The sequence below is a fragment of the Trachinotus anak genome, unplaced genomic scaffold (genome assembly GCF_046630095.1).
Source record: "Trachinotus anak isolate AG129_WGS33_773 ecotype Australia unplaced genomic scaffold, CSIRO_AGI_Tana_v1 ptg000023l, whole genome shotgun sequence".
Lineage (NCBI taxonomy): Eukaryota > Metazoa > Chordata > Actinopteri > Carangiformes > Carangidae > Trachinotus > Trachinotus anak.
The window spans coordinates 8,977,563-9,113,690 of NW_027273874.1; the positions used below are offsets into that span (position 1 = coordinate 8,977,563).

At 39.8% G+C, this 136,128-nt stretch overlaps 10 protein-coding genes, 1 long non-coding RNA gene and 4 other non-coding genes across 20 annotated transcripts; 9 read left to right on the forward strand and 6 right to left on the reverse strand.

Annotated features, from left to right (window-relative positions):
* Window positions 1-19,533: 19,533 nt before the first annotated feature.
* Window positions 19,534-23,348, reverse strand: LOC139607223 (uncharacterized). Its single transcript, XM_071459936.1, has 8 exons — window positions 23,220-23,348; window positions 22,827-23,099; window positions 21,975-22,211; window positions 21,688-21,876; window positions 21,469-21,510; window positions 20,794-20,835; window positions 20,524-20,640; window positions 19,534-20,419 (listed from the first exon to the last, which is right to left on the reverse strand). The coding sequence occupies exons 3-8, from the start codon at window positions 22,177-22,179 to the stop codon at window positions 20,340-20,342; spliced, it is 675 nt and encodes a 224-aa protein (XP_071316037.1). The 5' UTR covers window positions 22,180-22,211; window positions 22,827-23,099; window positions 23,220-23,348; the 3' UTR covers window positions 19,534-20,339.
* Window positions 23,349-38,153: 14,805 nt separating this feature from the next.
* On the reverse strand, window positions 38,154-52,239 carry trim2b (tripartite motif containing 2b). Its single transcript, XM_071459877.1, has 15 exons — window positions 52,037-52,239; window positions 50,852-51,029; window positions 45,139-46,010; window positions 44,861-45,009; window positions 44,127-44,307; window positions 43,733-43,992; window positions 43,494-43,632; window positions 43,213-43,398; window positions 42,817-43,012; window positions 42,142-42,245; window positions 41,840-42,007; window positions 41,452-41,620; window positions 41,199-41,269; window positions 40,911-41,051; window positions 38,154-40,802 (listed from the first exon to the last, which is right to left on the reverse strand). The coding sequence occupies exons 3-15, from the start codon at window positions 45,235-45,237 to the stop codon at window positions 40,650-40,652; spliced, it is 2,016 nt and encodes a 671-aa protein (XP_071315978.1). The 5' UTR covers window positions 45,238-46,010; window positions 50,852-51,029; window positions 52,037-52,239; the 3' UTR covers window positions 38,154-40,649.
* A 1,086-nt stretch (window positions 52,240-53,325) lies between these two features.
* LOC139607316 (small nucleolar RNA SNORD14) lies at window positions 53,326-53,418 on the forward strand. The gene has a single exon (XR_011684835.1). It is a non-coding gene; the product is annotated as a small nucleolar RNA SNORD14 (small nucleolar RNA).
* A 190-nt stretch (window positions 53,419-53,608) lies between these two features.
* Window positions 53,609-53,701, forward strand: LOC139607319 (small nucleolar RNA SNORD14). Its single transcript, XR_011684838.1, has one exon. It is a non-coding gene; the product is annotated as a small nucleolar RNA SNORD14 (small nucleolar RNA).
* Window positions 53,702-54,436: 735 nt separating this feature from the next.
* On the forward strand, window positions 54,437-54,529 carry LOC139607317 (small nucleolar RNA SNORD14). The gene has a single exon (XR_011684836.1). It is a non-coding gene; the product is annotated as a small nucleolar RNA SNORD14 (small nucleolar RNA).
* A 190-nt stretch (window positions 54,530-54,719) lies between these two features.
* Window positions 54,720-54,812, forward strand: LOC139607318 (small nucleolar RNA SNORD14). Its single transcript, XR_011684837.1, has one exon. It is a non-coding gene; the product is annotated as a small nucleolar RNA SNORD14 (small nucleolar RNA).
* Window positions 54,813-55,388: 576 nt separating this feature from the next.
* On the forward strand, window positions 55,389-61,369 carry rnf175 (ring finger protein 175). Its single transcript, XM_071459919.1, has 9 exons — window positions 55,389-55,676; window positions 55,996-56,033; window positions 56,200-56,341; window positions 57,211-57,365; window positions 58,144-58,251; window positions 58,631-58,751; window positions 59,336-59,469; window positions 59,643-59,744; window positions 59,917-61,369. Exons 1-9 carry the CDS (start codon window positions 55,656-55,658, stop codon window positions 60,035-60,037), a joined length of 942 nt encoding a protein of 313 aa, XP_071316020.1. The 5' UTR covers window positions 55,389-55,655; the 3' UTR covers window positions 60,038-61,369.
* A 1,118-nt stretch (window positions 61,370-62,487) lies between these two features.
* Window positions 62,488-72,904, forward strand: LOC139607190 (serine protease FAM111A-like). 2 transcript variants are annotated; one of them, XM_071459880.1, is made up of 7 exons: window positions 62,490-62,689; window positions 63,678-63,762; window positions 64,135-64,194; window positions 64,375-64,443; window positions 65,012-65,059; window positions 65,153-68,319; window positions 69,453-72,904. In XM_071459880.1, exons 3-6 carry the CDS (start codon window positions 64,141-64,143, stop codon window positions 66,914-66,916), a joined length of 1,935 nt encoding a protein of 644 aa, XP_071315981.1. In that variant the 5' UTR covers window positions 62,490-62,689; window positions 63,678-63,762; window positions 64,135-64,140; the 3' UTR covers window positions 66,917-68,319; window positions 69,453-72,904. The 2 variants fall into 2 exon arrangements, with proteins under 2 accessions (XP_071315982.1, XP_071315981.1); XM_071459881.1 differs by lacking the exon at window positions 63,678-63,762 and having other exon boundaries at window positions 62,488-62,689.
* On the reverse strand, window positions 72,459-82,216 carry LOC139607181 (toll-like receptor 2 type-2). Of its 4 annotated transcripts, none has more exons than XM_071459865.1 (12): window positions 82,039-82,216; window positions 78,895-79,178; window positions 78,056-78,212; window positions 77,795-77,944; window positions 77,368-77,574; window positions 77,116-77,238; window positions 76,299-76,449; window positions 75,627-75,791; window positions 75,152-75,331; window positions 74,922-75,062; window positions 74,334-74,839; window positions 72,459-74,155 (listed from the first exon to the last, which is right to left on the reverse strand). In XM_071459865.1, exons 1-12 carry the CDS (start codon window positions 82,062-82,064, stop codon window positions 73,741-73,743), a joined length of 2,505 nt encoding a protein of 834 aa, XP_071315966.1. In that variant the 5' UTR covers window positions 82,065-82,216; the 3' UTR covers window positions 72,459-73,740. The 4 variants fall into 4 exon arrangements, with proteins under 4 accessions (XP_071315966.1, XP_071315967.1, XP_071315968.1 ...); XM_071459866.1 differs by having other exon boundaries at window positions 72,459-74,151; window positions 74,330-74,839; XM_071459867.1 differs by having other exon boundaries at window positions 81,984-82,082.
* On the forward strand, window positions 77,853-78,998 carry LOC139607219 (uncharacterized). Its single transcript, XR_011684806.1, has 3 exons — window positions 77,853-77,988; window positions 78,419-78,508; window positions 78,864-78,998. It is a non-coding gene; the product is annotated as an uncharacterized lncRNA (long non-coding RNA).
* Window positions 82,217-83,985: 1,769 nt separating the features above from the next.
* On the forward strand, window positions 83,986-90,782 carry eslec (eosinophil lineage-specific marker). The gene is made up of 6 exons (XM_071459932.1): window positions 83,986-84,363; window positions 85,699-86,027; window positions 86,996-87,087; window positions 87,267-87,401; window positions 87,701-87,812; window positions 88,530-90,782. The coding sequence occupies exons 2-6, from the start codon at window positions 85,736-85,738 to the stop codon at window positions 88,595-88,597; spliced, it is 699 nt and encodes a 232-aa protein (XP_071316033.1). The 5' UTR covers window positions 83,986-84,363; window positions 85,699-85,735; the 3' UTR covers window positions 88,598-90,782.
* Window positions 90,641-97,084, forward strand: fgb (fibrinogen beta chain). 2 transcript variants are annotated; one of them, XM_071459896.1, is made up of 13 exons: window positions 90,641-90,781; window positions 91,274-91,307; window positions 91,438-91,531; window positions 91,949-92,048; window positions 92,598-92,666; window positions 92,887-93,001; window positions 93,565-93,671; window positions 94,067-94,181; window positions 94,641-94,760; window positions 94,882-95,004; window positions 95,149-95,243; window positions 95,741-95,931; window positions 96,313-97,084. In XM_071459896.1, exons 1-13 carry the CDS (start codon window positions 90,701-90,703, stop codon window positions 96,542-96,544), a joined length of 1,476 nt encoding a protein of 491 aa, XP_071315997.1. In that variant the 5' UTR covers window positions 90,641-90,700; the 3' UTR covers window positions 96,545-97,084. The 2 variants fall into 2 exon arrangements, with proteins under 2 accessions (XP_071315997.1, XP_071315996.1); XM_071459895.1 differs by having other exon boundaries at window positions 91,274-91,306; window positions 91,431-91,531.
* Window positions 97,085-97,316: 232 nt separating this feature from the next.
* On the reverse strand, window positions 97,317-101,477 carry LOC139607214 (fibrinogen alpha chain). Its single transcript, XM_071459933.1, has 4 exons — window positions 100,665-101,477; window positions 99,967-100,150; window positions 99,730-99,875; window positions 97,317-99,313 (listed from the first exon to the last, which is right to left on the reverse strand). The coding sequence occupies exons 2-4, from the start codon at window positions 100,100-100,102 to the stop codon at window positions 98,981-98,983; spliced, it is 615 nt and encodes a 204-aa protein (XP_071316034.1). The 5' UTR covers window positions 100,103-100,150; window positions 100,665-101,477; the 3' UTR covers window positions 97,317-98,980.
* A 143-nt stretch (window positions 101,478-101,620) lies between these two features.
* fga (fibrinogen alpha chain) lies at window positions 101,621-108,515 on the reverse strand. The gene is made up of 8 exons (XM_071459874.1): window positions 108,358-108,515; window positions 107,390-107,491; window positions 107,056-107,239; window positions 106,603-106,748; window positions 105,685-105,783; window positions 104,875-105,039; window positions 103,663-104,341; window positions 101,621-102,790 (listed from the first exon to the last, which is right to left on the reverse strand). Exons 1-8 carry the CDS (start codon window positions 108,406-108,408, stop codon window positions 102,081-102,083), a joined length of 2,136 nt encoding a protein of 711 aa, XP_071315975.1. The 5' UTR covers window positions 108,409-108,515; the 3' UTR covers window positions 101,621-102,080.
* A 303-nt stretch (window positions 108,516-108,818) lies between these two features.
* On the reverse strand, window positions 108,819-115,174 carry LOC139607185 (zinc finger protein 85-like). Its single transcript, XM_071459875.1, has 4 exons — window positions 114,632-115,174; window positions 114,120-114,274; window positions 112,953-113,564; window positions 108,819-112,265 (listed from the first exon to the last, which is right to left on the reverse strand). Exons 2-4 carry the CDS (start codon window positions 114,235-114,237, stop codon window positions 110,899-110,901), a joined length of 2,097 nt encoding a protein of 698 aa, XP_071315976.1. The 5' UTR covers window positions 114,238-114,274; window positions 114,632-115,174; the 3' UTR covers window positions 108,819-110,898.
* Window positions 115,175-136,128: the final 20,954 nt, after the last annotated feature.

Below are 136,128 nucleotides of genomic sequence, written 5' to 3' on the forward strand. Positions count from 1 at the left end.
AAAGCAAGCCCTGTCATTAAATCTCTATTGGAACTTTTAAAGATGTAGTTTGGCACAAAGCTGCACAACATTTCATCTTTTAACTGTAATTAATAAAATTGTTGACTTTGTGCTCTCCCCTGTGCAATACAGGCACCACAAAACTACCCTTGGCTCTGTATTTGTAAGTGGTTATAGTATTTATTTAAACATGCAGATGATAAAAAAGTCAAAATATGTGACATGTATTTATATTTCTATCTAACATATGATGAACCACCATTAAAATATTAAGAACAATAATGAAATGAGAAGACTGATAAAAGACTTTTCTATCTATGATAGTGTCTTTTCCCCACTTCACATGTTGTTGGTTACTTTTGTTCATTTTAAAACACAAACTGATAAAACATTAATGACTAAATCCATGATAGGAAGATTAAAAAATGCCACCTCACCAAACGTGCTGGTTGCTGATTTTCCTCCTTCTGCCTGTTCAAAGCCACTACCTGGACCTGGACCTGGACGTCTGTGGTCCAACTATACATTAGAACATCTGTATGTCTGTCTGTATGTGTGTGGTGTTTTGTATGTTGTTGTTTTTTTCTTGTGGTAGAGTGGATTTACATTAGTCTATGTGTCAACTATTCCCTTATGTAAAGCTTGTAATGTCATTACTGTGCATCCTCATTAACATAGAAGCTCATTATAATATGTCAGTCTTCACTGCGCTGGGCAAATTTCATGTAAAGGTTATGTATATATTTTATACTGCAAACCATCTTTTTTTTTATTATCATTATAATGGAGGGTGGCACGGTGGTGCAGTGGGCCTGGGCCCTTTCTGTGTGGAGTCTGAGTGTTCTCCCTGTGCTGTGTGGATTCTCTCTGGGTACTGCAGCTTCCTCCCACGGTCCAAAGGCTGATGGTTCTAAAATTTCCCAAAGGTGTGAATGTGAGTGTTACTGGTTGTTGGTCTCTATATCAGCCCTGTAACAGACTGACGAGCTGTCCACACTGTTCCCCGCCCTCGCCCACTGTCAGCTGGGATTGGCTCCATAATCTTAGCTCCTTAACCATGCAGCTGGCCCTCTGTTTATAGAAGATGGAATAATGCAAAAATTAAATTTGCCTGTTGTGAGTCCCAGTATGATTATTTGTTAGTTTGCAATGTTCAAAAAAAAAACAAACTCTACCTGACATCTGTCACTGATACACAAAAGATGAACACACCCTCACTGAGCAAGTATCGACCAGATATCAGTGAAGAGCAGCTGATGAGGAACGAACAATCAGGGAACACTGCTGACAAGGTGAGTGTGAATGAACACCTTCAGAGTTTTGGGACAATTCCTGTTGTCCTATAGTTACTACTATTAGTTACTTACTTATTAGTTAATTACTATTACTATACTATACATTAGTTATTAATGTTAATACTTTGTGCTGACAAGAAGGTTTAACTGTTACATACCTAAAACCATCACTTCTTTACAAATATGCAGCATAAAAGAAAGATGTGTGGTTTTTAGGAGGTTCGATAAACTATTTTCACTCTATATCCCTCTACACCTTGTTCTCCTCCTTTTCCAGACCAACAGATATGTCAGTCAACTCATCCTTCAACTCCTCTGATTCCTCCCTCCATCTTTTAATCAATCATTGCTCAGAATCCAGACTCAGCATTTTCATCTACACATCCTTTGTCATGGCCAATGTTCTCCTTCTGCCTCTCTTGACCTTCGTCCTCTACATGGGCTACCAACGCTCAGTTTCCACAGCAACAATGACAAGTCACTCAGACATCTTCACCTATAACGTGGTTGCCTTGGAGATGATCAGCCTCCTGGGGTCTTGCTTTTATTGCTGTGGTGCCTTGGCAGATAGTCAGACTCTGCTATGGGTGGGGTTGAGCATGTTTTCCATCACCTCACCTGGACAGACTCTGTTTCACCTCCTCACCTGTGTGGAGCGCTACCTGGCTGTTGTTCACCCCATCACCTACCTGAGCCTGAAGCAGTCAGGCGGGGTCAGGATCAGAAACATCACCACTGGGTGTGTTTGGCTGGCTTGCTTTGGATCAGTAAGTGGACTCAATGTGTTAGACAGTTCTTTTACTGGAATCGCAGTTTCCTGCCTCTTGTTTTTCTCCTTAATAGTCGTCTCTTTCTGCAGCCTGTCTGTTCTCTGTGTTCTGATTCGCCCGGGGCCAGGAGATGTGGGCGGGGACAGGGAGCGTGTTGATCAGACAAAGCGCAGGGCTTTCTACAGTATCACAGCCATAATGGCAGCACTGGTGTTGAAGTTTGTGGGAGTCCAGGTTAGCAGTATGATGTATGTTTCAGTGCCGACCCACACTATCTGTATCGTGCAGTCGTCTGCAGCCTGGCTGACTCTGCCCAGCAGTCTGGTCTTACCTCTGCTGTTCCTGCATAGAGCTGGAAAACTACCAGGCTGCAGACACAACACAGAAAGAACAGCATAAATCTGATTTACAGAAACAAAATTAATTGTGTGCAGAAATTAATATTAGATTACAACATATTATTCTTTCATTAAAATAGACTTCATCCAATCTGATTAAATAACATGGTATTATAACATTTTGAAATTATACAAGGTTAAAAAAAATACCATGGTGCCCAGAGGATGAATCCTAAAGGCTTTGGTGAACCTCTGACTTTCCTTGTAGTCGCATCAGCAGTTAACTTACCCTGGGAATTATCTTGACATGTACTCACTGGGCCTGCACAAATTTTTGTATAGACATTCATGGTTCCCAAATAATGTATCGTCATGAAATTCTTGAAGATGGTCATGGTTCCTGGAGGATGATTCGTCTCCATGATTTTCAGTTTTGGGTCTTGAGTGAAATTTCATTGGAGGGACTGCTATGAAATTTAGTGCAGGTATTTATGTTATTTCTAGGGATGAACTGTAATAACTTTGGTGACCTCTCTTTTTATGCAGTGCAATCATCAGGTCAACATGAACATGGTAAACATTATATCAGCTTCATCAGTATGTATTTTGAGTGTTGCAGTATGCTTAAGACAGCTCTGTTCTTATCTGGTTAAGTTTGACTCATTTCGTTAATATGGCAATAACCCTACTAATAACATACATACAGTACTAAGGTCTCTGTGAAGGAGATAAAGGACTTGTCACCAAAGTGCTCTATGTTTGTACAAACAGTCTGCATGATACTATTTTGAATGAACACCTGTCTGTGTGTACAGATCATTTGAATTCTGTCAAACATGGAATGATGAAATGACGCACAGCCACTGGTTAAGAAAATAGGTAAATACTGCTGTTGCTTCTGTAAAAATCCATGCTCAGTTTGAATAAAATGCTCCATAATAAAATAAGAAAGGACTAATGTAATTTTTACACTTATGGAAATAAACTGCAGTCAGATGTCATAGAATGACATCAGTTTTCAATTCTCAGCAGTTTCTCTGATTATTTTGCTGGGAGACTGGATGAAACATAGATCTGATGGATGTTGCTTTTGCAGACAGTGGTTACAAACTAAAGAATTATGTGTAAAGACTGTGCTGCTGCCTCTGTCACCCTGACACATCAGCATCTTTGTATATCAGCAGTTTGGAGACACTGGAGAAGGGCACCCAGAGACAAACAATTGATAATAACTTATTCAACCTCAACTGATATTTGATTAATGTTTACTAACCTCATGCACACATATGAAAAAGAGATGGCACAATTTTTGAAAGATATCAAATGAAAAGTTATATGAGCCTATAGCAAAATAGTTGGAGGAACCAATGGAATGGGAAATACAACAGGTAATCTTAACAATGAACACAACAACAACAAACAATAAAAGCCCTGGACCAGATGGGTACATTAATTCATTCTATAAACCATTTAAATACATTTTCATTTGGATTCAAATGTTCTAATCCACAAGCTGCAGTTAAGGTGAATAGGTTCTTATCGGACTGATTTGTCCTACAAAACAACAACAGAAAGGGTTACTCTCTATTGCCACTGTTGTTTGTATCGGTGTTGACCCAGTTGCAAAGCTTATTAAGAGACAACAATAACATAATGACTGACAGTAAATGGAGAACAACATTTAATATCACTGTATGCATATGATGTGCTTCTATTTTTAGCTGAAGAAGTAATAACAATCATACATTTAAAAGATCTTATTTCCAAAAAACTTGGATAAAAGTGGTAGAATCAGACAGTCAAACTCCAGAGTGAGTTTCAGATGATAATTGATAAATTGGACAGGCTCATTTTAAAATGGCAAGCAAAGCAACCAAGAATGAGACTAAAACAGTGAAGCTATCTACACCATCTAATCTGGAGGGCTCATTCTGCCAAAGTAATCTTGTGGATTTACTAAACGACACCAACTTCATAAGGATGGTAGCTTTAAATCATTTGAACAGTAATGACAGGAATTTATGCTTTATTTTAACACAGACTATTTCAGTTATTTACAACTGAGGAACTTTATAACTAAACATAAAGAATAATACGGAGGATAAAGTGTTTGATCCCACTCCAATTGAAGAGTTCTTGAATAAAATTACAAAAAGGGAACAAAAGGAGAACAGGGATAAGAACATTGTATGTCATTTTTACCAAATATTTTAGGCATGGATTCAATTAATACACTACAGATAAAAAGGAGATGGGAAACTAAAAAACGTAAATAAAATGTTTTCTGCATTATTTATCTTTGTTATTCCAATCTGTATTCCCCAAACTGATACTTTAAGCCAAAGCAAAGGTTTTCTTTTTGGGCTTTTATATATAATTTATAAATAATCTAGATACAGAAAATAATGGAAAAAAATAGCAGGTGGCAGAATATGATTTTTGTTATTCAAACTGAAATAAAAGCTTAGTTTAAAAAAAGCATGTCCAGTATATCTGCACATTAATAAAGGGTACTCGGTGATCTTTGGAGACCTCCACTGATGACTAGTAGGAATTTCATGCATCTTTGTCATTTACAGATTTAATGCATTATTACACAATTAAATATATATTTACCCGCTTACTTTGGGGTTAACACTTAATACTATTTTTTATGCATGCTCTGTTGAGGTATACATGCTTAATGTTTTATGTTATGATCTGTAACCTTTTCCCAAGTCACCCAGTCAGAATACAAACATTAGCAAGACACAATGATGTATTCCAAAAAATGTCATCTTCAGAAAAAAAAACAAAAAACGCAGTGAGTGTATAGCAAAAGGCAGTCAATAACAGGAACATTAAGAACAGGACAACAAATTCAGAGAAAGAAAGAGCAGGCATGTGACAGTAAAAAACTGATTTCAGAACTCTGTTTCAAAGCATAACCGGGAAGCTCAGCATGTGTGACTGTTTTTTCTCATTTTACCCAATGACATCCCATATGACTTTATTGGCTACAACCTGCGATAACAATTAGACTTCAACTTTATTGTTTGAAGTTCTACCATAGTGAAGTGTACCAATACAGTTGTCCTTTAGGTCTACCCATTGGTGCAATGGCAACAGGGCAGTTTTAGTGCTCTGTGCAGAAACAGCACAGGTAACACCAGACTGCTGGGCAGAGTGAACCAGTTTGCAGATACCAGCATCAGATACCCATCACTATAACTCAGCAGATGTGCCTTTTCCAGAGCAAGACAAACAAGGCACCCTGCAAGGCACAACACCAGCACTCCCATAATGGCTGTAATGGTGTAGAAAGCCCTCTGCTTTGATTTGTCGACCCGCACCCTGACCCCACCCACATCCCCTGGCCCTGGACGAATCCGAACACGGAGAACACAAAGGCTGCAGAAAGAGACGACAACTAAAGACAAGACCAAGAGGCAGAAAAATGGGATATCAGGAAACCCAGGGAGGTACAGAGCTGTCACACCAACCCATCCAAAACAAAGCAGCCACACACACACAATGCTGACATTTCTGATCCTGACCCCCCCTGACTGTTTCAGCCCCAAGTAGGTGACAGGGTGAACAACAGCCAGGTATCGCTCCACACAGGTCAGGAGGTGAAAGAACATCTGCCCTGGGTCAACAATAGCAGTCACATATGACCCCACTGCAGTCACCTCTGAGAGACCAGTGTATAAGCCACAAAAGGTAAAGATGACCCCCAACATATAGATCAGCTCCAGGGCAGCTGAGTGGTAGGTGAAGATGTCAGAGTGGCTCGTTGTTGCACAGGAGCGCTGCTGCCGCCACCGTCGGTGACCCAGGTAGAAGACGAGGGAGGAGAGTGGGAGGAGGAGGAAGATTCTGGTGATGGTGAAGGCAATGGAGATGAAAATCCCAGCTCTACACTCCATGCAGTTGAGCAAAACACTCACAGAGGAAGAGGAGTTGACTGACATTTTGGCTTGAGTTGTATTGCTTTTATAGATTCAAGGGAAGAAAAGAAGAACAAAAATAAATCAAATAGGACAACAGTATTTCAATAATCAAAAAAGTTTACCTGATTTACAACTACAACATAACGGTAGTAAAATATAACAATTTGGGAGTTCTCAAAGGACGTCAATATGCATTTTTGCAATAATGTCTTACCTAGCATGTTCTTTAACAGGAGCTACTTATCAATCGCAATTTAAACAAGCATAATATTACTGGGTTTTTATTGTGTGTAGACTTCTCTGTGTAAAAGTATGGCAGCATATTGTTGTCACTATGCCAAGAAAAAAACATTCTTACAAATTGCTATGTCAATTTTTATTTTCATCATTGCTAACTTTACATTGCTTTTTTGGCAGAGATGGGCTTCCATAAAAATTTCAGAGTGTCGTGGAAAAACATTTAAAGACATTTTTAAAGAAAAACTTATTTTTGAACTAAGCCCCGTCTTGAGATTTCAGTTCATGAAAAGTACTTTCATCATTTACAATTAAATTCAACATCACAAACTGCAGCAACAATGTTACAATGAATCAACAGCTCATGAAAGCTAACTCTGACACTTCATACATCTGGACACACAGATATGTGTATATTTTGTGTATTGACTATCAGACAGAGTCATGTTAATTTAAACAAAATATACACATAAAGTCAATGCACAGAGGAAAGCAGTGTAAAAAGTGGGAAAACTGTTTAAAGCTGAGTAAAAGCAACAGCATTGTGGTCTCTTATTCATCCCTAAATTGAGTCAGTGACCAGTAAAAACCAGAAAACCAGTAAGAACATCTGTGGAAAATCATCTGTGGAAAATCAGTGTTTAAAATATGAACTGAAAACCTTTACTTAAACCATTACTTACCATTACTTACACCCACCTTGTCAGCAGTGTATGTGTCTGATCGTCTTTCTCCTGCATCTCCAAGCTGTTCACGAGCATCTGATCCTGATTCTCTGTGTGAGTGTAGTAATATTTGATCAACAGCAGCAGGACTGTGAGGTTTTGTTTTTTTTTCTTGTTTTTTGCATAATGGAAAACAAATGAAACATTTTGTGTGGCTCTATACTGTAAACCATGGGAGGCAAATTATCTTCTCACATTATCCTTCACTGGGAAGTCAGAGCACAGGGTCAGCTGTTGGTGAGCATCACTGGTGGTGGTGTTGCTTGAGGATATTTCAGTAACACAGAGTTTGAATAGCAGTCGTCGTTTTTTGTGTTAAAATCAGGAGCGATGGTTAAACAGTAAATCATGAATTTACAATCAGTATATCTTTCTTTTAGATTAACCTCCAAACATCGAGCATTTGAATAAGTCCTGGTGTTAAGATATTTCCATGCCTGTGTCATTTATTTCATCTGTCTGACACGATTCAAATGATCTGCAAACAAAGACTACCTTTTATTCAAATGAAATAGTCTCTGTGTGCGCAGACTGCAGTTTAGTTATTTAGGGTGTTTCATAATGACCATGCATGCAAACAATTGTGTTCTACAAATAAAGCCGTTGTCATTATTTTTCATAAGTGTGACCGCAGTCATGTGTGACTTTTCATTCTATTAATTAATTGAGTCACGGCAGACCTGAAATGCAGTGGAGCCACTTTTCAAATCAGTGCTGTAGAAGAGGACAGAACAATGAGATGGAATACTCGAAAGAGCACATCTCTACGGTGGCCCTGAGAGCTCAATGCACGGCAGCTTCAGAAAACACACACAAACAGACAAAACACAAGCACATTCAGAAAACATCTGCATTTGCAACGTGTGTGTTGTCATATTGATGATGCATTGATGATTTTTTTCTCTGATTGTTTTGTCAATTTGCATGTGTTTTCTTCAAATGCAGTGTATTGGGCGCTCACTGCTACCATAGACATCAAGTAATGGAAAACCCAGGGAATATATTTATGTTAATTTTATGTATTGATTTAAGGAACATCAGTCGACACAAATGAGTAACATTCATATGCTTCGTGTACGTCATGTTTTGCTCATTTTCATCGCATTTACTTTTTTTTTCAGTACATCAACCTTTCCTTCAGCTCAACAGTGTTGTTCCCTTGTTATAAATATTATTATGTAATTCACTCTCATATCATCTAATTTCAAAAACTCTGATCTGATCCAATCCTCATCCAGATTCAGTGTTGCGTTTACAGCCTGGTAGTTTTCCTGCTCGGTGCACAAACAGCAGAGGTAACGTCAGACCGCTGGGCAGATCCAACCACCCTCTAGCTGCTGTCACCACACACTTACCACTGTTGCTCACTGTATCTGAGGAAAGCAACATATTAGACACCAGATTCCCCCCAAACCTCAACAACAACACTCCCATAATAATTGTGATGGTGCGTAAAGCCTTTTGCTTCGATTGGTGAATGCGCACCCTGTCCCCGCCCAGCTCCCCTGGCCGTGGGCGAATCAGAACACAGAGAACAGAGAGGCTGCAATATAACATGATGAATAAATATAAGATCAGTTGGAAGACACTTGGTACAAAGATGTACTCAGGGTAGTGTTTGATCATGATTATGAAACAAGGCCCTCCAAAGCCCTGCAGCCAAACCAAAGCAGCGCTGATATTTCTGATGCGGACACCGTCCCTCTGTTTCAGTCTCAGGTAGGTGATGGGGTGAACAACAGCCAGGTAGCAGTCCACACAGGTCAGGATCGGAAAGAGCATCTGCCCAGACCAGAGGAAAGCCCCAATGAACATCCCCACCTCCATTATCTGTGGGAGCCTGGAGAAGGTGCTGCAAATCCTGATGACACACGCTAATACTCCAATCAGCTCTATGACAGCAATGTTGTAGGTGAAGAAGTCAGAGTGACTCACGGTGGCTGCTGTGGCACGCTGCCGTTTCCATCGCTGGAGTCCCAGATAGAGGACAAAGACAGAGAGAGGGAGGAAGAGGAGGATGCATGTAAAGGAGAAGGCAAAATCCATGTACAGGGAGCCAGGGCATGAACGGTCATACAGGGAGAGGTTGGAGGAGGGGAACTGAAGAGGAACGGAGTCATTGGTGGAGCAGTAGTTGTCTGACATCTTCAAACAATGGAGGCCTGAAGAGAAGGTCAGAGATGTGGGAGAAGTTTGATTTACACAGAAGGAAAGAAAAAGAAACATACGACAAATGAAATGACTGAAATCAGGTAGTTGCTAGTCTAACCAGACCTGTCTCCACAGAGCTGCGTCAATCCAAAACCTGATCAATACTTGCTAGCTTGGAGCTTGTTGTTGTGTCCGTCAGTGAAAGGCCTTTTGAAAACAGTGACAGGCAGGGGAAGTAGAAAAGGAGGAGAATGCTGTCTGAACCAGCCTTATTCCTGCAGCCCACATCCACGGAGTCAGACCAGCTGGTTAAAAGTCTGCTAGTGGCTCTGTACGTGCAGCCGTGCATTGAGGCAAATCATATGCTCACAGTCCTCACAAAACCAGCATGTGTACTGTTCACCATGTTCACCATTAGCACATTAGCACCATGCGTTTGTGCATTTTTGTGCCAATCCATCAATTAGTTGTTGAGAAGTTGTTGAGACATCACTAAAGGTAAAAGGTTTACTTCATCACATTTATTGCTAAGACGATTAAACTGATGTGAACATATTTAAAGATGTTATGTTATGAAATATAAGGGTCTCTCTGTAACTATGGATTTATTTTAAAATTTGTCATATAATCCTTGATAAATATATATACCGTATTATTATACATCTTGACATAGCTAAGAGTTCATTCAATTAATTTATGACATTTCTTCAAGTGAAATTGTTTCATATACATATTACTTCACACCATATTTAAAGTATTTTTTCAATGAAAATGAATTGAACTGAAAATGTTAAATGTAAATGTAAACGTAAATGAATGTGATTTTAATGTTGCATTAAGGAAATTTTGTAGAAATAAAAGATAAAAACCATAGAGAAAAAATCCTGTTTATATATACATACATTCTTTGTTACCTGTTTATACTTATAAATTATTATATATTAATTAAGTAAAAAATGAGCTTTGTTGCAGATGCACCCATAAATTGTTATAATTTAGCTAACCACTTTCATGTTAGTATAAAACAATCAAGAACATCAGACAAGGATCAAGAATAATTGATTAAGTAACTTTAACCACAAATCCCATAAATCTGTTGCAGGTATACATGACTGTGAACACGTGAATCTAAAGAAATATCATAAAAAATGCTGCAAATGCTCTTGGTGCAAACATTTACATTTTTGTTAAACTGCTTCCACATCAGTGTGTGATTGTTGTTTGTAACTTGGCTTATGATTTGACTATTTCTATGAGCCTTGCAGAGGTCATCACACATTTCATTCAGAACACTTCCACCAAATGGCAGATGAATCCATTGGTATAAGCCCAGACAATGTCAGTCTCATAAATTTAGCAGACATGTCCTGCAAGGTTTTAACTTATTACTCAGCTTGTTTCCCCTTTATTTATCTATACTTTTAAATAGTTATTTTATTCACTTAAAAATACAGATAATAAAAATTGTGACATTGATTTTTTAGATAATGTACAATGAAAATGCCTTTAAAATATTAGAGATGTATGATTATGTCTTTCCCCCCACTTTAGATATATCATTAGCTCCTTTTGTTAATTTCAATGCACAAGCTGATAAAACATTAATGACTAAGTCCATGTGAATGATGATTACCTCACCAAAGGTGCTGTTTCCTGATCTTCAAAGTCATTGCCTGCTATGTGGAGGTCTGTGGTCCAAATATACAGTAGTGCATCTGTGTGGGTGTGTGTCTGTATGTGTGTAGTGTTGCATATGTTTGTATGGGTAACTTGTATTTGGAGGCAGGACTGTATAGATTTTGTTCTTGTATGGAAACAGCAGAGAGGTGTGTCAACTGTTCCTTTATGAAAAGCCTGTAACATCATCACCCTGCAGACAAATATAGTCATTATGAGCCGTCAGTCTTTACTATGCTGGGGAGATTTCATGTAAATGTATCGGTAGACCTAACACTGCAAACCACTCTACAATACTTTAAGAAAAGGTTTTCCAGAATAACTTTTTAATTAATTTAAATTAAACTAATTTTTTTATCAATAACAAAAAATTCCAACAATTTAATAACTTTTATAAATGTAAATTGCGTAATCCAAGCAATTTGTTTGACTTAAAGGTTCAGAACAATAACTTTGTGTCATATTTGCTGAAACTGTCACAATATCCTATTTTTGCCGCCCAGTCTAACAACTGAATTCCAGACTCAGCCACTCACCCAAATAAGATTTACTTACCTGGTCCATGAGACAAAAACATTTGTTAGTTATGTTATGCAATCCATTAGTGTGGCCCATAGATTTTACAATAGGATAACATCAGGCAAACAAAAATACCTTATTAAGCTCTGAGAAACCTCTGTGGATTGGAGTGATAACAAATCGTGTTTACAGGTGGAGGTGTCCTGCCAACAGCTCTACAGTCGCCTCCTTTATAATGGTGGACTTTGGCAAAATATAATAATCATTCAGTTCTTCTAGACTTTCCAAATGTTACTGTGTCAAACTGATCACATTTAGATAATAAGAGGAGCCATTTCCTGGGGTTTGTGATGCTCAGAAATATATATTCCCAGGTTTTACAGCCAATCATGTTCAAGTGATCCAATAATTGTTTATGGAAATCCTTTTTGGGCCGGTTGTTCTTGACATGATGAAAGCAGAAGTTGTAGTAACCCTGTTTGGCCACTACACCTCATCCCAGCTCCAGGGTCTTTATAGCTGCTGGTGTAGGCTAAACAGAGACACTGCTGAAGTAGCTGCAGCTGGTGTCTTCACTGTTTCTCGCTCAGATATCTGATGCAGCAGATAGGACGACCCTTAGACTGACGATAAATAAAATATTTATTGTGAGTATGCATGACTATAATAAAGTCGGTGGTGTATCAGGTATGTTTGAATAAAACCTGCCCCCGTCCTGCCAAAGTGCCCTTAATCATGCAGCTGGCCCTGTTTTTATAGAAGATGGGATGATGCAAAAATAAAATTTGCCTGTGGTGAGTCTCAGTGTAATTAATTGTTGGTTTTGCAAAGTGGAAAAAAACTCTTCCTGACATCTGTCACTCTGATCCATAAAAAATGAACACGCCTTCACCAAGCAAGTATGAGCCAGATTTCAGTGAACAGCAGTTGTTGAGGCTGCAGACACAGCGCAGGGACAATCAGAAAGCACTTCCGACAGGGTGAGTATGATTCAATAACTTATATACATAAAACACATGAGACCTTTTAAAACCATTGCTTCTTTAGAAACACGCAAAAGTAAGATGTAAGATGTGTGGTCCTCACAAGGTTCAATAAAGTCTTTTCACTTTATATCTCTCTACACCTTCTCACCTCACCTCCTTCTTTTCAGGCTTCCAGACCTACAGACATGTCAGTCAACTCGTCCTTCAACTCCTCTGATTCCTCCCCCCATCCCCCCATTTTAATCAATCATTGCTCAGAAGTCAGAATCAACATTTTAAACTTCACAGCCTTCACCGTGGCCAACGTTCTCCTTCTGCCCCTCTACATCCTCGTCCTCTACATGGGCTACCAACGATGGAGGAAACAGAGCTCAGTTTCCACGGCAGCGATGGCGAGTCACTCCGACATCTTCACTTATAACGTGGTTGCCATGGAGATGATCAGCCTCCTGGGGTCTTGCTTTTATTGCAGCGGCACCTTAACAGAGAGTCAGATTATGGTACTGGTGGCGATGGACATGTTCTCCGTCACCTCACCTGGACAGACTCTGTTTCACCTCCTCACCTGTGTGGAGCGCTACCTGGCTGTTGTTCACCCCATCACCTACCTGAGCCTGAAGCAGTCAGGCAGGGGCAGGATCAGAAGCATCGCCACTGGGTGTGTTTGGCTGGCTTGCTTTGCGTTCCTAGGGGGAACAAAAGTGTTCCACAAACTTTTCCCCGTCATCACAGCTTGCAGCCTCTTGATTTTCTCCATAAGTGTCGTCTTTTTCTGCAGCCTGTCTGTTCTCTGTGTTCTGATTCGCCCAGGGCCAGGAGATGTGGGCGGGGACAGGGAGCGTGTTGACCAAACAAAGCGCAGGGCTTTCTACAGTATCGCAGTCATAATGACAGCACTGGTGTTGAGGTTTGTGGGGATCCTGGTTAGCAGTATGACATTTGTTTCAGTGCTGACTCGCACATCGTGTATCGTGCAGTCGTCTGCAGCCTGGCTGACTCTGCCCGGCAGTCTGGTCTTACCTCTGCTGTTCCTGCACAGAGCTGGAAAACTACCAGGCTGCAGACACAACACAGAAAGAACAGCATAAATCTGATTTACAGAAGCTCCATTAAATCAAACTGTTCTGTCAGATTACAGCCTTTTTCAGTAAAAAAACAAAAAATACAATATGTGAAATATGATGATATTATAAATTTGGATGTTACCATTATCCTTCATTATCGATGATGTAGAGAGACTAAGGTTTCACTACCAAACAGCAGTACAACGGTACAGTACAAACTTAAGATTGTAAATGTGTAAGTAACAAGTACAATACTCCAGTTCCACGAGTTTCATGGATAAGGTAAAGTGAGAAAATGCTAAATATTATGGCAAAAGGTGAAGAGAAATAAAATAAATTTGCTTGTTTGTTATTACATTATATTTGGAGCAATCAGCTCATTTCTTCCTCAAATTAATGAATATTCTAATGGACTATGGTTCAGGTTCAGGGTATAATAAAATATCCATCACTACCAGGTTCTCACATGGGATCAACCATTATCTGTTGTTGTTTTTAGCCACGCTAAGGTCAGTCTGTCTGTCAGTCCAACACGTTGGTCTTGACTAAAAGATCTCAGTGACTTATGGATGGATTGCTGTCACATTTTGTCCAGACATTTGTGGTCTCCAGGGGATGAACCCCACTGACTTTGGCAATTCCCAGACTTTCCCTGTAGCGCCACCAGCAGGTCACTTATCCTGTGAAATATCTCAACATCTACTCGATGGGTTGGCACAAATTTTTGTTTGAAAAGTCATAGTTCTCAGACAATGTGTACGTGTGAAGTTTGGTAAATATATTCATGGTGCCTGGAGGATGAATCATAATGACTTTTTCTTGATCATCTTAACAACTATAGGATGGAATTCCGTGAACCATCATCAAACATTGTATCAGCTTAACATTGTTGTAGTAAACTTTCATTATAATATACTCTGCATTATCAAATGTAACCCAGCTCTGTCAAAATCTACTCTGCATTGTGATATGTAATCCAACATTATTAAATGTAATCTGTATCACAAAAAATATCAAATGTTAAACGTATGCATTCAACACAGCAGCGGATAGAATTGCCTGCTTCGAGTTTGTTATAACATGTAGTCTGGAAAGAATAACGTTTTTTTTTTTTATTTTAAATATGGCCTGAGGACTCCTGGAAATAAGGGTGTCAGAAAGCAGGAAGGTTTGGTACTTTGCCGACCTAATTAAACCTGGCGATCCAGTTGGTGAGGGCCTACATGTCTAGGTTGAAGGATTTGGGGGCTTTCTGTGACACCGTTATTCCTGGGGCGATGATATAAGGTGAGGCTCAGACACTGTTCTCAGTTCAGCTCTGGAGCCAGCTCAGGTTTATCTCTTGTCTTGAAGAATAAACTCTGTTGCACTGAACTCTGACCATCTCCAGTGAATTTCTTTGAACTTGTTGGGGCTCCAGTTGGTGTGCAGCTGTGTTGAAAGCTAAGTGTTGGGGAGGAGGTCCAGACCTAAACTCAGGCCCAGACCGGGACTTCTGACATCCAGCAATATTCGACTGAACGTGGCACTAACCCTACTAATAACAGTGGCTGCTGAGGTCATCTAAGGAAGCAGAAAAAGGAGATTTGCCACCAGAGTTCTGTATGTTCTGAACACACAGTCTGCACAATATTATTTGTATAAAGACCTGTCAATGGTTACAGATCATTTGAATCCTGTCAAACATAATGGACTGATAAAATGAATATGGAAATATTTATACTGCTTTTGTGTCTGTAAAAATCAGTGCTCAGTTTGAATAAAATGCTCAATCTTGAAATAAGAAAGGACTGATGTAATTTTACACTAATGGAAATAAACTGGAGCCTGTTGTCATAAATGAATGACAATTACTCACATTCTTTATTATTATTTTTGCTTTGAGTCAAATATCTTTATTGTTATTGTCAAAAACAACGAGACAGCAAAGCAACTTCATGAGTGCTCATAATAAATAGATACAATAAACAGATATAATAATACATATAGTGGTTCAAGTCTTGGTTCAAAATGCAGATTATGGCATGCAGGTAACACACGTAGTATAATAATGTGTGTGAATCACAGTGACAGTACAGAGTCACACAAAATCCTGTATTTGTGCTGCATCATGCAAAAAAGCCCACAGTCCTGCTGCCGTCTGTCACTCTGACACATCAGCATCATTCAGAGACGCTGGAAAAGGACAAACTCTATTGCCGAGGTGGGTCTTCTGTCAAAACCTATTAAAACTGTTTTAATGCCTCTTTCTCTCTAAATATTTAAGTTGGTTCTTATTTTTCCAGTTCACTTCTGTTGCTTTTACATACATTTCATAAAAATGCATAAATTCTGCAGTTGTATATGGGTCAAAGTCAAAGTCCGCCATTTTTCCAGTTTTTGTTCACGTCCAGTGAACAGCCTTATGTAATACAAAGAAAAGATAAAGTTAGGTCACCAAAAACTCAAAGATTGTGTCAATTTCATAGAGTTTTTTCATAGCCTTTTGCAGGGATGAGGAAACAGGCTGGTTGTTCAAGGGTTCATTCTACAGCAAGATAATGATTAAAAACATTAGAAGCACAGAAGCAGACGTTGGCTTCACGTGATGAGGACCAGCACAGTCTCTAGACCTAAACCCCACAGAGCTGGTTTTTGGGATGAACTGAACAGAAGGTTAAAGTGGGAACTTCTGCAACAGTGTTGGGACGAACTGTCTGAACAATGTCTGATTTTAATTGTAGAAAGTCAAGTGTGTTTGGCTGCTGGATGAGTGAAAGAGTTTAGTTGCATTTAAGATTTAAGATTTCATGATTGATCTTTCATTTCAGAAACACTGACGCATTACACTGTGTAAAATTGATCTAAAATTTCTGACTGGTCGTGTAGATTTAATTAACTGTTCATATTTTGTGCTTTTGAACGTCACCACACAGATGAAAGTATACCAAGTGTCGTATCATAGACATTTTAGTGTGTAAGTGAGATGGATGATGCTGCTTAAAGTGTGGTAAGTGCACAGTAGGTAGAGATAGTATCCAATACCTGTACAATCTGATTTAATCATTTTAAAATATTCTGAATTTTATGTGATATGTTCTTGGTTAAAATGTTTTGAGTTGCAAATCACCGTGTTCTGAGAGACATCGCAAATACAGAACAGTTGTCACAGTTGCGGTTTGGCATAGTGTATCAGCATGACAACACGCTAATGTGATCTAAACCTCAGTGCTCTGTGTTAAAAATACTACTTGGCCTGGCAGGTGTCACTGGGGAAAATATATTTGTACACACCAGGAGCTTTATTTGATTTCAAGTTAACAGCTTAAGTTGCTTGATAAACAAACTGTAACTGTGCTGGGTTTGCAGATATGTTTTCATAGAGCAGTGGTTCCCAACCTGTGGGCTGAGGGCCCGCTAATAGGCCTCAGAGGAATCACTAGTGGGCCGACCACTCATTTGCAAAATGGTACAATTTTGTTGTAAAGATGTGATTTTAGATTATAATTAATATAAATAATGTTTTTAAATGTTTTTAAATTAAATGGTCTTTAAAAACATAGAGCATAAAGACAGCAAATGTTTTTTCTTGTATTAAGCCCTAAAACTGTGATAAGCCAGTGACAGAAACTTTTATGATGTCACAGTGTGTATATGTTTGCTGTCGCAGTCTGATTGTGTGCTAATAGACAGAGTGATCCAATAAAGATATAGCAGATTTCAGGTAAACACTCAGAGAAAGGTTGGATGGTGGGTCCAGGTGGGCGGGGCTTGGGGCATGGCTGAGGGTGGTGGCTGCTTTGTTGTGACATCACAAAGTTCCAGAAGTCCTGACGGCTGGTTTTAAGGCTCAGTGTCTGAATACAGGCTGTGTGCATTTCTCTGTGGACTGAGGCTTTGATACTTTCACAGTATTAATATAGAACCTAGACCTGCTTTATAATCACAAACACATGGACATCTACCTTTAGACTGTGTGGAGCTTTAACAGTCTCTGCTCTTCTTTTGCCCCTCTCCCTTTCTCTACACCTCCTGTCCTCTGATTTCTTTTTCTTGCCACACACTGTAGACATGTCAGTTAACTCCTCTTCCGCCTTCAACACTATCGATATTCTGTTGCTCCACTGCTCCAACTTCACAGTTAGCACTCACATGACCCTCGCTGTCACTGCTGTGAGAACCATCATCCTCCTCCCTCTCTCCACCCTCATCCTCTACCTGGGTCACCAACGATGGCGGCAGCAGCGCTCCTTTAAGACAACCAGCCACTCTGACTTCATCACCTACCACATGGCTGCCATGGAGCTGATCTGGGTTTTGGTGAACCTCTGCTACATCTACGGCTTAGCTGCTAATTTCAGAGAGATGACCACAGTAGGAATGTATGCCTCATCATTTATTTTCAACGGAGAGAGCTTTTGTCACTTCCTGACCTGTCTGGAGCGCTACCTGGCTGTTGTTCATCCCATCACCTACCTGGGGCTGAGAAATGCTCATGGGATCAGGATCAGAAACATCAGCGTTGGGTGTGTGTGGCTGCTGAGCTTTGGATTGCTGGGTGTAACAGCTCTGTCCACGTCTGGCAATCCCATCATTCTGTTTTTCTGCCTTTTGGTTTTCTACGTGATAGTCATATCTTTCTGCAGCCTTTCTGTTCTCTGCGTTCTGATTCGCCCTGGGCCAGGTGAACGAGGCCAGGACAAGTTTGACCAATTAAAGCAGAGGGCTTTCCACACCATCACAGCCATAATGGGAGTGTTGTGCTTGTGGTTTGTTGGGTTCCTTGTTTTGGTTGCTCTTAACAGGTCACCACTGTTCAGCCCGAGTGTTGATTGCATGTTGGTAGCGTCTGCAGGCTGGTTTAATCTGCCCAGCAGTTTGGTGTTACCTCTGCTGTATCTGCACAGGGCAGGAAAACTATCCTGCCACTGTTATCAAAGTAAGCAAAGACATGACTTGAATAACATTTAAGTAAAGTAAATTTGATTGAATGGCTGTATTTGCAGACGTTTTTGAGTCCTTTGTTAAATGCTAATGAGCAAGAGAATTTTGTTAACTGTCATCAAAGAATGGTGGTTACTTTGATGTTCGGGGGGTTGTTAGATTATAGCTAGGGTGTCACAGCCATCCATCAGATTTGAATACACAGCTCTTTCTTTATATATATATATATATATATATATATATATATATAAAGACATCATCTTAATTCATCGTAATGAATGTCTCAGACCGTAGTTAAGGATTGGTGTATTGGTGACAGCATTGTTTTTGACTAGTTTAATCATACACATTGTGTATGTGTTGTAATATTAATGTATTAAAATGATAGAATCAACATAATAATAACTCTTTTTATTTGTGAATGTGTGTTAAAATGTGTTTTGGTCGTGTAATCTCTGTATAGATGTTCATCCATGCAGCAGATATAATAAACTGATGCAGATGAATAGCATTATGATGATGATGAAGGTGGTGGTGATGATGATAACAGAAATGTTTTATTACTGGCTTTGTAATTAAATGCAGGTAAGATTTATTCTGTAAAAGCAAGACCCTGAGGGGTATTCCAAATTTAATAGGTTTGTCTCAGATTTTTGTAACTTGTAGTATATACTATTATTTCATGCATTTTTTTTTTCCTCAGATGCTGATTATAACTCAATATTATTGTGTACAAAATAATGTTCATCATTTCCTTCTCAAACATGACTCCACAGTTCAAAGCCTTGAATTCTTTAACCAAATAATTTAATTTGTAAGGAAGCATCCTTCTATGATGAAAGTGTATTAAAAAAGCTCTGTATACTTGAAATGCCAGTATATAATAACTATGTAATAAATGAAATAATTAAACAAATGCTTAAATATTGTATTTATTATATAAATCATCCTTCAGTGGTTTTCTCTGTTATCTTTTTTGAAAATGAACTGTAAGATCATAAAAGTAGCAGAAAGGAGAAAATATAAACACTGTAGGTTTCAAATTACAATGCAGTGTCTCATCAAGTCATCAAGTCTGTGGAGGAAAATGTTTGAAATTCTACTGGTTCATAAATTTACAGATGAATCCATCAATTAATAACCATCCATCCATATATTCATTTTCTATCTTTGTTCTGTCTTACTCTCATCTCGGCCACTCGCTGGTCAAACTCCCATGGCCCTCTCAACACTCAGCACGCTGGTCCATTGTTCCCTGGCCAGGACAGAATCTGAAGCTTTGCTCCTCATTGCATTTGCGGTGCAACAATTCATCAGGACCCCTCTTCTTAATGAGATAGTGTACATTTTAAATTCACCAATGTAACTCTGTCCTTCTGTCAGTCTGTGATTGGACTACAAAATATCCCAGAATGCCTACTTGTTTTTTTTTTGTTGTTTTTGTTTTTTTTTTGCTTATGAACTAACTCCACATAGACTTTACTGATAACACTACGATGAGTGAAAATCACAGCGTTTATGATCATTAATCAGAGTCCAAGGTTCTGTCTGTCTTTTAATTAAAATCTCATAATCGTTTCTTGTGTGTAAAAAAAAAATCCCCAATGAAAATCTGTTGGGTCGGTGTGTCAGTTTGTAACGTTCAGATAAATAACTGCAGCAGAATGCTTACTAATCACTGGGACGATTGCTTTAACACACATAGTGTTCAGCCTCCTCAGCTCAGAAGTCGTGCTCAGTGGTGACATAATCTTCACCTCCACCTTGCTTGGCCATCTCGATGGAGACGGAGTGTTTGTTTCCTGTGGAGGGAGTACATTCGTATTAAATTTGCAAAAAAAACATTTATTGTGGAGAAGTAAAAGATCAGCCAGGTGTGGTGCATTAAAAGCTGCACGATTGTCACCTGTCCTCCTGCTGCAGTAAATGGATATCATCAGGACGGTGGAGATGCAGTACGGACAGAAGACCACTAGATGGCAGAGCAGCCTCAGCACAGACACAGATGGCGGAGGGAAGACGCCTGAAGGAGAGGAAGAGCAGTTGGACACAGACAGAGAGAGAGGGTGGAGGCAGAGTATGAGGACAGACTGACAGACTGAACGGAAGTTATGTATTTTCATTATTAAAGTAACTGTGTCTAATTTCTTTTAAACATTGCACTTCCATCAGTCACCTGCAGAAACAGTCAGTCCAGACAGCAGCAGAACAGCCAGGCCTGCAGCAGGAGAACATGGTTACCCAGAGCCAGAAGGCGTGACCCAGGGGCCCAAGAGTGGGGGCCCCTGAGCCAAAGCCTCTCTATGAAGTGACTGTTAATGTTTCTTGGCAGAAAGTCAATCAAACAAGTAGAAAGAGACACAATACTACACAGATACAACACAAGTAAATACAGACACATAACAACTAAAAAGACACATAAAGAGACACAAAAAAGAGCAGAATTTGACTAAATAAAAAATGACTACAAAGAGGCAAAACGAACACAGAGAGACACAACACAAATAAAAATAGACACAAAACAGCTGTAAAGAGACAAAATAACCAAGACAAGGTAAAACATAACTACAAAGAGATGCAAAGTGACTTGTTTTCATTCTTGGAGTCTTGCTCTTATGTAGGACAGGCGAAGAACCTTTTCCATGTCCGTGCCAAGGGGCCCAGTGTCTCACAATCTGCTCATGTGTGTAACGTCTGATGTGTTACTCCTGCTACACACACGTTAAACACGACCTTGACCTCAGTGCTGTGCCTGAAAACGTCCTGTGTGGACACGGTGTCTGTGTTTCTGAGCACCAGAGGTCAGGTTGAGCAGCTCACACAGGCTGAAGGTGGAATAACATCGGCTCACCTGCTGAAAGTGCCAGTCCAGACAGCAGCCGCACAGGTAGGCCTGTAACAGGAGGACAATGTCACTAGAGGTCAAAGGTCAGACTAACATTGGTGTTAACCTGATCTCAAATGTCCCGTATATCCTGCTAGTTTCTTTGGGTTTTTTTTACTCTGCTTGTTTCAGCTCTTAATTCGACTCTGCAGACTTTCATGAGCTGTTGCCCCGGTGGTGACATACCCATTTGTTTCCTCCAGAGCAGCAGAACTCCGGCCAAGAGCAAAACCACAACAATCAGCGACACCAGAGCTGCTACAACCAGGAGGAGGAGAGAGGACAGAGGTGAGGGTGAAGGAGGAGGAGGCGAGGGGGGAAGAGGAGTGTCGGGAGAAAGTGTCGAGTGCTGGGGAGGGGTGGGAGGAGACAGATCTGTTGGAGGAAGCAGAGGAAAACTCCTTCAGTAAAGCGACGAGATTAAGTGTGACAGTGGTGTCATAAAATCCAGGAAGTGAACGCTGGTTCCAGACCTCTGACCATCAGCCGGCTCGGTGAAGACGCTCCGGTCAGGTCAGTGGAGCAGGAGTAGAACCCGTCATCAGTCTGTTGGACTTGGCTGATGGTTAACTCCCCTTTATGTACCGACCCAATGTTGACACCATTCCTGAAGAAATAAGCTTTGTCTGTGGACCCATGTCTGGCTCTACAGCGCAGTGTGACATCACTTCCTCTCATCACAGGAAGCAGGGGAATCTCCAGGATCACATCTGAACAACAAGGCAACACAAACGGTTCATCTCTCAAAAGCTCGGCTACGTTTCCACAGATGGTGAGACATGAGGTAATGATGGGCCTGCTTATAAAGATGATTTATAGTTGCTCCGCTGATGAAAGCAAATAAAGTAGGCTACTTCAAAGCCCTCAGTGCCAGACTTGGCTGGGCTGCAACTAGTCTGAACATTTTTGAGTCATAACCAGTGTTGAGCAAGTTACTCAGAAAGAGTAAGAAGTTACTTTTTTACATATTACTGCTTTAAAACTAATTATATTACTTTACTTATTGCTACATATCAAAAGTAATTAGTTACATTACTCATTATATAACCATATTACTTTTACTTTACAAAAATATTAAACATTGCACTTTTAGAGTGGTACCGCTGCTTCCTGTTTGGTTATTTCAGCCCTGACATATTAAACAAGCTCCTGAAATAATGATTATATCTGACAGCAGCTTCTCAAACCTCTGAGCACCAAACCTCCTAAACTAAAAAGTCGCTCTATAAACTACATCGCCACACTTTTCCCTTTGCTCCTGTCATCATTACAACGACCACTAGATGTCATCATAACCTTTTGTCTCAAGAATTTAGTTTCCATACCAGACACAGTGATGTTGAGTTCAGGGCTCTTCTGCCCATTGCTGTTTTCACACCAGTAAACTCCACTGTCATATGAAGAGAAGAGGTCTGAGATGATGCAAGAGGATCCATCAAAACTCCCAAAATCTCCTGGACCGCCACCGCACTTCTGTGTCTTTCCCCCCGCGGTCCTCCTCACTGTCCACCCTGCAAAGCTCTGCTGTCCCTCACAGCACAGAGAGACGGACTCTTCAGTCAGGAACTGCACACGGCTCGGACTCAAATTCAGTAAGACTGGGGGAGAAACAGACAGACGATCAGAGCGAGACTGGGACTGAGTCAATGTGTTTCTATTATTGTAAGACTGTCAGTGATTCATTTCTTTACCACAGAGTTTCACTTCCATCAGCTCACCTGTACAAACTGTGGGTCCGCACAGCAGCAGAACAGCCAGGCCTGCAATAGGAGCATGTAGTTATTCAAGGAGAGCAAAGGTCCACAGGCTTATTGAACCTCAGTCAGCAAGGTTAATAAGCTCCAGCTCCTCCTGGAGGATCCTCAGGCGTCCACAGGCCTGATGGGAGACAGAATCTCTTCCATTTCTCTCATGGGTTTCTCTCATGGTGTCATGGGCTTCCCCAGGTGGGGCCACCTCAGCTGCTCCCTCTCAACATTAGGAAGCAGCACTTCTCTTCTGAGCTCCTCCACACACTTTGAATGTTATTGCCCCATTCAGTAGCTGTTGTCAGTTGTCATCACCACAACATTTATGTTTCGAAAGAAGCAAACTGCACCTACCAGAAGGCCAGAAGGTGCATATGTGACATAAAACAAAACAGCTGTCATCAGGAATTTCCTGCTTTGTTTTACCATTGTTTGGTTTGACGCAACACACACACATCACTCACACAAAGGTCTCTGCACTTATAATGTGTGTGGTTTTGAACACACTTAGCCAACAAAACCTACAGTGGTTTAAGAAAGACCTCTTCAATTTGTGCACATTTTATTGTGTTTTAGGTTTAATTTCGAATCAATGTCTGACATTTTTACCCATCAATCTACTCTCATTAACACATAATTATAAAGTGAAAACATGTTTTGAGACATTTTTACAAATTAATACAAAATCAATAACTGAAATCTTTCCTTTACATAAGTATTCAAAGCCTTTGTGGTGTGTTTGCTTTATCCTTGACATGTGTCTAGAACTTGACTGGAGTCCACCTGTCGCAAACTGTTGGGACAGAAACTAAGTCATCAAGTCAAAGCCTCTCTGTAGACCTCCATGATAAGACTGTGGTGAGGCACAGATCAGGGTAAAGATGTAAACCCATTTCTAAAGCTTTGAGTGTTCCCAGGAGCATAATGGCCTCAATAACTGTGAAATGTCTTTGAAATCACCTGCACTCTTCCAAACTGGGTAAGCAGAAGAAGAAGGGCCAACAACCCAGTGGTTGGAGTTTGCCACATAATGGTGTTTAAAGGATTCTGGTACCTGAAATTAATGGATGACTGACCAATCAGTAGACCTATCGAGAATTCTCAGTGACCAAGGTAAAGTATAAAAGGGTATATTATTTAGTTCCTTTTTTCTGTGTGGTCCTAACTGCAGTCGTTGGCATTATCGCTGATGGGGATGACAGGGACTACAGAGAACTGACCCAGGACTTTGTGGACTGATGTCACCGGAACCACCAGCAGATCAACACTGGGAAAACCAAAGAGCTGGTGTTGGACTTCTACAGGCACAAATACTCTCCACTCACAGCAGTGAACATCCAGGGAATGGACATTGAGATTGTGGACTCTTATAGTACCTGCACAGTACAGTAAACTGGTCTGAACTCACAACACAAATGAATTATAAGAAAAAAAAAAGAGTACAGAGCAGGCTGTATCTGCTAGAGGGACCTGAGTCTTTTGGAGTGCAGGGGGTGCTCCTAAGGAATTTCTATGACTCTGTGGTGGCAGCAGCCATCTTCTACAGCGTGGTCTGCTGTCATCCCTGTTGGAGAACATCTCCCACCCCATGTTAGACACTCTGACAGCACTGAGCAGCTCCCTCAGTGACAGGATGCTGCACCCACAGTGTGTGAAGGACCTTTCTGCTGCTCTCAGACTGCACAACAAACACTGTATTCAGTACACCACACACACACCAAAGACAACTCACCAAGTACAATAACTTCACACACCAACGGTAGAATTTCCATCATCTGCTGCTATTGTTGATGTATATTTTGTAAATATCTAATTGTACATATTATATTATTATCTATAATTTATCTTTTTCTTAAGTATTTGATACTGACATTAGCAGTTTTTTTTCTCTCGCACTGTCCGCTGCTGTAATACTGCATATTTACCCATGGTGGGACTAATTACAACTATCTTAATGGTAATCTTAACTGAGTACCACTCTGCCTCTGTCTTAAGCTCAAATTTGATTAGTTCCTAAGAAAAATGGAAGTGTGAGGTAAACATCGTTGAGATGAAATGATTTAATGTTTTATGAATCAGGAAAAGGAGTGAGACTCTCTGAAGAGTTTTTGAGATTGTTTAGTTCATGAGACTTTAACTGAGTTGAGATATTCATGATGATCTTAACATTACACTCGGCAAAGGAAGTGTGTCAGGTAAAAGCTGAAAAGCATCTATGTGATGAGGTTTCCTGTGTGAAGAGGCCTTTCAGTGGCATTGAAAAAAGCTCTGTTCACTTCTGTTGAAGGTTCACTTGTCTCAATGTAAATCTACAGCTAAAACCTAAATTCAACATATTTCAGATAGATTTAAACACTGTTGTATTTATGTAATTCAATCCTGAGTAGATCAAAGACATTTTTTCAGATCACACTTGCTGTCTAAAATGGAAAGGGTGGACAAAGGGCCCGACTGCATGCTGGTTCAACTTAAAAATGTATGTTTCTCTTTGGACAATTTCAAAACATCTCATGATTCCGAATATTTTAGCAATAATTGCTTTAATTTCATGGCTCTTAAAAAACATTAACCTTTTAATGTTAATTTATTTTTCAAAACACCACAACAACTGAATAGAAGCATTAAAAAAAAATAAAGTTCAAATTACTTAATCAGTAAAGATGTATATGTGTATTAACAAATCACTTTATATCAGTTAAAGGGTTTTAACTCACCGAGGAGCAGAGAGGCAGATGAAACCTTCATGTCGTCAGGATGTTGTCTATGTGTCAGGATGTTTGAACAGCAGTCTGATGACCTGCGCCTCATCACTTCCTTAAGAGTAGCCTCAACACATCACTGGCTGCGCTACATATAGAAGGTGCATCCTTGCTGCAGGAGAGCAGGCATCAGGTGAGATGTTAAACTTCAGCTGATACATACGGTTCATGACACCAGCCATCGATTCTGGCCAATTATTCAACATTCAAAGACTCCTATTCAGCCAATCATTGCCTGGTGAAAGCTTTGTAGTATCTGAAGTTCCATATGGTATTTGACTTTATGGGTTTGGTATGTTTTGCTAGGGGTGCCTGGTCAGAAAGATTTAGGGGCCCTACGTTGGGCGCTTTTCTGCCTGATGTAATGAGGCTTTTTTAATATGGACCATATGTTTTGTCTTAGGTTCATGAAAACAACCAGCCTATATAGACGGGGAGTTAGAGCAGTTATTCAGAGGAGATTCATGTTGGCTTCGACTCCTCTCTCAGTCCAGGGTGCTTGATTTGATGCTGGACTTCTTTGTAATAAACCCCTTTATATACAAGCAAGACGGTGTCAGCGGAGTTTCCTTCATCATCTGCGCATCATCGCTGTTTAAGAAACAACAGCTTCTCGCCTGGTTTTTCAGCCTGACTCCGGCCAAAGTCCACTTGAGCTGATTAGATTTTGTTGGTCAAAGGTCACTGTGACCCCTAATAACATGTTTTGGGCCATAACTCACAAATTCATACACTAATCACGATACAATTTAACTCAAAAAAGTCTATATGGATAAAATGAATTGATTTTAAATGTCAAAGGTGAACTACACTGTGACATCATAATGTTTTGCAAACACGCCTCTGGCCATTAGTCAGTGCTATCGCTCAGGAAGGCGATGATTCACCCTGGGACTGCTTTTAAGTTTGCACTTTTTATCTTATTTTAGTCACTCCCAATTGCTTTCATTGCTTTTATCCAAATGAACAGTAGTTTACTGCTTTTGGAAAAATCCAGTCCCTCAGTTTTTAAAAAGATATTTTCCCTGTAAATTGTGCCTTAACACTAGGCCTTTTTCAAACCACATTACCACGTGGATTATGTCAGAAAGACAAAATAATTGCTTTCCACTATACGGCTCCTCAGGTTAGGACACACTGATCGATCTCTGACCATTCTACAGAATTATATTCAGTATGTTTTACCAGTTATCAGGGCTTGTTGCACAATAGTTGACTCCTCATATGACGCTCACTGTCTCTGTAGATTATTCACTGCATCAACACCTACCTACAGATGCCTGTTTTTAGTTTACATGTTGTCAACATAGTTCTCTTTTTTTGAGTGCGACACCTGCTGGTCATTTTCATACTCTCGGTTATGTGTCTTTCTGTTGAGAGCAGACTTTACTGTCAACAGCACATCCCAAGGAAAACTTACTGAACTGCTTTCATTTCCCAATAGACACTATGCCCTGTGGTCACATGATAGACACAACAGATCATTTGAAAATGAAAGATGGCACATTGATTTGATATCAATACCATATTTATTGTCATTGTAGGTCAAAACAAAATTATGTGCAGCACCTATCAGTGATAATAAATTACAATTCAATTACAATCATCAAAAGAAAAAAAAACGACCTGTTTCTATATTCTGTGTCAGTTGTACTGAAAATCAAATGGTTCAAATGTACCTTGGTCCCTTTTTATCTTTGTACTATTAAAAGTAAGCCAGTTAGTTAAAGGTGTAACATTATTTCTGTTAGTCTAATAAAATGACAAGGTGGCAGACATCACGTAGCTTCTCTGGGGAGAGCGTGGCTGAGAGGGGCGACAATGAAAGTGTTATCATTACCACTCCCCATAGTCAGCCATCACAGCACAGGCCACAGTGGTGGTGCTAAAAACAGATATGACACCAACAGTTACCCACAGAAGCATTTCCTTTTTCCCCTTTCTTCCAACCTTCACTTCTTCTTCTTTCTTACACTTGTTTCTAATTCTATCATGTGTTCACGATGCTTGTCCTTTGCCTGTTTACATTGTGATCACACTGCATTATGCCACTTTGTTTGTAAAATTGTTATACTTCAATAAAGTTTGCATTAAAAAAAAACAATAATAATAATAATAATAACGCCCCCTGGCAGCCCCTCCTCCACAACAACTGCACATGCGAGCTAAGGTACAGCTTCATACCCTCCACACGCCGCATCGCTCAGCCCTTTCCTGCACAGAAGGACATTTATTTCTCCACGGAGATGATGAAGTTGGTGTTTCTCCTCGGTAGGTGACAACTGTCTCTGCTCTGAGGGACTGGGTCAGCCGCTCCGGAGCACCCGAGCGACCATGGAATGAATTAAAACAGAAATGCATCCAAAGACATTGACTCGTTCGGCACAGCCCCGGTTCCAGATCGCTCCAAGAGAAAATAAAATGTAAAGATGTGCAGCTTTTAAAAGGCGTGAGGACTTTTAACCAGACATACACTTGCTTGCGTTAGCTAGCGGAGACGTTAACCAGTGCAGGCTAAGGCTAACCGGCTAGCCAGCTGGCTAGCTAGCCAGCCCAGCTAGCCGGCTAGCTAGCGGACGTTGCCACCGGGAGCGGAGAAGTTAACCAGAGCAGAATTTCCCGCAATATCACGCACGTCTTTCTTGAAAACGCTCCAGGTAAAGCACACCTTTCCTACAGGTGTTCTCCGGAGCTCAAGGTCTTAATGAGTCCTCTTGGGCGACATGCGTCGGTCTCTCTCCGTGACCTTCATCTACGTTTTTTTTTTGGTTTTGGCGGAAGTGACGCGCCACTTCGTTCTTCTTCTTCTTCTTGGGTCTTTTTCGTCACCTCAGCTGCATTAACCCTTTCAGACCCTGGTGTTTACCACAGGGTGTCTACAGATGATGCTCCGACCCTACCTGCGTCCATGTTTGACCCATGTGCTCCCTGAAATGATGCTTGATGTTATTTCTTCCCATGCTCAGATTTGGTTGTTCCATTATCCATGGAGGCATTGCTGTTGTTCAGTGTTCTGAGATCCAGCTCATCTGGTTCATATTCATATCATAATTTAATGGTCGTGATATCAGCTGTCACAAGATCAGGTTTTCAGAAACAGCACTTAGAGAATCAAGACGTCTCACAATACGTTAGTGTGGTATCGTATCATATCATGCATTAAAGACCCGGCTTATAAAGCTGTGTTCACATTTTGCAAACTATAAATAAGACACCTCTGCTGCTGCTGCTGCTGATATCCTGCTAATTATTTTTCTGCATTCAGACAGACATGTTGTCAGCGATGAAACCAGTAATTATTCCAGTTTGTATTTCAGTTATCCAGTGTGCCTCGGCTGTGGAGGTCTATGTGGGGGCAGAGTCCGTCGTGCTGCCCTGCTCTGTCAGTCGTTCTGATTTGGATCATTTGACGGTGGTGTGGCGCCGTGAGGATCTCAGCCCCCCAACTGTCCACTCTAAGGAGCAGGGAAATGATCGGCTGGACAAGCAAAACCAGCAGTACAGACACCGTACATCAGTGAGAGATCCACAGCAGGAGCGCGGAGTCGCCAGCCTCACTCTGATTAAACCACTTATCAACGACAACGGCACCTACACCTGCATCATCCGCAGGAGGGGAGAGGACCTGAGCCGGACAGACGTACCGCTGCTAGTTAAAGGTCAGGAGCAAACCCTAACACCTGTGGTGTTGATGCAGGTCAGGGGTCAGGTCACTGCTGTAGATACAGGTTAGAGGTCACAGCTTAACTTCAGAAACAGGTCAGGGGTCAAAGTGAATGTCATCTGTGAGGTGAAATCATCAAACGTATTATCTTGTTTCCACAGAGCCATTTCTACACGTGGCCTCTTTCCTCCTGGGTATTGTCCTGGGTGGTCTTTTAATTCTGGCTTCTGTAGCATGGTGTTGGAGGAGGAAGAGGATGATCGGGGCAGGTACGTTGCAAATTGACTGTTTAGCGCAGTTTCAATGGTCTCATTGCAAAAAAATTAAGATTGAGAACATTTTCATGGTCTTTGCAGCTCGTTAGATGTCAGTCTCAGAGCAGTGAAGCAACACATTGAAGAGGTCGAACTTTGTTCTCCTGCTCTGTTCTGTGCTTCATAAGTTGTTTAGACCCTTTTTAACACAACAGCAGTCTTAGACAATTTGTTCATTGCTGGCACGTTTAAATGGTCCATCTTTTCTTTTTCAAGATTCTTTTTGCTGCTGGTTTTGAGCTGGGGGTCTTTGTCCCACTGAAACACCCAAGATCTTTACCTCAAACCTAGTTTTCTGACACTGGGTGACACATCTTGCTCTAAAACACCTTGGTAATATTCTGACTTCATCATTCCTTTGATAGATTTAATACCTACAGTACCAGAGGTGGCAAAGCGGCCCCACACCGTGATAAATCCAGATTGCTCCAGGTTCAGCCTGAAGCTCTTGAGATGTCTTGTGTGGTGTGTTTTCCCCACGCTGCATCAACCTTCACTGACTTCGCTCATTGGGTTTCTTCTTAGCTCTACGTCCTGGAAGGGTCTTAACAGGTTTATGACGATGAAACCTAAATCAAAGTAAAAAGGGTGCTGATCATTGTGCCTCAATAAATGTATGCTCAAGCTATCTGCCATGTTCTGCTTTTCTTTCTTTTTCCTACAGATCCTATCTCTGCTGTTCTTCTTGTAGGTGCTCTTCTGGTCTTTTTCTTGCTCTCACTCTTTTACCAGGACAAGCTCAGGTCATCCCTGTGAGTTGTTACTGTGATTACTGTGGCTTCTGTAGTTCACTTGTGTAAAGGAAAAAAAAATGACACAAGTATAAATAAATAAATTAATGATTGATCAAGTCAAGGAAGTAGAAGTACATCCATCCAAGTGGTCACACCACTATATCCAATCCAGCTCACGACAGAGGTAGTGCCATCTACCTAATTAGCATACAGACACAGAAATAATGAAAGAAATGTCAAAATACAGCAATAAATACATTTTGAAATGTGGAAAAATATAAATAAATGCATGAATAGATGTCGAAATTCATAAATGAATGAATGAATAAATAAATAAATGTATTAATAAATAAATGCAGAAATACAGAAATGAATAAATACATTTAAAAATGCATGAAGGAAAACATTTATAAATATAAAAATACAGAAATTAATACATGAGTAAATTTTGAATTGCATAAATAAATAAACGAATGAATGTAGAAATACAGACATAAATCTTGAAATGGATAAAGACATAACTGTATAAATGAATTAATCCATAATACAGAAACACATAAATATAGAAATGAATAAATAAAAAAACTAATCAATGTAAAAAAGAGAAATAGCATTTATTATTACCAAAATGTATTTATTTTGCATTTAATGAATTATTTTTGCATTTAATTATTTTATATTTATGTCATTTTTTTGTCCTTCATACACTCATTAAATACATAGACCCAGTTGGCAACGTGGTAGAATTAGCAAATAGCAGCTAGATGCTGAAATTTCTCTTAAATTCTTACATATTACCATTTTGTCCTTCACTGCTGCCTAGTTAAAGCGATTACCTTAGTTACTAAAAATTACATTAATTTTTGCTAAGATATGTTGGCATCAGAATTGTAATTAACCATAAGAAATTAGTGATCTAGCATGGTAAGGCTTTTGACTAATTTAAGATAAGGCAAAAAATGAATCTTAACTTGGTTGCATTTGGACTGATGCAATTCTGACAATTGATTGGCTGCACAAGTAAGCACCATTTTAGACCGAAGTTAGGGGAAGACTTTGGGGATTGAACCTTGTCATTTTTCATCTTTTCAGGCCTATACACAATATCTCCATGTTTACGCCTGCTCATCTGTGTCAGCTTGCTGTGCTTGCTCTACATGTGCACCTTCCTGCACATCTGACAGTCACCAGAAACTGGACTCAAATGTCTTGTGTGTCCAGACATACTTGGCCATTAAAGCTGATTCTGATTCTTAATACATAAAAGCCTAAATAAACTCACACAAAAGACTTGAGCAAGAACATGCCTGAATTCAAAATCTGCATGATTTGTGAACCTACTAAGAGACTAATCCAATGGGTTGTGGAACATAATTGCATCCTCAAACTCTTTCCTTACCCAGTCTGTCCAATAATCAAATCAGATTAAATGTGGTGTATGTAACACAACAGCACTTTTAGAGAATTTTCTTTGCTTTCTTTTTCTTTGTTTGGCTGTCGCCTCAGTCTGTCAGGTAAAGGTGAACAAGGTGGTGCACTTCATAAAGCTGCCCTGCCAAACCGCAGCGGAGCTCCTTGAGGGCGACACAGTGGAGTGGATCTTGTCCGACCCTAAACCCAAGGTGGTCCACCGGTTTGTTATCGGTCGCAACCAGCCTGAGAACCAGCACGAGTCTTACCACGAGCGCACAGAGATGACGGACCCACTTAGGACTGGAGACCTCACTTTGACCCCGAGTGACCCCTGCTGTGAAGACAGCGGTATCTACATCTGCACCGTCCGCAGAGACAGAGGCATCCTGGCTCAGAATGTGGTGGAGCTCCAGGTCCAAGCAGAGGTCAGTGCTCCTGCTACTATCAGCATTACTGCGTGTGCTGCTCTCTTTCTGTTGGTTGTTTTCATTCCTCCACGCCAGCAACAGCTGTGGGCATTATATTTTTGATTCACTTACTTCTCAGGAACACCTCGGCCTGGGACTCGTGTATTTTAAACACTTCACTGTGTATATTGTATGAGTCTGGACAGACAAGTATGTAGACCGCAACTTGACTGGTTGTCAGAGGCACAGAACCACAAAGTTCTCCTGTGTTTCCGCCTGGCTCAGGGCTGACAACAATAAGGGAGGCCACACTAACTTAACAGTGTGGTGTGAAAGTAAGAGAGTTATCAGTCAGGCTGTGCCTTGCGGAAGCCCCGCCCAGCTGGCCAAGCAGAGCTGACAACCCACCCAACTCAACCTACCGACTAACTCCCTCTATCTGCAAAAGAAATGCACAACAAACAAGTGTGTAGGCAGAGTGGCAGAGGTCATCTAGGATCCCCAGAACATACATTCAAAACAAACGCTTCAACAATCCTATTGAAAATTTATTAATATTAATGTTAACCTGTTCAAAGTCTGTACAACCTGCAGACAGTCTGATGTCTAGACCAGTAAAACTAACCCCTAGCAACCTTGGTACCTAGGAAGCAAATACGCACTCTCTATGAACAGCCCTGTCTCCGCTCTGTCTGACAATTCAGTAGACATTTTGTTATGCTGAGCAGTGGTGGGGGGGCACCGTCCAAAGAAGAGTACATGTCTTTGGTTGCCTGACTTCATGCCTTGACTGACTGTCCTCTGTCTCCTCTGCAGCTGTGGATTGAGAAGATGAGAAGAACAAGGGGCTGCAGTCAATCAAGACCTATATAAAATGTGCCCTGCATTATGTATGCAGTTTGGAAAAGTTTGACACCCCTGTTTCCAAGGTGATGGTAGGTTCTTTTTAGTAAAAGGGGTGGAGTTTCCACCCAAAGACTGACTATATGGAGCCAGCTCCGGTTTATCTCTTGCTACAGAGTAAGTGAATTATTTTAGAACGTTTTGAGGCTCCAGTGGGTGTGCAGCTGTGTTAAAGGTTAAGTGTTAGTGAAGAGGTCCAGACTCACACTCTGGCCCAGACCTGGATTTCAGACTTCCAACATATGTTGGAATATTGACTCATTAGAGCACATGGGCATTAATAGCTTCGGTTTCCAAAATATTTAGCACTGGAACATCAGATCATTAGGGATCTGTTAGGGATGTGTTACACACGGCCCGAATGTTTACTATTGCACACAGCTCGTGCAGTTGTTTTGTCCATGGCCTAGTGATTGTGGTTTTTGGACAGCCATTGTAGTATAATATTAAAAGCTAAGTTCTCTGTCTATCTGCTAAATATACTATATCTACAATAATGATTACTACGATTATTATACTATACTGAAAATGGTTTCGACTAAAAGAAAATAGACATGACCTAGGCATGGAGAGCTGTGTGCCCTAGGCACAGGATGGTGAGGGGCCAGTTCCTAGGGAGACTGGTGAAGTATGATAGGAGGCGTGGGAAGTTTTTGGATTATAAAAGAAGATGTCACATGTCATGTATTCAGATCAACTTTTTGTTGTTATTGGACTTTGTTGTCAACAATTAATCTCGGCTGCACTGAATTCTGCTTCCCGGTGATTTTTGAAGACTTTGAAGATATTTTTGACCAAGACCATTCAAGAATTAGAAACTGGTCCATGATTAGGGCTTCTGTGCCACATCACCATCAAACTGCACAGTGTAATCGTTTTGCTTTTTTGTTTTATGCTTTTTAAGTCTCATTATCTATTTCAAGCTATATAGTATTATTGATACTGTCTGCAAAGGCCTCTTGTGGGGAGAAGAGAAAGTGCATTATGCAACACTGCTAATAAGCTGCTTCGACTCTATGGCACTCTGAAAGTTTACTCATTTGCACAACTTAATTGTAAAAAGTGATATAACCATGTTTCTTCAGCAGGATGTAGAGAAGTAGTGATGCACTAATGTAGTAATTTATGAATAAGTTTTATGATGGTTTATTATTATCAGTATATGTTTTTTGGAGATTATGTTACATTCCCTTTATGGGATAATGATAATAAATGATAGAACAACTGTGCAAAGTGGCTTGAATGGTTTTTGTTGATATGTAGTATGTTTTGAGCTCATGCAACATGCGTTATAAGGCTTTTCTATTCTGACATACTAATATCACACAACCTGAAATCATTTCACCAAGTTAATGTTAGCATTTAAACATTAAAATAACATTTCCCACACACTGTGGCGGGCATGACAGTGAGCTGCAGCCCTTTTTATAAACACTGAACCACCGACCGAAGCTCACTCTGTCTCTTCTGCGTCTGGGTGTGTGCTCTGTGTCAATGTGTTGACATCGCTCTGAACAGAACAGTAAATTTGTCTGGGAGTGTAAAAGGAGAAAATAGCCTTTTTTGTGGGTTTACTTGCATTTAAAAACATCACTTTGGTATAAAAAGGCTTTCAGAAGGCTGAAAAATCTTGGTCACAGCTCTGTGTCTGCCTTCTCCGTGTTTTGACTGACACATAAACCCACGCTGCTTTCCAAGCATGCGCCTGGGAGACTGTTGCTGGTTGATGTCATATAGAACCTAATGTTAGTCAAATTAACCACAAAAATTGACCTGAACAACAGTAATTGGCCTTGGTTATAGTGATAATTGAAACTTAGATGGCAATTAACCATCAGGCATTTCTACTGTGGTATAGCTTGAAACCAGTAACTGTTGCATCCTTACTTAGGAAGATTTAATAAGAGTAATAAGTACTTTTCTAGTAACATTTGTAAAGCTTCTGCTTTTTGTAGCCTGCTCTTATCTGATCAGAAGTCACACCTTGATTCATCTTGAGTCATTGCTCGGCTTACAGCATTGTAGTTTTCCCGCTCTGTGCAGAAACAGACTGCTGGGCAGGGTCAACCAAATCCCTGAATTCAGCAGCGCACAAAATCTTTGGGCAGCAACACCAAATACAACAAGCCAACACAAACAAAAAATCCAACAAATCTTAACAACTGCACTCCCAGTATGGCCACGACGATGTGGAAAGCTCTGCGCTTTGATTGGTTGGCCCTATCCCTGTCTCTTCCCACCTCTCCAGGCCGTGGCTGAATCAGAGCATGGAGAACAGAAAGACTACAGAATAGCTCAATGATTATGGAAATTCCCAAGAGGCAGAGAAATGGGATGGTGGGAAAATTATACAGACCTTACAGCCATCAATCCAAAGCACAACAGGCAAACACACCCAATGCTGATCCTGAGGGGAGGAAGTCCAAAGGTAGCGTTGAGGGAAGGGGACATGGCCTGTGTGAAGACAATAGTACATGGAGGTGTGGAGAGAGAGGAAAGCATTACTTTTGGAAATGTTTTACATATATCATGACAATAATTGAAATGAAAAAAGTTTGAGCCAGAAATTATAGTATCACAAAATCACTTTACTATAAAGTATAGTAAAGTGATTTTGCAGATTATGACAATCTCTCCAACAGTGTTCCCAGAAGTGATTGTGTTGTTACCAAACAATAAAATAAAACCAAACAAAGGGTATTAAACAATTACCTTTAAATAAAAAGGGCATACTGATGTTTATAGGTAAAATATAGAACCAGAAGTTTTCTGTGTCCCTCTTTCCCTCTTCAAGGACGCAATACCAAAGCAAATTATGACTGATTCCAATAGTGACCATTTTTTGTACCTCTGAAAAAAGTTTGAAATCTTTGACACGCATCTCAAAAAGTTGTACATAAATCTACTTCTCTGTCCTCATAGCTCATCCACATCAGTATTTTAGAGACACACTGAAGTCTGAACAGGGGCAGTGTTATTCAAAAGATCCCAGCAAACACCTGAAGCCTGATTGAGGTTGTTTTTCAAAGTCTAGTTTGCCTGTAACTATTTAAATAGCATCCAATGAATCTATGTGACAGGTTCAGACTGAATGTGAATATCACTTTACTATATTTTATGATATTAACAATCACAATTTTAAGTGAAATACTCATTTTTAACATCAAAAATAAAATGTACAGACCATTAGCACAGCTTTCTTATCACAGCTTATTAGAATCCTGTATTTCGAGTACCAGAAACTAACCTTGTCAATAGTATGTCCTTATAATGTATTTCCTCTAAACTGGTGAAGCTTTGTCCTTTGCCTGCTTCACCACAGACTCTCAAACACAGGTGTCCTGCCAGGGTATGTCGTTAGTACAGGTGTGTTCTGTGTATGAAAAATAAACTCTGTGTTCTTTGCACATTAGCAAACCACTAATGACGACCCACCAACTCTGGTTCATTTGCTTTAACCATGAAGACACTGTCTTTCCATTTCCCTGTGGGGGTTGGGGTTCATTTGGTGATGTCAGAAACAGCGAGCTTTGACACTGATCAGGTGGAAAGAAACAAAAACAATAAAATGTGATAACAGATGAAAATATACCAGGCATCATTTTCCTTTTTTCAGCCACTCATGTGCCAAAAACATTGAGATCTTTCAAGATGCAGAGTTTTCACAAAACCAAACCACAACAAATGGCTGCCATTTAGGAATCAATGTTTTATTTCAGTGTTGAGTGTGTGTGAATGTTAGAGAGAGAGTCCATAACAGTGAACAGACAGGACAGATAGTAAATACAGAGAGAGAAAGAGCAGGCAAGTGACAGCGTAGGAAACTGGTCAGTACTTTAAGAGCTGTGCTCCAAAATACGACATATCCATCTGCAGAAAAAAAATAATAAACTGATGTACAATGTTGTTCATGTCATGGAGCAAAGTGACAATGACACACCCGAGCCACGTGTAATGACAACTCTAGCATCTGTTGTGTTGGTTAAGTAATTTCTTTTAAGATGAGAGCAAATGTTCAGTCAAATGCATCTGCAGATGAGCCATTTATGGCTGAAATGGTTTTGAGCTAACTCTCAACTTACGTATGTTTGCGATGAATTTCAAATCATTACTGAGAAGGCAATTCCATCACATCCACTTTGAAACAACATTCATATTATTGACGTCAAGGCTGAACATCCAGCCAACAAGGCCCAGATTACTTAAAATAACAAAAGAAAGAAACCTGCTCTGATTTTGTTGAAACAATCAATAGAGCCAACAAATTGAAAAATCCTCTCCCAGCTCATCGTTGAGGTGAATCGGTGAATCGGTGATGCAGCAGCGCCACTGGGTGCTTCAGCAAAGTCAGAACATGTACTTTAAACAGACTCTTGAACAGACAGACAATCTGAACAATTATGAAAACATCAGCTTTTTTCAGACTGACAACTTTCATTTTAATCTGTTATTTTATTGTACATGCACTTATCTCACAGTTTTTAATCTATAGCTAGTCTGTGATGAGCCTTGTTAGCATTTAACATTGAAACCAATGACGTAAAACAATCAAACACTGTTGTGTTAGCTTAGTTGGACACTTTCTTAGAAAACAGATAGCGTTAGCATTTCAAAATGAGCCCCCCGACCCAACCACCAGCAGCTGTTTGTAAGATCAGTCATTGTTCTGTACTGTAGTTTTAGCTACAGCTAACTTATTAGTTTTGCACTTAAATTGTCTATTGGTTTCGATCAGAAATGCAATGCTAACAAGCTGTTTTTGCTAACTGGCTAGCTTAAGTACCCCCACCCCCAGCATGACCACTTTCATTTGTTAAAAAAAAAAAAGAACAATAATAGAATAAAACGTTGAACGCTGATTTGTCCACTCACAACAGCCAATATAAAACGTAGCAAATGCCAACAATCATATTCTGATTCAACTAAACAGATGAAATGTATAAAAAGAAGAAATGTAATGGGCACTTAAGAATTTCAATGCACATGGTGGAACACAATCAAATGGCAAGATATAAAGATTCAAATACCTAATAAAGATAAATAAATAATAAATAATGCATAAATAAATAGAAGTAATAACTTACATAAATTCAAAAAGCCTTTGTTCTGTTGTGAACATGTTTTTGATTAATGTTTTTTAACTCTTGCTTCAATAAAGACTGATAGATGACATACTGTAAACAGCTGACCACAAGCAGTTCCTCTACCACAAGCTTCTGTTAGATTTTCTGAATATTAATGATGCTGATTAAAACTGTCTGACTGTGGGTTGAGTAATTTAAATGCTTTTTACCTATTCAATAATTGATGTAAATGCTTTGTATTATAATGATTGTTACTATCATATAGCACTTTTCCAAAATGAATTTGTAAATGCTTTGCAATTGTCCTTTACTGTACTTAACATTACTGTGAATCTGTTAAGGTGCGGATGAACTGTTTTTAAAATGGGAGCCTACAGTTGAAATCAGGCATTTTTTGGGTTTGGGAAATCAGGTATGTTCAACAATCACATAATACAGAGGCATGCTTCTCGAACACTGAGGTATTCTTTCATGGGGAGATGGCAGACCATGTGGAATTGTACAAGCAAGCGACAGCACTTCTCGGAATTCTTAATGCATTCTAGAATCCTTAGCAATGGCGGAATTAATCGATACATTCCAGAATTCCCTCCCCCGACCTCTTGTTTCTGAGATGGCGAGCAGAAAGGAGTGTGTAAAAATGTTGCTGATTCCAAATATGTTGATTATTTCGAACATTTTACGTGATATTATTAAAGGTATTCTCACAAATATATAGGATAGATTTATAGATTTTTTTTCCTCCTTGCAGATGTCCAAAGGAAAAATATATGAACACTCCAACCAAGCATAGATACACAATGCTACTCCATTGCAATCAACCCGAATGAATCAGTCATTCAAACAATCAGAATAAGAGTCAAGCAATCATATCTAATGATGAATCTATTGCCTAAGACTTGTAAAGAATACTAGCACATGGCAAGAAAGAAAATAAACATTCCATATTCAGACAATCCTAATGTACAAACAATGGACAAGAGGCTAAAAGTGGCCAATGTCTTAGTCTACGAATAATTTCGCTACGATCATCTAATCTCATCTCTCATCTCAACTTATTCCATGAGACAGTCAAAGGAAATTTGGTGGGGTAAGAATGGTCCTTTTTTTAAAATGAATTCTTTGCTTCATATTTACAGATTTACGCTGGGACAACAACAATCCTCTGCTGGACCCGTTTAAAGTTCCTTAAGTGCTGTACTGAAGCTCCAAGAGTTGGTAGCTAAAGTTAGCTTCAAATGTTAGAGCCGATGTTGGCGTGCAAATGTAAACTACTGTACAAAAACTGTAGGTGAAACCTGTGGTAGTGGCGTGGAGTGGTAAATTAGATCAAACCAAGACACAGACCTCTTTTAGCTCACTGGCCATTATTACTGTTAGATACAATACGAGAAGGTGGAACAATGGAAATCTTTCAACCTTTCATTCCATTCTCTCCAAATTACCACCTTTTATTTATTCATTCATGCCTTTAATGCCTCTTCTATCCCTTTATCCATCATTCACTCCTATGTGGATTTCGGAAGAAGTGGTTTCCATAGATGTCATCCTCCCCGCTTGCAGCCTGTATTTGTTCTTCCTTTCTTTTTTAAAGCCTTTTTTCATTCAGTCCCCCGATGTTTTACTAATGCCAACCTGGGAGAAAGAGGGGCTTTAGAATTTGACATCATTAATCCATCTTTGCATTGCTGTTTTTACTCCAATCTTGCATTCCTCATGCATGCCATTTTGCGACACATCTCAAACTTGTGTGAAGGCAGAACATTTTTTTTTTTCCATTACCCCTTATCTGCTACTCAGACTTTCAAATGGATGCAGCTGAAAGACCAGTGTTTGAGTCACCATCACCTGCTATCAGTTTATCTTACTTTATCAGAATCACCAGAGATACCAAGAAAGGCTTTTACTTTAATTGTAGTCTTGTGATGTAATAATGGCTCAGCTAATCCTTTTTCTTTGTATCTTCCTCGCTTGTAGAATTCTTCCATCATTTCAGTCAGCAATGGAGGTTCATGAAATAATTCCTAGAATTGGACAACGTGCATCATATCTCCCCTCTTCAACAACTGCTCCCCCCGACCATCTCTCCTGCCTCCACTTCACTTCTCCAACCAAGCCTCCATCATTGTAGGTAGCGGTAGACTTTGAAGCAGTGGTTGCCAGAGTCGGCTACTACCACATGTCCATCTGAGGTCAGAGCCAGACCTTGGGGACCATACAGAGGGTCAGCTGAAGTGTTGATGTAGGAAAGGAAGGAACCAGTACCGTCAAACACCTGGAAATGTTGGAACAGGACAGAAAATGTTTTGATTATTGCACTAATTTTCCCAAAAGGGGGTTCTTACCATTACATGTTGGCAAGCACTGCACAGCACTGTTGTACCTGTATTCTGCTATTTCCCCAGTCAGCTACGATGATGTTCCCATTAACGTCCACCGCTACACCAGTGGGCGCATTGAACTGGCCATTACCCTCACCGTTTGAGCCGAATTTCAACACCAGCTCTCCCTCAGGGGTGAAAACCTGACCAGGTCCAAGAAAAAGAAAGAATATCAGAATCTATATTTGTGTGTCCTGGTCATGTTTCCTTGAGCCAAAAATATTACATGTGTACTTGTTCACCGAGCTGAACAAAGGTATTCTTTCATTAATGTGATGTTTACTCAGTACCTTGACCGAGTGGTTATGGAAGTCTGTCACGATAATCTCATTGTTCTTGTTCACTGCTGCAAAGTGTGGACCTTCAGGACAGGAGCACAGAAACAGCACAAACAGGTTGGGCTGTCAATGACAACACCTCCACTGATGCTTCAGTGACTGTTACCACTTACACATCAGCAGATACTTGAACTATTATCGCTGCTTACACCTCAAGTGACATTTCAACACCTTCCAGTGGTTTATTTCTCTGAGCAGTCATTACCTGCAAACTGCTTGTCACCATTGCCTCGACTACCGAACTTGGTGATGAGCTTGCCGGTGAGCTGGAAGATGAAGACAGTACACGCCTTGTTGTCAACCACGATCACATGACCATTCTGGTCCACGGACACCCCCTTTGGCCCCATAAGTCTGCCAGAGCCAAGCTTTGCCTGTTGGACAGTAAATACAACCAATGAGAACAAAGAGTCATTCAGCAAGACATAAGACGTTAATTTGAATGAGGTTTTTTTTTTTTTTTTTTTTTTAGAAATGCATTAAAATGTCCTCGAAAGATAAAAAAATTTATTTCTAAACTGAAGCTCCAAACTTTGTAAGAATCAATCAACACTTTGTCCACTAAAAGCGGAAAGGCACAATGGCACACTTACTTTGTACTTGCCGTCACTTGAGAAGATGCTGACCCACTTGTTGTCATAGTCAGCAATGATGATGTCACCACTTGGGTGAACGGCCACGCCTGTGGGGCGCTGCAGTTGCCCTGGTGACCGTCCACGCACCCCAAAACGACTCTTGAATTCCCCCTCGTTGGAGAAAATCTGGAGTAGGGACACACTTGTGAGGACCCATACAGTCATATGCATTCCTTAACCTTTAACCTAAACCCTAAAACCAAGCCTGAAGCCTCAAACAGCCTTTCGAAGATGTGAAGACCAGACAAAATGTTTTTTACCTGGACACACTGATTGTTGCTGTCGGCGATCAGTATCCTGCCGGTGGAGGAGGCAGCCACTCCTTGAAGGTTGGTGAACTCTCCTTTATTCCTCCCCTTTGTTCCTGAAGAGAGCAAGAAAAATCAGATTAAATAGATTTTAAACATGTGCTTGTGCTGTAACTTTTCTATTATACCCATTTATTCTGGGGACACAGACAGAGTTGTATCATCTGGAATTATGGCATCAACCTTTGACCTAGTCATAGTTAGACTGCTGAGGCTTAAATGTCTTATCTGGACTAGGCCCACTAGTCAGGCCATTTTTAGATTTGACCCCTTGAAATCTGGGCTTTATTCTCCCCTTTAGTCCTGTACAGTAACTCATATGTTGTTATTCTCAAGATATGGTGGACTACTTGATTTGCATGTGAGACATCGGGACATTCTGAGACTGAGTGACAATACTTTATATCCATGCATTTCGTCTCTGCTACTGTTTTTCTCTTATTTCTAGTGGAAATAAGTAGAAATTTTCCCATGAAAAGTAATTAACTGAATTAGCTACAATCTGTATGCAGTGTACAAACAATATCTGAAGCCAGCCAGGCTCAACAAGGCTCCACCCTGTTTCCCTGAATTTGGAGTCCTCTTCCAGTACTTAGATCTGCATTTCTCTGTCCATACAAGTCTCACCAATCCTGAAGATGAGGTCATCCTCGATGGGGTTCTGGGTTTTGCGTCGTGGGGTGCCCAAGGCACTGCTGGCCCTTTTGGAGCCCTTCTTCTTCTGCCCAGGGGACTTCCCTCGTCTCTTGGCCCCCTCAGAGGAGCCTGTGGATGGTGTGGCGTTGGCTGCTGAATTGGTCGCAGTCGTGGTGGAGGGAGACACCTGGTCAACAGGGATGGTGGGAGAATACATTGCAAGTATTCATTTTGGGTTTTATGGGTTGCAGCATGCAGAAGAACAATGCAGGTTAACTGCATGTGAAAGTGCTTTGTAGAGCCTCCCCCCCTGCAGCTGTAAATATAAGACATTTACCTATTTGTCTGACAAATTAGGACATAGCTCGACACACGTCCTTCACCTACCTCTACTTCTGTCTCAAAGGCCCTGGTGACGGTCAGCTTAAAGGGACTTCCTTTGATGTGCTGGTCGTACAGACGGAGAGCCAATGAGAAGTTGCCCTCCTTCGGCACTGTGTACACAAACTCATAAGTCCCGTTCTTGTGGTCCACTATTTCACCGTCCACTATGCTGCCATCTGGGGTGAACACCTGGATTAACACATGGGCAACCGTTTGTGAGCTTTTTTGTGCATGTGTCTGCAGAATTGTACAGTATTTTATTTGACTGGGGGCAAAAAATTAACCTCAGCTGACAGGATCGCATTGCCACTCTTACAGGCTCCCCCTGACTTGTCTCTTGTTACTATAGTAACTGAGGCAGGATGTCCAATGATGCACTGCTCCAGGCCAATGCCCATGGCTTCGCTTTGGCTTGCCACCGCACTAAGGAAGAGGAAGAAGAGGAAGATGAGTCAAATGGTGTTAAATGCAAAAAATGCTTATCTAGCCTGGGTCAGAACATTTGGTGTCAACACTGTCTCACCTGGTCGTGACGATGGTGCCCAGGTTGTGTATGGACTTCCTCAGCCCATCTGTCTCCATCACCAGGTCCAGCTGGTCGTTCTCGTCCGGCTGACATGGTAGGCCGAGGCTGGCTAGCTCCGCCAGCTTCTCCCCCAGCTCCTGCTCCGCCTGCAGGCTCGCCACACATCCCTCCCCAGCCAGAGCCTCTTCCATCTGGGTACAGGTGGCAGTAATGTCCCCCTCCCCCCGAACGAGGCTGTCTACCTGGGCCTGAAGAACCTGGACACAGAAAGAGATGACCTTTTTAACATTACTGTTGGCAGGAGAGGCTGCACTTTTACTTCACAGTTCATTCATTCATTCATTCATTAATAACAACCAAAGTCTTGTTTTGCAGCTGGACAGGTGTGCACCTTCTGTTTGAGTCCATATGTGACCTCGAGCTCCATCAGCAGAACACTCTTCCGGACATCCAGCTGCTTGTGCAGGTCCTCGAAACTCGATTGGATGTCCTCTTCAATGGAAGTTCTCTGATTGGTCAGCTGCTGGAGGATCTCCTTAACAAAGGACAGGGCATCTGAAATCTGAGGGAGTCTGTAGGGATACATATGGAGGGAAGTAAGAATTTCAAGGTGAAGCCAAAAACCTGGTTAAATTGAACCCAGTACAACTTAGTGTAAATATCAAGAAGTTTAATCATTTTTTAAATTTAAGAATTAAGAATTAAGAAATGTCAGATTAAAGCATTTCCCTCTGACCTCTGTCCCTGTCCATAGTGTTGCATTTCTCTCCCTGTCCAACAGATGTCAGCCTCCCCTCTCCACTCCATTCACTGTCTCCCAAGATTTATTTCAAATATTTCGATAGTTTGCTGACTGAGATTGGATACACAAAATATATTATCAATATATAATATTATGCTTTACTATAGATAAAACTATTAAACGACATATAAATCAGTAAGCTTTTTTTGAAAGAACTTGCCTTCCTGTTTTTGAGGCTATTAAAGAAAGCTGTTGAAGAAAAAAAAACTTGCACTTGCCTTTCAGAGCTTCTGTAGGAACAAACCCCAAGATGAGAAGAAGTAAAAAAAAAAAAAAAAAAATTTATGGAAAAAAAAAAAGAAATATCTTTCTTTAATACACACCTGTTCTGGACCATCCCCAGCCTCTCCTGCAGGCTGCTGCGGTGCTGCTCCAGGGCCTGGCTGAGGGGCACGTTGGGGTGCTCTTCATGCTCCGACAGACAGTCCTCACACAGCGCACACTTGCAGGCCGAACAGTAAAGATCAGCCACCTGGAGATGAAAAGGAAGAAAGAAAAAGGGATTTAGGGATTTGGATAGAACAAGTGCAGTTAAATTCATTGCATTCACGACAAGTTGTTGAAGAGAAAAGTAAAAAATGTCTGTGTGTTGTGTTCCCACCTTCCCTGCATGTTGCAGGCATGTGTTTTTGCCAGGCGGAGCCTCCAGGACGGTACACTCCTCACTGCTGCTATCTGGGGAGTGTTGGTGGGCCTCCATCTGCAAGTGGCAGCCTGGTGGGGGTGAACCTCCGAACACACCCCTTATTCCACACTGTGGCCAGTGGGAGAGGCTGGATGCTCAGATACAAGTATTCCTACTATCGGTTTGTATTGTTTACTTTTGTAAACGTCTTGTCTCACACTTTATTCCATTATGTGGCTGAGACAGAGAGCCAAAATATTAACTAAGCTCCTTATGATAGCTGTTGGCACATGTCGGCTTTTTGGAGATGCATGTCATGTGGAAGGAGGCTAAACATTCAGACACAGCCCGTTTTTGGAGCCTACAGTCACATCTGAGTGTTTAAACATCCACGCATCCCCCTTACAGCAGGTCTTTCCTACACAGCATCCAGAGGAGAGTGCTGGAAAGTCAGATGTAGGTGCTGGCTTTCAGTAATGTCAGTGTACAATCATCCACTTTAGTCAAAGCTTTACTTTGTTGATCTCTCTGCTGCTAACAGGAGGGGCTACAATTTCAGACATGCCCTTAGTTTGACCCTGTAGTCAATGAAACATTATTCCATTACATTCCTGTTGGGTTAAAAAGAAGGTCCAGGCATCCAGAAATCCACAAATTTCCCCTTTAAAACGTCCTTCTGGTTCCATGTGTCGTCTATTCCCAGGGTAATATATATATAGTCTGTCGAAAAACACACAAAAAAAGCAGCCGTCCAATCTTCTTTAGTTCTGATTTGGGGGTAAAGCAATGGACCTTGGAGTTGATTTAATTCACAGAGGGTTCAAATTGAGGACAGACTCTGCTGTGTCCTGGGGAGAAGAGAGAGGGGATGAGGATTAGGTGGGAAAGGAGCTAAACATGGATAGAGGAGAAAAAATTAACACTTTACTCTCAACTCCTGACTGCGTACTTCCATACTTTGTCATGTGTAATCAGTCTTATTGTATATGTGCAACCAGGTTAGTTAGATGTCTAACCCAAGTTTTGGTAATTATGAAACAGTCAGAGCTCTAGTTCCTACAGGGTTAAACACAATGGTTGAATGTCAGTCTTGAAGTGCTGCAGTTTCTCTAATCAGCACTAGACGGTGCTCCAAGAAGCTCTGCATTGAAGAAATTAGGAAAACCTCAAAATGAATTACCTTTTTCTTGTCATGTATTGTACTGATATTAACATTTTTCATTGAGATGGTCAGGGTGTCATAAAATCCTGCCATGACTTGGCCAAGAAATATGGGCATTCTATATGCGTTCTGTTTTTCATAACTTAAGTGATATACATTGTATAATTGTTGAGGAAGTGTCTGTGAGTAGGCTTGCAACAAACAATTACTTTTATTTACCAATCTGCAGATTACCTTCACAAATAATCAATTAATTGCTTTGTGTACAAAATGTCAGAAAACACTGAAAGGTTTCTGCTAAAGTTTCCTAGAGAACTCTTCAGTTTACAATCAGATACGACAAAGAAAAGCATCCAGTCATCATATTTGCAAAGCTCTTAACCTTAAGAGAGTTATCTTGTCCTCTTTGTTAATGTCACTGAACACATCATAGAAGTTGTAAAAGTTCATCAGGTTAAACATTCCCCCGTTAGCAAAAATTACATCGCCTCCCTTCAATGTTTCTATGCTGATGATACCACATAGTCAATGTTTGCCAATGTGCAGATCAGATGCAATGCTATTGTTGTCATTACTGTATGTTTCTTTTAATTAGCATTAGCTAAAATCCCTTCAACAAAATGCCACAAAAATGTTATATGAAGAAGTTTTTTGAATGCATTCATGTCACAAAAATGACAATAAACCACCAGCTGCAGCTGAACAATCATGCACATAAAAAGACCTGAATAAATACACACAAACATTCCCCACTGTAGGAATACCCATATGTTCCTTCCAGATGACGTATCAGTTCACTACAAATCCCAATTAAGTCCCAGATGGTACGATCCACAGTAGGAACATGTGCACCAGGCCCAGGACAGATGATACAATCCACAGACAGGAGGACGAAGGGGAAGCACCAAAGTGAACGAGGAGCACGATGCTAATGAAGAGCTTCTACGAGCAGTAATGTAGGTCACTGAAATGTCTTCAAAGTGATGGAGAAAGAGACAGAGGGAGAGATGGGGAGTGAGGCTGCGGTTTCCATGGTAGCAGACTGCATGGGGAGGGGCGAGGAAGAGGTACAACAAAAAGTGAAGCAATCACGGGCCCCTTTAATCCTAAAATCCTAAATATAGGCTCGTGTGCTCGTGCTTTCACAGAGCAGAAATCAATGGCAGCTCCAGGCACACTGGTGATATGCAGTGTCCCAGTTCACAGGACTGGCACAGACACGATGGTGATGATGGTGATGATGGTGATGTGACCCAGAGTTCCTGAAGTTAAAAGGTGTGAACACAGGAACAGTTCACCTCATTAATCAAAACTTAAAGATATAACAATTTAAAAAGTTAACTGCAGTGTAAGTTTCTTCATTTTTTTCGTGGCTAAAATTTTTTTAATTAGGCTTTTTTTTAAGTGAGGTGAAAACATGACAAGAAAAGAAAACCTTGAAAACGTTTGAGTGTAAAAAAAACATTGTTCAGCATATTTTTGCCATCCCATATCAGTGTGTAATAATATTCTTCTGAATAATTTATAAAGGGGAGGGATTATGGATATGAGGTCCCTGTGATCTTGTACATAATCCTGTTTTTAACACCTCCTCCCCCAAATATTCTGTTCAACCTGCCTGACATGAATTCAAATACACACTGTCGTCTGTCTCACACACACTAACACTAATGCAAAAGCCACACACCCACACACACACTCACATACACACAATGCAGAATTGAAGAACTGATTTTTCTTCATTCGTGTAATTTTTTTTTGCCTGTTTTTGATTTATGCTTTACTGTAAAATAACACACACACAGACACACACAGACACACACACAATGGCGTAGATACACATAAGTGCAACACCCCCACATTTTCATTCAAGGATTCTCTGCAGTACAATGCTGCAGGAGTCCCAAGTCCCAAGGATTATGGGACAACAGTGAGGCTCTCTTTGCAGGGCGTGTGTGTGTGTGTGTGTGTGTGTGTTTGTGTCTTGTGACTGTGGTGACTGTTTGTAACTGTCACTTATAGAGAGAGAGAGAGAGACAACTGAACCCTTTCTTTCTTTCTTTCCTCTCAACCTTTTCACAGACAAACAATAAATTCATCAGTTAAACTCAGTATATTTTGAATATATCTCGTGAATTATATTTTACAGTAATTTTGAGTGTGTGTTTGAGTTTGCTGTGTGTGTATTCAATCTTGTAGCACTGTCATGAATTGGTGGAATCACTCTATAATACATTATTTCACATTTTCATTTGATTACTTTGTTGGAAACTTCTTTAAAAACTGCACAACTCACAACAAAGTACAGTGTGTTTAGAATTTGAATTGTGGTATCTTACAAACTAAAACATATTTAGTTGATTGGAAACCTACTTACGTCATCTTGGCTCAACAGACCAGACTCATGGTGAGATTTAAAAGAAAGACCGATCCTCCACATAAGATAATTTCAGTTCAGCAGTGGCTGCAGGTCGAGACAGTGAAACTGGTTTCTGAAGAGCTGGTCAGTAAATCTGACATGACGTCACAGTGAGAGGAAAATACAGGTGATAGCATATAACACACACACGCATACACACTCGTAATCTGATCTCTCTCGTCGTATATTCCCATGGGAAAGTCCACAGCCACTCATCTGTCTCTGTTGTTCTCTCTGTTTTAATCATTCATAATTCTTCCTTGAGGTCTCTCACCCACTCTCTTGCATCTGTCTGTCCTTTGTAGCTGAGTTCCCAGTTTATTTACTTTCATTTGTTGACGTGACCGATGAAAGATTTGATTTTGAAAAGCGTTTCACACTTACACTCTCAGAAATCCCATTGTATTTTAGCCCAGATCCATAAGTGATGATTACAACCAGTGCTCCAACCTGAACAATATATAACATATAGGTCATTTTTTTTTCAACCCTCTCATACGACCGAGAAGAGTGTCTCACACCACAGGTGTACCGAAACTTGGTTGTCATGGTTACTATAATAACAGCCATGGCTTGGTTAGGTTGTAATTTGGGTTAAAATAAGTATTTCCTCATCATTAGACGACCTTTGTTGTCATGGTAACAATAATAACAATGAACGGTCATGGATAATAGAAACAACATAAACTGCTCCTGTCACATGGGAATCGAACACCGCTCTCCTGGGTCATATTCATCCATCCACCCCAACCTCCTCCTGACGTGGACTCTGTCGCTCTATAAACTACATCACCGCACTTTTCCCTTTGCTCCTGTCACCATCACTACGACCACTAGATGTCGCCTAGCAACAAAACGCGACAACGGGTCATAGTGACCTGCTGACAGACGAGGAGGACAGACTACCACCCAGCAGCGCCCAGCAGACAGACTCAGTCAGAGAGCAGCTGGTGAACACAGTGGAGCATCTGGCAGCTGCAGAGCCAGATGTTTCCCTCAGGAGCTGGTGGAGACCAAACACAGAGCTAACAGAGGCTGTTGTTGAAGTCATCAGGTGGACACAAACACAAAGTGTCGCTCAGTACCAGCTGCATGTGTAACCACCTCTTTACTAACAAGTTTGTCATATTGACTTAAAAAGTGATGTGTCACTGTTACATACAATACAAATAAAAGACAAATTGATCATTTATTCATAAATTTCACATAAGATTCTGGCTTTTGCACAATTAAAGACTGTTTGTGTATTAGTCTGTTAGTGTATGGAAAACTCATGAGCCTATTTGAATTTTTAAAATGGTCTTCATTTGTTTTCCAAGTACTCAAGGACCATGGTGGAAACCAGTCTGTGCTTTTTGTTCCTCTTAGTGGTCATGTTGTATCAAACTTGTGGTCGTTTTGTGTCTTTTACAGTTCTCCAGTGTTGCTTTGCATCATGTTTTGTACGTTTTGTGGATCTTTGTAGTCATTTTATATCTTTCCAAGGACATTTGTATCTCAGTCTCTTTGTATTTGTTTTGTAACCCATTGCTGTTGTTTTATGTCTCTTTGTAGTCATTTTGTGTGTGTTTGCAGTTGTTTGATTGACTTTGAAACAAGAAATATTGAATGTCACAGAGGCTCTGCCCCCCTTGTGTCCCTTGGCCTGAGCCTGGTATGCCTGTTCAGATGTCCATCCATATATATGTGTAAGATTCAGAGTGGATCAGCCCAGTTTCTGCTCACAGACGTGACGTACCTCTTGTCACTGTTAGCACTCAGGATGCTAACGTGCAGCCCATGCAGGCCTGATAGCACACACACACACACACACACACACACACACACACACACACACACACTATTTACTCTAAAGCTGAGGTGGATGAGTTTGTTCCTGCCTTCATTCATTCATCTTCCACCCTCGTTCATCCTGCAATCTGGCCATCCTCGTTTCCTCCATCCTTCCTCAATCTCTCCACTCTTCCCTCCCTCCCACCATGCTACAGATGCTGCTGTCATCCCCAAACATTCCTCCATCCATCCATCCATCCGTCCATCCGTCCACCCATCCACCCATCTATATCCGTCTATCCTCACATCCCAGAAAACTGAAAGCCAGCACTCACCATGTTTTCCTAAGACGCAGGCGGTGAGTGTGAGTGTGAGAGTCTGTTTTCCAGCCTGAAGCCATCGCGTCATGATAGCGTCTTGTTTGCTCCCTCTGCTCTCCTGTGTGTGTGTGGGAGGGGGGAGGATATCATCGTCACGGCAACACCAGCAGCTTGCAGCAGCAGCATCACCAGACTGAGGCAGAGGGAGGGAGGGGGGGGGGGGGGCATCCATCAGGCCTTGTTGCATCATGCACCAATCACAACCAAGAGAGTTTATAAGAGGAGAGAGGTGATTTGTTCGTCTGTCTGTCAGTTATCTGACAGTATGGGCGTATTATTTTCTCTCTCTCTCTCTCTGTCTGTTTATCTCAGTGTCTCTCTCCCTTGTATCAACTCAGTATGTATTGAGCTAATATTGCATCAAAACAATTCTAGAATAAATACATTTTACACAAACATGATTATTAAATACAAAACAGGAAGATACATAATATATGTATTTAAAATGATGCCTTTATAATTCTTTATTTTTGATTTAATATATCAATAACACATGTATTTTGTCTTTTGCCAATTATTTTCTGTATTTTTTGCCTCCTTTCTTTCCCAGTTTTACTGCCACATGTGTTTATGTGTCAGCTCCTAGCGCTTTGTTATTATATTTGTTCTTATTCTCAATCAATTGGCTAATATTACTTATTTTACTATGATACTTATTTTACTTATTTTGTTTTACATATATTACTTATATTCAATTGGTATGTATATATTGTTTGTGATGCTAAATATATAATATATTTATTTTTTCTTGGTAATTTTATTATTCACCAATATAGTTTGTTATTATTAATAAGAAGTAATACATTACAATTACTATGGAATATTGTATAAATATACAAATTAAAAGTTATGTAATATACTCTAAATGTTACTAAATAATTTTTCTGTTTTTGTTTGTTATTCTAAATGTGAAAACTTTAAAATAGCTTGCTTTTATCTATTTTTATCTACTATTCATAATGTTATTTATTAATAATATAATAATATTGAGCAAAAATAACATAGGTACATATTATTAATGAATATTGAATTTATTTATTTTACCAAAGAATTTAATTGATTTGACAAATATGGAAAAAAAATTGCATTTATATATGAAAAAAGACAGCAGTTATCTTATCATGTATAGCCATAACTAACCTGTTAAAGTTCTTCATCATCATCATCATCATCATCATGAATGAACGCAGGTTTAACAAACAGACTTTACAGCCTCCGGTCCAGCAGGGGGCGGGTCCGCGCCATAAACCCTTCCGCTTCCGCCGTGACGGAACAAAAAGCAGAAGGAACGGAAGCGGAGTCATTTGTACCCGGGGGAGCTGGAGGTTCGGCACCGAGGAGAGCAGCGCGGCTTCTTAAGGTAAATAAGGTGTTAATTTCACTTTAGTCCTCAAATATAAACGTGTGCTGTTCAGTCACCGTGTGAGGAACATGAGCTGACGGTGTTTCCCGCAGATGAAGGGTTTGTTTTCCGGATGGTCCGGGATTGTTTCAGCGCCGCCGCAGAACTTCCTCCACGTTGTTCGTGTTACCATCGAAATGCTCCAGTTTACTGTTTTTAACACTTATTTCTTAGATGAACGTTAATCTACAGCCCAAGTTGTTTCAGTAAATGGATTTAAACTGGGTCTCCGTGTTAAAGTGCATCAAGCGAAGCTGTAAGTTGCTGTGACTTGAGACTTGAGCTGCGAAGCTGTGGAGAAAGGAGCCAGAGTTTGGTCAACTTTTTAAAAAGAAAGAAAGAAGAATAAGAGAAAAGAAATGAAACCTCAGGAGTTTCCAGAAGAAACACGTGGTGCAGGAGATGAGCTGCTGTGTGTAAAATACTAAACAGGATTATAGGATCATAACCATTCAACTTTTATTTCACTTCACTTTTAATTTGATTTAGTTTACTTTATTTTTTTGTATAGCGCTAAATCATAATATACATTATCTCAAGGCCCTTTACAGGATGAAGACTTCACTTTATTATAGAGAACAACATAAATAAAAAAATAAGTGAAAATAAGTTAAATCTATAGTCGATGGTGTTAACATATGTACTGTTAACTGCTATACTGGAAATAATACTAATGGATGATGATGATGATGATGATGATGATTATGATTATTATTATTATTATTATTATTGATATCTCCATCTTCATTGACCTTATTTGGCTCCATCGAGACGTTTGCTCCCTTTCTAACACCATATCTGTCTCAACAGGTTTATATCGGTCACTGCAGGAAATGACCTTCAGGGACAAGATGGATGACGCAACGAAATCTTCAACGACAGGAAACAGAAACGCTTCAGCTCCACTGAACCTGGGGACAGGTGAGAAGACCAGTTTCTGTTAGAGCCAAGTTCTGGATCTGGATCTGGTCTGATCCTCGGGGCACGGCACAGTGACGAGGCTCTCTTCAAAACCCTTCGACTGTTTTCGCTGTGATGACATATTTTCCTGCCATTCGTAGTTTCCACCAGAGGTCGACAGACCAAAGACGGTCCAATCCTTCCTTGGATGTCTGAGCGAATTAAAAGTGAATATAATCTGTTCCGTGCGTCTTCGAGCTTCACAACTGACTCATTTCATGTCACTTTCAGGGTGAAAGTCTCCACTGGGCGCGCTCTGGTGCGTTGAAGAAAGCACCATCAGTGCTGATAACTGCAAGGTATGAATTTAAACAATATGAGCTGTAACGCACAAATGAACAACCCACAGTTCGCCGTGATGATGCTTTTTCCTGCCATTCGTAGTTTCCACCAGAGGTCGACAGACCAAAGACGGTCCAAACCTTCCTTGGATGTCTGAGCGACTGAGGGAATAAAGATGATTTTATCCGTTAACCTCTGTAGCTGAAAAAAATCTCGTCTCACTTTCAGGCTGGCTGTGAAAACGTATCTGGAGGTCTGATCTGGTTCTGGTGGAGCTGTTTGCATCATGGCCAAGTCCACAGAAACCCAGGTTCCTTCTGAAGGCATCACAGGTGTGTATGTCTGAAAGGAAACCACAGGGCATCCTTGTAGTAGCAGCGTCGCTTCCTTGATAAAGTGTTTGTTTCTGAGAGAAACCTGGAGACACGTGTTTCATAAAACATCAAATATCCAGATGATCTTAAAGTATTCATTATACAAATTGATTTCTTATGAAGTGTTAAACACTAGGAATACATCTCCCCGGCTTTGTAGGAGCACTTTCCACTATTTGAGATGAGATTTTTGGACAAAAGAATTAAGCATTAAGGTTGCAGACCTAGTTAATAATACATCTTCTGCCAATTTATAATTTGGTAAATCCTCTCTGCCCTTCTGGGAATAGGCTGCTGTAGCCTTTTCACTTCCTTAACTGCTCTTAGATCCAGTTTAAGGTACTGAGTTATGTTATAAAATGGTCTCAAAGAATTCAGATTTGACTTTGGAAGATGTAAAGGCCTTTAACTAGGACAAAACTGTAACTCAAGATGTGTTGAGTTCAATATGTGCTTTATTAAAACCTACTACTCATCAGTAAAGTTAACTCGGCTGTGATCTGTTTACCTATTTTCCACAATTCGCTGTGATGACATATTTTCCTGCCATTCGTAGTTTCCACCAGAGGTCGGCAGACCAAAGACGGTCCAATCCTTCCTTGGATGTCTGAGCGAATTAAAAGTGAATATAATCTGTTCCGTGCGTCTTCGAGCTTCACAACTGACTCATTTCATGTCACTTTCAGGGTGAAAGTCTCCACTGGGCGCGCTCTGGTGCGTTGAAGAAAGCACCATCAGTGCTGATAACTGCAAGGTATGAATTTAAACAATATGAGCTGTAACGCACAAATGAACAACCCACAGTTCGCCGTGATGATGCTTTTTCCTGCCATTCGTAGTTTCCACCAGAGGTCGACAGACCAAAGACGGTCCAATCCTTCCTTGGATGTCTGAGCGAATTCTGATCCACTTGTGTCCATTGGCTCCAAGTTTTGTCTGTTTTTGCTCATGTTTATTTCTCCCAACAGGTTGAGGAGAGACGAGGAGCTGCACCGCATCTGTTTCTCAACCCCGAATTTCAGGATTTTTCCACATGGCATCATAAAAGTTGTATGCATTTTGTGTTTTGTTTAATCAAGTTAAGATCCAGCTGTTAACTAAAGTTGAATTATACACTTTATTTTAACTGGAAAAGACTGGAAATTGTTTCCTTGACATAATGAGATTGTGAAAGATTTTTCCAACACTGAATACAAATGGAATGAACTCACATTGTTTCAATAAACCTCTAATAAATTTGTATGAAACTTCTCATGTCTCATCAGTGGTTTTAAGTAAATCTGCTTATTTTGTTGAAATGCACAACCTGCCTTGTTTACAGTCCAGGAGGGTGTGGGGAATGATTCGACTAATTTTGTGCAGTTGGCACCAGTCAGTCATATTATGCATCCCTTTGTGGGGACAGTTTATCATCCCCATGTGAAAATGCTCCATGTCACAAAGATAAAGTCTGAAACTGGTTTTATCCAAGTCTCAGGAAAGTTTCCAACATCTGCTGGATCCATGGCATAAAGGACTGAGACAGTTTGAGAGCAGAGGGAGGAACTACCCTGTGTTTGTGGTGTTATTATTAAGTGTAAGTGTATGAAGGGAGTAGCCGATGCAGGTGCGAGATCTGACCCTCCCGGCCTTCCGTACACGCCGCGTCTGGGAGCAGCTGTCAGGAGGCTACAGTCAGCGGTGCTAACCTAGCTGCTAGCCGCCGGCTAGCTGGCACCGGGGCAGGATAGAAAAACAAACAATGGCGGCCGTGCATCCTCAAGTAAGTGAACTCGAGTTTAATAATGGTTTCGGTTCATACTTTTATCATCTAAAGGAAGGAAAGCAGCGGTTAACGGAAGCTAACGTTTACTTAGCTAGCTAGCTAACTAGCTGCCCGGTTCAGGGCTGCTGCTGCTTCAACGTGGCAACACAGACACGTTATTAAAGATATGAAACACCTGGTTTTTTCAGTTTACATTACGAATTGCTTTATTTTACAAGATAAGGTGGAAGGCAACAATTAAGCACACAGCAAGTTGCGTTAAGCCACATGTCACTGTCCACTGAGAGCTGCTATTTCTGTCCATGCCCTGTTACAGGACGACCTGCTGAAGATGACACACAGAGACAACTGGAAGTGAGCTCTGCCTGTCCCCTTCTCTTCTCACACACATATATATATATGTATAAACACTGGAATATGAAATGAAATGCAGCATTTTACTCTCAGCTGATCTCTAACCCACACCCTCCTTTGTGTTTTTCTGCATCTGGTGTCTTCCTCCACCCCCCACCACTGGCAGGGTGCAGCATGAGCGTCTGCATGTGAAGCACAGGGGGCATGAGGCCATGCATGCAGAGATGGTGCTGATCCTCGTGGCCACGCTGGTGGTGGCTCAGATCGTCCTGGTGCAGTGGAAGCAGCGGCACCACCGGTCGTACAATGTGAGTGGTGGTGCAGGTGCAGGAGACGGATCACAAGGACCTGCAACACACATTTCACTGAACCCAAACCACAGCTGTTAGGAGCCTTGTTTACCTCATGCCACCGATGCAAAACCTACAAAACATCTTCAGAGTTTATCCCCTCCACATGTGCTGAAAATCCTCAGTATGTGGCACTAGAAGAAAGAGGTTTTATTCCATGATGACAACAGATACGGTTTCCTTTAATATCAGAGAACACTATAAATAAAAGTAATAATAATAATAATGATAGGGAGAAAGGGCATTTGTATACTGTTATCAACATTTTCACTGTGTCTTTGTACCCTGGTTAACTCATTTAAATTTGTGTAGCGACATTATCTGTCTTTACACTTTACACTCAGTTTGCAGTTTATTGGGTACACTCAGCTAAAACTAATGCGGTCTAATACAACAGTCCTGCAGTAAATACTCCACCTTTGTGAAGGTTATAATTTTTTTGTTGGAAATAATAGAGAAGCCCTAGTTAAGTCAAAGTCAGCTTTATTGTCAATTATGCTACACATACAGGAAATACAGCACAATTGAAATTACGGTTATATAAAATATAAGAATATAAAATATAATGTAAATGTAAACAAAAACTTTTTACAAAAAGATGGTGCCATAATAGTGCAATGATTCAGTGCAATGATACAGTGCATAAATAATCATGGCAGTACATGGCAGGTTAAGATAGACATGGAATAGATGTTGCATGTACAGAGAAGGCTGAAGTAACAGCAGTAGAATTAAACTTTGGAGAAAAAAAGAGCGAAACATTCAGTAAATAAAAAGTCAATCTTAAGTAAATATGAAGTGTATTAAACCGTCCATCTCCTCCTCAGCTGGTGACGCTGGTCCAGATGTGGGTGGTCCCTCTGTACTTCACCATCAAACTGTACTGGTGGAGGTTCCTGTCCATGTGGGGCATGTTTTCAGTCGTCACCAGCTACGTCATTTTCCGAGCCACTCGCAAGCCGCTGTCCTGCAGGACGCCGAGGTAAGAGGAGTGATGGACTTTTAAAAGCTCCAATGTTTGGTATTATTGAGATTAAAGCAGAAATTTAAAAAAGCACCTTTTCTTAATTAACGCTGTTCGTAGTGGAGCTGAAGTGATTGATTAATGAAGTGGTTGATCAACTGAAAAATAATCAACAATATTGCAATTTACATTTTTACCACATTAAGAAAATAATTGGCAGCCCTGGTCCTTTCCCATTTTGGAATAGCTATAATAATGATAAGCTGATTAGTGATGTCCTGAATACCGCTTTCTGGGCTCCGGAGCTTCAGAAGTAATCTACCTATTTTACCTATTTTAAATGGAATTCCAAACAAACAGCCCAATATTCAGGTCCAGCTTTGTAGTTGATTAAGCAACAGCGAACAGTAGAAAATTAATTGGCAACTATCTTAGTAACCATCTAATAATTCAAGTCATTGATGCTGAATGCCAAAACTTTGTTGATTCCAGCTTGTGAGCATTTGCTCCCTTTCCTCATCATAGCATTCTTGTAAACTGAATATTTCTGGGTTTTGAACTGTGATGGGCATTTTGTGTTTTTTATCTTTATAGACCAAATGATTAACTGAGGAAATAATCCACATATACATCAATAATGAAAATAATTGTTAGTTGCAGCCATAGTTCCTACATATTGGAGCAATTCAGAATTAGCTCTTGGTAAATCAACCCCATCAATTACTGCCACTCTGTTCATATTTGTTTGTTCCAGTGTTACATGTGTTGATGATACTCTCATTGTACTACTTCTTAGGATGGTGTACAAGTGGTTCCTGCTGATCTACAAGCTGAGTTATGCAGTGGGCGTCCTGGGCTACTTGGCCATCATGTTCACCATGTTTGGCTTCAACGTCTTCTTCAGGTCGGCCACTACCGATAAACATAATAAACCAAAGGCCATTTGTTGTGTCACCCCTTTAAACAGTGGAGTTATTTCACCACTGCTTTTGCAGCTGTTTTGAGGGCAGGGGTGTCAACTCCAAACAGCAGGTGTTAAAGTACTGCCGCAAAACTGAAAACACAGAGGGATGACACTCTGTTGTCAGCACAGCTAAGCAGTTCAACAGCAGATCTCTCTCCTCAGATGCTGGATATATAATGGCTTTGCAGAGTCTTTACAGATAGTTAGTGGAAATCAATTAAATGTTTCTCTTAAGCATAATTTATATGAGCTTTATTTGCAAGACATTAATTATTTGTGCTTACTCAGAGACAACTTATCTTTCTTTCTTTCTGTGTAGGATCAAGGCAGAGGACTCTATGGACGTAGGTGTAATCATGCTGTTTTACGGTCTTTACTATGGCGTCATGGGCAGAGACTTTGCTGAAATCTGTTCTGACTACATGGCGTCTACAATCGGGGTAAAACATTCATTCCTCATGAAACTTAACGTTTCTGTGGTAGTATATGAAAAAATAAAATGAGTGTAATGCGTACTTAGCGCCCATTTGCTGTAAATAGTATCTCCATCTCTGGGTCATAACATATGAAACATGCTTGTTTGGATTCAGTGCCACTTACACTTCCCAAACATATCATTGTCTCCGATGTCCGTTAAGATGAGGGTCCAAAAATCTGCATAGAAATCTGAGATGATTTTAAGTTTTCTTCAGTATCAGAGTAATCCAGTGATGGCTGTCTGTACCTTCACGGCTTCACTGCATACAGGAGCTGCTAATGGCTAATGTCCTACTTTTAATGGTGTCAATTTACCAAAATGCAAACTAATATAAAATGCAGGGCTCAAGATGTTGAGAAATTAGAGCGAGGTGGTCCACCAAGTAAAAGTAATTATAGGAATGACAAAAAGCAATAATGTTTACTTTTTATGTTGCACTAATATGTTTTAACATTACAGATGTTTGCTCCGTGTTTAAAATCTGTGGACGTACTTATAACTGTATTAACTAAATGCATTGTTGTCCTCGGATGTGTGCGTCTCCAGTACTACAACAAGGGAGGCATGCCCAGCAGGAGCCTGACCAATGACATCTGCGCGGTGTGCGGCCAGAAGATCCTGGTGGACGTGGAGGACGAAGGATTTATAGAAGACACCTACCAGCTGTCCTGTGGACACATGTATCCTAAAGCTGCAGGGGAAAAAGTTTTGAATAATGTTTAATTTTTTTAACTGTTAAGCTATTTTAGTTTTCAAAACACATGGTAATAGCCACATACTCTATTTGTAAACTGTAGCTGTATAATTTTTTTAATTTTTAGTCTTTCTGCCTTAACTTGCCCTGCCTTTCCAGATTCCATGAGTTCTGCATCCGCGGCTGGTGCATTGTGGGTAAGAAGCAGACATGTCCGTACTGCAATGAGAAGGTTGACCTGAAGAGGATGATGAACAACCCGTATCCTTTCACTGTCCCTGTGTGGTTGGCTGCGTGATGGGGAACTGATTCTTTCTGTGGGTCAGAGTTTGTTAATAATTGAATTCACTTCATGTAAAGTGAAATTCTCAGTAGGCATCAGATCTCCTTCGTCTATCTCACCACTCTCCTTAATTCCTTCACCTCCTGCCAGCTGGGAGAAGACGCATGTCCTCTATGGGCAGTTGCTTGACTGGCTTAGATACCTGGTTGCCTGGCAACCCATCATCATCGGTATTGTTCATGGGATTAACTTCTCATTGGGCCTTGAATAGAGCCACGAGGAGCGCCGGTGTACGTATGTCTGGAGTAAAGTGCTAGAAACATTTAGCAGCAAACTGTCAAAGTGTGCGTGACGAGGAACTGAGTCGGGCTGCGTCTGTAGTCTTTTGTTTCTTCACTACGTGTTCTTGGACTGAACGCTTGCTAAGTTCCCTGCAGAGCCATCCCAGGTGGTCTGGCTCTCTGTGTGCAGAGGATGCTGTGATCTCAAAAACTGCTGCCAACTTGAACAAAAATATTTAAGCACAGACCAAGTATTTGATCTTCTCAAAACATTTGATGCAAGAAAAGATGTGTCTAGTTTTGAACTTACAGAAACTGTCTCACTGTCTCATGCATGGTTATTCTGTTGCGATAAACTATTGCTTTACTATTTAAAAATATATAAAAATGCCTTTTTTTAGTAGGTTTTTTTTTTTTCACTCCTCTGTGTTTTTACAAGGCTCAATCTGCAGCTCTTTGCACTTTGATTACAAGGACAATTCTGTCCAAGTGTTTGTGGTACACATCTGTTTACATTTCATGTAAATTTGTTTGTTACTTAAGTTTTATTTGGGATGTCTGTTGAATTATTTTTTAGTTAAAGTTGGTGGTCAGTGGTCAAGTCATTGTTGCAGGTGGAGTAGATGGCTGTGTTTGGAACCGCCTGCTAACATACTTTTCATTCTGAGTAAGATGTCAAAATGAGCACGTTGTGCGCTCTAACTGCATAGTTTGTGGATTTTCTGTACGTGAGATATGTTAATGCCCTATAATACATTGTGTGTCTTCAAACTGCAAAGTGGCGGACTGTGACGCAGACGTTCCTGGCACCAGCCGGCAGTAGACCAGGGCAGCGGCAGTAGAGTTATAATCAGATGTTTGTTACATAAACTGAAGACACAATGGAAATCTGCATGGTGCAATTCTCAACTGAAAAAATGAAGTGTAAACAGTCAGCAGGGTAATGACAGCATGCAGTACATTAGCAGCCGATTCCAAACAGAGCCGATATGTAACAATTACTGTTGATGTTTTCACTGCAGATGAACCTCCATGATGTAAACCAGTGTGGAAGGAAGTAAAGCTTCCCTTCAAGGATTCATTTAAGTATTGTATTACAGATGGGGGATAGAGATCAGAGAAAAGAGTAATCTAAGCTTGTGTCATACTCCCAACATGGCGGCATGGGCCCCATAACTACAGTAGCTACCCTTCATTCATCTGATAATAAGAGTTTGAATAGATTTTTTTTTTTTTTTTTGGCCAAATCAAATAGATGTTGCTTTCTTATCAAGACTGCTGCTATTAACTTTGTACTGAATAAATCTAACTGAATGGAGAAATCTGTCTGTCAGCCCTTCAGTTTTCTGAACCACTTTTCCAGTTGACTTCAAACTAAACATCCTGATGACTCAAAGCTCTGCTGGCTTATCACAGCGGTACCACCACTTTGCAGGGTCAGTTGAGGTGAAAGCCTGCCTGAGTGTTGAAGACAGCGACAGCAGGATAGCACTGCTTTGTTTACTTCTTATCTCACCGAAGGATAATAGTTTCTTTTAACAGCCACGTGTGAGGGAGAAAATGGCTTAAACTAACGTGATATACTGTTGTTATAGTCTGTAAGTTGTTTCTAATATTATCCTTATTGATGCAAAAATACGTTTGCCAGTTATTTTCTAAAGTGCATATTATTCCAGTAAATAAATCCACGTCACACCCATTTTAAGTTTTAAGTTAAAATTCTGATTGTCCAGTTAAGGGAAATTATCACTATGCCACACAGAGACTAAATTAATCAATGAAATGAATGCAGTGTAATTCAGCATATTTGCATTATAATGTTGAATTTTTATTGAACCTGTTTAAGAGGATGTTCTTTAATGATCATTTTGGGGGGGTGTAATTTATGGTTCTGTTGCACTGCACTGGGTTAAACCGAGAGGTGTTCCTAATGTTTTGTCCATCCCATTTATATGAATTAAGCTTGACAAAATATTAGGAACACCTCTCATTACCCAGTGCAGTTCAGCAGCCATTGGCAGGGAGACTATGGGCTTCTGAGCCTGTTAGCAGTTAGCAGATAGCTAAATGTTTTTAAATCCTGTGTTGATTAAATGTCTGCTGAACGATGAGCAGAATACCCTCGGGACTTAGTATGAATGTACCCGCTGCTGGGGACAAGTTGCCAGTTTCACTCCTGTTTCCATCACAGCCCCACGGCACATCTGGCCCTGCTGCGCTTCCGTATACGTCATCATCCTTCCAGAGTTTTCCATGCTCTCGCAAGGTCTGGGGGGGGGGGGCAGGACCGAACCATCTCATGTAAACAGATGGGGGGGTACGAGGCTCTGTGGATGCTTACTGTTTGCCGGAAACAAGAAAAGAAAAGAGAAGGATCGTTACTTGTATTAGTACACTATCACTAAAATATGATATTCATGACGAGAGGTTAATTTCACATTGAAAAAAATGACCTTATTTTATAATATTTTTTTACGGCTCCTGTCGGTCAGGGACCATTGGTATCGTCCTGACCTTTTTATTCCGCGGGAATATACGAATCCTCGGCCGGGACAAAAGTCTGGACCTGGGAGTCTCTGTCCTGTCGTCTGGACTCTGCTGGCGCCATCGTGACCGGAACAAACCTATTTTACACCTAACAGGTGAGAATTTAACTTGAGATGGACGCGTTACTCAGTATTTTTAAGTTTAGTCGTGAAGTAGCGGGGAGAGGTTGTTGACAGGTTCATGTCCGGCAGGAATGACTCGCCTTAAAATGGCGGCGACGGTCAGTGTTAGTGAAGTGAACTACATGTCATCAAACTAATAATTAAACTAAATAATAATTTAATAATAATAATAATAAAATATTTATTTTTATTTTACCACCCCTTTGACTAGCCCCGCCCCCTTTCCTCTCCTCCTGACCGCTGTGAGGACACAGGTAACTCACCTGTCAGGCAGTCATAGTGATAATGTCATCATGGATAAAGCTCCTGAAGAAGAATCACCTTATGCAATTATTATATCTGATTTTCTTGTTTTAAATTCTGTTATAAATTTGTGTCACACATACATTGTCAACTTCATTTTTTTTTTTTTACAAAGTAAGTTATAGTTTAGCTGTAATTCAACTTTTTCTAGTGTAAAGTAATTGGTAGTTGCAAAGTAAAATAAAAATAAAATCTTGTGGTGTCTATACAGTTTTGGTTTTAATTATCCATGTTTTCATATATTAGTTTCTACATTTTTTGATGTGCATGCTGTTTTTATAGTTTTTTACATCTTATAGCTTTTTCTGTTGCATTGTAATGTGAGAAATCAAATGCAGATTTCATTCACTTCCCTTTTTTCCCGCTTTTTTTTTTTTTTTGGAGGGACAAAGGCTGAAGTCAGCTTCCTGTTTGGTGGTTGACAGGAACGTTAAGGAAAACTGATCTGTATTGTTATTGTGTTTTTTGAGAGTGAGCGGAAAGGATCTTAGAATGAGGATATTAAAAAGTTTGCCCTCGACACTTGTTTGTTGGCAACCCATAATGTGTGGTGAGAGTGAGTCATTTCCTGGTTTATTACACATCTAGCAACTTTGGCTATGCCTGAAATTTGATCTTTATTGTTTGTTGGATGGAGTCAACACCTGCTCACCTTTAGTCCCCAGGTCCTAGAACTGCTCTCAACCAGTCTCTGCCAGTTTGGGTGGAGTAACCATCAGTCTGTTTGTGTACTGGATGCCAAGGTGAATCAGCTCTCCCCAACCAGGATCTCTCCACAGTGAAAACAGCTTCTCCTCTCTCCCCACAAAAAACACGTAACACTGAGAAACAACATAGTTTATTAAATGTACAAGAAACATGAATACTTTAGAAATGTATATTGTATATTGATTGAAGGAAGTGTATAATGCATTGCATATAGCCTACATAGTGAGCTTGGTAGTAACATGTTCTTATTCATGCCAAGATGCCACTGCATTGTCTTTGCATGATAAAATGAACAATTTGTTTTATTTGATTTTTATATTTGAATTTCGGGTGTAAGGTGTAAAGTTCCTGTTCACTGCTTAAAAATCTCATTTTAACATCAACTAACTTTATTATTGTGATCTTAGGTAAAAATGCCTCCCAAAAAGAAAATGACGAAGGACATCAGATTCTTTTTTAAGAAAACTGTAAGTAACAGTAATAAGCATTTCTGTACTAAAAGCTTAACAAACATTTATCATTTGTAGCCTTTTTAAGGCGTCAGTTAAACTGAAGCCATCCCTCTAACGTGGGTATCATCTCTATGCAGAACGCAGCATGCACAACTGATTTGTTTTGTTTTTTTTGTGTATGCACATTTTCATTAGGATCCCGGCAGCAGCAGCTCCTGCAGCAGTACCGAGAGCACACAGCCAGGTGGAGCTGCAGCCTCTCAGGTGAGCTCTCTGTCAGCCTGAAACAGTCATGGTTTCAGCTTCGTGAGGTGATTGAAGAAGAATAATAATAATAATAATAATATTAGAAACACCCTTTAATATATTGCAGTCCAGTAAAACACCACCACCCACTGTGATCTCAGCAATAACATAAAGTAGGACTGTCACCTTTCTGACAGTGTCAGCAAAAACTCAAAACTAAAAACTGTTGCATTGCAGGTGTTGTATTGGATTGCATCGATGATAAAACAGATTGCTTGAATGTTAAGTTTTCCTTTAAGGTAAAGTGGCAGAGAAAGCAGAAGGCACTTATTTTAAAGAGAGACGTCAGGCAAGGTCTTCCACAAAAAGAAGTTTGTTAGGTTTTGAATGATTAAACAATACAGATTAAAAAAAGTATTTGAGTAATTTAAAATTACTCATTTGCTCCTAGTGCACAAGTACAAAATGCAGTAACCCACTCTCAAAACCTTAGTGCCATTGTGCTACTAGTCACTGCTTTGAACATATCATGAATGAGCTGCATGATTTTACAACATGAACTCCAGATCTTTCTCTCATTTTGCAGATGCCTGCAGACTGTCGAGGGAAAGTGAAGGAAGAGAATGGCCGTGACGTGAGTAGAGCACGAAACACTGCACGCACAGAACAGGTTCCATTTTTATCAGAACAAGGGCATCTAACTTTTACTGTCACTGATTTCCTGCAGGGTGGACATTCACATCAATTCACAGTGAAATTCGGTCGCTTTGACCGTAAAGAATACACCATTAACTGCCATCAACCGTGCACCGTGATCGAGGCAATAAAATCTGACGAAATATACAAGGAGAAGATTAAGTCTGCTGATGAAAACATTATAATTCAGCTGGGTAAAGAGGATAAGGAATGTATTATTGCAACACATTTCCCCTGTTCTTGTATCACAGATGGTGAGTGTCTGATCATATCATGTAAACCAGAAAAGATCGAAGAGTCCAGAGGCCGACAGTACAAAATAATACATCCAAGAGACAGATATTCAGTCTTCTACATTGATAGAGAGGGAGGTGTGAACACCAAATCAAAGGAGCTTTTTAGAAACAGTCAAGCTGTCAAGCAGTTCAAGGCTCTCTGTGTTTATGGAGAGAAGGGGATGACTGTGGAAGAAGCTCTGAAAAGAGACGGTCGCTTCATTGACGACCTCGGCAAATTCAGGCTGTCTGACAATGAGAATCCAAATATTTTCACTGACTGTACACAAAGGGTTGACAAGCTTGATGAGAAATCATTCAAGATATGCCTTCCACTGAACAAGAGAAAAAGTGATGAAAAGGAAAACGAAGGTGCATCAAATAATTTACAGACTGGGCATGAGACAAGGCCAGTCTTAGATATAGTAGAACAGAGTGGAGTCAGTGTAAAAAGAGCAGTGAAAAAGTCGGGCAGCGACAACACTGATGAGATTTATGAAATACTTCGTCAGCAGTTTCCAGATCTGAAAAAATGGATGGAGGAAAGATTCTCTGGTGATTCCTATCAGAAAGAAGTGACCCTGAGGAAGGAAAATTTTGGAAAGATCCAACAGTCTTTTAGTGAAGTTCACAGAATCAGGAAGCTGCTGAAACTGGGGGAGTCCATTTGTAAAGTTGTGGTTAAAGATGTTTGTCAGGGTTCAGGCTTCGTGCTGTTTGATAACTTGATCCTGACTAACGCTCATTTATTTAAAGATCACGTTGACGAACAGAAGATGCAGGTGGATGTAGATGTGTTGGCTCTATTTGACTATGATGAACCTGAGCCTCACACAAACTATTACTACTTCAGCTCTAAGAAAACATTCATTGACTTTGATGAGAAGCTAGACTATGCCATACTGGAGCTCAACCGTGACGGCCAGAAACCCAACCAAAAACAAAAACCAAAGAAAATAAAGGTACCACCAGGGCTCATGAATAAATTTGGTCCATTGCCCCAGAATGGTGAAGCCTGTATTATTGGTCATCCAGCAGGAGGAGTGAAAAAAATGGATCCAACATGTATCATTGAGAAAGAGAAGAGGGTACAGGCTATCAATAATCATTTATATCCTTACAAAGACAGATTGTTCACTATCATGTCAATCAAACAAGTGATTACAGATCAAGGCATTGAAAACATTATGATGGGTGGAAAAACTGCAGATAAAGTAGTGACCTACGACACTTTCATGTATCACGGCTCCTCTGGCTCCCCAGTGTTTGATGCTCTTGGCCGAGTTTTTGGTTTGCACTCTGCAGGATTTACCTATGGGTTTTCAAACCATACAGAGAGTGTGATAGAGTGTGCTCATCCTCTGCTTACTATATTTGAAAATTTTGTGAGTAATCTAAAAAAAAAGGGAGAAGAGGAGCTGTTGAAGACAGTTCAGAAGGAAGCAAAGGAAAATCAATACCTTAAAGAGGTATTCAAGGCTGAGCAAGCAGATCCTGAGGAGCCAATGGAGACTAATTAGGTATTCAAATCAGAGGCTCCTTGAGGAAGTCCCTAAACACATATGGCTGCACGTGTTATTTTAGTTAATAAATCCCAGTCTCTGGAACTGTGCTTCCTTTATCAGTTGAGATGGAGGTGTTGAGACCAACATCAGCTCTGGGCAAACAGGCAAAACAGGTGGCAAAAAACTTTTCTTTTTTATGACATAAAAAGACTTCATATCTATAACTTAGAATTGATGGATGGAGTCTTAGCATAAAGACCCAGGCAAGGGGGCAGAGTTTATAAAAAGGGGTGGGAAGCTTACCTGGGCCTTTTACCTGTACTGAGACACACCTGAGAAAGCAGCTGAGGCTGACCTTTGTTTGGTGGTTTCTATTTAATTTTTTCTTCTTATTTTAAATGTTCTCACTTACTGTACACCTCAGTTAACCATTTTGAATTGCCTTGTTTTTGTCTTTTAAATGAAATTTTATCGTCCACTTGTGGTCTTACTTTTTTTTTTACTTATTATTTTATGTAATTTTCTGCAAACCATTGAATTGCCTTGTTTTTATCTTCAAAATTATATTTTATCATCTACTTAAGGTCTTATTATTTTATGTAATTTTCTGTAAACCATTGAATTGCCTTGTTTTTGTCTTTAAAATAAAATTTTATCATATACTTAAGGTCTTATGTTTTTTACGTAATTCGTTGCCTCTGTAAGCCACTTTGAAGACTGAATGGTCTTACTATGAACGGTTATGTCACTCCACCAAGTCCCACACTTTGTAGAAGATCCCATGGAGGTTGGTGCACGGATCCTGAGAGGGTCTCATCCCGTTCATCCCAAACTAAATTTTTCAAACAAACACACTGAAATTTATTTTAAGGGGCACTGGTGGAGATATCAAACATTGCTTAAATATGTATATACACACACAGAAATAACAGCAGCCTGCTGACTTTGGCATACTTTACTTTGCAACACTTCAATATGAATTAAGTGTTAAGTGGGAGATTCTGGTCAAAAAGAAACCAAAACCATTTTCTTAACCACTGGTTTCTTTGAAAAACGCAGCCTTAGATTCTCAGAATCCCCCAGATTCTTATGAAACAGAAGTGGTTCCATTTAGAGGTGTTCAGTGCAGTACAGTGAATCAAGCCAGTATCTCTGAGCAGTGGAGCTCCTCACTGGTGTCTGTCATTCGGGTACAAATTGTTAAAGAGTTGATATTGTTGGGGATTACTGGGTTGGATGTAAGAAGGTGTTCACACAGATTTATATCTTCAAGAGAACACAGCGAAACAAGGAGGCGCTAATGTCATTATCAAGCCTTCACTCTGTATTTCTATTGGCTGTTCCAAAAGGTGGGAGGAGCAACTGCTTTATAAGCTGAAGAACTAAACTAACTTAAAGTTAGGTCAGCCAAATCCAAGGTAAGATGGGTTCTTTTCTTATATTTGCACATGGTTTTATAATTATGGTGTTGTATAGAATAAAATAGGAATAAAAGGTAATATGATGATTCCCACTCCGTTCAAACAAAACAGCCTTAATGTTAATGTTAACCACTTAGTTATTTTAAAAATAACTAGATAAGAAAAACATCCTTGTGGAATAAAAAAATTCAATTACATTTTCTTTCAATTGTTCAAGTTTCCAAGAAAGTTGTCTCCATCCATTACAGTCATATAACATAAACCTACAGCAGAGAGTTGTTGTTGCATGTGATGGGCTCAGCCTGTTTGTCTGGTTCCACAGTGAGTCAAGTTTCCCTGCCAGCATCTCTGTAAAATGAAACAGTTATCTTTTATCTAGAGATAACAAACAGTACATTGAGAAACTACATACTCTGCATACTTTTTTTTAACACTGGTTCCTGACGCAAACCTCTACGGGGAATTTAGAGTTAACTACATACTCTGTATGATATGCAGTAAATATGAAACTACCTCTGACCTTGGTTTGCCAGCCTTCTTAGATCGTAGGCACAACTGCTATCATGACTGAGAACTCTGCACCCACGTTTGCCCATCTTCATATTCGTCATCCACTCTATTGACTGATGCAATAGAGTTCATTCCTAACATGTCTCAGAAACAGAACTAAACTTTCAGTGTAGCATCTGGCATGGAGCTTAATTTGTGTGAACTGCTTACACCTGTCGACACAGGAGGATGTATTAACTTGTCTTGCAGGACATTGTGGATTGGCCTATTAGATCACATGTCAGAAAACTAGGAGGAAGGACAGCTCAGTGTTGGAGCTGCAATCTTATCCTTTTGGAGATATGTTTTCCAAATGGGTAAAATTCAAAGTGCAGCCAATGCAGTCCTCATGAAGTATTGATGGGGGAGTCCTAAGCCAACCTTTGCTACCCCACAAAAATACACTGCTTTAGACGAACACATATATAACAGAGTATGTTAAATGATTAACAGAGAAAGTTTCATTAGCAGATGTCGAGCAGACCCCCAAAACCATCAGAGGAGCATATTAGGTCATCTAAAGTCTGTGATTTTGTAATAATGACATTTCTGGTGAGGGTGTTTGTATCTCTGTCTCCTAGGTAGAAAGGACGGTTCCAGGTGCTGCTGACAACCACAACAGCCATCAGGGTTGAAAGCAGAGCAGAATGGATCCATGCATCCAGCTGCAGGCTGGAACCTCCCCCATCCGCTCACAGGGAGGTGAAAAGCCATGGCGAGTGAAAAAGTGGTTCTTCTTCCTCCTCCTGCTGGGTGGACTCGGGCAGGGTGCCGGGCAAGACCATCCAGGTGATCCAGAACATGAGCACACCTGCTCTCACATTCGCAACATTGACATGGTTACAGATTCTGTGCTACACATGGAAAGACCCTCTTTTCAGTGTGTTCCAAATGAAGTCATGATGAAAACCACAGAAAAAGAGGACATTGTTGTGGTGAAACAACAGGAAAAGAACAGTTCAGAAAAGACTGACCAACATGTCTGTCAAGATCTCACCCGCACAAAAAGGGAAGTGGATCCCCAGACTTGCGAATGCCCTGCTGACAGATGTAAAATAGATGACTGTTATGATGCCTCCCCTAACTTCCATGCTAAAGGAAAACAGGGTTGGGCTGCACACGCTACAGAGTCTGTTGAGTTTGCAGAGCTTTCACCAAAACTAATGACCACCTCAGAATTACAGAAAAAAATGATGGAGGAAAGCTATGCAAGTGATTCTTATCAGAAAGAAGTGACCCTGAGTGAGAACAATTTTTTCCACCTGTCTTTTAGTGAAATTCAGAGAGTCGTGAAGCTGCAGAGACTGGGCAAGTCCGTTTGTAAAGTCATTGCCAAGGATTTTCGGGAGGGAACAGGCTTTGTGCTGTTTGATCATTTGATCCTGACAAATTCACATTTATTTAAAGGTCACGTTGATGAAGAAACGTTGCAGATGGATGTAGATGTGTCGGTTATATTTAACTATGATGATACTGAGCCTGACACAAATCTCAGCGTCTTCACTTCTAAGAAAACACTCATTGACTTTGATGCTGTGGAAGATTACGCCATACTGGAGCTCAACCCTGAGGGTTATAGCCCCAACAAAAAAACTACAGAGAAAGTTCCACCAGGGCTCCTTAAGGATTTTGGTCCAGTGCCTCAGGATGGTAAAGCCTATATCATTGGTCACTCAGCAGGAGGAGGGAAAAAAATGGATCCTACATACATCATGAAAATAGAGGAGAGGTTGCACGCTATCAATGATCATTTACGCCTGTACAAAGACCATCTGTTCACTGTCCACTCCATCATTCAAGTGATCACAAAGCAAGGCATTGAACACATATTGGCAGGTGGAGGTCTAGCAGAAAGTGTAGTGAGCTACAAAACTTCCATGCTTCGCGGCTCCTCTGGCTCCCCAGTGTTTGATGCTCTTGGCAGAGTTTTTGGTTTGCATAGTCTTCTATTTACTCATAACTTTGGAGACCGCCCATACAATATCATGGGATGTGCCTATCCCCTGCATATCGTATTTAAACACTTTGTGACCAAGCTGAAGGAAAGTGGAAATTATAAACTGTTGAGCAGAGTTGAGGAGGAAGTGAAAGGAAACAAATTCCTAGAAATGATAATTCCTCCAATTCCATACAGTGAATATTATAGCATTCGCCAGTTCTCTGCTGACTATACTTCAAAAGTTTGTGAGAAATCTGGAGGAAAGGGAAATGAGGAACTGCTGGAAAGAGTTGAGGAGAATGCAATTAAGTAATATCACATGAGTGGGAAAACAATTTAATTTTATTTTCATGTCTGATATTTGTATTGTTTGTCCCTAGAATAAGCATTTTGATGTTGCAACAGAATAATTCTAATGTTCATTGGAGGATTTTGGAATTTAACTAGAGTAACAACTAACAGTCAGTGTGTTAGTATTTGCAGTTCTTAAGTAAATACTTAATTTAAGCTTGCTATGATTTCTGACATTGCACAAGATTTAAGAACTGCATTCTGTCCACAAGATGTCCCTGGACTTTTTACCTGTTGCACTTGCTCGCTTCTGTTTTAGATTTGAAGTCAGCTAAGTTTCCCTGCCCACGCACACACCTGATCCCAGTTCCTCATTACCCAGTCAAGTGCTTAATTCAGCACCTATTTCTTTGTATCAGACACCGGAGTTGTGTTACCTGTTCTGCTTATTTGTCCATTTGTTCCTCCATCTGTCTGCCAGTAAGCCTGTTTTCACATATTAAAAGCTTCTTCACTGCATCATGCAGCCTGCCTGGAGGTGACTGCGTGTGGGTCCAGCTTGCCTGTGTTGCTACCATGTGACACTTTAAGCCTGTTTGTAAATGCAGGTCAGGTTTTGTGTTTGAGTGAGAACCACCGTAAAGAAGATCTGATGATCTCAGTGGATGGTGGGCCTTCAAGTTCACTGCTGTGCCATGGGTGCTTGTACTCTGACTAGGGCTCACAATGAACTGCATAACTGTTAACCAACAATAATAATTTGGAGAGATTAATAATTATCCAGAGTATCCCAATAACCAATTAATCAGTTAAACAGTTCAAATATCCCGTGATGGTCTGTTAACAAGCGTTGGCTATCGGTGAGAAAGACAATTTAAAATGAACATCCCTAACCCTGACCAACCAGACCCTGACAGATCGGACCCTTGTATGGCCTGAACTGAGCTCAATAGTTGAGCTAAATAATATCTATTTGAAAACAAATCTAAATAAATTTGTTTTTAAATATTCCAGACATTAAACATGCTGCTTACAGTCCTCCATGGTCCTTCTTACTGCTGGTGAGAATTCACTGCCTGGCAGGAAAGGAAGAGGGTGAAGGCACTCAGAAATTAAAAAAGAAACCAAAACCGTTTTCTGATCCACTGATCTTAGTCAGTGGTTTCTTTGAAGGGCCCAACCCTAGGTTTGAGAAATGCCCTGGATTCTTGTAAATGTAGAACTGGTTTCATTTAGAGGCGTTCAGTGCAGTATGAATCACTGTTGCCACTGAGTCATAAGTCAGCAGTGGAGTTCCTGGCTGAATGTCATTTTCAACAGAACGTCACATGCTCACAAAAAGAACAGTAAAAGATGGTGAAACCCACAGAAACATAACCTTTAATATGTGCACATGGAAAGGGCACCTAAAAACAGACAGACCAGGATTACAGACACAGCCAGTAAAATCATTTGGAGACAGCAGAAACAACTGGAGTGTATATACAGAGTGCAGGTGAAACACAAAGCTCGACAAACTGTGTCTGATCCTGTTCATCCCGCTGAAAGAATTCACCAAACTGCCCTCAGGAAAATGCTACAGCAGCCAAGAACATTTGTAGAAAGTCCTTCATACCAAATGCAGTAACTTTGTTGAATTCATAAGCATCTTTCACACTGAAATTATGTCCACTATTGCTGTTTGTACTGTGCATATTCTGCTATTTTTATTATCGTTGAGTCACAATGATGTGTTTTGACCAGCCTGTGAAACCAAAGGCAAATTCCCACACCTGTAGACAATAAAGATTATTATTATTATTATTATCTGATACTTGCATGTTTTGTATCACCTTCTAATATCAGTGTATCTATCTAAATTATTTTTGCCTCTTTCATAGCACTGATAATGTTTTGTTGGCAGTGTTGGGGAGTTACACAATACATATAATGTGTGACATATTAGTACATAGTTACATATTTAGAATACAAAATATGAGTAACTGTTTTTCGTTACGGTTGCATTTTAAATAGGTCATGATAAATAATAAAGGGATTAATTTTTTGAGTCTGCAGTTTTCACGCTGGAATTTAAAAGTAGCTTTAGTTTAGTTTAGTTTAATGCTTGCACATCAAATTGCCCACCTAGCAAGCTACTTTTGTAGCTGAACTGCTAGCGAACTGGTGACCAGCCTGTTAGCATTGTTGGCATTGTAGCTAAGCATGTCTAGCTAACAAACAAAAACCAGACAATTTACAACATGCATGAAGTGTACTATATTTCACTCTGCTCTAATCATTAACATGGCGCCAAACTGAAAGCCAAGACGTTCTGTAGCCACCATGCACACGCGACGTAGCCAGTGTGACTCCAGCCTTAAACCACATGGAAATGTAACAACAGCTAATTGCTAATGCGTTAATGAGTTTTAATGAGTTTAATTTTACAAACTTTACTCATCTTCATGTTAAAGTGCTCCTGCTCCTTTATTTCTTCTTCTTTTTCTGTTAACTTGTCTCTTATCCTCCTGTCTTTGTCCATTTCTTTCGCTCACTCCCTTTATGATCTATTTCTCTGTCTACACTTTTTCAAAGCTGCTTTAGTTTGTTTCCGTTGTCTTTTGTGCCCACACTTTACTTCTTCATTCTCTCCGTCTCTCTCAGTCATCCTCCTCTCCTTCTCCTCTCAAAGCATTGCGAAGACTCCTCCAGAACTCCTCCCTCCTGTCCTCCTCCTGAGGCCACTCTAGATATGTGGTGGAGCTCATGAGTTTGCGCAGTTTGCAGAAGCGTTTGGGGATGTCATCCTTGGACAGCGGCTCAAGCAGGATCAAGATGGCTGGCTCTCCACCGGCATCCCCATCAAAAAGCCAGAAGTGGGAGAAGTCCAGCTCGTAGCGACACCAATCAGACTGGACAAAATTCTCGGAGAGGATGAAGACGGTCCGCCGACTGCGCTCTATGGCGCTCATGATGTTGTCCACAATCCACTGTCCAGGAAGGAAGTCCCGCTTGTGGAGACACAGGGTCAACGGCCGGGCAGTTCTGTGATTCGCAGCACCTTCATCAGTCTCCCTGTACAAGTGTACACAAGAAAGCAGATGATGTTTCGCCATAGGTTCAGACTTTATATGTGGTAGGTGAGGTTCAGTCAGCTGCAAAAGTGCATTCTAATTGGGTCAGTAATTTTTCCATGATGAACATTTCAACAACAACAACAACAACAAAATCCCACAAAAGATTTTGAACTTGCCTTGACTCTTCCAGCTCAGGAACCAGGTAGGTTTCCACCCAGCTCGCGTCTCTTTCACTGTAGGAAACAAAGGCATCAAAGGATAGCAGTGGTTCTGAATCTTCTCCATCTCTGAGACGCCGCCGGCGCCTTGAGCTATGCTTCGCTCTCAGCCACGCCCACATCATCTTGAGGTACCAGATGGCATGGAGGCGCCACAGCAGGACACACACCAGAACCCAAACACACAGCGCCACCCCACAGCTCACGGACACGAACAATACCCGGTGGCACACGACAACGGAGAGATGGACTTGACCCACTGATTTCCCCTGCAGGTAGAGGGGAGAGTCGCAGATGTAGCTGTCCTCTTCATCTGTTAAATGCACATCTCCGTCTTTAATTCCTGACTGGAGGAATGCGACAAAATCACAGGAGCAGACAAACTTGTTTTGACCCGCCTGGAGGTTCTGGATTCGTTTGTATGACTGAAGATCTGAACGGCCGAACATGTTTAAGGTGTTTGACTGTGGAAGAACAAAGAGGGGTCACACTGCAGAATACAAGGAGGACTGGAAGCAGGAATTTGACTTGTGTTTGCTTTTTTACCTGTATTGTCAGTGTTTGCAGATTGGGGAACAAAATTCCTGAAGGCAGCCTCTGAAATTTATTCCCAGAGAGGTGGAGCTCTCTCAGGGCAGGCAGGGCCACAGTGAAGTCTCTGAGGTCATTGCTGCTCAGATCCAACACCTGGACGTGATCAAGTAAACGAGATTTATCAACCAATGTTTTTGTTGTGATGGTGTCAGAATTTCTGCTACATGGTCCACTCTCAGTACCTCCAGAGATGCTGGTAGACAGGAAGTAATGCTGGTAAGTTTGGCTCCAGAGATATTGAGGTATCGCAAGGTGGAGGGCCAGGAGCAGCTCTGGGGCATGGAAGTGTAGCTGTTCCTGCTGATGTCCACGTGGGTCAGTTTGTGGAGCTTTGCTACCAGTCGGCTCATCATGGACACAGACTGGGCAGAAGTGGGACAGAGGCAAATAAATCTTAACACTGCTGGTAATTTATTTTTCAAACCTGGGGTCTCATTTTTAAGATGACTGAACTTTAACTTATACATAAATGTACACTACACCAATTTTCTATGTGATGATCAATCCAGAGATGAACTAGCTTGAACTAGCTTGTGAAATTAAGCTGAGTATGACAGGTTAAAGTTGAAACAGGAAGTGACTTAGCAAAAATCAAACGGAGAGACTGAGTAACAAACTTTTCTCCAACTGTTTTTTCTTTAAGTTTCATGAAGGCACCTTTAGTGCATTCCCACTGATGTTTAAAACTCGGAGGTCCTTCAGCGGGCTGTTTCCATCACAAAGTGTCTCGGACAGGGTCATGTCGGTCAGCAGGTTGTCAGACATGTCCAGGTACTGCAGGTTCACTAGAAGGCCAGATGTGGGACAGGGCATCACAAACACCTGGGGGTAAAAGTCAAACTTTACTCAATGATTCATTAATTTACCTTGCTAATAACGTAAGTGACAAAGCGAAGCAGTAATTTGCTTTGTCATTTGAGATCACACTTCACTGTGAGAGTGCAAGTTTCCTATAATAGTTCCTGCTAAAATACGAATCTGAACTGAAATATATTGTGAAACCTTTACTCTCGTTTTACTTGCATATTTTAAATTCCTTTTTCATTTTTGCAATGAACACAAATCAGGAGATTTAATTCACACTTTAATCTGAAAATCAGATTTATAACATCAACACTAAAGTGAGTATTCATGGGTTAAATTCTTGACTTCTTTCTCAGGATCCCATTTTAAGAAACCAGAGTTTGATTTCCAAATACTGGCATTAAAATCTCTCAATTCAACTTTTATTTTGGCTTCTTTTTACATGTTTGGACCTCTTGCTCTGGCTATGAAATGGATTTATGTAGCAGATTACATGTGTTACATACGTGACACCTTCTTTTTTACCTTGGCATTTATGACGGACACCTTCCTTGGGTACTGCAGCAGAAACTTCAGCTGCAGAAATGAGACGAACTTAAAGACATCCAGCACCACAGCATTTCGTAAGAAGAACTCGTCAATGCTTTTTTGATCAGTCAAGCTGGCTGCCTCCCACCTAACACCAACCAAATAACATCAAACTATTACAATGCAGGCATACCATCAGCTATTCAAATAAAAGTTGATTTTTATCTTTTATTTTTTTCACTTTTAACCCTTTTCATTATAGAACTTTTTCTTGGATGACTGAGGATTTAAATGCCTGTGTGAAGGGTGAGCATCAAAAACTTTTTTTTTTCTAATTAATCAAAAATTTTACCACAAAAAAATGGAAACACCAAAACAGAACAATTTTGTCAAAAAACTAGAGGAAGTGAAGGTGATTATGAAGCTATATTACTGACTACTTAACTTACTACTCACAACATTGTTATTGTAACATTTCTCATTTTCAACCAAAGCTAACAAAAATGTGAAAAAAAGGAATTTGGTAGCTCTGCAACATTTTTAAATCAACATAAAATTACTGTGTATTGAATAATATTCCCAAATTCTTTTCAGGACTTGTGACTTGTCTTGGACTTGATCACTTGGACTTGATTTAGACCAAGTCTTGATGACTTGAACTGAGGTAATGGGGACTCAACTTCGACCCTTCTTTGGTGACACTTGGACTTGAAGACTAGGAACTCGAGTCTCGACTTGGAATTGAGGTTTATCGACTCAGCTGCAACACTGTCAACAGCATTTTTAAGATCATACAGATGCACTGATTTCCTACCTTCCCTCGCCTGTCAGCGTTACGCCATCAACTGAAAGGGAGGTGAGTGGCACTCCATCGAAAACCTTCAGGAGGTTGACAGTAGCCTCATCGGAGATGGAAAGGTTACGGAAGGTGATGTGCCTGAGGAGGAATAACAGAGAGCAGTGGCTGGTTGTTTTATCTGCCAAGAACAATAATTTTGTCCTGCGGCTTATTACATTGTTTGCATTTAGCCTTCTGCATGAATGCTAAAACAGACTGCGGCCACACCTGAGCCTCTTCTTGGCTGCTTCTCTGAGGGGTTGAACAGACTGGTTTCCAATCAGATGAAGGTCTTCCAGAATGATTGGTGTCTCAGGGTATGACACATCCCTGAGCACAGCCGACGCTAAGGCCGTATTTGTTAAAAATGGTCCATGGAGGCTCAAACTGACGTGACCCAATGGCCAAACATATGCCAGAGCACCAGACTCGTACCTACAGAGAAGGGAAGAGACAGGAGAGAATGAATGAAGAGGGTGGAAGAGAGAGTGGAAGGTGGCAGTTCAAGCAATCACTGTTCAATTCACCCTCCATATATCTAGAACTCACCGTAGTCAGAACTTTTAAAATCTGACACAGACTTAATTTACTCTAAAGAGGTAGGTTTTGTACCCTGACGTAAATGACACTAATAAAAACAGTGGCATTCCCAAACCTCGTCAGGTTGTTTGCGTGCACAGTGAGTTCATCCAGTTGAGTGACTCCAGACAGAGCTCCTCTCTTTAGCTTCTTCAGAGCAGGACCTCCGAACGCCAGCCTCCTCAGCCTGACCAGCCCTTCAAACACTGGAGCAGAACCTACACAGCTGGAGGAGAGGAGAGAGGAAGAGACTGCACTGCAAGACCAGAAGTATGTAGACAAACATCTGCCATGTGGAGGTTCCCCCCCAGTCTTTGTTGTAACCTGAGCTCTTTACCTGTACGGGTTGTTGAGCAGGTTGAGCTGTTGCAGAGCTCCTAGCTCGCTGAACCATTTGGGGTTGAGTGCAGTCAGCTGATTGTCAGACAGATCCAGATTCTCCAGGCTCCAGAGAGAATCAAATGCTGACTGATGGATCACAGCTAGTTTGTTACCTTGAGGATGTAATATACACCTATAAGAAAACATCTTCACTGATAAGGACCTTATCAGGGGTCAACCCTTGGACCAATGATTTTCATTAATATGGTTATTGTTGCTGTTATTCCTGTTGTTATCACCATTGTTATTATCACTGATATGGTTAGTGTTGTTATTGTTTAAAAGGAAAAAAATGCATGATGTTACTTTCTGCCACTAGGAGTCTCTCAATCCAACAATAACAAAGATGGCATTTGGCGACGTCGTGAAGTATTATTGGATCATGGGAGCTGTCATCAACACAATTGCTGTAATTGCCGGCATATAACTTTAATATCAATGTAGTCATTATAGTGCATCATTATATTATATATTATACATACGACATACTGTACCCTTAGCCATGCTGTTAAAGCTGTGTGTGTGTTGAATGCTAACAATATAATCATTTCTCTTCTTTCTAAAATGACAATTTTTCTGTGTTTTTGTTACATTTGTACAAATATGGACAGAAAACCTCAGACCAATAAAACAATTTTTAAAAAAAAGCCAAACTAAAAACTAACGTAAGGTTGTGAGGAATAAAGTTCCCACTGTGATTTGAAAATGTTTGTTTTGAATTGTGTCACAACTTAATGCACCATTTATTATCTTACTCATTACAGACTTATCCAAATAAATACCCATCAGCGTTACCATGGAGACTCAGAGCCCTCAGTTGCATGTGGCCAGTCAGGTCATCATCGGTCACTACGCTGATGTTGTTTAAGGAGAGATCCAGAGTAAGTGCATGGTCCGTTACCATGGGGACACGGGTGAATCCTTTGTGGGAGCAGTCACAGGAGAGCCGCAGGTCACAGCCATTGCAGGATGGCCTCTCAGGGTCTGGGCTTGACCTCTGACCCCAGCACGGGGAGAGGAGAAGGAGGAGGCAGATGCACAGGAAGAAGGTGAAGTGACAGTTGGTCAGTTCTCTCATCCTGTAATAGAAAAAAATAAATATCTGGAGTGATTGAGTAGATAGAGAGTGAATGAGTCAGAGTCATTGAGCATCATAAAGACAGAGAACAAGAGTGAAAGGAGGCCAGGGAGGAAGTGGAGTTTGATAAAAGAGGAAGTCTTCAACATGTTATTGTGACTTTCCCAAAGCCTTAACACACAACTAAATTCTCCCAGTGAGTGAAAACATCAAGAGTATTAAAATTTATCGCACATCCTGTGCACTATATATGTCAAGTTGTACGTGCACCAAAAGCATGTCTAAACATCCAGCTGCCTTTTCTGGTTGAACATGTGATTTAAAAACCATTGTCAATAATGTGCACAATCATGGTTTCAGGCTTTCCTGCACCTGTGGGCATGATTAAGAATGTTTCAGTATTTTGCAGTATGCAGTAGCTTGTACAAAATATTGCATTTAGTTATTTTGATAATCTCAATATAATATATTAAAAAGTGAATAATGTATCATTTATTCATGTTATTTGTGATATTTTCATGTTTTTTTCTTCTCGGAAAGTCAAGTTATTTATTTGTAGACATCATATCACTCAATGGCCTTTTTGCTCTAGTGGCCTTTGCCTTGCCACTAAAATAATGAAATTCCTAGCCAGGATACAAAAATGTTTTTGACTTAACATGTAATTTCCTAAAGTCAACCTTTAGTCTTTGATCTGTTACTATGTATAGTTTTATTTATATGTATACAGATCTTATATCTTAATAAACATTTGGCTGACATTAAAAACTCCTCTTTGTTTTGGAGGGGTAGTGGGGTTGTTTTGTCCCCACTAATGTTGAGACCAAACCTACGCCCTTGGTTTTAAGGCTCAGTTTCTGAATACAGGCTGTGTACATTTCTCTGTGGACTGAGGCTTTGATACTTTCACAGTATTAATATAGAACCTAGACCTGCTTTATAATCACAAACACATGGACATCTACCTTTATGCTTTTCACAATTATATTTTCTATCTTACATTCATGAGAAAACGTCTGATTTAAACAGAGAGAAGATGAAGTTATGATCCTTAAACTAACAACATTTGGCTGCACAATGTCAGCATTAAGTGCACATAACTAAAGCATGTTTATAAGACTTTATATCAGTGAGATACAATAAAAACTGATGCTACTCTCTAACCATTTAGCATTTGCTGGAAAGCCCCTATAGGCTGATGGAACCCAAACTGCATTCATTCAGTTTTATGACCCTCATTAGGTCAAGTGTTTCTCTTCTCATTTATCTGTTTGTCTTCAACAGAGCAGACAGTTCCAGGTGTCATAACTGCTGCTATTAAATGGAAAAATTATAACTGAGCATTGTAGCGATCACTCAAAGATGAGTAAATTTCATGTCTTGTAGGATTTTATCACAAGTTTGTTTTTTTTTGCCTTACCTTATGCTTTTTTATCGAGCTGGTTCCTGATAATGAGGTCTGAATGAGTGTCAAAGTACTCTATAATGATTCACACTGAAAAAGATGAGAACGAGCTAAAGATTTGTATTTTATGACTGGTTTGAGAGGAAGTAAGAGCTCAGGGGTGACAGTTCTAACCAAGTGTGAAAAGAGGTAGTGAGCATGAAAATTAACTCTCGGGAGGAAACCTGAAAGAGTGTGTACATGTATAACAAAGTTAAAGGAGAAAAAAGGACAGTACATTCATCTGCATCTTCAGACTTGTTATACACATGAGGTCAAACCATTTTACTGTACCCACACCGTTAGGAGCTGTTCAAAGAAAAAAGCTTTTTAGCTGAAAAGCTGTTTGCATGAAAAACGAATGCATGTCTTGTTGAATTTGATGAATTGATTATGACCCATAAAACAAGCTAAAGTGAAGCAGCCCAATGTAGTATTATCTTGTAAATAGTTTCTGTTACATAATGTGCTGTAACCGCAATGACTTTCATTCTGGTTCTGACTTTCTGGCTCTCTGGCTTGAGCCAACACTTCCCCTTCACCCCCGCTCACACAAACAATGACCGCAGATATGTTCCCAGTTCTTGCTTTTGAAGAGAAAACAATTCTGCTTTCATTTAAAAGAAAAGAAAAAAGAAGAGATGGAAGCATAACTTCTGCAAAAGGTTGAAGAAGTGAGCAGGTAAACTGGAGGCTTAATCATTTACTGTGACAAGGCTGATATGCATGATCATTAAAACATAAAATACAGTATACAGCTCTGCCCATGATAACCTTTTACAAACAGAAGAATATCTAACCAGCATCATTATGACTCAAAAGTATAGCGATTGGTCCTCATAATATTCTCACTTTCATGTCCCCAAAATTGTCCTCACCTTACAAAAGGTCTTCTTACTGGGTTTTCTCACAAAAGTAAAAATTTAAATTGAGCTGATAAAAAAAAAGGCTCATTTAGTGAGGACAAAATCTCAGATATCCACTCCAACATACAAAGACTTTACTCTAGATGAAATTTCAATTGCCGAAGAATCAATAAGTTTCCTTAGAAACAGTAACTGCAACTGTAAGGGAGGGTAAAAAAAAAAAAAGTGCTCCAGATGGAATTAAATCACCTCTCTGCTTCTAGAGAAATAACTTGTAACACAAACAGTGTACTTAATAAAATGACATCTGAATGATCTTATTTCTTATTTACATCTAACTGAGGACCTTGTCTGTCCAGGTATTTGTTCACTGATACATCTAAACTCAGGTATGCTAGATGGAAGAGAGGACGAGAGGACTGCACAGAGGAAAGCACTGAATAAAGGACAGATAACAGCTAAAGGGTAAAGGAGGCCAAAAAAAGTAAAGTCTTACCTCAATCTGCACAGTGACTCACAATGTTACTAAAATCTGTGTATGTGTTACTCACATGAAGGAAAACATGAATGCAACCATCAGTTAATGAATCATCTTGCTGCGTGCACAGTTCCTCTTTCTCTTTTTTGAAACAAAATGTCACAGCCAATTGCTTCGAGAGTTAGAGTGAAAAACATCCTGCAAGTAGTCAGAAAAATGTGATGATTTCTGAGCGGATGTCCAGCCGTTCAGTCCCAATAATGAAATCCTAGAAAATCGAAGCTATGAATTTAAAAAGATGTGTATCATTGAGTACGATATTTGATGCAAAGAGTTTTAAAGTATAACTGCCTCTGTGTTTTATTGTGTGTATTCACAGAATACATCAACTGTCCCTGTGAAGTCGCTGTCTATTCCAGTGTAGTTCTCAACATTGCCACCAGATGGCACCAAAGTTTTATTATTCCCTCCAGTGCAGATAAAACCTTTGTTGTAATAATCTGGACAAATAATTGTCAGTGTGAAGCTTAGTGAATGACTGTCAGTCACTGTGAAGCCAATTAACTGTAAATTTATTAAAATTAGAGAAACATAACTCAACAACACCTGCTATCAACTCAATAAAAACATTACATGTCCCATATTGTACAGCGTGAGATTGCCATGTGTTTTTTGATTATCTGATTATCTGACATCTGCCTTCGTTTCATAGTTCATGGTGTCGTGTGGCTTCCCAGACTATCTCGTCCGTTTGTACATAGTAAATTGTTCATTTGTTTGGTCACGTCATCTGTCTCAGAAGTTTCTATACATCTGTACTATGATCATCCAAAATCTTAACTGACTTAAAAGCTCTCTGAAATCTCTGTCTTTTAATATATGGAAACTTTTATTTTCTAAGTCCACAGTGTCACTTTAAGCAGAGAATTGGGAAAAACATTTTTTTTTAAAACTAGCTCCCAAGTCTGTGAGGAATTAGGAATTAGAGGTCATCCAGAGCTGCTGCAGGTAATGGGACTCATCACATCAGGTTAAAAGAAATACAGTGATATTAAAGTAATATTTTGATGGTGTCCGGTTAGTCAATGCTGTAGGAAGGTAGGAGGCCAGTTAGCCAGATATGCTAACCTTAGCAGTTCACAAACACATTGTTAAATCCATTACTTACACTCCTGATTTTGGTTTTGGAAAGATGACCCAGACCTGCTGTTCTTACAGGTCACAAAGATATTATCAGACAATTATCTGTTCAGGGGTGATAATAATAATAATGATAATAATAATCATAGTAATAATCCACAGGCAGGCTGTTCCAAAGTCTGGGGGATTTGATAGCAAGGCACAATCACTCTTGGTCACCAACCTGGACACAGGAACAACCAGCAGAGCCACGTCAAAGGACCTCAGGTTCTGATCTGGTACATACAGGATTAGGAGATCAGTGAGATAGATAGATGCCAGGCCAGGAACAATAAGATCTTAAAATCAGTTCTGAATTGGACTGGCAGCCAGTGGAGTACAGCTGAAACTGGTTTGACTGGATGTTCAGCTAATGGTCAGCTGGGATGGTTCCTGAGAGACGGGGGGAGGCCAAACCTACGGGCCCCGTCACTGCCAGAGTGCCGCCACAAGTAGTTTGGTTGTTAATGTGTCATAAAAATGCTTTTTTGATATTAGTGGCATTAGTTACACTATGATTCTGATAATGATGCTAATGTAATTAAAATATGATAATATAACAGCAGTACAATAGTGGGCAGTATGGGAACCAAACTTATATTTAACACTGGAAATGTGATACTAGTCAATGGATTTTATAGCTCATATTGTATGTGCTGAAAATTATCATATAATATGATATAATCCAGCCAGGCTGAATAGTGTGTAACCCAGATATTCACAAAACAAGCTTGTAAACTAAGAGCGACTTTAGATAAGATAAGAACAAATTTTGGCATATCACTCTGTTTTTTAGATATTTCCTTTGATCCTAAAGTTACAAGTAACCTGAAAACCCTGAGGCACAAACTGATAAAATAGGGAAACTGGGAAACTGTGACACAATGAGACGCTGTGAACAATGAAATGAAAAGCTGATATAAAAATTATGTAACCGAAAACCCACCATGATCACAATGGTCTGGGAAAGAAAAACTGTATACACGAGGGCTTGGCTGCTGATACAGTATACAATAAATAAATAAGGTAAAGGCAAATGAATATCCATCTCTGCTATATTACACTGTGCTGAAAAGAGTGATTGTCACTTGACCTTAATGTTGTGGTGCACTCATGGGAAATGAAGTAATGACACAGAAGAAGCATTGGTGACCTGCAGGATAAAAGGCAGAGAAGCACCAGAGGCTGTGATTCATCACATCAGCTGATCCTGAAAAAGGTGAGTCTGCTGCACATCTTTCATTCAAATCATCTTTAATATTACCTTATTTAACTGCATTAAGAGCAGAACTAGGGAATTACATTTGTGTCACGTCTGATTCTGCCTTATTTTCATCCTTGTCTTTGATTGGGAAGTCAGCTCTTGTAAAAATGTTAAAAGTTTCAAATTTTACTTGTGTAAACGTACAGAAATGTTATCATTGAAATGCACTTAGATTTGCGTAACGTCTCATTTTACTTCACACACTGTAATATTCCAAGATGGCTGACTTGTTAAATCATATATTTCGTGTGTACCTGAATCTGCAAAGTAAGCAATAAGGAGCTCGTGTGTAGAAATCAAAATCAGTATGGTCCACTATCTGAAACTGTGCTATAAATATATACAGTATATAGGGGTTAGGATGGAGCTGGGTGAAGAAGCTTTCAAATATGCATCTCTTTCCTCCTGGTAGAGTCTACAGAAGAACGTGATGATTACTGTTAATGATTTTAAGTCAGTTCCACAGGATGTGGAAAGCAGTGATCATGGATTCTGTAAAGATAATTTTGTTGTTATTGTATTGTTGTTGATTTTGTGCTGCCCTCTTGGCCAGGTTTCTCTAAAAGTAGATTTTAGTCTCAAATGGCCTTTTCCGACCACATTGTACTGACTCGGCTCGACTCGACTCGACTTGCCTTTTTTGATTTTCCATCTTGCAGCAGTTGCATTAGGACCTGGTGCTTTTTTTGGTATAACCTCCGCCGAGGTTCCAAGCGATCTGAGGCGATACCAAAAGGTGACGCAAAAACACTTCAGACTGCTGATTGGTCCAAGATTGGTTGTCACTACTGTATCACTGTTGTGCAAAACAGGACGCTCTGAACAGACCTGCCATTGTTAAACTGCCAAGTGACTGTGCACTGCTCACTGCAGCCTTTTGCATTTCTTAGTTATCGTACTGTATCTTTAAGATGTCAACCTGCAAAACCACACTGAGGTCAACTGAAGAGCTGCAAATGTTTCTCTCTTTGATTTCCATTCCATAGCCTCCATTGTTCGTGTTTCACGTTGACAATGAAACACTTTAAGAAGCTTTTACTTGGTTAAATAAAGTAAAAATGAAAACTGAGATCAATTAAAGGGCCTGAATCCCCCTTAGCAGAAGTGAAGTATAAGTATACATTAAATAGAACTCAAGTAAAGTATGTGTAGCTCATAATCAATGTGCAGTAAATAAGGATTCTTAGTTTCTATCTACCCCTGGTGTTAAGGAGGTTACTGGTTACCAGTATTGTTGAAAAATACAATGTGTCAAGCAGTTTTTGACCTCTTGCTTCTGTGTTATGACAGGTGTAACTGCCTCTTCATCATCGTCACCATCATCACAATGAAGGTGCTTGGTGTGTTTCTCACACTCTGCAGCATCCTGACCCTGAGTCAAGCCATGCCGCTCAACTCCACCTACTCTGTCTCCAAGCACACGCGCCTCTGCGAGTATATGAGGCAGCAGTGTTACCAAGACGGCGCTGGAGCGTTCTGCCCAGTCTGCGACACCAACGGGAATTTCCATCCACAGCAGTGTTGGCCGTCCACCGGATACTGCTGGTGTGTCGACGTCTACAGTGGAGCGGAGATACCAAACAGTCAGACACCGCTGGGGAGCGTACCTAACTGTGGTGGTCAGAGACAACATTTTATCCAGACATAAAGCTTCAGTTTGCTGTTCTTGGGAAGTGGTGGAATGCAAGGAAATACATTTATTCAAGAATTGTATAAGTTTGAAAAATACGTACTGTCAAATACATACTTAGAATTTGGAGGTAAATATTATATATCTTGTACTTTGTACCTCATTTAACTTAATGAGTAGATACTTTGAAGATCAAACAAAACACATGACTAGCTTTTAAAATACGATCCGTTTTTATAGATTAAACTATCTGACTGTACAAAATCAAAATATAAAATACAACTTACACCTTAATGCATCAATAGTAATAATCAAGAAATACAATATAAGTCAGACAGGGGTCATGCTGTTGCCAAATAAGTTCTTAATGATGCTTTTTGCTAATACTTGTGTTTTAGTGTCAGTGCAGGACTTTTACTTCTACTGGATTATATTTTTTTTGTGGTATTGTTACTTTTACTGAAGTGAATGATCTTAATACTTCTCCAACCATTTGCTTTGTAGAATATATTTGCGTTTAATTCATTTGAAACCAACTGAGGTTAATTTTAAATAGGTTTTTATTGTGTTGAAAGAATAATCCAGGTAAGGTCACTCACTCATCATAATCATTCATTTTGCTCATGGGTAACATCATTAACACAAAAGTTTATCGCCACTGGAGCAAATTTTAAATGGGGTTTGGTGCCATCTGGTGGCAGAGTTGAGTGTGCAAAGCAAGATTGCAATTCACATGTATTTAATGTTTATACAAATGTTTTAAAAGGTGCTGAAATTACATCAATAACACTACAATATCAACACAAGTTGCCCTTAAATCAACATATTCAATAAAATTATGCAGACTTTCTCAAACAAAATGCTGAAAACATAATTGCTGAAATGGTGTATTATTAAATTATTATCTCTACAGTCGTATTTGCACGTCAGTAAAATCTGTGAAATATATTTTTGTAGGCAAGGAATATTACTGCCCCTACGGCTGGACCTACTTTGGAAAAAAGTGTTTCATCTTCATCGACACCCCAAAGACGTGGACTGAAGCTGAGGTGAGGACCAACAGAAGGACAAGGCCTAAAATGTTAAGCCGTCTGGGCCCCCTAGAGGCTATAATATTTATTTCATAATATGAAAGTGCTGTGACAGAGCAAATCCCATATCGACAACTCAGCTTTTCTTCCATTCAGTCATGCTGTGATGGGAAAACTTGTTCTCTCGTTCTCTCCAGATTTACTGTCTGTTTGAAGGGGCCAACCTGGCGTCAATCCACAGTTATGAAGAGAATCACTTTGTCATGTCTTTGACCAGAGGAGACACCAACACCTTCCCCCAAACCTGGATCGGTGGCTTCAGTGCCATACATGTATGAAAACCGTTTGCTTTAGCCGATATTATTAACAATCCTGATACACATTATGTTATTGAACTTTGTTTTAGCCCACACCAAAATTTCCTCTCAGTTGTTTTTGGTAACATTTGCTTCACTTGGTTATCAAAAAACTTTAATGAAGACTACACATGGATTTTACATTTTACAGCTGACCAATACATTTTACATAATACAATTATCTAAATCCTGCAAATAATTAGCTTATTTTGTTGAATTAATTGTTAGCTCTGCAATGCATTTATGTATGAACGTTTGTGTCTATCCATCCATAGCCTGGTTTTTGGATGTGGAGTGATGGCTCCAAGTTTCACTATGAAAACTGGTACCATGACCACACCACTGACAGTCCCCCCAACGAGTGCTGTCTGAAGATGAATTATAAATGTAATAAACTCTACACACACACACACACACACACACACACACACACACACACATCTCATCCTAACTTCAGATGCATAAGTGTATACAACTACTCTATAGGAGTATACAATTTTCTGAACTAGAGGAACAACTGAGCCAGTCTCATCGTTTATGGGAAATATTAAAGTTTCAGAAATCACACCAAGCTGTATCAGAGTCAGATTGGTCAGAGCAAACAGTTGTGTGGACAGTGCATGTAAAACTGTAAAACTCATTCTTTCTTAAGAGAGGTGAATTTATCATGCAGCAATAGCAATAACTGCAAACTATCTGTTAGCGATCAAGCTAACATTTGCTAGGTAGCTACTTTGCCTGGTAGTTAGCTACAAGTCTTTTTTTATTTACTGGGAGCAGGATACATGGATGCTAACATGTCTAGAGGACTGTTTTTTTTTCTGGGGGAAGAAATACAGAGAGGGAACAGAATAACGGAACAAAATAAAACATCTGCAAAACAAATCTAGTCAAAAAGTGGCATGTGGTGAGTTAGTTTTTACTTTCACCAGCTAGCTTGTTGTGGATATGGATAAAACACCAGCTACCCGGCAGTCCAATAAATATCTTACTGTCTCATCAAACGCTGTCATCGCTGTGCAGGACCAGTTACAGTCGACATTCTTATTGTATTTGCAGCTTGAAATCCTTTGAATGTTTTACTGTCTGTCTTTTGTTTTGCAGATGACTTGAGGTGGTTCTACGACAAATGTACCGAGTCGTACCCTTTTGTTTGTGTCAAGAAAATGTGAGCTCAGACCTGAAAATTGAAATCCCAATTGAGGTCCTTGATTACACGTGCTGTACCTAACAGTTGGAGCAAGATTCCTTTCGACAATGTTTCCCATCTCCTTTTATTTTTTGTTGATTATGTTTAGTAGGTATTATACACACAACTTTTACAGATTAGTGTTCTTTCCAAAGATGTGTCCAGATATGGTTCAACTGTGGCTAATGCACCTATAAAGATCTATGCATCTGAACTTGTCGCTTGTGAATATCTGGGTCAGCTTGACCTCCCTGAGTAAATAGAATACAGCAAGAATTGTAAAAAATATATACATCATTAAAAAATGCACAACACTTAACTGCGATCCAGTGAAATAATAGTAAATAAATAAATTGTAAATATCTCCTCTAATTAATCTAGGTCACTCCACATAGACAGCAACCAATGATTACGATAACGACCGAATACCATGTTACAAATGTTTCAAAAAGTAATTTGCAATATGTGTATTTGTGCCATTAATCAAAACTTTCGCACAATCGAACATTTACTTTTGTCCGCCATATTTCTGTGTAAATGACGTCAACAACTCAGCGAGTAATGTACCAAAATGTTCACTGACTTTCCAAGTTTTACGTGAATTTTCTGAATAAAAAAATATTAGTATCAAATCAGACTTTCACTGACACTCTAGGGACCTTGTGTTCACACACCTACATTTCAGGGACACACTCACTCATATTATGGAGTCCTCAGTTTCTCTGGCAAACCTACTGTGTGGGGACACAGATCTGTTCACACACACATACTTTGGGGGATGTGATTCTGGAAACATCAAAATGTTACTTTGTGGGGACAAATCTTTGGTAATGTGGTCTCCAAATGAGATTACAATTGTTTCTGGGTTAAAGTTTAGTTTCTCATAAAAAGATCTTGTTTGATGGTCGGGGTAAGAGATCTGGAGAGACAGTGGTTCTGTTCTAACTGTATTGTAAGTTAACAAAATATCTACACTACTATAATACAACAACAACTATAATAGTTTGTGTGTTGAGGCCTGTTATTTCACAACGTGCCCTTTTGGACTCAAACAAATATCAGTTGCTTCATCGTCCTAAATTCCCAATAGTGACTCACTGAAATGTCTTCTCAAAAACACTACTCACTGTGTCTTCACAAAAGATTACTCTTTATAACAATATGTGCAAGGACACATTACAGTGAGCAGGTCACTAAATCCCGTCAGTATCCACAGCTTTTTTTCTGCTTAGATACTGTAAGTGAGCAGCATCAAACCAGAGCTTCGCATGTTCACATACTTTCACTCATAAAAACTCAAATCACAGGTGGCAGATTTTACCGTCATTAAACAAATCCAGGACACCACATTCTGTAACCAGGATTTTGGAAATACTGAAGTCATGAGTCAGAAAGGGTTAGGGTCCTGCATGAAGCCACCTCACACCTCCTGGAATTAACTTTTGATTGAGAAAACATTTTACTTTGGCTAAAAAGACTGGAATCTGAATTTAAAAAAAATGTTAAAATTTTCAATAACTGTAGAATGTAAACTTCCCTAGGATGCAATAACAAAAAAAAAAAAAAAAACGTCCTGGGTGTCCTCAGTGGCCTTAATCATAACCATGGCCCTTTCAAGAAGGAACTAATGTAAATTTAAATTAAGATACTTGTCAAGCCAGAAAAACCTTTCTGGATTACAGCCTACACCAGATTTATAACACATTTCTGTATCCACTGGATTTGTGAAAACATCTCAAAACAATGAACATAAATCCAAAGCACTACTTTTAAAACAATTATGTTTTATTTTTTATTTTCTAATTATGACTTATCAGGAACCTCAGTCATTTTGCCCTTTTGTTCCCTCACAAACCTCATATTGACCATGTACTGCTGTGACTCAGGTCATGTAAACCACCCCAGCAGTTATTAGCCAATTAGCAGATCAATAAATGTGTGGGAGGACATTTACTGACACAGGGAGGCAAAGGATAAATACCTGGTCAAATCAGATGTCAGGGACAGAAAGAGGAGTGAAGGCACACTGAAGACAGCAAAGTGACTGACCAGAGTTTGATAGGAGTAACACTACTGTCAGTGGACAATGAGGACGCTTCTGGTGCTGTATCTGTGCATCTATGTCTCCTGGGCTCAGGATAATCTGGAGTTTGACGACTATGATGATGTGAGTGTGTCTGGGTGTGTTCACCCGAATAAAAGTTTAGTCAAGATTTCAATCAGAGTGAATATCAAGGAAATGTGAATAAGTCTTTTATTTCCCTAAATTTAAAAACATAATTTTGAAGACCACAAGATTCTACTTATTTCAATTAAACTTCAATTCATGGATGTTTTCATATTTTCATATAGTGTAGTTTTTAATTGATTTATTCTTTAAGTAAAATTAATAAAGTTTTTTAAGATGCTTGAAAATATTATGTAATACATAAAAAAACTGTGGAATATATATATATATATATATATATATATATATATATATATATATATATATATATATATAAATACTTTATAATAATATGGTGATTTTGATTTTGGCCATAATCAACACTCATTTTATAATTCAACAGTTTTTTCTTGTTTGTTTGTGTTTTTGTACATAAAAAAGGGATTTTTATCTTCTAATATATTTAAACCACTTTTCTATCATGTCACACAGGAAAACACAAGCCCAACAGCAAGAAATGGAACAGTATGTAGAACAACTTTGCTTAAATCATTTGATTTATGTAAAGTATTTCATTTCATTCAGTTTTTTGTAATTTATTTATTTATTTGGTCACGTCTTGCCTCGTCTTGTTTCTCTGCACACCCAGGGAGCGACGGTAGACGCTCGTAGTCACCGTCCAGTATCGAGAGGCAGGGATGTCTACACCCCCAACCGTCATTCCCCACCCCCTATTGGTGGCCGTGGCAGGTACGTTTTCAGACAGTAGCAATAGTTCTCAAAAGGGTGTGAGGATGTTTTTTTTTCAATGTTATATTATTGGATTATATGCTGTAAACAGCATTTTAATGCTGCATCTCCTTGAGGTGGTGCTGATATTGTTAACTTGCTGTTGTGTAATACACAACTGTTTCATCATAATTTAATATTTGATTGTAAAATCTTTATCTTCAAAATTACTACTAAAAATACAGGTGTCAGTTAAATGTGCAAATAGCTCAATTATTATTATTATTGTTATTTGAGTGAATGTACTTGATTACTTTCCATCACTGCAAACAAATAAATCAGAAATGTCTCATTTGAACAAGACTGCAGCCATTTACACGAGGCTGGTTAAAGGTTAGACATCACAGTGTCTTTAAGTGTGTCCTGTTTTCCGTCCAGGTATCGTGGCCGCCCCACCCCAGCTCCAACCAGACAACAGGTGCAGGAGAAGGAGGAGCAGCCAGAGGCCGGAGGATGCTCACACGCCTCAGAGGAGATGGTAGGAGCACACCAGCACTGTATCATCAGAACACCCAACCACTGGTTTAACATGCTTCAGCTCAGTAACTGCAAACTGCATGGTTGTAAAATTTCTGCTGACCATTTTCAAAAGCACAACATCTTTTTGAAGACTTCTTCTTTTTAGGAGGCCACTGGTTTGAATTATATTTAATATTATTATTTTTTTAATTTGATGAAATGATCACAAAATCTCAACTCTCCATTGTCAGAGCTTCTTTTGAACATCGAAAAGCTTTTTAAATATTCTATACTGAATTTGTAATTAACGATAGCAACAAAACAAACAAACAAAAAAAAAACTTATCAGAAGCTAGTTTCATGTCTACCAGTTGTCAGCTGCTACCTTTAGGGGAAAAAGCTTTGGAAACTGGTCAGATATACTGTAGCTCTGGAAACACTTTAAATAAGACAAAAAGACAAAAAACGAACCTTTTTGGGGGGATGGTAATTAAAGAGAAAGTTATGTACCAATGTATTCTAGTCACTGAAGGGCATTAGAGTAACCAGAGATTTTCCTGTCCACCAGGGTGTTTTGTGTCCCACTGGCTGTGAACTGAAGACCACACTGCAGAAGCAAGAGGGGAACGTCAGGACGGTACATGAAACTAATCTACTGAGTTTCTTCAGAGACAGCTTATTTGTGTTTTGTAGTTTTTTTCTTATCTGGACAATGCTTGTTACAAGTGCACGTGAAGGGACCATGAAACAGGCTGGAAATGTTAATTAGCTGAAACAAATTACTTTCTTTGCCGTCATATTGTCATATTGGAATCAACCTGTTGTACTATTACTTATCTGCAGCCTTTTTTTCACAGATCATCAGACAACTCAAGCCTCAGGTGGATGATTTGTCCAGATCCTCCAACAAAATCTACAACTATGTCAACAGCATGTCCAACTCTCTGAGGGAGAGGCAGAGAATCATCAACGGTGAGACCAATGAAAAAGCTCACTTAAGGACTTTTGATACTTAAATTGAAGGCACAAGGAACAAAGAATGAATAGTGTATTTTTGAGTCTATGAGAGGTCTGAGTTGTGAGTGGATTGTTTCAAGTTGAATTGTAAAATCAGTACAGCTTTTTTCCTTTTCAAGTTTTTTAAATTGCAACTCTTAAATCCACATATTTGTTGGGTAAGAAAAACAATTATTATTCATTGTCCTTAAAAAGATATTAATTTGCTCTAAATTTGTGTAGCAGATTTTTGAGGCAGTGGTTTTGTCAAGGTCATCTCAATCTGCTATGTTAACCTGTTGTTTACATAGGAGTTAATTTATGACAAAGTGACACAACCTCATGACATGACAAATCTGCTACTCCAAAAGATACATGCCTTTTGATAAAAGAAGGTTAACTATTGTCTTTAAAAACATGCCTATTTGTTTGAAATTTGCAAACACAGGGAGGCTCAATAACCAACGCTTTTGGTGTCCATATATGTTGTAAAATAGAACAAAAACTCTTAGATAGCTGATATCTCTTCTTCATCTCAGGCAACAGCAGGGTGGTGGGTCAGTTCGCCGATAGCGTGGAGGAGCAACATGCCTACATCAAGGATACGGTGGACACTGTCTTCCCTTCCAACATCAGAGTCCTACAGGTAAATAAGACCTGACACGAGTGAAGAAGAGGAAACATTAGGTCAGTTTCCTTTAAATATTTGAATGTGGTAGTTATCCCTAATCACAGCCACATTATTATTATTATTATTATTATTATTATTATTATTATTATTATTATTATTATTATTATTATTATTATTATTATTATTATCATCATCATCATCTTCTTAGTTCTAATTATTTTAATCTTTTGAAAGTTTCTTTTTCATTTGTAACTTATAAAATACTAAGCATTATCTTTGAAAATACATGTAGATATATGCATACAAAATAAATGACATCACTTGAAAGTTACCATCAGACCTTGCATATCCCATCTTAAAGACTACAAACATCCACCTTTAACGTAATCTATGATATGCTGTAACTGCAGGGGGTTCTGGACAAGATCAGGCAGAAAATCCAGAAGCTGGAGAAGGCCATCCTGGCCCAGAGGGAGGGGTGCAAGGAGCCATGCAGGACCAAATGTCCTATACCTGTGGTGTCTGGTAAGTGTTGTCCCCCCAGAGGCTGTAACATTCATTACATGCAACAATATGAAGGTATTAGAGAAGACAAATAACCTAGTGATGAAGTTTTTCTCAGAATCTTAGCAAATAATCATCCTCTGATGAGCTGGAAGGGAATCTATAAAGGTTCTGGTAAATGTGTGTGATCGACTGAGTGACCCTGTGTGAAAAGCTGATGGTGGTGCAAAAGAAAAGGTCAGCTATTCACTTAAAATGATAGGGGTCATCCTTTGTGGATCTTCAATATGTATACCCAATTTCATGGACACCTGGTCCATCATTACCTTGTTTTGGATCAAAGTATTGGCCACTGGACATAAGAATAGAAAAACTAACCAATACTACCAACCAATATCACTGGGACCCAGTAGTAGCAGGTAAAAAAAAAAAATCAACAAAGCTCTTCACTCAATCTACTTGTTGTCTTGTGTTATTCAGGTAAGGAGTGTGAGGATATCTTCCGTCGTGGAGGAAGAGACTCCCAGATGTACCTGATCCAGCCTGACGCCTTCTACCCACCATACAAGGTCTTCTGTGATCAATCCACCCAAAATGGAGGTGAGAAAATAATTCAGTTACACCATCTACATCTACACACTTGTTTTAGTTTGTTTATTTTCTGTAAATACCTTGGAGATTATTGGTCTCAGTGTTTTCAAGAGAAATTTTATTTTCCTAGGATGGCTTCTCATCCAGAACAGGCTTGATGGCAGTGTTGACTTTGGCCGACGCTGGGACGAATATCGACGTGGATTCGGCAACATCGCCTGGGATTCTGGCAAGGGACACTGTCAGACTCCTGGTAAGACACGAGGAGTGGAAACCAATATATCATCAAAGACATCTCACTTTAGCCTTTCCTTAATTTCAGATGTATTCTTATATTCACCATTATTGCAGTAATTTGTGTTTGACTGTCAAATGTTTCTCCTTGGTCGTATAACAGGGGAATACTGGCTGGGCAATGATCGCATTAGTCAGCTGACCAAGATGGGGCCCACTGAAGTTCTCATCGAGATGCAGGACTGGACAGGAGCCAAGGTGAGTCCTCAAGGCCTCTAACTACCAATCAGATTGATTAACAGAAAACTCAGCAGCAAGTGCTTCTAAACATTGTTTGGTTTATGGTTCTCAAATATAGGGATTTGCTACTTTTCCTTGTCTGATGCAGGAGGAAAGTGAATATCATTGGTTTAGACTGTTCATTAAATTAACAAGACATCTGAATCTTTGGGTGTGAGGAAATTTGATGGGATTTTTCACTATAACTTAACATTTTTTAGACCGGAAAATGTGCAGCTTAGTGTCAGTCTTACTTTTGCCCTCAGTGGGGGTTTTAAATTCAGAGAGAAATAAAAATGATTGTTGTATCCTGGTTTCTTATTTGGTTTCTTATATCCCCTGTAGTTTCACCCTGACATTTAGTTGTGTTTTTGTATTGATCAGTAAGAACTTAAATGTGTTAAATGTGTGAAAAAAGTCTAAAGGTTTCACTTTGGAATGAAACTCACCATCAAATACTATCTGCTATCACTTAGGTCCACGCCCAGTACCGCCAATTCACTATCCAATCAGAGACATCCAACTATGTGCTGGCAGTTGATGGTTACTCTGGTAACGCTGGCAACTGTTTACTGGATGGATCCTTGGAGCTGTTTGGTGAAAACCGTACCATGACCATACACAATGGGATGATGTTCAGCACCTACGATAGAGACAATGACAACTGGTAGGTGTCCTCTGTGTCAGCAAATTACTTAGAAAATGTTGACTAAATGCTTTCAGCAGCGTTTTGTGTTGCTTATAGTTTCAGAAGTCAAGCAACTGAGTGGTTGTTCTACATATTGATGATAAAATCTTATGTTATACATTGTGCTAACTTTCTGAGCAATGTACCATATATAGTCTTCAACCAATTTGTAATAGGTGAATCAGTAGGTGAAAATACATCATAGAGGAATTCATGAAAGTGTTTTTTTAAGTAAACAAATTATGCAATTTAAACAGTTCTTTGGTTTTTTGGAAGAAGGGAAGAAAGGGATTCTTAAATGAAAGTTGGAGGTGCAGCACATCACACTCAAACCTTTTTGTCCCTGTTTACTTGAACTAGGATCCCAGGTGATCCCGCCAAACAGTGCTCCAAGGAGGACGGAGGTGGATGGTGGTACAACCGCTGCCACTCAGCCAATCCCAATGGCCGATACTACATCGGTGGAGCCTACACGGCCCAAATGGCCAAGCATGGCACAGATGATGGTGTAGTGTGGATGAACTGGAAGGGGAGCTGGTATTCACTCAAGGCCATCAGCATGAAGATCAGGCCTTACTTTGCCTCCAAATAAACATGACGGAGGATATCAACGCATAACACACAGTAAACTGGCAAAATAAAAGAAGCACCAAAGTAAATACAAGAAGTGTTGAATTGAGGACAACTAGCCTTCGTTACAAATCTTAAAGACATTTAATTTCTCTTCCAAGAGAAAAACCAAACCAAAAAACCAAAGTGTCCCTAAAGGGCTTTGGGTTTAATGAACCACCAGAATATCAAAAATCTTTGTAACATTGAACCTATATGGACATGCTGTTTTTATTTTGACTGTAGCCTGTATGTTGATGGACACAAACATTTACACACAGCTTAGTCTGGACAGTATGTGCGAAAGACATGAAGATGAAAAAATCTATAAAAAAATAGTTACATGCAGCATTAAACTCATAATAAAAAAGAAAAAAAATGTCAATTAACTTCAAAGCTTGGTTGTCAGTAAATGTGCTGTGATCTGTCCTGTCTTGTTATGCGTGACATCTTCAGTGTGCACTACTAGGATGAGTAGATGCCAACTGTCCTCTGCTACTCAATAAATACATTGAGGAATATACTTTCTGTCTCGTCTGGTTGTTGCTTTACTGCACTTTAGGAACTTGGAAAAGAAAATTTACCTCCTAATCTAACTCCTGAAATGCACTTGAAAAAGAAACTGAATCCGTTCTGGTCCAGATGGTCAAAATAAAACTGAAAATAATATGGAAAACAGAGTTATCCATACAAAATCCATTTAACAGGTAACAGTTACAACAGGTAACAGAGTTGTACAAAATTGTGTGCAACAATTCCGTCAGCACATTTTTATTGACTGGTCTATGAATATACAAACAATAATCTTACTGAAGTAAAAGTGGGTTGGATATACAGAAATATGTGCTGAAAAGCGGAAATTAAGGGAGACAGGCTAATAAATAGCACAGGAAGAAAGTATTTAGCTGTGGTATCATATATTAAGCTGTAAAAGATGTCGTAGTATAGTAAGTAAAACAAATTCATAGTATACTAAGTTATAAAAATGTCATAGTGGAGCAAGTCATAAAAATGTTCTATGATGGTAAGTTAAAAAAATGTAATAGTATAGTAATTCATAAAAATGTCATATTGAGTCATAAAATGTCATAGTATAGCAAGACATTAAAAAAGTAGTATGGTAAGTAGTAACTAGTAATAGTAAGACAAAACATGACACAGTATAGTTAGATAGTTATACTTGACATAATATAGCAAGTCATAAAAATGTCACATCATGGTACGTTAAAAATGTCATAGTATAGTAAATCATAAAATGTAATATTAACTAAAAACTAATAGTACATGTCACAGTATACTAAGTCATAAATATGTCATAGTATCGCAAGACATAAAAAATAGTGTGGTAAGTTAAAGAATGTTGTACAGTAAGTCAGCAAATCCTAAAAATGTCATATTATTGTAAGACAAAAATGCCATAGTACGGTAATTCATAAAAAAATAATATTAAGTCATAAAAATGTCATAGAATAGCAAGCCATAAATATAGTAATATTAATGATAATAAAAATGTCACACTATAGTAAGTTAAAGAATGCCAGTATAGGAGGTTAAATAAATTTGTAGTATACTAAGTCATAAAAATGTTATATAATGGTCATGGTATTGTGAGACAAAAAAATGAATAGAATTGTGCAAAACTGTGTGCCACAAATGCCTGAGCTTTTTATTAATTTTTCAATGAGTATAACAATATGATGACAGATGAAAAGCCTACAGTAGGTTGGATATCCAGAAATGACTGCACAGTATGCTGAAAGGTATTTCTAGGTGCCTAAATAAAGGAGAAACAGAAATACATAACAGGAAAAAGAGGAGTGTTTTGAATATTCAAGTGGTCTAAATATTCAAAAGTGTATGGCTATTGAACAGAGGTAATAAAAGTTAATATGTAAAAATATAACATATAAAATATATTCATAGTGAAAACGGGAAAATACAGAGTTTGAGGTGTGGTTGAGGCGTACTTGGTCTGAATGCTGGCAGCTTATGCTTGGTTGACAGACAAATTTTTTCATTTCAAATATAAAACAAGATTTTACCTTTAAAACTTTACAGTGTAAGTGATCAGTACAACAAAGAAGGCAGAAGGTAGTGAATAGCTGTGATTCATACAGCCCTTTGTATGCTGGCTGTGAGAGCTCAACATGTTCAACCTAAGAAACCATATGCAAATATGTGTGTTGTGCTCCCTTGGCAACCATAATTTTAATTTGTTTTCTATCAAAATTGGTTTCTTGTTTCTGGTGAGGTGTTCATTAGGCAAAACTGGACAAACTAACTTTAAACATGCAACAGAAGGTGAGAATTCTGGATAGTTTCATACATTATAAACGACCATTAGAGATGTCTGTCACAAGTTACGGTGCCATTCTTCTCTTACTTCCTTTGTAAACTGTGAACACTTAGTCAAACCCTATCATTCCAGAATATCCACATCCACAGAGTCCTCCAGCAGCTCCTCCAGAGCTAACTGATTCTGTTCAATGTCCTCAAACTGAGTCAACAATTCTCTCTGGACTGTTGGGATGGTCTTATATTCTGCAGATGGTGCTGGCCCTACATCCACAGGCTGCAACGTGACATGGGGGATGTCTTTAGGAGGTGTAGTGGCTTTGCTTCGCTGGTTGAGAGTCTTGGTCCTCTGGTCCATGTCAGTTTGAAGCATCTGATAACTTGGATGATTTACAGTGAATGGTAGTGCTGACTGGCAGGACCCGTGGCAGGCTCGCAGCGTCATGTCAATGTCCACCTGGCAATATAAGCAAGATCATGAGGCGATCAATATACCATTAACAATAATTAACTACAAAAACATAAACCATCGCAAAGTACCTGAAAGAATAAAGAACCCCAAAACAAAATACTACCAAATACATGAACCACAATGAACCAGCTAAGCTATGAATTAGCATCACTGAATAACCAGTAGAGAAGTAAACCAGAGCCAAGAGTTGATGTGGCTCCTTAAATGCTTCTGTAACTTCTGATGTTTGGCCTGTTGAATTTGGAATAATAATAAAACCATTTTCAGGCTGAAAGTTGAATTTGACAAATTATATGAATATTCTCCACCCAATAATCATGATTAACCTTTTTTTAGATTGAAGACAAAATGCATTTAGTTGAAACTTTCTTTGTTTAGTTTAACCTCTTAACATGCCTCACCTCGGTTCTGTACAAGTCCTCAATCTGTTTCTGCACGTAGCTGCGCAGCTCCTTGAGTTGCTGTGTCAGACTGGACGATCGCTTCCGTAGCAAGGTGAGATTCCTGGACAATTCTTCTGCATATTCCACAAACCTCAGCTCTGTCACTGCAGACAAAATATGGTATCATTTAGTCAGCATTAATTTAGTAACTCTGCCTTTATTTTGTCCAGAATACTAAAACATAGTGAGTCTTACTGTATCTGTTGACTATGACTCTGCGGTTAGACTTGTAGATGTGTGTCATCACTGTCATGGACTTCTCAGCTGCATCCTCGTACATCTTTGCCGTCTTACACACCTTCCACAGCTCTCTCTCCACTTCGCTCTCCATCTGTGAGATCAAACCCTGGAGTCTGCAGCCAGAGGGGCATTTAGAAACCTATGGGGCAGGACAGAAGGTGAACAAGTGTATCTGAGAGGGTGTTACCAACAGTTGGAAAACAATGTCTGTTTGCAGATATATCGCAGCAACAATAACTTTGTAGGAAATGTTTGCCTTGTGCTATAGGTTGGTCCCAGCTATTGAAGCACGCTGCAAGCTTTTAAACGTTTTAGACTTTTCCTCAACTGCATGTGTCTTTAACTGTTTTCAAGGGAGGAAGCAAGGAAAAGTGCTTGACACAAACTGACCTTTAAAATGAAGTCAAGGGTGATTGAAGATATTGTTGAATATGTGTGAATCACCACTTGATGAATTGTATGTTCTCCACCTTGATGATTGTTTCTTTTCATGTTATTGTTATATGAATGTAGCCAGAAAATGCCCCCTCGGCATATTCTAAAATTACTTTCCCAACCTGTGCAAACAGGATTAAAACTAATCAATAACTGCTGATGTGCTTATTATAAATGCCAAACGCAGTCTTCTGTGTGTCCATCTGCATGTTTCTTACCCAGTCATCATCTGAACACAGAGGGATGTCTGATTTTGCTCGACACTGTTGCTTCCTGTATGTCCAGGTGTGACTGAGAGATTGTTGGTCATCTTTATTCTGCTGCCTCAGCCTCACACACACTGCAGAGAGAGAGAAAAAAACAGCAGGGTCACTTCACCTTCAACTGAGCTCTAAATTAAACATGCCATTGCAAAAATAAAATGTGATTTGTGTGCATGTGTTTATTTTGTGTCATTGGTCTGATGTTTGTACAAGAGAAAGATCATTACTGACATCAACATTACTGACAAACCACTTTAAGATTGCTTTCATCAGAATGTATCTTTCCTTTGGTTTTGATTTCTTTTTATTATTTATTGTATATTTTTTGGTAATTTACCTTAATAACCACAAATGTTTTTGCAATATCAGTCGTGTGTTCTAATGAGAGTTAGTTTCATTTATGACACTTCTTCACAGGAAGATTTCAGTCACCGTGAATGTAAATTTATCAGGTTGAACCACATTATTAACCTAAGAATAAATAAAAATCCTCTTATAACACATGTAATACATCTCCTATTTTCTACTTTATTCATCAGGAAGTAACATGTATTTGGTATCTGAGCCCTGCTGGACACAGACATGCTACATGTGTAGTTTTCCACAATGAGGCAAGTTTGGTGATTTTGGTGAATTATTTAAAACCTATTTTTATTTAAAATTATTTTAAACTTATTTTTTCCATGTTGTAAAACAATAAATAAAGAGGGGGTGAATACTGCACATTAAATATAATTGATTCCAAAGTCACAGGTCTCAACATATTTTACAATTTTCCTAATTTTCTATGGATTAGTACTTTGCAACAATATTTTACTGTTAAACAAAATTCAAAATGAAGGAAAAAAAATTATATTAGTATTTTTGTGATTTGTAATTTTGGCTGAAATAACGCTACAAACCACTGAAGCTGAAGTGAACATTGAATCTTTATTGATCGAGCACAGTTTAACAAAAAGGGAGAACATCAGGTTTTTTCCAAGAACACTGATTTGGTAATCGTAACACACACAGGTCAATGCCGTTTACACAGTGAGTTGACGAAAATACAAATACAGATAAACTGACACTGTTTGACATGATTTTGAAATCCCAGGTTGATGATCCCACAGATCGATAGTCCACAAAGACTGAAACCACATTTGATTTTTGTCCTCAAATATTTATTTGCCCTCCTTGCCATTGCCTCTTCTGGTTTGTGTCGCTCAGATTTCATTCTTGTTCTTTTCTGCCTGTTGTCTATTTTGCAGCCAATTCTAAATATGCATAAATAAGTGTATATATGATATTTTTACAACTGATTCCAAATGTGTATAAATGTGTATGTGTATACTATTTGACAAGTTTGCTTTCCCCTGCTCTGTAGGCCCATTAAAAAATATTTGTTCGGATAAACATCCTAATGGTTTTCAGGCTGTAATTGGCTGGTTTATACGTCACCCAAACAATTCCATTTTCAATCTCATATGGTGTGTTTTTCTCTGGGTCGTATGAGCCCTTGTAATAAATCCCATTTAAGTTAGCTGACTGGCAGTTGTTGTACCACCACCCTCCCCCATACATCTCTGCACAATTCTCTTCCCACTTATCGTTGTCTTTGTCGAAGGTGCTGAATTTCATACCGTTGTGTGACAGGTAAGACGCCATATCAGAATTAGGCATCACCAGAGCATCACCAGCGTCCCCAGTGTACCCGGACACATGCAGCGGGTACCCCTCCTCCTCTGACCCAACTCTGATTGTATACTCAGCACTTGCCGTGCCTCCCTCCCAATCCTCAAGCTCCACCTTCAGCATGATCTCACCCTGCTCAGTCAACAGGTGGAGGTTCTCATTGCCTAGCCAAAATTCTCCCTTGCCCTGCGCGTCAACCGAACCAAACCCATTGCGGTATTCAGCCCAGGTGTGGTTGAAGCTAAGTGCGCCACTCTCTCTCTGCTGGACTAATAACCACCCTCCCATTAGTCCCTCCTGATGGCAGTAAACCTCTACTACCCCCTTGGAATCGGTGCCGCCGGGTTTGATCTTAAACAGTCCATTCGTTTCCCCTTTGAGGTGGTTCCGGTGGGCTTCAACACAATCTGCGAACAGAGAGGGGCAAACCGCAGACCGCGAGTTAGCTTGGAATGGCTTTTTCTCTGGTTCGGCTAGCTGAAATGAACTGCAGCGGTAAAACCGTCACTTTCCCGACAAAATGACTAATATTTGAAAGCACTTTCTTTAACCTATTTTTGTCAACGCGCAGGATCCTAAGGTAAAAAAAGGTTGCAACCAAGGCCATAGCTACCACTGAGGAAACTGAAGTCATGTTGTTATTTCTGGGAATCTGGAGGGCAAACAACAGTAAAAAGACTTTGCCTCGGTTAAATACATCAAATGTGACATATTGTTATGTTTTTTAAATCAACCAAAATCCAAGAGATTTCGTTGCTGACTTGTCAACATTTTCTTAGTTGGGTGGGGTTTGGCTGGAGCAAATTGGGACACATACAAAAAAAAAAAAAAAACACTCATCTCAAACAAGAAAAAAGAGGAGATGCTTTCTACCAGATTTAGCTACTGGCCCCTTTCCATCTGTAGTCAGCAAACATGACCTTGTGACCTCAGTATTTCTAAAATTGTGGCTACGGCCCTGGTTGCAAAAAAACAAAAAACAACTTTTAAAAAATGCTACTTGAAATGTACTCCAGTCAAAACAGTCACTTTTAAAATGGCTAACATTTGTCCAAATGAACTCATTCTCCAGTTATCTGTCTGCATTGTCTATTTTAACGGTGAAATACACCCACTGAATGTGAATCTTTAAACTCAAACAATAACAAATACTGTGTTCACTTCATACTTTTGGTACATAGGGCTTACTAGCAAGCTAGCTGATGCTAAAGCATGCTGTCTAGCTGAATGTGACACTCTAGACCATCCAGATTTTACTCCTGGTCTGATGTTTGGGTACCTTTTCCTATATAATCGGCCTGTCGCTCGACACGCGTGCCCATCCTACTCCGGGCGTGGAAATCAGGAATGTCATCCTCTGCATTGACTGTGTGGAACGGACCGTGGTCGAACCCAAAATGAGAACCAAATGGATCCCCGAATCCTGTTTTGGAACCTTCTGTGAGGCTTCCCTTGGTGCCACCGGTGTGGACCATCTTGGAGGTCGCAGATGAAGAAGAGGAGGAGGAGGAGGAGGAGGAGGAGGAGGAGGAAGATGTGTGGCTAAGGCTGGGGAAGAAGGAGCTCATCCCTCCTCCGGTGTGTTCTGTCAAAGCCTGGCACTCAGGGCCTCCCTCCATCACTTCCTCCACCTTTTCCACTGGGCCGTCCTTTGTGTGGACAATGGTCCTCCTGGTGCTCTTGGTGCAGGCGATGGTTTTGGTAGACACGTGGTGTGTAGTGGGCTGGCCGAAGCCTTCAAACCCTGCACCAAACAAATCACCATCGCCGCGTCCTCCGAGCTCTGTGATGGATTTTGATGATGTGGCGGTGGAGGCACCAGAGGAGGAGGACATGGAGGAGGTTGATGATGATGTTGCGGATGTAGCTGCAGAGTAAGAAGTACCTGGGACCTTGGAGATGGTTGCCGGGGATGAGCTGGACCCTTCATGCTCCAGGATCAACTGAACAGTCCTCACCTGAGACAGAAAAATAGGAAAAACTTCAGTACTAATGTGCACAGTTAGTAGAAAAGATGGCATAATGTGTGTTTTACTCCTAATTATGGCAATAAAAAGAAGCAATATCCTCATCATTCCGAGCCCCATGTAGAACCTACATGACCCTCTTCCCTCCCCTCAACAGTAGAAAGCAGATGTTCGATGAACACATTCAGATGTGACAGAACGTGTTCCCACATCATTAATTTCCCAAACATCTCAAAGAAAATAAAAAACATCTGCAGCATACACAGTTTAGTCTCACAGCTGTCAGACTGGAATCAACATCTATAATGTGTAATACACAAAAGAAGACTGGGGCAGTGTGCACTTTATTGGCTATCCAACAGGTATGAAAACATCACAGCGATGGGCTTATCTTTAAACAATGTCAGACCTTCACTTGGTAAATTTCATTACTGGTAATTGATTTGGTAACTTGGAAGTGTAACTGTGCAGAGTTCTTCACAGGTTCGTCCACAGTCCGAGAAGTGTCAGAACGAATCACTCACCTCAGGGAACACATCTTCTTTCTGCTGTGATGCTACTTCAGCCGAGTTTTGGCCAGACTTGTAGATGCTGTCCACAGTCGCTTCCTTCAGCTGCCGGCTCTTCATCACGTACAGCGTCCCCACAGACTCGATGTTCTGAGCTGCCTGGGAGTCCAGCTGGTTAACCTGGGAAATGGACAAAAAAAATATCACATAACATATTCATTATTTTTTTATGAATGACACATAAATCATAATCTTCATATATTTTTAAAGGGTGCACAGAAAACTACTACTGTATTTATTTTTGTACATTTATTTTTGTCAGATTTGTCAGATAAAAGAAGTCACTCAAAGAAAAATGTTTTACCGTATTTTCTGTTTTATTTCTAAAAGTACAGGGGAATGGTATTATTTATTATTTATTATTTACTCCTTAAGGGGATATATATCCAGGGACAGGGGCAGGGAAGGGTCAATCTTAAGTGTAAACCAGTGCGATATGGCAGGTTATGAAGGACTGTACTTTGATTATGTGGAATTGGAAAAAAACACCTACTTAAGAAGGCATGAATCTTGAGCTTCAACCAAAATTAGAAAGTAGTCACTTTGTATTGATGGTATTAGCTGTGAATTTTGTGTTTGATCAACAATGTTTAACTCTGCTGATTCCAGATTCCAATCTGTTTTTTTTCAGCAAGATAGATATTACCCTTGAAGCAGGGATTTCTTCTGGGCTCTGGAACTACGGCTGAGGACCTAAACGTGGACTCTGATTCCTGGTAATGTCCCTAAATAAGAAGTGGTGGTCCCACAGTGTAAGGTCCTTACCTGTTTCTCCAATGCCACGTAGCTTTCCCTGTCCACCTCGTACTCGTTGTAGGTACTGCAGGATCCTTTGCAGGAGCGAAGCTTGATGTCGATATCCACCTGACAGAGGAGACACAGAATTGGACATATGCTTCCAGTTTAGCAAATGGGTGTGCTCACCCTCAGAAAGGACACAGCAGTGCTTAGTATCTGTGTATATACAGTGAACGGATCAAAGTTGTGCTCTGCCCTACAAAGGCAAAATGCTTGTTTTTAAACATTAAATTGATTATATTTATAATTTACTATAAACCAGAGCTAAAACCAAGTCACACCAAGAGAGCGACATTAAGTGGAAGCTAGCTGGGGTAGCAATGGCTAACTTTAGCTAAAGCTAAAACTGAACTGACTTTGACTTTTCTTAAACTGTTACCTGTTCAGAATTGAATAATATAAATAAATACAATAATATGAATAAATTCAGTATATTTCACATAACTAAGTAAGACTGTAACTAAATCCAATAATGATTGACACAAAAAACCTAGTTAAACCTCTGCTAGAGCTAATTAGCTGAGTTTGGAGAGGTTAGGCTAACCAAGCTAAATTACATATTTAAATGTGTTAAATGGTAAATTGATTTATTATTTTTTTTGATTCAGACAGAGACATTTAATTTCTAGCAATCAAACACTATCAAGATAAAATACATTTTTTTGGGAGTAGAGCACATTTGATAGCATCTACATTTATGAAATTAAAGTATTACAAAAGGCAGCTTGAAAACGTAGAACACTAAACTTTTTTTCTGAACTTCAAAGCTTCTGTAGTGATAGCTCTTTGTCTTTGAAGGACAGTGCTGCCATTCTCAGTTTCCACTGCCAAAATCTTGACTGTAATGTGAATGTGTAAATGTATGCTTTCGTCACCATCATGTACCTCCATTCTCTGCATCTCGATGACCTGGTCTTTGACGCGATCCTTCAGGGCGGCCAGGATCCTCAGCTGTCTGTCGATCTTGATTTTCATGTCTGTGATTCGCTTACGCAGATTCTGGGCCAGGTCGTAGTAGTTGTCATCATAACCTGGTGGAGGAAGACAGGAACGAATACATTATTGTACTGAATACTGGCAGATAGTTGTCTTTTGGTTTCTTGTAAACCCATGAATTTTGGCCATAACAAGAAAAGAAATAAACATAAATACAAATACAATATGCTATATATCTGCATCAATTCTTAATGAAATTTAAATATTTAAAAAAATACCACATATTTCAGTATAAATCATCAATTTGATGGTACAGAAAAGCTTCTGTTTTTCTAGTGTTTAATTTCAACGTCCTGCTGTCATCAAAATGCTGGAGAATGAAGCACACAAACACACACTAACCACTGTCAATGGTGAGTTTCTCCTTCAGGTAGTCGTAGGTCTGTTTGGACACCTGGTCGGTAGAACGGTGCTTGGCCGTGTTCTGCTCCAGGAGGTTGCGGATCTTCTCGATCTTCTTGAGCAGGTTGTGGTCGTATTTATCCATCAGACCCTGAATCCTGCAGCCTGACGGGCATTTAAAGCCCTGATGGAGGAGATAGAGAGAGAGGGGCTGCATTTAGAGACTAATTAAAAAAGAATTAAATTTGAGCTCAGGTAAAATCAAATGACCTTGTGTCATTATCTTTGTTGATTTGTAGAAGACAGAGGACAAAATAAGAAAGACGCTGTTTACCCATTCATAGTCTGTGCAGAAAGGCCACTCCCTCTGTGCGGCACATTTCTCAGATCTGGTGCCGGGCTCCACCGGACGATTTCCTCTGGGGTCAACTCCTGCCTGGAAAGAGCCAAAGGAGGGATAACAAAAATCAGTGAACGTGTATTTGTCTCGGGCCTTGTTGGGTCGCTGCAAAAGCACATTTAAAAAAAAAATTTGAGTCCATGTGAGTTTGGGTGGGTTCTATTTATTGAGTATAAATATATTTATATAAATCAAGCTATTACCAAATTGTGAAGTTATCATGCTTTTCAAATTAATGGGAACAAAAGACAGGAAGTGGGTAAATAAAATAAACTGCTTGAAAATGCTGCGTAACTTGCTGCTTTATTCACAAACATTAAGTTTCATTCTACACTATTACGTTATTTATCTTGGATTGGCATTTGATACCTCCGCCTTTTTAAAAATATACACCAACTAATTGAAATAACCAATTTCATCATGATACTGTGTTGATATAAATTCAGATTAATGTTATTATTAAGATGTAAATTATTTAGGTTTATACACTGAGCATTACAGTGGGGTCAGGTCCCTGCTCCTGACAATTCGTTACACATGTTTACATTATTATTTGGTTTATTTTAGGTTAGGTTATTATCGTTTGCAAGAGAAAAACACTATTAGTCTCAATATACATTGTTTTGCAAGATGCTAGGATGAACTACAAAAATTATTAAACGTTGCTGTTGTCAATAAAAGCTGGTAAAAAGGGCAGGTAATTATTAATATGACCAAAAAAAGACAATAATTCTCATAAGAAGTTGCAAAAAACAGATTTAGAAACATAGTTTTGTGAATAAAACCATTTCCATTGTTTCAACAAGTTATGTCTGACTTCATATCATCTGAAATAAAATATATATACAATAGAAATAAATAAAATATTTTAAGGGATTAAAAATTACGATGATTTGACTCACCATAGCCACACCAATCATACTCAGACAGATGAGCACACTGAATCGTTCCATCTTTGTCTCTGTCTTCCTCCCTCTGAATGAAGACCGGTTGTTGAATGCGTCTCTAATGCTGCTGTCGGGACATTTGAAGCCTCCTGGTTCAGTCTGACAAACCTGTGACTCATCAGCGTTTGGAAACGTCTGTCAGGTCAAATCAGAGTTGAGCAACTTCTGCTGCTGATCAATGTGGAGGCTGTTTGTCATACTGTGTGTGACAAAGTACACACACTCACTGAACACAAACACTCAGTTCAGTTGCTACGGGATTTCCTGGCATTTCATGCAGTGTGTTTTCTCCAGGTAAACAGCAGTAAAAATGATTATGAGCCAGTAATTACTCAAGCAATGACAAATGAGAGAAGGACACACAAAAGAAAATAATGACTCAAATAACACAGTTCACAAAGTTACTGGTGAAGGTCTTGTTGTGTGAATATGCTGTGTACTTTATTTACTAGTCATTATAATGTTTTAACTCTGGGGTGGGGGGTATCATAAAAACAACAAAAAGAGAGATGCTTTGCACCAAGACTAGAAACAAGATGTAGCCTACTTTAAACACTTTTAATACTTTAAACAGTCTTCAAATGCGTACAAAATTCTAAGTGTAAAAACAAAGAAATTTTGGTTTGAGTCACTTTTGTTTTTGTACATTTTTCTTTTAAATGAAATCCTTTTAAACTGTAAAAGATAAGGGCATAGTTAAATATTGAGCTCGATTTAGGACAGAGTTAGCTTAGCTTTACAGACAAACTCTACATCTACAGAACTCAGAAATTAACATGTTGTACTTTGTTTAATCTTTACAAAAGCCAAAGTGTAAAACTCACAAGTTGTGGTTTTATGTGGGAGTTTATGGCTCTAGCTTCGTAATTATCAATCAAATATGAGACTGGTGTCGACATCTATATGTGACTCTCAGAATGACAAGGCATGTTTTCCTAAATTCATTTTTTTTTTCATGTGTGTCTTAAGTATAATCAAGATGATCTTTTTCTGTTAACACTTCCATATGAGGCATTTAAATAAATGCACTAAAAATACTGTAACTGTGAAGAAAATAAATCTAATAAAACATTTATCATCAATACTAACATTTATCAGGTCTCTGAAAACTAGAGTTTATAAATTGTATGTTGTAAATGTGGCTCGGCAGCAGCAGTGACACACGCTTAAGTCAATATTAGTATAAACAAAGGTGAAATGTAAAGACAGTGTGACAGATATTCAGTCTTATTTCTTACATTTCAAATCTAATTTTGACATTAATCCAATATCAACTTTAACCTAAGCTCTGAGGTTATTATGTTTTCTGGTGGGTTTGGGACAAAATGTCCCTGCAAGTAATTTCCAGATAATCACACCAACCTTGTGAGGACCTCTGGACACTGGTTAGAATTTGTAACTCTGGAGTAGAGTGGAGGTCAGGAGTAAACATAGCAAACGTGATTTGTTTTAAAACTAGAGCATAGTAGTGTGGATGTATCCTGAAGCTCATTTCTATGGGCAATTAAGTAATCATTCACTTATCATTTGTTAATGGACATTACTTTTTATTACAATTAAGCCATAGTCAGAGTTAAAACAATAAAAAAAGAGAAGCTGCCCCTTTTTGACAAAATATTTGTCAGTTTATTTTGTTATTTAGGTCACACTCAAAACTAGGAACAGTCAAATAATATGAGAAGGGTTTTTTGTCTGAACACAGCTGTGGTGTTTGCTTCTTGTTTCTCCAAGTTAGTTATTTCATCCCATCAGTTACCTACAAAGTGTAATTTTACATCTTGACATTAGTTAGACTTTCTACATATCGTCACATGAATTGGCTAAAATATGTAAATTAAAGGCACATAATGTTACTGAGGAGCCGTTTAACATGGTCTGTATTTCTGGATAGAATCCTAGTAAACAGGTTATTTTCAGTCGGTTATTAGTTTAACAATCTAACATAACATCTGTTTTTGCTGGGAGATGTGTGTGTCATGCCTGAAAAATAGTTTCATACATTTAATGAAACTATGAAGATGAAATAATAGAGGATGCACTACTTTGGGGCTACAGTCAATTCTTCTGAATAATTCTCCAAATCTTCAACAGCAAAGTAAGGAACCAGATTTAAACCTTATTTTACACTAACGGAATAACTGCAGTATAACTGTCTGAAACTATATACTTAAAAAGCATCAATCAACAGTTTGAAGAGTTCACTTTCAGAGATACTGAGAGATTTGTCATGGAAAATCTGATACTATTGGTCTGAATTTAATGATGCTTCTAAAAACAATGATGATTAACACGTACAACTTTATGGCTTTATGAGCTGTTCTTGAACTTTTGGCTGATTGGTGGATTTTGTTACCTTTGGAGTGAGCCCATTTCCAGTCTTTATGTTAAGCTAAACTTCTCATTCACCATACAGACATATAGCAGTATCAATCTACCAATCTAACTCTATGCTTTATTACATAGAGTTAGATTGGCATAGATTATGCAAAAAAAGCTTCAACAACTCTGACCCAAAGTGACTTTCTTGTTGTGTGTTAGTCGGTGGTTCGTGAGGTGCTGCAGGAGCCTGAAGCTCCTCTTACAGTGTTCACACTCAAACGGCCTCTCATCTGTGTGGATGCGCATGTGTTTAGTGAGGTTACTCTTGTGGTTAAATTGCTTCCCGCAGTCTTTACAGTGAAAGGGTTTCTCCCCAGAGTGAATCAGCTGATGTTTCTTCAAGTTGGAGGACTGGGAAAAGCACTTGCCGCACTGGGGGCAGCGGTGCGGTCTCTCTGACGTCTCTTCGCAGTCGTGATTGGTCAGGTCCGCCAGCTCCGTGAATTCCTGCCCACACAGAGAGCAGCGTGGCGGTTTCTCCTTGTGACTGATCTGGTGGGCTTTCAGACTTGAGAGATGGGAGTACCCTTTCCCACACAAGTCACAAGTGTACAGTTTCTCCCCTGTGTGGCCACGCTCGTGGATGATGAGATGCTGCAGGAGTCGGCAGCCCTTGCCGCAGAATGAGCAGCTGTACGGTTTCTCCCCGGTGTGTATTATCTGGTGCTTCTTCAAGTTGTTTCTGTCACTGAAGGCTTTGTGGCACAGTGTGCATTTGAAAGGTTTCTCTCCTGTGTGGGTGTACTGGTGTGCCACCAGTGACGCCCTGAGTCGAAAGCGCTTCGAGCACAGCTTGCACTGGTATGGTTTCTCCCCCGTGTGGATGCGCTCGTGCTGCTTCAGTTTCACCAGCTGCTTAAAGCTTTTGGCACAGTGGCTGCAGCTGTACGGTCTCTCCTCAGAGTGACTGATCATGTGTGTTTTGAGGTCCCCCCTTCTGGCGCAGGTCTTGCCACATTTCTCACATGTAAATTGTTTCTCATTGGTGTGGATCAGCTGGTGCTCCTTCAGAGTTCCTTCTCTCCCAAACTGCTTTCCACACACCTTGCAGCTGAAAGATTTCTCCCCAGTGTGGGTGAGTAGGTGCTGCCGGAGGGTGTGCAACAAGTAGAAGCTCTTATTGCATTGCGTGCAGGAGTGACATCTCTTTCGTGGAGCCTCTTCAACCGTTTCTCTACCCTCGCTGTTTTCAGTGTTCTCTTTGTGAATGCGTGCATGCAGCATCAAGTGCGGTTTAGTGCGAAACGTCAGGCTGCATCTGATGCACGAGTGCGTCTCCTGCTCTGTCTGTTCTGACTCTGGCTGACTGTGTGTACCTGTTGTCATGCTGCAGTGATGCCGCTGGTGTCTGACGAAGTTGCTCCTCCTCACAAAGGATTTCCCGCAGTGCTCGCAGTGGTGAGATCGGGGTTCAGACACACTTTTCCACAACTTCTTCTCTGATCTATTTTCATTTGTCAAGGACACAGGAGAAGGGGTGGTAGCTTGAAAAAAGAGAAGAGGGAGAAATACACAGCTAAAAATCACAGGTTCTGCTGAAGAGCCTTCAACAACACTGAGCCGGGATTTATTTTTTCCCAGGGATGAGAGATAAGGACAGTGGGAGAAACAGACAGGTGAACAGCACCATCCTCAGGCAGGAAGGGAGACCAACAAAAACTGACTCAAATACAAATAGGCCCACAAATTATGACTCAGGATGGTGGTAGTTGGGCTGATGGACGACGCTGTTGTTCATTGTTGTTCATTGCCAGACATTTAATCAACAACATTTTTTGCAACTTTTAAGCAAAAATTTACTGGTTCCAACCTTTCAAACATGATTTTTTTACAACTCTACCATACTCTACTCTACCATAATGAATTCAACAGGTCATTTGAAATCATCACCATAAGCTCTGGGAACTTGGGTATTTTTCACAATTGGCTGCCGTTTTACAGATGAAATAGTTAACTAATTATTTATTAAATAATTAGTTAATAAGTAGACTAATTACCATTAGCGGAAATATTAAAAAGAACATATTCATCACATCACATTTTATTTTTCAATAATGAGTCCAACTTAAGAAATAAAGAAGACTCACCAATCAGCCACAACATTAAAACCACTGACCTGTAGTTTCCAGTTAGAAGAGGTAGTTTTTGATTTTCAGAATTGAAACATTTACCTCCAGACTGAGAAGCTCCTCCATCTTCAGCCTCTTCCTCTGCTCCGCTGCTATGCTGCTCCGCTGTGGTGACGCGTTTCTGACCATATAGAGATTTTGTGTCCGTGCCGCCTGCTTCTTCCTGACACGCCTCTGAATCGCTGCTCGCATCACTCAGCGCGGCTGATTTGAAGAACTTGGATAGTTTGTTTTTCCGTATGAGCCACGTCGTCCCATGTGAGCCACCACCATTCTGCTGAAACACCAACAGTGTCCCATCAGCCCCAGGATAACTTGGCTGAAGTTCAGTGGCTTTATTTTCCTCAGAGCTGAGGTCGCTGTCGTCAGACTCAGACGCCTCTTCTTCTTTATATGAACTGATCTCTGCTCTGAGGTCCATGTGGCCCCACTCTTGGTGGTGATCCAGCTCTGGGTTTATCTGCTGTGGATTCTCAGAGTCACTGTCTGCGTCCCACTGCTCGTCCTCCTCTTTTAACTCGACCTCGATGCTGGCGTAACTCTCCTCTGACATCTGATGGGTGATCTGACCGTTCGGTCCTGGGGTTTTCATGAAGTCCACCAGGCAGACAGAGACCTCCCTCAGAGTGAGGACTGAGGAGCCGTCCGATGACTCTGAAGGCAAAACAAGTTCATTTACAAAACAGTCATACACTGACGCACTTTCAGAGAGTTTCACATATAACAAACTATAAAATGGACACACTACAGATTTCTGACCAAGAGGACGTGAACACAAAATGTGATCACTGAACATATCAGTCGAAACCACAGGCATTAATGTGTCTGCATACATTTGCTCCCATCTGGTCCCAAGAGCATGACTGAGGTCCAACAGCGGTGTTGGGTGATAAAGGTGGATTTATAATCCTGCATTAACGCCTCCTTAAAAAAATTTATATTCCTTAGGGGTACAACCTCAGGGCCAATCTACAACTAGTAGTCGCTCTGAGAGAAAATCATCAGTTATTCTGGTGATTTATTAATTACTTCAGTAATTTTTAAAGTGAAAATTCAAAAAGAAAACTCACTGGTTCCACCTTCTCAAATATGAGGGCTTTGTTTGCCACATATTGTAAACTGAATTTCTCTGGGTTTGGGAATTCTGGTTGGAGGGAAGTGACCACGTAATGTTTTCTGTGAGGCGGCCTGACCTTGGCAGCTGCTCACCTTCTGGATCCTGTTTCACAGCTGGTCTCAGGTCTGCCGGTGTCTTCATGGAGTTAAGCAGCCGGACCGGCGGCTGCTGGAAGCCCATCAGACGCAGACTGCTGGGTGACACCGCCATGATGCTCCTCACTTCAGTCGGTCAACGGACACCAAACCTGAAGGACATAAGATTGACTATAAAGACAATAAATTATTGATAATAAAGTCACTGGGTCCAGACTGTGGTTACATTTTAACACTCTTCTATTTTAGCAATTTACCAATATATCTAACTCCTGTTTTGGCAGCAATCTTTGCCTCATTTAACCTTGTTTACAGTCTGTTTTAGGAATATTTGAGCTGTGAAATGAAGTCCTGTATATGTGCCTACGGTGGAAATGATCCTTTATTTATTGAGATTTGTCTGTAGACCACAGTCTGACAACACATCTGTCCTGGACTGTGACTTTCACTCTTTCCAGCTCTGTCCCAGGTTAACTTGTCTTTCGGGTTTAAATATCTGCAGGACTTACCAAACGCAGGCAAATCCAGTCTGTTCGGCTAACGTTTGAGCTAAAGTGCTGCTGAAGACGGCTCCCCGGCTCGTTTGAACCTAATAAATAAAGTCCACTTGTGTATTTCGTGTTTTTTTAGTTGTAAAAGTGGTTGCTTTTCTTGTCATGGCGTTACATTTGAAGACGAAGCTCCGTAAAGCTGTAATATGTGTGAGGAAAGAGACCTCCGACCTGTTTGTTTTTCTTTCCGGGTTTAGCTGACGGTCGGGTTTCATAACCAATGGGAAAACAAGGAAGTGAAGAGGGGGCGGGACGTTTTAGATTTAGCCAATCGCGTAGTTGCTTTCCTGCAAGGAAACGGAAACTCGTGTAGGACAATAATAATAAAACACTCGTTTTCCTAACTCCTGCAGGCCTCATTTGTTCAACGTCGTGTTTATTAAATGGTCTTTTGAAAATAATTTAATTTGGTCTATCATTAATTTTAAGAGTGTTTTGTTGTGCATAAAATTGAAGCTTTCCTTAGGGGAAAAACGCAGTAAAAGTTAATTAAACATGTACTATTCTCTCTGTCCTCTGTGAATCACTTCTCTAAACACCACTAGATGGAGCTGCATGATAGGCTTGTGTCCTTTGCAGCTGTCACCTTCTTCACACTGGGTTTCATTGAACTGATGATTTGCAATCATTTAAAAAAAAGGAACAAGTGTAGCTTCATGACACACTGTTTAAAAATACAGTGAGAAAATCCGTGTGAGCGACGTCTGTTCGGATTTCTAAATGTGCAGGAATTGGCTGTGGTGAAGCATTAACACAATGCACATGTCGGCGTTCACACTGAAACAAAGCATCTGTCCATCAGTGTTAACAGCTCATTGTGACACAAATATTTCTGTACTGAGATGAAAAAGACAAAAAAAGGGCCTGAAATAGATTCTGAGCCTCAGAGAGAAAAGACATCCTGCGGGTCCTCAGGCTGATAGTGGATAAAGACTTGAACAGTCATTATAAAAATGCAAGACCGATGACACACACACACACACACACACACACACACACACACACACACACACACACACACACACATACACATACATACGCCCATGAACGCACAAATCCACAGGCTGAATCCTTTGATAATTTGCTCTTTTGAAGATGGACAGTTTTTGAAGTCCCTTTGAAGTGACTCTTACTGATGTTGTTGGTTTGTGAGCCTCAGTTAATTGACTCAATTATTTCTAATTCAAAGAGTCTCTTTTTCTTGTATACAACTGATTAATATATGATGTAGAGTATCTGGAATAGGCTGGGCACGGGGAGTGAAAAGCCACATTAGTATGTCTTTAATCCTCTGAGCTGCTGTTACAGTAACACTTGCCTGAGAGACAGCTTGTGTGCTCAGTTGCTGATTCCCTGTCGGTTTATACTTAAACAACACATATCACATTAAAATGAATGCGTTGGTGCAGAAAAGCTCCTAAAACCTGGATTAATCCTAATCACAGTACAGAATCTAATCCAGGTGGGGAATTCTAAATATCGTTCTTTTGAATTGTTTTGTTTATTGCTTGAAGCAGTTGAACATTAAAATATTTAGTCTAAATGAATAGAATAAAGTAATGAAATCCTGCACACTGTCAGCACTACTTTTGCTGACACACCAATCAATCTCAGTAAACTTTATTCGCTTTGTTGAGTTTCTGACTTATTTCTTTGACAGAAAGCAAAGCAAAACTAATGCAGCAGTAGTGGACAAAATGGAGATGTTGTGCTGACAGTGGCACTAGATAAAAAGTCAGGATCACCAAAGTAACCATAATTCATCCTACGGGGAACAAGAATGGCTGAACCACATCATGACAATCCAACTGATGTTTTCGCTCTAAAGTGAAAACATCAACCTCATGATGGCGCTAGAGGAAAAATCAGCAAAATCAGTAGAGTTCATCCTCTGAGCTTGTGCACATCCATCAGGTAGATGTCAGGCTATTTCCAAAGTCATGAGAATGTATCCTACAGGCACCATGAATGTGTGGAGCAAATTTCATGGTCATCCTTTCGATGGTTGTCAAGATAATTTGACTGTGAGCCTCAGCTGTCAACCTTAAGGTGGCGCGAGAAGAAAAGGTCAGGGCGTCACCGGGCTCAGGGGAATTCATCCCCTGGGCACCATGAATGTCTGAACCAGATTTCATGAAGTGATGGACCAAGTGACTCATCACTGGCATTTCCATCCCTAGAGCTGTGCTGTGTGGGAGCATGTGTAAAGGACAAAGGTATAACACTCTGTGTAACACCCGCTCTGGGCTGCTGCTCCAGTTCTGTATTTGACTGTAAAATCTGGATTCATCACTTCCTGTGTGGAGCAGATTTCCCATCAGTGTAAACACCAGGCACCTAAATCTCTTTGGCAAACAGACCAGCTCTCCTGTGTCTCAATTAGAGAGGATGATGGTTTAGTCACAGCCCCAGTTGGTGAATTCACTTTTATAGAAAACTCTTGAAACATGTTGATGTAAAAGACAAGGAAGCTCCAGTTCACCTCATTACGTTTTAAACAAACTGATCAACATGTTTAACATTTTGGTTTTCACTTCCAAACTTGAGAATATGAGTTTATGAAGAATATCTTTATCTGATTCTCTGAACCAACACTATGAAACTACAAACTGCCTCATATATACCAACATCTTTCTCTGGAGGATACGTTTAAAAATGTAAAGGTGGTGTTGTAATCAAAGTTGTCTTTTGTCCAGACAAACAGAGCACAAACCTTTCCTCAGTGTTCACTTTAAGACACTTTCATTTACAAGTTATATTAGTGCTCTTGAGTTTTCATTATGTGTCACTTCCTTGTCTTGTATGTTCACTTCTTCCTCAAACCTCTGGTAAACTCCAAAGGTATTTGCTGCCCTCTATGGGAGGGTGGAGGTAAAATATACAATATGGTATGAAAATCATAATCCTAATCACAAACTAGTAATCTGATTCAAACCAGTCCCGGTCTGATCACTAGAGATGGGACAGTTTCTGATTAAATAGCACACTACTGTTGTCCAACGTGATCCCACAACCGGTCAAAAGAAGAGATGCTCTTGCTTAAAAATGAAGATGGTTAAATTCAGCTCTTAGTATTCAGTCGGTAAACTGCCTCTGCAGTGGCTCAACATCTTGACCTCAATTTCACATATTCCCCAGTGAACGTTTAGCGTGCACAAGCATAAATACACACAAACACACAAGCCTTCCTTGCCCCTGGTGCCCTGCGAGATTACAGAGGTTTACATCCTCCGCCTCCACCATCAAGAACACCTTTTTACAAGTTAATACCTCAGGTACACACAAGCTTCAATGCACACACACACACACACACACACACACATATACACACACAGAGCTGGCAGGCCAGCATTTGCACACAAATTGCCTGGCCAGTTTGTGTGTTTTGGTGAAGCCCAGGAGGATTCGATGCCGGGGCCTCGTTCAGAGAAATGGCGACATGTTTGCAGGGAGATAAAGTCCCAGCAGGAAACCTCCTCTGCCTCCAGATCATGTGACGAACACACACTCAAGAGAGTCACATGCTCTTCTCCTCCTTCACCGTCCAAGGTGTGCAGGGATGAGCAGGTTGATAAATTAATGATCATAACTTCAGTGGTCTCAGTATTTTTTTTTTTTGTTTAATGTAGTTGATTTTTTACTTTAATATTCAGTTTTTATTACTACAAATAGACAAAGAGGTGCAAACATGAAGTAACCCTGTGATTGGATGGTTTTGGTGGCATCATTATGGTTACCACCCTCTATGTGAAAAATGCAAAAATATCAAGGGGAACAAAAAATGGGAAAAAAAAAAATGCAGCTTAATACTGATTTACAGTTAATTACTTGAGTTTCTGTGCACAACCAGGACTGTTATGACTTAGGTTGTGCTAAACTTAGGTTGATACACATGAATCAGCTCTGCAGCTGTTAACAGCAAAGCTGAGGAGTCATTAGATTTAGATTAGATTTGGACAATAAATACAAAAGGACACTTTGATACTTTCTCCTAAACTGGAAAATAAACTATTTTCAAATGTATCGGCTGTGCTCATGAATTAAACAGGACAGACTGATGTAAATTATGGAGATGTGTGAAATTGTGCTTTGTCATATTATATGTCATATAATGTAGGCTATCAATCACATTCAACATGCTGATTATTGCCCCCCACCCCCCCCCACCCCCCCCCCCCCCCCACCCCTCACCCCCATTTCCTCCCCCCATAACATGCAAATTGGCTTCTGATGCACCTTTTAATGTCCAGCCACTGAAACCACGGTCTGCCTGCCATAGTTCACTTCAGTTTGTGAGCTGCCATGTGTCACTGTGTGTGCATGTCTTAAAATGTGCAATAATCACGTTTATGTGTTTGTTTGTGTGCTTGTATTTCTACTCCAGTTTGAGTATACGGGTAAATGTGTGGTATGTGTGTGTGTCTGTGCAACTGTGTGCATGTTTTTGTGTGTAATCTTGTCACAGGAAGTCAATTTGTACTCATCTTTTCTGGCTTCATTCCACACTCCCAACGGACGCTTTAATGGCAAACGGAGAGAGCTGAGTAACAGGAAGTCAGACAGGAGAGTTTCTTGTCCATCACTGATATTTTGTGGCGAGCAGCTTTTCCCCAAACTATTTGACGGTAGCTGAGCTTCATTACATGAACTTGCAGTGTCCTGTTGTGCTGTGAGCAAACTGGGTCACTCATGTGTGTGTGTGTGTGTGTGTGTGTGTGTGTGTGAGCGAGAGTGTGTGTTTGTGCTTGTGTCCTTAAAAGGGTAGAAACATGCAGAAAATCATGCAGCTCATTCTGGGAAGAAATTAAAAACAAGAGACTCAGTTGCTAAAAATGACAATGTTCACGTGTGAGCGCACAAAGTGACAGATTGATGGCTCCACTGGGAGCAGCAAAGTCAGCTGATGTTGTCGAAGTCTGTGTGGACGGAAGGGTCAACAAAGCAGAAAACACAGGAAACTGCTGCTCCTCTCTCATTTCTCTCTCTCAACTTATTTTATATTATACTATACTTACTATAATTTTTTTTCTGACATGTTTTAAACATGTTAAAAATCCACTGATTCTTATTTAGTTTAACAAGTTTTCCCAAATAAAAACTGGTCTGAAGCTCATCTACTCTGACTTCCTGCTCAGGCTTTGGCCCCGCCCACCACCTGCTGGCTCCAGGTGTCCAGGTGAAAGAGCAGAGAGGATGAAGATGTTAGAGGAGGAAACATCAGAGACTCAGCCTCATGTTGGAGCCTCAGTCAGACCCAGACTCAGATGAGGAGTCTGTTGAGACCAGAACCAGAGACTAGCAGACGGATCAGAACCGTTAGCATAGTTAGCGTCTTTGATTTGTTCATGTCGTTTGTTAGCAACTGGCAGTGGCTGACACAGTGTTAGTTGTAGTGCTAATGCTAACTCTGGCTGCCAGCATGGCTGATTAAGATGGTTGTTAGCAGCAATAATTTTCAACAATGTCTTATGGAATGAACCAAATATTTTGCACAACACAGAAATAAACATTATTATTATTATATTATTTATTATTATCAGTGATAATTAAGAGGTTGTTCACTGGATGATGGTTCTGACTGTTATTGTGCTTTACATTTTTTTATTTCCCTGTAAATGAACACAGACAGAGAAAAACAATTTCAATATTTTCTAATACAATCATGACACACCACAGTTGGTCAAGTGTAAAAAATATATGAATACTATAAATCATCAATGTGTCTGTTAACACACACACACACACACACACACACCTCATTAACGTGTGTGAAAAATGCGAGATCAACTCATCCTGACGTGCGACTGTTGTCTGTAATTTATTTCCTTCTTTCTTCTTCACACATAAAAATCAGTGACGTGTGAGAAATATTCAAGAATAATTAATGGAAAGCTCATCCTGCCTCATTCATCTCTCTGTCACACACACAGTTTGCAGACTAACTAATTCATTTCCTCAGAGGAACTGTACGTACAAACCCGCCTGCTTTCAAAAGGTTCTACACATCTAACACTGTGCTCCCACGTCCACAGGTCATTAATGAGCTGCAGAGCCGACAGACGGACACTTACAGCAGATATATCTAAAAACTTACAGTAACTTTTAACTCTAAAAGAAATAAGAAATAAAGTCAAATAAATAAATTAATTCCCTGAAGTGAATTTAATGGATGAAACAACGCAACACAAATGTGGCAGGTGAGACAACTCTTCATCATTGTGTTAATCACGTTGTTTCTAAATCACACTGGTGTGTGCATCATTACATACAGTAGGTGTATGAATCCAACTTCTCTCAGTCACACCCAGCTGAACTTCACCCTGATTCTGTGTGTGTGTGTGTGTGTGTGTGTATGTGTGTGTAATGATGGGTAAGACAGGAACAAGAAATAGATAGACAGCTACATACACAGTTAATTTGTAATGTGAATAGGAAAATGGTTTCATTTTCCTTTGTACACTGTTTGTGTCTTCTGTGTGTGTGTGTGTGTGTGTGTGTCAGTGTGTCTGTGTAAGTGTGCGTGTAATGAGATAAGGGATTTCTGAGATAACCGTGCTGATGGAGCAGGTTTTTATATTCCAGGTATAAAGTAATGTTCCCTGATTTCACACATGGCTTCGCTTGATGTGAACCGGCAGAGATGAGACGGCTCACACACACACACACACACACACACACACACCTGTACTTCTATACTTGTAAGGACTTGGGACTGATACACTTGGTATCAAACGGGCCCTGGGGATACATTTTTAAAGACTGTGGTATCGATAAGCTCTGACGTTATCAGTTCTGCTCTCGGGACTTACAGGAAAAGGTATTTCCTGTTTATTATTGCTATTGTAGTTATCTTTCACATCTTATTTCGCCAAATGTGTTTCTGAGGAAGACATTCGTCATTTTCCAAAAATGTCATCGAAACGTCTACATACTCCAGATTTGTCCTTGTCCTGTGTGTCCAGTAACTAAGAGATCTATCTCACATTACAGATCGAAGCTGGTCATAAGGTTTCGTTCAGGAGGTTAAATTACCCTTGAGGCAGCATTACTTTTATTTGGTTTCAGTAAAATAATTAAAGGCAAGATATTTTACAGGATCAGTTCACACAAATGACAAAAAACATATTTCTCACCTTGGCATATAGCCATTATTTGTCCAGGTTATAATACTTCAAATTGTATTAAAGGAGCTTTGTGAATTATCTTGAGTAATGTTGGTAAAATGTGCAGCAGAGCTGGAATCGAAAAATAGAGCTTGTTATCTCCTGTGAGGAAATAAATAAATAATAGACACAGCATTTTAAACTCAGAAAAGTTCCAGGGAGCCGGCAAGCATGGTCAAAGTTCAAAGAGTCCTCCTGAATAATCTATGAGGGTTCCTTTTATTCACATGAAACCTACTGTGCTGTGATACGCTGAGCGAGATTTGGGCCTGAACATTCATCTGGTGAGAAGAGCTAATTCCCTACAGAGCAGAGCCGAGGTTGAAGGTTCAGTGGGAAAAAAACAAGAAACAAAAAAAGAAAAAGAAACGTGGTCCACTGTCTCCTACAGCGTTGTGACACAGGTGGTGGTTACAGTCTCTGGCAGGCTTAATGATTTCACAGGGCACTGTGGGATTTGGATAGAGACTCAGAATTTGCTGAGCTTATCAATTATGAATGTGCTGAAGGGAAGGGCTTGGCAGGCGAAATATAATCTTTTGACATCTCATCAGCGTTTGACAATTTATTGACTCAAACTGCGCTACGTTTAAAACGTAATGTTACTTTTTATGAACGTAGCATCAACAGAAACCAGAATCTGAAATTGGTTCGAGAGAGAAATCCTCAAAGCCTTGATCAAACGAGTTCAATAAAATCACCAAAGCTTCAAACAAATTCAATAAAATCTTTGCATTATTGAACATCTTTGAAACTTGTCAGCCAGAGAAAATTCCATTTGCTCCCATTCATTCAGAGCTCCTACCATTTCAGTGTCATTTCTAAACCTTTTCCACTGCAAGAACTTTCACGGTGTGTGTCTGTTTCCACAGGAATGTAATATATGACATATACTGTATGTCCCTATATCAACAGTGGTGTTGAGGATATATTATCACATATATACATCCTCAACATTTATGAAATACCCATTGTAAAATTTGTATGTTATTCTTTATACATGCAAGTTTATTCAACAACATAACATTCTATATTCTTATATGTTTTTTTTTATTAATTTAATGTCTATCTTCCCATTCTGGGAAAGTTGTCTCAGACTTTTAGACAGTACTGTATGTAATATTAACATATATCGGCTTTGGGATGGATATATATTTATGTCTACATTATAAGCATATATATATATATATATATATATATATAGATATAGATAGGTAGATAGATAGATCTTTTCTTCTTCTTGTTCTTTTAGGGGTCAGTGCTAATGATCGTAATGGATGTAGGACAACAAATACTTTAGAAAGACTGAGTTTACAGTCATTCTTAATTAAGTGCATTAGCATGCTAGTATTTTCCAGTTAGCATGAAATCCAAATTACAGCTAAGGCTGAGGATCACCAAGGTTATCAGGCTTCCTCCTCTGGGGACCATGAATGTCTGAATCAAATTTAATGGCAATCCACGCAACAAGTTGTTTAGAGATTTCACTCAAAATGTCACCTTGAATCTCATGTTACTGCTAGAGGAAAAGTCAAGGGATCACCAAAGTCATCAGGATTCATCCTCTGTGGACCATGAATGTCATGAATTTCATCACAATCGATCTGACAAGTTGTTAAGATATTTCTACCTGGACCAAAGCAGCGGGCTGAACTATCAACCAACAGGAAATGTCATTTTTACACCGAGCTTATACAAGACATATATGATGCTCAGACAAGACTACAACATGAAAAATGCATTTTTCATTTCACAGTGCCTCTAAATGTCTAAGCATCATGGCTCAGTTGTTCTGTTGTTGTGTGTTTAATAAGTAGAACAGCTTCCCCGAGGAGAACAGAGGTCCTGAGTTCAGCGGGAACAACACGGCCTGTCTCTTCACATTATCCCAGCGTCGTGAGGGTTATCAAGGCCATGGCCTCGGCTCCGTCTGTAACTTCCCTCTGCTTTCCTCAGCTTATATTCTGCCTCGACAAGCCTCTGTCTCACAACTGTGGCCTGTGGAAATGTGGTGCTGTTTGACTCTATGGACGTGTGCATCTGCCAAAATCCTTGCTAAGATGTAAGCAGTTCAGAAAGACAGTTTAAAATTTGGTAAATAAAATTAGGTTTAACCTAGAAGCTAATTTTTTTCTTAATTAAGCACCATGCTAAACTCTCTGTTGCAGCCAGCATCACTGCAGCCAGCATCACTGATGAATGTGGTTGGATGTGGGTTCCTGTAATTGTAACCACATCTAACAGTGGTGCTGTGGGTTCCTGGAGGACAGCTGTAGCCTACGTCACTGTAGCAAGGTGAGAGGTGAAACCACTAGAGGTCAGCAAAGAGATTTATGTTAAGTTACCCTTTAAAGCAGTTATAATTTATAGTTTTCTAATAATGCAAAAGCAATGTTGCAATGTGAAAGAATGGCTTATAATAATAACTTAGATTATTATCAGCTGAATCTACAGCGCTCCTCTTCACAGTGAGTTTCAGATCATTGTTTCATTGCTTCACTTGCACTGAAAAACATGAGTAGCTACGAATAGCTACCTGCTGTCGTTACAGTAGCTGAAGAGGATCTGGATAAGCAAACAAACACAGACAGGAAATGACCATTCAGTTTGATTATCATTGCACTGTGCTTATTTAATTAAATGAGGTATTTGTAAGTTTTGCTGTTGCTACATAGCCAACGTTAGCATTAGCAGCTGTTTACCAACAGCTTCAGCCATCATTGAGTTTACAAGAGAAGAGGTTGTAATACACTGTCAGAGCAGCCACTTCTTCCGGGCAGACAGGACACTACGATGAGTCAGTATCAGAAAGTGACGACACGGCCCAACTGGGATGGGGCTAGCTAGTTAGCGTGCTAACTCTGGTAGGGTTAGAAGAAGAAAAGAAGTGAAAGAAATGGAAACCAAAAAAAAGGTTTGCTATCTGTCCAAGTTTGATGTTAACCTTACAAAGTTTCTTTTAAACTAGCAAGTAAACAATCGTCAATGCTAATGTCAGCTATGTAGCAAATAGCTCCATCCATTGCATCAAAAGAAATGACAATTTTCCTCCATTACTAACATCCCACTGGTTGACAGTGAAGAATAATCCCTCGCAGTGTCACATCCTTCCCCAGTATCTGGTTCCAACAGGGAAAACATCACTAGAAAAAGTAATGATCATTTTTTAGCAGACCTTTAAAGTTTCCTCGAGTCAGCAGGAGCACCCGTAGTTTTCAAGGATACCTCAGGAAGTCGGATGCTTGCCAGGACCCTGTTTCCTCCGATTATGATCGGGTATGAACGTGCTTTGTCATAACAGTTTCTCAGTGTGGAGTCCTTGAGCTGAATATAGCAACAAAATAAAGAAACTTTTGATGATTCTCACAGTTAGGCCAGATAATATTGGGACAGGAAATGTGTCTCACCCACTCGAAGCAGCACTAAGTACTCGCTAATATGAGATCAAAACAGCTCAACACACATACACACACACTGTTTACTCTCCCAACATCTCAAAGTAATTTAGAGAAAGAATCAGCTGTAGCTGCAGGGAAATAAAGGCAGGATGAAAGGAGAATGTTAATGATCTCATGATCTGTGGGATGTCTGCACCTTGACTTTCTCCCTGAGCCAAACCTCAGATGGATAAAGAAATGAAACTCTACTGTAAAATGTAACCAGTCTCGACCTTCTTTTTTTTTTTACACTGTTGAGTCAAACATAACAGATAATACATTGTTTTGTATTTGCTCTCAGAATGAGTGCAAAGCAATCTAGTGGCTTCATGATTGTATTAACCTTGTATTCAGACCTCTGAATCACCCACATCTCCTGTGTGTTCAGTGGCCCAAATAGGCCAGTGTATTTTTGTTAGTTATTAGCAAAAAATGTGAATGGAATTATAAAGCTAAAATTGCATACAACATCAAAAGAAAGTCATGAGTGCATGCAAGTAGATGCAAATTCACTCAAGGTGGCACAAACTGAAGCAAAGAACTAAACTAAAGTGGAACACGCTGCGGCTGCTTATGGAACATCCCATCATCCAGCACATATCAGCTGATGGCTGTAGCAAATTGATGCTGGGAAATTGGATAGAAAACAATGGTTGCTGACATTTTGATCACCTCTCTCCTCTCTCTGCAAACAAAGCCGAACTCCGTCGTCTTGTTGTGAAACTGATGCAGCTGTATGCACTGAGCTTCTGGTAACGGTTTGAATGGTTTAGAGAGCTCAGCATGCAGTGCAGCAGGGAGTCTGGATCTTCTGTTAGAAGACCCTGAAGACTGCCGTTAAGAACATCATCAGGAATGTCTGATGCTTTGCTTTTAATATTTGATTATTTTACCTATTTTAACAACATATTTTAGGACTTACATCTTGTAGTATCCATCCATTCAGTTAGTTTTGGTTTTATTTGTCCAGGTTTTTAGATATGTGTCTAGATTTCTGCATCTCAGTTGTAATCAGCTAAATATTTATCAGTAATACTGTGATGGTAAAAGAATAATTCAACATTTTGTTACAGTTGAACAAATAGGCAATTAGCATAAAGTCTGTTAGTTGATGGAAACAATTGGCCTGGATATGTCAAAGCTAGCTGTTTCTCTTCTGGCCCTGCTAAATATGAAGCTAAGGCTATGTGCACACGAATATGCTTTCACTTTAAAACATTGTTTTCTAATGAAAACGAACTCTGTCCATACTAACATGCCTGAAAACACATACATGACCATTCATGTGCACTTGGCATATGTGAGCCAGTGTAAACAGGAGGGAGATTGTCTACTCTGCAGTTGATTAGTTGCACAAAATACGTGTGCATTGTGTGTTTTTGAAACTTATTTCAGAGCTGCAGCTGAATCCCAGTGGATGGTGTAGCTGGGCAGGTAACAGATCTATTTACAGTGTTTGTGCTCTGAAAGACATCACATCATGGAGAAGAACCAAAAATCAGTGTGTTCCCCTGGGTGTCATGTTTACATCACTGCTGATCAGAGCCAGAGCCGTTAAATAACTGCGACTACTGCAGAGTCATTTTACCCAGGAGTAAATTAAGATTTTTCCCTTTCACATTGTAACAAAATCCAGATGTTAGCAGGTGTTTTTGCTTTTTGTGGATTAATCCACAACTGAAAATAGCCCCTCAAAAATGCAGCCTTTTTTGAAAAGAACCTGTATTTGTGAGTTGTTTTTTTTTTTTTTTTTTTGAGAAGATTGACATCTTCGGTAGGAACTCATGGGCCTTGAGCTCAGAGCTACACCCAGATTAAGGGCATCAGGAAGTATTCAGAGACAAACTAACTGTTTTTGGTCTTTTCATGGGATTTTAACAAGACAAATACAGAGTCCATCAGTCTTATCCTTTAATGGATGCCACACCTAAAAATCAGCTGAGAGCACAGGTGTGAAGCCTCAGTGGAAACAAAACTGTCTACTGTCTGGATTAATGAACCTCACCGCTGCATGAAAGCAGCATTAAAATGTTTTGCACGAACTGTCGGACAGAAAAAGATTGCACAACGTGGTTCTAAACTTTAAGCATGCATGTGTTTGTGTGTATGTGTGTGTGGAGATAATGTGCCAAATGAGGAGGAAAGAATGAAAATGTGCTGTTAATAATTCATATGGAGATACCAGGAAAAAGGAAGTGTGTGCATCTGCTGCCTCCTGCCTGAGTGCGTTTAGCATGTACTGAATTTTTCATCACTCTTTGTAGATAATTACACCGCTGTGCGTGTTTTGTCAATTTGATTGTTGAAAACAACATGTTTTAGCCCAGAGCTGTGCTCCAACCTGTTCCATATGCACAGTAAACTGTTCACATTGCGGGTGAAAAAAAAAATTACATTGATCTGATGCTTTGTGAAGAGATGAACATTTGAGTGAATTTACATGATAAAATCACACCATCCAATGTGCAGCATACTAAATCTGAACTTATAATAAGAAAATCTTATTGTGCCTGCTCATGGGAGGATTTTATTGGCGACTTGTTTAGTGGCGTATTTGCTGAGCCGCCTCATTTCGGTCAGAACAAAGTGTCAAACTGGAACTGAAATGTGCTGGAGAGAAGGTGGAGATGTGTAGCTGCTAAGACAGATGTTACGTCTTCTTTGTTTTGTTTTGTTTTTTTGGCATATTTTTCGTTATGAATATCCTTCATTATTGTCATCCAAAAAGCAGAAGCATTTGAAGGATCAGGATGAGGTTTGGTAATATATTCCAAGTGGATTTACTCAGAAATGGCAGCCTCTCCTGTTCCTACTATCCCTGTATTTTTTGGTTTTGAGGTTTTTTTTGTCCCCCCCTCCCCAATATTATATAACCTTGGAATATGTCACTGTCAGAACACAAGATATTATTTATATCTTTAACAGAAGTTTGACATTTTTAGGAAATATGCTTATACAGTCTGTTGCTGAGAGACAGATAAGAAGATTGATACCATGTTCTGTTAAATATGAAGACAGAGCCAGCTTAGCTAACTGGTCAGCATAGCATAAAGACTGAAAACGGGGTAACAGTTAGCCAATCAAATGAGCGTCAGGGTGATGCTGCTCTGTGCTGCAGCCCCTCAATGTAATAAAAAAAAAACACCATATGGCTTTAAGGCAAAATGCTGAGATTCAAATAGCCAAGATGGCACTGTTTCATCTTTGAAAACTACCTAAATGTCTGTTTGCTGCTTGTTAAGAAAGCTGTGGTCCGTGGAGGCTAACAGGCCAGCTGAGAGGTTTCTAATTGGCCGGAGGAACGAACGTGTCCAGTCGTTGTCTCCGTCTGGCCTTTGAAGGTATGAAGATTGTTTCTTCCGCTGGGAGGTAATTAGTTCCACCGTAACACCAGAAGGTCAGCATGTATATTGTATGAGAAATTAACCAGCGCGCGCATGTGTGTGTGTGTGTCTCTGTATGTGTGTGATTAACTGTGGTGAAAAATTTAGCTTCCCACTGTGGCATAAGGTCACCTTATTAAGGATTAACTGCAACTGCTCCAGTGACACTTTGTGTTTAATACATCACACTTAAATTCATTAGTGATGTAATTCTCGACTTTTAATTTATTAGTGGTTTTATAGTCTTGTGAATTGGGAGGAGCTTTTCGATGAAAGTCACGTTCATTTTTTCCCAGAGACAATGGTGTGTCTCACTGTTGGATTATTTCTACAACTTGAACGGGCATGAAACTCTACTGGATGAATCATCCGAACAAAAGATGAACACGTGATCACGTCTTCTTTGATAAAAGTCAAATGGAAAGGTTAACTTATACCTGGCAGACATCTCACCCTCACTACCTGTTTTTATTAAAAGAACCATTAAAAAGCTCTCAGATGTCAATCAGGGTAAACTGGTTGTTTTTTTTTGTTTGTTTTTGTATCTCATTTTCTTTGTTTCTCTGGTTGATGGATTAATTTAAATATTTGTATCCCTTCCACTGCATATATTGTGTTTGAATATCGTCTTTTTTCTCATTTTGTATGATCAAATTTTTTTTTATTATTAATGTTGCAGTGAGGTTTAACATAAGCCCTGGATGGGTCTTCTACCTCACCTGCACATTCACTTCATAAAAAAGACTGTACACAATGTGTTTGTCATGTTTTATGTGTGCAGATAAATAAATCTAAAGCAAATGAAATCATGATTTTCAAGGTGCATTTTGTCAAGAAACATCCAATCATTAATCTGCTAACAGTGGTCAGAAGCTAAACGTTATGGTGTTTGGAAAACTGACAATAAAATTTGCATCTTAAATCTATGTACTTCTAAATTTTGGTTCAATTTTGGATGAATTCAGTAATGTCATCATTTGTTTATAATTTAAACAACAAAGCATTTTGAATTCACTGCCACTGGCTTCAACGTCAATATTGAGGGCTCATTGATTTCTCAGAAATTAAGTTTAATTAATTATAACTGGTGGTTGTAACAAAAACCAGAGGATTGTTACATAAAATCTGGGTGTCCTGCATGTTTGTGTGTCTGAATGACCTAATTTGCTAACAGGAAGTCCAGGGAAGCATAACTTGAATCTGAGCCTCCTTTAACTTTCCTTTGGTATAAGCTTTCCAAGAGATGATGGGCAGTGTGGTGCCCTGATCCCCCAGTCCCCAGGCACTGTTCCCTACCTACATACAACACTGACAAGATGTATCACCAAAGACATCCAGAGCCTTCAAGCAAGCATCTCAAGACCACTTATCTGCCCCTAGTGCTGATCTTTTTGACAGCTTCAGTGACCTCTGCCAGAGAGAAGAGCAAAGCCAAGTCCCACAAGTTTTCCTCCTTCACTGATGTTTGGATTTAAAAGTTCCTCAGAATGCTTCTTTCACCACCTGGCTGTATCTCGAGCTGAGGTCAGAAAGGAGCACAGGGCATTTAATCCGTCAGTTAGTCAATGAAAGTTGCTGTTTGAGGGAACAAAAATGGATCAGAAAAGTCTGAATGTATTAATTTCAGGGGTGGAAACTGGATCTGAGACAGAACAATGAGTCACATCAGGGGGAGGACAGACTGACAGAGATAAATGTCAGATGGTAAGAAGAGAAATGACAACAGGGAGAGGAAAAGATGATTAGTGTTTACAGATTGCTTTTAGAGTGATGTCTGATAGAAAAATAGAAATGAGAGAGGGTGGAAAAGGAGAACAAAGGTTAGAGTAACAGAAGTTCTTTATCTCTCTCTATGTTGTCGCCTGTCATAGGGGGTTTCATCAGGTGTCTGTGATGGCTGATTTGAAGTCTGTGAGAGAACACTGTTGTATCTTATGTGTGTAAACCATCACAATCTATTACTATAACTTGCTTGTCCAAATTCATGATTCCTACACATTTGGTACCTTTACACCTTGGAAATCCAAAATACTGACCTTAACCTAAACCTAGTTCTAACCTCAACCCTAAAACCAAGTCTGAATCCTCAAAAGTGCCTTTGAAGAAATAAGATGTCCTCACCTTTCGACAATAAACTCATTTTTCCCAAATGTCCTCATATTCTACAAATGACCTCAGTTTACAAAAAAACACTTCCTAAAAATCTCCCTTTGAGGAAAAGTCCTCACTTTCCAAATGGTCTTTACTTTGCACAAGTTTCCATCCTTTCCAAATAGAAAAAAATTTAAAATGTCCCCACTTTTCACAAATGATGTCCATTTTGACAAATTACAATCTTTTGATAAATACCCTTACTTTAAAAAAAAATGTCCCCACTTTCCAAAATGTCCTCACTTTTTCACAAATGTTCTCACTGTCCAGTTCTAGAATTGGTCCTCACAAAGAAGTGCAAGAGCGTCTGGCTCCTACAGAGACTGAATGTGCCGTCATTTCTTTTGAACAAAAACATTTGCTAAATGAATGTAATCACTGGCAAAAGAACACATACACATTTAAATGTACATTTAGGCAATTGACTCAATACAAAGCGTTATATGATTTCAGTTTTTCATGTTTAATAAATTATAAAAACTCTGCTCTGGAAAAAAAGCTCTGGAATACGTAAGTGATGCATTCAAGGTCAGAAAAACAAGAACAGAAGACACGCAATATAACAACAAAACCATATTGATGTAAAGGATTAAAAACATATAACAGCTGCATGCATTAAAATTGTTTAGTTGTTATACTGTTGTTTATGTCATTGTATGGACTTTGGTATTTTTTACAAGGACACAGTAGACAGTAGAAGAAATCAAGCTTCCACTTTTATTTGTGAATAATTATCCTCAATAAACAAACAATACAAATAATTTTCCTCATTTAATAATGATGATGTGTGTGATAAGCAGCACTGACTCACGAGCAAGAGAAAACACAGCCACACTCGATTAGCAAGTGTGAAATTAAGACGAATTAATTTGCTAACGTTGATTAAGATAAAGTGCTCCCAGCATCGTCTCTGTGGGTCTCTGGGTTTATTCTAACTTTACGCTGAACACTGCTCGCTGAGAAAGAAATAAGTTTGAACTCTTCAACTCACACACTGAGGGCGGAGAAATCTGCAGAGTGAGAAAAGAGATAGAGACAGCAGAGAGAAAGAGAGGAATGAGTTAAACATGAGAGATGTGAGGAGAGACGAGGACAAAAAAGGAAAGGAAGAAAGTGATGAAAGAGTTTGGGGTCATTTTGAGGGGAACTGAGTAAAAATGGGGAAGAGAGAAAGTTTGATCTAAACAATTCTTTTTCTTTTTGATTTCCATCCATCCGTCCATCCAGCCATCCATCCATTTGTTTATCCATTAATCCACAATCCATCCACCTGTTTATCCAGATATAATTTATCAGTTAATCCTTTATCCATCTTTCTGTGAATCTTTGGTTTGTCATCTATACATCAATTTGTCCAATTATCTATCTATCTATCTATCTATCTATCTATCTCGCCCTCATTCATGAAATGGGGCCCTCCACCTGTCCTGTCCATCAAAGCTTTGCAGTTCATCCAATGCACAAATTTGCCAGAAAAAAAAACACTTTTTGCTAAAGTTGAACTTACTATGGACAGACCTCCTCAGATTTACCTCCTCTCTGTTAGTGAACCCATTGTTCCTGTCAAAAATGCTGACGTGACCGGGCTCTTGATTTTTGTTTTGATGTTTCTCCTGCGCCTCCCCATATTTCGTTGGAATATTGGTTTCAATTACTGTTGTGTATTTCAACAAAAACAACACAAAAGAAAAGAAGAATATCAAACACCCCTTTTTTCTATTTCCCACTGAAAGGTAAACTAAACATTTCATTTGGTGTTATCAGACTGTCTGTGTTGTTTTGCTTTGACTCACTGATCCGACTGTTTGAAATGAACTGAATGATGGAGGACTGGTTTTCTTAGTTCGCAAACCATGAATCTGAAATGCATCACACAGCATGTAGTCATTTTACTTCAGCAACACACAGACACACACATGCAGACTCCATCACCTTCTATATTTATTATTTTGCTTATCAGTGCATTTCATCTGCCCTCTGGAAAAACATCTAGAATGCCAAAACATTTCCAGGTAAACTGTCCTGAGTTAACTCCCCTGAAACTCAGTAACCTGGATCTCATTTGTTTTTATATAGAAATCATCGTTTCTGCCTTCACTCGCTCCTCCTCTCCTCTGCTCTCACCCATCGCCATCGCTGACAGGAGCTCAATAACCAGCATGTGCAGTCGTCCGATGAGACCACAGGCGTTTAAAAATCATCCCGGAAACACACACTGTCGACACTGACAAGCCATTAAGTTCAGGAAATTGATTTGCAGATTGAAAATCCATTTAGGTTTTTTAAAAGCTCGCAACCGACTGAATGACCTTCCGAAGTCCCACATGCAGAAGTCATCGCAACTTTTTAATAAGCACACACACAGAATGCCTCTGGTGGTGTGTGTCTGACATGTACTGACACTGAAGCTCATGCCCCTGCCATCAACTGGACGCCGTCCATCTGTTTCCCAGAATACATTTCACCTCAGGACCAGGACCATATTTACATTCATACAACAGTTCTAATTGACTAATCCACTGAAGTTTCATTAGCTGCTTCATGCTTGATTTTTATCGATGCTAACACACATTAAAGTCTAATCAATCAGTATCAGCTGAGTTTTATGTTGTGGTTGAATGAGAAGGAGCCAAAACTCTCAGGGTGGCTCACTTCCCAGCGTCCGCAGGAACTTCTAATGTTGAGAGAAAACTTTAAAGTCGAGCACAATCAAAGATTTTCTGGTTGCGGCTCCAAAATACCTGACTTTAGTTTTGATGTGTGACGAGATGGTTTTAAAAGATCTGGTTACTTTGAGTGGAGCTGCACTTTTTTCTTTTTGTTTACTTGACTTAGATTTGTTCAAAGAAATAAGCCACTTACAATGGATGGAGTGAGAAACACAATTCAGACAAGGTTTTTTTTTTTTTTTTGGTTGTTTGTTCCAACATTACTGTTATTGTTTTGCTGAAAGGTGACCAAGGGTGTGGGTTTGGTCCCAACACTGGTGGGGACACAACAACCAAAAATTCCAAAACAAAGAGGTCAGCTGAACAGTTCATAAGAATATACAATCTTTAAATATAAACTATACACAGTGACAGATTAGTAGCAGAGATTTCATTAATTCAAATATCCATTCATATAGACTGTAGTGATTTTAATAGACATTCAGATATGCATATATATAAACGAGTGTATATTTAAATACATTTAAATATGCATTCAAATGCACAATGTAAACATGGTAACTTTTAAGTTTGATCAGTATTTTCCGTCTTAAACCAATACAGATTTTCAACCCCCACCACACACACACACACACATACACACACACACACACACACACACACATACTGTCATATAATACATCATAGTTTAACAATGTCCAAATGACAACAAGAAACACGTGTAAAAACATTTGCAGAGGTAACATCCCTCTGTCTGGAGCGAGATTTTAAAACCCAGTTTCTGGCAGCTCGAGCAGATGAACAAAGCCTTCACTGTGACTCGCTTCACGATGAACACTGAGCATTTTCATTTTCTTCTAATCCAAAACACCCACTACTGAACCGTTCTCCTGCGCCAGCATCCTGTTTTTCAACTGGAGCTCTGTCAAATCAGTCTGGAAAACCATCGACATGCTTGTCCTGTGACTCTTTTTTTATCACTGCACAACCATTTTCTGTCTTTGAAATAGCTTTGATGTTCTTCTCAAACTGAAATGGAGCAAAACCAGTGCCTGCCTGAAATCTAAAAATGTGAGAAATGCTTTTGGGAAATGGTCAGCAACAAACAAAATTTGCAGTTGATGAGCAAAAACTGGCAACATTTCCTGAACGTCAGATTTGGTTTGTAAGAAATGATTTCCTCAAGCACAAAAGAGCCTCCAGTTTCTCCAGCGTGGTGAAAAGGCTGAAGTCAACGAAGTGTACAGGAGAAAAAGGGAAGCCTGAATGTGCCTCTGAAGGCTGCAGAGAGAGGAGTGTGTATCGTGGAGTTGACGGCACTCACAGAGAAGGTGGTTAACGGCGAATTCAAGTGATGTCGGTGCCAAATGTCGTCTGGGCCTTGCGGGTGGGAGAATGTCCCCAACAAAGCGATGGCCAACAAAATCCTCTAATTAAGCAATCAGCTGAACAGCAGGGGGCTGGAGCCTGGGACTGAGCAGGACTTGGCAGAGCTCAGAGACACATGAAGCCTCAAACCAACAACGCTGGGACGCTGTCTCTTTTTGTTTGAGTGTGAAAACAAAACACCACCAGTTCCAGTCGCTTTAAGTGAGGATGATGGACTTTAGTGCTTTGTCAAACTGCACCTTCTCTGCGGTTTCAAACACATGTAACAACAAAACAGAAGTGAATCCAGCCTGACTCACAGTGTAATGTTCAGCTGTCCAAGCAAGAGGATCTGTTGAGGACTGATACACAAAACTCTCAAAAACTCAAACTTAAAACCTGCTCACTTTATGAGTTTTTAACTGTTCGTTTGACAAAATAAACAATTTGAAGACGTGACACATTGATTTGCCAGTTATTAGATGACTCAATAATGAATATTGTCAGTTTGAGTCCTACAGTCATCACAATATGTTCCTTTGACGGAACAAACTAGGTCAGCTTCCTGAAATCGATGGTCATCCACATTAACAATCAATAGTCAATTATTAACTGTTACCAAGCTCATTTTCCTTAAAGTTGCACAACTTCCTGGCTTCACTGGATAACATTAGATCTGACCAAACCTGTTGTTCGTACAGTATCTAAGGATTAAAACAAAGGCCGACCCACTGATCCTTTATTAGAAGATAGTATACCTCATCTACATGCTGGGAGTTCAGCTTCTGGAAACGTCTCCTCAGCTGGGACAGATGCCCTGCTGATAGACAAATACTAAAAAAAAAAATACTATTCAAATACTAATAACAGTATCTATTAGCCCTTTTCCACTGCATGGTACTGGCTCCACTCACCTTTCTGGGTTTTCCATCACACAGAAGTTGTAGATAGTTCCTGGTACCAGATACTTTCTTGGTATCACCTCCACTGGGGCTCCAAGCGAGCTGAAGTTATACCAAAAAGTGATGTAAAAACACTGCAGACTGATTGGTCACAGAGAATCATCATTACTGCGTCATTGTTGCGTGCGATAGGATGTTCTGAACAAACTCGCCATTATTAAAACAGTTACATTTCTGTCAGTTATTGTTCTAAACTGTTAGTTGGTTGAGGAAGGGCAGATGTTTGGTTTCCCTTCGATATCCTCCATTGTACGTGTGTGTCGCATAGATAGCTTCATGCATTGCAATGACGCTGCATTAAGGCGGTACTGTCTGCAGTGGG

Coding starts and splice junctions, on each gene's coding strand:
- LOC139607223 (XM_071459936.1), bottom strand. CDS start 22,179: ATGAGAGGAAGTGATGTCACACTGCGCTGTAGAGCCAGACATGGGTCC. Junction 21,877..21,974: donor GAGCCGGCTGATGGTCAGAG/GTCTGGAACCAG, acceptor TTCCTCCAACAG/ATCTGTCTCCTCCCACCCCT. Junction 20,641..20,793: donor TGGACTGACTGTTTCTGCAG/GTGACTGATGGA, acceptor CCTCTCCTTCAG/GCGTCTTCCCTCCGCCATCT.
- trim2b (XM_071459877.1), bottom strand. CDS start 45,237: ATGGAGGCCCACCAACACTCCCCAGATAGCAGCAGTGAGGAGTGTACC. Junction 43,633..43,732: donor GGCACCATCGTCACGACCAG/GTGAGACAGTGT, acceptor CCTCTTCCTTAG/TGCGGTGGCAAGCCAAAGCG. Junction 41,621..41,839: donor CAAGTGACGGCAAGTACAAA/GTAAGTGTGCCA, acceptor ACTGTCCAACAG/GCAAAGCTTGGCTCTGGCAG.
- rnf175 (XM_071459919.1), top strand. CDS start 55,656: ATGGCGGCCGTGCATCCTCAA. Junction 55,677..55,995: donor TGGCGGCCGTGCATCCTCAA/GTAAGTGAACTC, acceptor GCCCTGTTACAG/GACGACCTGCTGAAGATGAC. Junction 58,752..59,335: donor ACATGGCGTCTACAATCGGG/GTAAAACATTCA, acceptor GTGCGTCTCCAG/TACTACAACAAGGGAGGCAT.
- LOC139607190 (XM_071459881.1), top strand. CDS start 64,141: ATGCCTCCCAAAAAGAAAATGACGAAGGACATCAGATTCTTTTTTAAG. Junction 64,195..64,374: donor GATTCTTTTTTAAGAAAACT/GTAAGTAACAGT, acceptor CATTTTCATTAG/GATCCCGGCAGCAGCAGCTC. Junction 64,444..65,011: donor GTGGAGCTGCAGCCTCTCAG/GTGAGCTCTCTG, acceptor CTCATTTTGCAG/ATGCCTGCAGACTGTCGAGG.
- LOC139607181 (XM_071459865.1), bottom strand. CDS start 82,064: ATGGTTGCATTCATGTTTTCCTTCAT. Junction 79,179..82,038: donor GCATTCATGTTTTCCTTCAT/GTGAGTAACACA, acceptor TTTCTATTACAG/GATGAGAGAACTGACCAACT. Junction 75,332..75,626: donor TCAGTGGGAATGCACTAAAG/GTGCCTTCATGA, acceptor ACTTCTGCCCAG/TCTGTGTCCATGATGAGCCG.
- eslec (XM_071459932.1), top strand. CDS start 85,736: ATGAAGGTGCTTGGTGTGTTTCTCACACTCTGCAGCATCCTGACCCTG. Junction 87,088..87,266: donor AGACGTGGACTGAAGCTGAG/GTGAGGACCAAC, acceptor CGTTCTCTCCAG/ATTTACTGTCTGTTTGAAGG. Junction 87,402..87,700: donor GTGGCTTCAGTGCCATACAT/GTATGAAAACCG, acceptor ATCCATCCATAG/CCTGGTTTTTGGATGTGGAG.
- fgb (XM_071459895.1), top strand. CDS start 90,701: ATGAGGACGCTTCTGGTGCTGTATCTGTGCATCTATGTCTCCTGGGCT. Junction 92,667..92,886: donor AAGAGGGGAACGTCAGGACG/GTACATGAAACT, acceptor TTTTTTTCACAG/ATCATCAGACAACTCAAGCC. Junction 94,761..94,881: donor TCAATCCACCCAAAATGGAG/GTGAGAAAATAA, acceptor TTATTTTCCTAG/GATGGCTTCTCATCCAGAAC.
- LOC139607214 (XM_071459933.1), bottom strand. CDS start 100,102: ATGGAGAGCGAAGTGGAGAGAGAGCTGTGGAAGGTGTGTAAGACGGCA. Junction 99,876..99,966: donor AGTCATAGTCAACAGATACA/GTAAGACTCACT, acceptor TTTTGTCTGCAG/TGACAGAGCTGAGGTTTGTG. Junction 99,314..99,729: donor AGGACTTGTACAGAACCGAG/GTGAGGCATGTT, acceptor TTATATTGCCAG/GTGGACATTGACATGACGCT.
- fga (XM_071459874.1), bottom strand. CDS start 108,408: ATGGAACGATTCAGTGTGCTCATCTGTCTGAGTATGATTGGTGTGGCT. Junction 106,749..107,055: donor GAAACTCACCATTGACAGTG/GTTAGTGTGTGT, acceptor TTCCTCCACCAG/GTTATGATGACAACTACTAC. Junction 105,040..105,684: donor ACGTGGCATTGGAGAAACAG/GTAAGGACCTTA, acceptor TCCATTTCCCAG/GTTAACCAGCTGGACTCCCA.
- LOC139607185 (XM_071459875.1), bottom strand. CDS start 114,237: ATGGCGGTGTCACCCAGCAGTCTGCGTCTGATGGGCTTCCAGCAGCCG. Junction 113,565..114,119: donor TGTGAAACAGGATCCAGAAG/GTGAGCAGCTGC, acceptor TTTTGCCTTCAG/AGTCATCGGACGGCTCCTCA. Junction 112,266..112,952: donor AGGAGCTTCTCAGTCTGGAG/GTAAATGTTTCA, acceptor TCTTTTTTCAAG/CTACCACCCCTTCTCCTGTG.